The following is a 144,179-nucleotide window of genomic DNA, read 5'->3' as shown; positions in this document are numbered from 1 at the left end:
GGTTGCAGCCCCTCTCATCAGTTGTACTCGGACATATGAGTGTACAAAAAAAAGCTTTTATTATGTTAAACAAATGTCTTTAGAAAATTAGAAGTTCTTAGACATTGTTTAAACATTTTAAACTCTTTAGGGTCATTTGGGTACTTGAAAATACATTCCATATATGTTTTCAAGTGGAGATGACACATTTTTGGTATTTGGATTGAATTTTTGGGAGTGAAAAATATTTCTACTAGTAATTGTATTCCTTATTTCAAGCCAAACATAATGAAATCTGAATCATTATTTTTACCCTTCGAAATTGATTTCCAGCTAGATTTTCTCGTTACGGAGACATCTACTTTAAGAAATACGATTACTTCCACACAAAAAACCCCCGAATTAGAGAGAAAAACTATACCAAATTTTAAATTTGAGAGAGATAATATCTTTAAATTTTAGAAAATGAAACTACTTCTAATTTTAGATAGGCAAACTATCAAAAAAATTTAGAGAGAGAAATAATCTCAAAATTTTTATAAAAAATTATTTCCATTCTAAGTTTTAGAGAGAGAAAATATCTCAAAATTTTAAAGAGAGAAGCCATATCAAATTTTAGAAAGCGATGTCAGAGATGTTCAATTTGTTGAAACAGAATCCTATTTCCATTACACATTAGAGAGTGGTTTGGAAAATAGGATTCAGGAGGAGAGTACAAGAGGTCATTTGCCCTTGCCTGGTATTAGCATCAGTGATATGTCGAACACACTCGGAACAAGTCATGATGATCAAATTGAAGCTGAAGATACTTTTAAAGCTCACCAAACTGGTTTAGAAGAAGAATACTCCTATGAAAATATCTCTCCTGGCTATTTTACTTTTTTTTTTAGTTTTATTTCTAGTCATTCTGAGCCAACCAATTTTCAAATGTTATTTCTCAACTTGTATGGAGGACGGCCATGAAAGAAGAACTTTAAACACTTAACAAGAACCATACTTGGGATATTGCCAAACTACATAAAGGGAAGGAAAGCAGTTGGATAATAAAATTATCTGAAAAATAATTAATCTAATGATAATAAAATTATCTAAAACATTTGGAAAGAAGAAAAGTCATTCTAAGGTCTAGATCTAAGCATTTTACCAAAATGGATGATGGCCTATAATAATTAAGGAAAAAATACTTTCTAGGTTACGTCTTCACTTTTTTTTTTTTTTTTGTAAAACTTCATTCGAATGAACATAATCTATATTTTAAAATTTAGATCAAATAAATGACCCTAGCATGGGTTTTAAAGGTTATTGTATTATAGTACTATACAACTATAGTAAAAATTTCAACTAAACCGTTTATGTAGAAGACAAAAACATCCCTTGTCTTGTAGTAATATTTACAAAATTTCCGTTACAAAATAACGTTTTTTTAGAAAGTAGACTATAAAATTAATAAATCCACCCCTCACAACTCTCAATATATTTAACTTTTGTAATTTCAAAGATTGTGAAGTTTAGATTATCCTCTCTCTCTCTCTCTCTCTCTATATATATATATATATATATATATATATATATATATCCCAGGGCTTGATGATGAACTATGGAGGCCGATAAGTTTGGGAACGATCGCGAACCTCCTTGCAAAGCCTCTTTTCTGGGACATGATTAGTTCGAGCCGGGCGCGAAGGGGATATGTGTGAAATGGAAAGTATGGAGGATGTTATAAAGTTCTATTCCTTGTTATTTATTTTAATGACATTTGAAGATGGATGCTGCTAGCATGCAGCCATGCCCGCACATGTATTAATGCGGGCCCTTTAATAAATGTATTTTTGAAATAGAATTTGGTCCTAATTTTTAGAGAATATATAATCTTTAACATGGAGATCAGGAATATGAAAATTAAATAAATTTTTTAAATTTAGAAATAACAATTACCGTAAGAAACATTTGCACAGTGGGTTTCAATTGTTTTAGATGAACAACCTATATACCTTTGCACCACATATTATACAAATGTGGTCCAGCCCGCGTGAAACAATTCTTCTTTGAAGTTCTAACCATTGTTATATGTTTTGACCATAAAAAATTCATGACATCTTCCTTTATGTCGGATAAAACATTAAGGGGATTTTCTACATCTTTGTACAATGTACATCATACATCGAGGTCACAATCATCTCCACTCAATAGATGTCAAATCAAATGGTTTGGAGTGAGTCACAAAGTTCAAGAAAATTTTTTTTTTCTTTGAAACTTTGTATCTATTAAAAACAGGGGATGTAAAGGACTGGGACCCACCGTCCGAACCCTACCATGGTTTGGGTATGGGTCCAAATTTTGGACGCGACGGGTAGGGTACAGGTCCATTTGGTCCCGACCTAGATCCGACCCTAAAAGTGTTATTATTTAAGAAATATGAAATATACAATATTTTAATAATAATAATAATTTAATAAAATTTAGGTAATATTTATATAAATATAACCATATATATATTTAATTATAATCTTTAGGCTCGGATTAAAAATTTGTATAAAATACAAATTTTTTTATTTTATTTTTTTCTTATTTGGGAATTAGCAGCAAAGTTAAAGATGACATCACAAAATTTTTAATATTACAAATGAGTAATGATCCTATGAGACCCTCCCATACCCATGTGTGTAGGACACCAAAAGATGACCATTAAATTTAGCACAGATCTCTAAAAAAGTTATCACATGGGTGTAGGACTTAACTTTTCTAGAGATTTGTTCCAAATTTAAATATACCTTCCCATTTTTAAACATATCTTCATTTTTGTAAATAATTTTAGAAATAGGTAAAAACAAACATTTTACTAGACTCGTACATCTTTCCAATGGGGGTAGTTTGAGGTCAATCGGACCCCATTTGACTGTTCTAGAGCCTCTTATAAGAACATGTAATGGCATACAACATACAATGGCATACAACATGTCTCAAGCATACGTTCCATGATCTTTATTTCATGGTGACACACATGATAACAACCATTTATCTCACAATGTGAAAACACACATAATCATACATAACAGGCATTTCTTACGTAATCTAATAATCATGCATTCATTCTTGACATTCACCATTATCATAGGACAATAACCCCAATTTCTAAATAATTGGGGTCCTACACACATGGGTGTGGGAGGGTCTCACAAGGTCATTTTCCATTACAAATTAATTGATTAATTTTATTTATCAAAAAACAAGGTTAATTAATTGGCTCAACGGGCACCAATTGAAAGTTAGAACCACTTGATGGGACATTTATGTTCTTTTCCGTCAATTTATTAGCTTTATTTTTCCTAGATAGCCGTGTCACATTCCATTGGAGCAACCGATTTTTAATGATTATTAAAATTGAAAATCCTTATTTTTAAGGTTTCTTGAAAAGTTTTGGGTGAATATTTGTTGTAGAAATACTAAGGGCCAATTTGTACGTACCCAACGAAATAGATTATGACGCTAAGCCAAATTTTTCGAAAAAAAGTGAGCGAATAAATTTTGAGTTAGGGCTCAAATTTTTTTTGCTTCCTCTTGGCGTCTTTCCACCAAACCTCCCCAAACCTTCCCATTCGTACTTACAAAAGCCTCTCTCATCAAACCTCCCCAAACTTTCCCAATCCCACTTACACAAGGCCTCTCTCCCACTCTCATCTCTATCCTTCTCTCATCATTCCAAAAAACCTCTCTCCCACTCTCCGCTCTTCCCTTCTCTCATCTTTACGAAAACCCTGTCTGCCACTCAAGCAGGTCTTAAAGCTCTTTTCTTCTCTCATCTTCAACCATATGGATTTTCCTTTTTTCTAACCTTTCTGCTTTTTGTCACAATTAAAAATGCCTCTCTCCCACTCTCAAGCAGGTCTCACAACTCTTTCTACAACAATACAGTACTAGTTCAACTTTTTCTCTCTCTAGAAAGCATTGCCCTAATTTCACAGAGCTCTCTCTAGTATTTCCACGGGGCTGCTAGAGAGGGGTTGTACTACTGATTCCCTTCATCGAAATTTAATGGAGTGGTTTTCTAAGTGTGCAGAGGGAGATGTTTTACGACCTCAAAACATTTGCAGTGTAAAGTACGTTTTACCTGTTTGCTCATCCATCAAGTTTCTCTCTCTCATAATAATATTGAATTTCTTTCTAATAATAATATTAAACTTCTCCCTACTCATACTTTTGGGTTCTTCTCTTTCTTTCTGTTTCAAACATTTATAGGAATAAAATACATGGAGAGAGGGAGGAATTGGGTTTGGGATTTCTTATAGATTTCTTGCAAGGCATCCAAACAGACATATGTGGCAAATAAAATTTTTTTCCTATATTTTAACACATCCAAACAATCTACCCACATAATAACATAAAACAATAATATTTCTCAATTGAGGAGGAAAAAAAATGCAATTTTTTCAATATGAATATTTTTTTCTTTGACATCCGAATTGGGCCTAAATGATAATGTTAGCATCATCCGAAACAGCCTATTCTTAGGTTTATTGAAATTGAAAATTCGTTTTTTAAGGTTCCTTGATATGCTTTTTAGGTGAATATTTCTTGAAAAAATATTAAATGCTAATATTCACGTGATTTAAATCTTTGATGAGATTTACTACTAGAATAACTCAGTTCCAAGTATTGCGTCATTATATAAATCCTCTTATGAGAAAAGGGAGTCATTCGAAGTCCTTGTTAGAGAAACAAACCTGTAAGGTTTCTCATCTTTCTATCTAACAATGTTTTTTCTTTTTTATTCAATGATTTTACAGGTTTGGGAATTCCAAAGCCAATGAGATGAACAAGAAACAGAGACTGCAACCCCTAAACTGCAAGAGAGAGAAGAAATGAAGGAGGAAGCAGAGGGAGAAAAGCCCATAAATTTAGATGAGAGAGAGTGGGTGAAAGAGGAATCACAGGGAAGAAGTTTTTCAGTAGACATGGAAGAGAGAGAAAGGGTGAAACAAGAGTTTCAAGGAAAAAAAGAGGAACGATGAGAGAGAAACTAAGGGAGGAAGAGGAGGGACTTCTGCGTTTCAGCTGTGCGATAAGCAGCCATGCGATAAGGACTTCTGCGCTTCAGCCGTGCGATAAGGACTTCTGCACTTCAATCCGAAGAAATACGATCGTTCAATGGATGCTGCCTTCAGAGCTTGATACTGTTGTGCTTTACAAGCTCTTTTATTTTTATTTGATAGATTTGGAATTTGAATTTATTTGTAAGAATGAGAGAGATAGACTTTTTTGGGACCATGTGGAGTTAAGAGCATTTTATTCTTTCCAACAAATGTTTTATAAGGTTGATTTTAGGGACTAATCTGCAGTGCTAGTGGACATTATCGTTATTTTGTTTGCTGAAACTCATTTTGAATTCATATTTAGAAGAAGAATAAGTTTACATTGAAAAAGGGCGCACATTATGTACTAAGGTAATATTGTGGTGTTTAGCACCATCGGTATATATTTACACCAACTATAGTATAGATGGTATAAACTTCTACTATTGAAGAGAAACGCACGTTGTATGCATTTTATACATCTACAAGATTTCTCTTATAGTTATGGATTTGCTTGATCCGTACCCGCTCTGAAGATTTAAATTTGATAGCTATTGTAAGCATTTTCATTGTCCGACACAGGATTTACAGGGGCCTTTAATTATCCAGCCAGCAACTACTACAAGTGCTTGATCTAAACGAGCACAAAAAATGAACAAGACGATCAAAACTTGAGGCATAAAATGAATGGAAAATATTTTTATAGTCCCTACGTTTAAGTTTCATTTTACAATAGACCCAAAGTTTTAAAAGATATCTTGAAACATAAAAATTGTAGATTTTATATCTTCTAATCCTGAGCTAATTTATACTTTTTCTTTAGGCCAAACAAATCTAAAACGACTATGCTCTTCCTAAAGGGTGCAGTTTGCATACAGACGCCTCCATTGGTGTAGAGGTAAGGTTCCCTCCAAATTTTATCATCGTATATATTTTTGATGTAACATGTTCTTAGGATTATCTCAAAATCTATTTATATATCTAATTATAAAATTTTATATTTAAAAAAAGGTTAAAATCAAGTAGATCTATAAACCAATGAAAATCTTGAAAAAGGACGGTATAGATAATATGTTGTAAAATGCACTATTTTTTAGACTTAAAATCATATATCTCGATGTCGAGATGATCAATTAAAGTGTTTTTCAACATTAAAACTACCTTTTACAATGGATAAAACCCAATTTAGATGCAATTTTAATATCCCAAATTTTGTTGTGGGAAACTTTTTACAAATTGACTAAAATTAATTAGAAAATTAACCAACTTACACTTTCTTTGCACTTCAAAAAAAATAATGTCTCCGAAGATTAAACAAAGATTTCCAAATTTTTGTATGGGGAGATCAAAGTATAAAACAAACCAAACTATATTTTTTTCCAAAAACAGTCATCCCATCCCAAATTTTGGGATATAATCTCTAGAACCCAAGAACCAACCTCAAGGGAAAATAAATTGACTCGCACTATGTAGGAATCTAAAATGAATAACATCTCAAGTCTGCTTACGAACCATCATAATTTCCAAGGGAAAGATCTCGATGCGCTTTTTTTTATCAGACAATAATCATCTACTAACACTTTGATAGATCACGAAATTTCAAATATAAAAAATAAGTGATAAAAAACTCCCAAATAGCTACTTTTCTCCTAGAGGAATTGTAGTACTTAATGCTCCCGCATGGGGGATAATTGGAGCTCAAGGTGAAAGAGGATAGGATGAATAAAAATATGGGGGAGAAACTATATCAAAATTTAATTTTTAGAGAGAGAAATGATGGAATATTCTTTGGGAGATAAACTATATCAAAATTTTTAGAGAGATAAACTATCTCAAATTTTATGTTTTCCAAGGAAAGCTATCTCAAATTTAAATTTTAGAAAAATAAAGTATCGGAAAATATGTAGAGACGGAAACGATCAAATTTTAAGTAAGAGAGAGAGAAACTACCTCAATTTTTTTTACAAAAAAACTTTCTCAAAATGTTTAGAGAGAGAAGTTATCTCAAATTTTAAGTTTTAGAGAGCTTTTAGAGAGAGAAACCTAGTAGTTTTAACATAGGAGAACCCGTAAATCATGTATATATACGTTTATTTAACAATAATTTTCCAATTGTTACATCTTTACCCATTTTCTTACACATTATTACAATGATACCTAGTAGTTTTTTAAACGATCAAATTGCCATTTTTTGGATTCTCAAGGTCCAAAATTTTTCCTTTCATCAAGTGACACAAATTACTGTTTTCATATCCTCAAGAAAGTTTAAATAATTTCATATTTTCAGAATTTGTTTTAGTACTTTCGAATGTTCAACATCTAAAATACTTTATTTTAGAGTCCCCAACGTTTTTGCAATTTCAAAATCCGAAATTTATTTGAAATTTAATTTTAGTATTTTGAAAATCTAAAAATTATAATTTTCAAATTTTAGAAATCTAAAAATTGCAATTTATTTATTTTCAAAATCAGGAAATTAAAAAAATTAAATTTTCAATTCCCGAACTCCCAAAATTTGAGGTATTTACTGTCGCAATATTTTTGGATTTTGAAAATCCAATATTTGTTTATAATAAATATTTATATATTTTCATAATCCAAAATTTAAAATTGCCACCTGAGGCTCCCATATTTGTTAAAGTCGGATATTCAAAGTCAATACACTTTTGTGTGGAAAATAAAAATAAAAAACAATCCTAAACTAGCCTTCAAGATCCAAAAATCCACAATTAAACAAATCAAATAGTTACTTTAAAATATGAAAGTACTAAAAAAAATCATGGATTAAAACTCAAATCAAGCTATGCCAGTTAGAAAATGTAAAAAGTTCAAGACTTTTGGCTGGGATATACATATAAAGCAAAAATATTTCTTGCTTTTGTGAGAGCATATTGTCTATTTACTCATTCGAGTAAAATCTAATACAGGATTAATTTTAGGATCCAAAATTTGTACATGTGAGCTCTTCAATCCATAGCTTAAACTTAAAATAATAATAATAATAATAATGATAAAATCAGAGTACACTTTATGTACTTTAAAAAAAAAAGGAGAAAATTGTAAATATCCCCCAAAATAGACTTTTTAGACAACCTACCCCCAACATAATATTTTTTTCACAATTTTTACCACAAAAATGCATTTCTAGCAAATATATCCCCCAAGACATGAAATCATATTTTTTGACAAAAATGCCCTTAAGTTAGAACTCACATTTCTAAATGTGATTTGTTTCTAGATAAACATGCAGTCGGACACATGTACATGGCAGTCCAACACTTTTTCTTTTGAATAAATATACAGCCAGCACATGTACATGGCGGTCCAGTATGTTTGCTTCTTAATAATCATGTGGTTGGCACATTTACACGGCGGTCCCGCACTTTTTCTTGTTGATAAACATTCAATCAGGCATACATACATAGTGGTCCTAAACTTTTTCTTTTTGACAAACATTCGGTCCAACACATGTACAGGATAGTTCTAAACTTTTGTTTCTCGATAAACATGCGGTCTGGGACATGTACATGGTGGTCCAGCGCTTTTTGTTAGTTTAAATGGCTCTGGCAAATTATACATAGTGGTCTGGCAGTTGATGTAATGAGGGTCAGCCCACGTCAATGCCTTTTTTTACTTGGGGGTATTGGCTTGGAACTAAAAAGTTCTTCAAAAGGTGGGGTAACCCTTGCTTAAAATAAAAAAAAAAATTTTGTAATTTTTTCAAAAAAAAAAAAAAAAATTTTCTAGAGATACCGCCGATTTTATGAGGTGACATGTTTTTCTCTTTTGAAAATAAAAGTTTTTGACTTTGGTGCTTCCTAAAATTTCGGATTTCAAAGAAAAACCCTCAAAATTGGATCTTCTGCCTGGAGTAAGCGTACAGTAATGCACTTGGGAGTTTAAGAAGAAAATACCAAGCGACCGTTAAGTTGGTTATAGAGGCGACCATCTCGCAATCAAGACTCTCTCCCTATTCATTTTAAATGTATTAAAATTAATTATGTAATATTTTCTTGAAGGGATTACTTACCTCAACACAATCATTTTTATCTCTAAATCGTTTTCAATTATTTCTCTATCTTGATCTTACAATCAATCAAAAAATTAGTTAGGGGATTTTTATTATACAAGAGTTTAGAGGGAAAAACCTCTTTTACTCTTGCAATCAACAGATAGAGAGACCGAGGACTTCCTTTTCTAATTCTCATACGAGAGTTTACTGAGAGAGAGAGAGAAAGCTATTTTGATCTTGCAATCAAGAAAATAAAAAAACTTATCTTTATCTCAAGCCAAAGATAACTTATCTCGATCTTACCCTAGGGAGATTGTGTATTGGGTGATGCGTAGGAACTAACCAGTTCTTCTGCTAACTCCACAGTGGCATCACGGTAAATACTGCTTCAACGTGGTCCAATGCAGGCCCATGCCGTTTGAAATTTAGGCAACGTTATTGCCTAGTTCGCTTTTTTGGCTTTTTGTATTATCCAGATGGCTCTCTATCCATATCATACACGGTCCCTATTTCTAAGGCTTCTTGAAATGTTAAATGAAAATATTACAAACTCTAAAAATTCATGATAACGTCTTCCCTATTAGAGCTCAGTTTAAATTTTAATACTAAAATTAATGCCCATTTTGCATATCAATATTTTTAAAGGAAAATGAACGATTAATGCCCATGTAGGCAGGGCATAAGTACAAATTGTAAAAAACTAGAAATTATATTTCAGTTCTCGTATTTTCTTATTATTGAAAATTAATTTTCCTTTTGAATTGGCATATAATATCTTTCTTTAAATTACATTTAGTGGCACTTAAATATATCCAAGACCACTTGCAATAGATAATTTCCACGATGGAAATCCACAAAATCAGGTAGTTTACATAATAATCCTTTGTTTCTAAACTCCACGTCCAACTTTACAGGGACTATTATTGGATAGAGGATAGATATCCCTTCGTTCGAATAATGGCATAGATCTTATCTCGTATTAAAACAAAATCATCATATAAATTATTGATAAGAGTTACCACATGAATAATTCATTCCAAATATTGTCATAATATAAATCTTCTTGTACGAGGAGGGAGATACCTGAAACCTTTGTAGAGAGAGAGCAGACGTTTCAGATTCTGTAGAGGAAAGTAAGCAGCAAGGTATCTCATCTTATTGCTTGTTTTCTTTTAATTTTCTTTCCTTGATTTTTTTACTGTATTTTTTACTTGTTTCGTGTTAAAGATGTGATGAATTTGTGGCCCTATCTCTCAAATTTATGTGAGTAGTCTCTGAAATGATTTTATATGAGTAGTCTCTCAAATTTAGTGTTGAAAAATCCTCTAATAGATCATCTCAACATTGAGATGTATGAATATGAAAAAAAAAAAAGATTTTGAGTAACAAAAATAGTACATCTTCCTACACATTATCTAGATTGTCCATTTTCAAGATTTACATATGTTTATAGATCTACTTGATTTTAATATTTTTGAAGTTTTAAAATTTATAATTAAATATGAAAATAGATTTTCGTACAATCCTAAGATTTTTTTACACCAAAATTACAGGTTTCAATAAAATTTGGAGGTGCACCTTAATTGGATTGTTCACATTTACAATGTTATAAAAACCGGGCCCTTATATTTATGGAATTAAATTTTGTATTCCATAGTAGAAAATTTTACAATTTCCATTTTTTCCTTGAAGAAATTGACTATATACTAATACGGTAAATAAGTAACAAAATCGATCGGTTTATAAGGAATAAAATTCGTCCCTCATTCTCAAAAGAGAACAAAATAGATCTTATTCAGTTGGCTTTCTACTATGAGACCCCAAAAGTTTTGTGCCTTATTTTTTTATTATATTTTTTTGTGCAAGCTGAAATTGGTTAGAATTGCAAAATCATTAATAAAAATGATACCATTCTGTAAACGTGGGAGATTTTGCTTTTCCATTTTTTTTCTTCAAAGTCTCTTAGAGTTAAATTTGGACACAGATGGATGTATAGCTTAGCAATAATTTGTTAAGTAGAAAGATTGTAAGTTGTAGATTATGGGAAGTCATACGAAGGACACCAATATTTAAGGACAACCACGATAATATGAATCATACTGTTACTATTGAAATCCTAACATATATTATTTTTTTCTTTTGCTGCAGCAAGCTCTCTTCCTCTAAAAAAACCTATCTCCTTTTGAGAATTCTCCCTGTAAATTTTAAAAATGGTGGATTGTGGAAAGTATTGCCCTCCTTGTAAGAACCTCCCTCCTGCTTGCTACCCTCCATCACAACCACATTTCGGTGGAAATCGAAGACGTGGTGCTTGGGGATTTAACTAAAACAATGGGAATCTCCCTCCTGCTTCCTACCCTCCATCACAACCACTTTTCGGTGGAAATCGAACAAGACGTGGCGCCTGGGGGTTTAACCAAAACAATGGACGAGCGAACGCAAGTACTTGGAGAAGTCCTACCACTAACTACCCCTCTAGCACTGTCAAGCCTAGAGTCATGTTTATAGTAGTCGTAATGTAGAAGAGGTTAGCTTTTTGAATTTCATTGTGCAAGTTTTCGTCGCTTATGAAGTGGTAGAAAGAGTGTTTTCAAAGGAGGATCCAGAGCCTACTAGTGTTGAGAGGTATGCTGGACCTAGGTGTTGGCGATCTCCTCCTCCAAGTGATCTATCAATGCCAGGCCCTAGACTTTTGCGGTCTCCACCTCTTCAGTATTGACCTTTGAGTAACTGCATAACAGGATGAATTTCCACACACTTCCATGTAAATTTTCCTTTTTGCTTCATGGTCTTTTGTATGTCTATTAGAAAGGCTCCTTTTCTTGTGCCCATAGACATGGAGTCAGAGCTGGAGTCTTAGAAGCCATCGGTGACTCCTGCTATTACATTTTGGCTGTGATTACATATAAAAGTTTTATTTGCTATTTCTCTGTTCATGTTTTTATTTAAAAGTAGGCACTCTAGGAATTTATTTTACACAATCCTCTTTAGATCGATATAATTTACAATTTCTACAACAATTTCATTTCAACTACTCGTTAATAATTTATCCATGCAATTTCCAAAAATTACAGCAATAGGCAATCATTTCCAAGAGAGAAAAATGGTGAGAGATAGTGAGCAGTTTAATTATAGGATTGTCCATAAAGATACTATTTATCTTTTGTACAAGAGGTCACAATCATTCATGTTTCTTTAATTTCAATATGGGTAATTGTAAGAGTATCATTAAATTAGAGATGGCGAACAGGTCATGTCGGGTCTAGGTCCCAATTGAAAAACATTTATGGGACTCAGATCCAGACTAGACCCATACCTGGACCCGATTAGACCTGACCCCAATAAAAATAAATAAAACTAAAATCAAATATTGTGTTAAATATATGCATGTATTATTTATGGGATCGTATACATTGAGACCATTTACATTTGATACAAGGAGGTTACAATTACTTACGGGCATCCGATGTGAGTTTAGGTCTGTTACAAATTTCGAGAAAAATTTCTAAGCTTGGTCAATGGAAAAAATACAACCATCTAATTTCATATCTAATGGTCAAATTAATTGTGACCACCTTGTAATAAAAATAAATGGTTTCATTGTGTACTTTTTCATTATTGTACTAAAGATAAATGATCTCATTGTATATATTTTTATTATTTAAATATGATAATTAAATACATATGTAGTTATATTTATGTAAATATTACATAATTTTTGTTAAATAATAAATATTATTAAAAATTTTCTATTAAAATATTATATAAATAATAACACTTTTCGGGTTGGGTCTTGGTCGGAACCATATAGACATGGACCCTACCTGTTGGGTCCAATATTTGGTCCCATACCCGGACTTGAGTTGGGTTGGGTCTGAACGGTGGGTCTCGGTTCTTTACCACCCTTATTTTTAATAGGAAAAGTTTAAACATAAAAATTTCTTGGACTTCGTGACTCACTCAAAACTATCCAATTTGACATATAACGAGTGGAGATGATTGTGACTTCCATGTACATTGTACAAAGATGTGGAAAATTTCCTTAATTATTTATTCTTCATAAAGGAAGTTGTGATGAATTTTTGGTGGTCAAAACATATAACAATGGTTAGATCTTCAAAGAAGAATTGTTTTATGCGGGCTTGGCTGCATTTGTATAAGGGAAAAGTTCATATAAGATTGCAACATTAAAATGTAGAATCACATATGTACCTCAAAATTATGTCAGAAAGGCTGATGTAATGTTGAAAAACCCTCTGATTGATCATCTTGACATCGAGATATATGAATGTTTAAAAAAATATTTTTGAGTCCCAAAAAATAGTTCATCTTGCAACACATTATTTAGAAACCGTACCCTTTATATAATATGCGGTCCAAAGGTATATAGGTGGTTCATTTAAAAACAATAGACACCAACGGTCCAAATGTTTCATACTGTAATTGTCATTTTTAAGTATTAAAATTAATTTATTTTTTAATATTCATGTTCTCCTTGTTAAAGATTATATATTCTCTAAGAATTAGGATCGAAGTCTATTTCAAAATAAATTTATTAAAACGCCCACGTCTGCATGCTAACCGACGTCCATCTTCAAATGACGTTAAAACAACTCTCGTTTTTGTCATCGTTAAATATCAAGGAAAAGAACTTTATAACATCCTTCTTTTCACATATTGGTTGCTCCTCCATACCTTTCTTTTCATATATTGGTTCTCACCAATAGACGCATGCATAAATACATTTACAAAGAATCGGTGGATGTCACTGAATTCTTCAAGCAAGCAAATTTACAAGTACAAGCTGATACTTGGACTATAACATTTTGTCTAAAACATGACCTAAATTTCATGCACTATTATTATACTGAAAAAATAAATGGGATATTCTCATCTCTAGAATTCAAAAAATTAACCAGCTTAACAAACTTCTAATGTTCCAGAACTCAACATAGTGAACCAAGAAAACACATATTGGAGGAATCATAAAATCGATCTAAAAATCCATAAAATCAAAACTTACATATTCAAAGTACTTACCTAGATTGAAAAGCAAACACAGGAGAGGACTATAAACCTATAGACCTCATCATTCCTGCAACAAAAATTACCTATGGAGGTCTCCTTGCCTTATAACAAATTAGTGTTTTGAGATAAAATTCAAGGCTCACTGAAAGATTTGGGGTCTTCTATATCTTTCTAGGTAAAGGTTGTATAGTGCCGAGGTTCTAATTAATCAAAGTAAAACACACCTTTAAATAGTGTTGAGAAATGTGGTTTTTAATAATGGAGAAACACGGGAGGAGAGAAAGAGGTGTTTGGATAAACATGGGAGGAGAGAAAGAGGTGTTTGGAGAAATACGGGAGGAGAGAGAGAGAGAGTGAGAGGCACATGAAGAAAGAGAAAGAGAGAAGTTTGGGGTATATGAGTGAAGAGAGATAAAGGATTAGTTTTAAAAAGAGCATGTATTTATCACATTTGTTTAGATTACAAAATAGGTTTAAAATTGCCTGGGGTTAGATGATATTTTTTGAAACTTTGAGTTTATCAAGAAATGAAATCTAAAAATAACGGCTATGGAGATATTTTTCTTAAAATGAATAATAATATCAAAGGGCGAAAGATTTCATACGCCCATGGGAGCATATTATTCTTTTACTCACTTGGATAAAACCCAATCTAGAAGCAATTTTAATATTTACTGATGGAAAATTTTTACACATTGACTAAAATCAGCTAGAAAATTAACCAAGTTACACTTTCTTTGTACTTAAAAAAAAGAAAAGAAGTCTTCGAAGAATGAACAGAGATTGTCAAATTTTTTGACAGAGAGATCAAAGTATAAGAAGAAAACAATCTCAATTCTTTCTCAAAAAAAGTCATCCCATCCTAAAGTTTGGGATATAATCCTTAGAACCCAAGAACCAACCTCAAGGGAAAAATAAATTGACTCGCACTATGTTGGAATCTGAAATGAGTAACATCTAATTTGACTCGCACTAAGTTGGAATCTGAAATGAATAACATCTCAAGTTTGCATTGGAACTATCATATTTTCCAAAGGAAAAGATCTGGATGCACATTTTTTTATCTGACAATAATCATCTAATAATACTTTGATATATCATAAAATTTCAAATATAAAAATAAGAGATAAAAAACTCCCAAATAGCTACTTTCTCCCAAAGGAATTGTGGTACTTAATGCTCCCGCATGGGGATAATTGGAGCTCAAGGTGAAAGAGGATAGGATGAATAAAAATGTGGCTGATGGGATTCGAGCCTAGGTCTCTACGGCCGCAACGTAGAAGTTTTTTATTTTACTTTATTTATGGGTAATTTAGTGGGAATGACGAGCCCATACTCTTGTTTTTCTTTTTTTGGGTAATTCAATGGGGATGCCGAGCCTATACCCATTTTTTGAAATTGTTAATGGGTTGTTAGGTGAGAATGAAAGCCTAAACCTTAGTTGGGGCACAAGTGGTGCTACCACCATGACCCCAACCCCATTCTTAAAAAATTGATAAGTCAATGGGATATTTGGGCCGCTACCTTTTAGTGAGCATGAAATCGGATACCTCGTCATGGGGCTCCACAATACTACCTCCAAGACCTTAGGCCATTCTCCACAACAACATAGAATTCTTACCAATAACTACAGCCACATGGCATTGGTGGCTGGAAAACTTACATATACTAGATCTACCAATTAAAATCATGTGACCTTTTGCAATATTTTTGAAATTAAACTAGAAGAAGAGGGTAAGTGTTAAACTTCTCATCTCTTATGAGTATTTTTATAAATTTCTCATTAAACAGTATTATATCTTGGTGTACAAAAACACGCCTCGCCTAGATAACTCACCCTTTGCTGAGCTGCGTTACACGATCAATTCCTGTGTCCTGGTTGAAAAGTCCTAAAAAATATAGAATATTAAAAACTTGAAAAAATTTATTAAAAGTAAATTCAAACCTAAAACATTTTAAAAATTTAAAAATATTAAAAAAAAGATGTGGATTTAAAAGAAAATTACAAATAACCCCTAAGATGAGACTTTCTATGCAAGTTGCCCCAACCAAACTTTTTGTTACACATTTTCCCCAAAATGCAATTTTCTAGCAAATACATATCCAAGTCAAAATGTTGATTTCTTTAAACAAAAATTTTGTTTCCGTACATAAGAAATCCTTTAATAAGATAATTGTATTGTACACCAAAATGCCGTTAAATAACTCGTTTAATAACAATGAACCTTTAGAAAATAATTGCATTTTAATTATAATTATATGTCTTTTTAAAATATTGTTTAATGATGTAATGAAATATAAACTGAAGGGTGCGGTTTGTACAAAGTCGAGGACCTAAACAATCAAATTAGGGTCCCGCCTTCAAATAGTGTCAAGAAATGTGGTTTTTCAATACTTTAAATAGTTGATTCGCCTTAAAATATATGTTATCTTTAATTAAAAAATTTTAAGCTTAAAAAATAGTGTAGATCAAGTAGATCAAACAGATTTAATTATATTTTATGGGTTATTGGTTTGAAAACCCTGTGATGGGTTTGCATATCACGCATTTCACTACTATGATGGGTTTGTTCTAATACTGTATTTCTGTGTTTTTTGCTTTGAAAAATACGAGATCGGTTTGTATTAATAATGCATTTTAAAAATATCGAGCCAGATTTCACTAAAATCCAAAAAATTGAACTAAAAATATAATTCTTTATTAAATAATGAATCAAATGAACCAAAGTTCACTAAAATCAAAGACTATTTGAAATGGCTAGATCTACACAAAACTAGGCTTTAATCGAAAAAATGGAACCAAAAATATAATTCATTGAAGAATAATGAATCAAATGAACCATATTTCACTAAAATCGAAGATTTTATCTTCAATTGGCAACCTGTGACCAAATGCCCAAAATAAAATTAAAATATATATATATATTTTAGATTCAATTGGCGGGCTATTTCCTTTTCAATGGTATTTCTATGTTTTTAATACATTAGCTGTCCCATTATCGTTGTTATTTCAATGGAAAAGGTTACTGATGATGTTCCCATTATTGATGATATTTCAATGGAAAAGTCTACTGATGGGCTTGAATTTGATTCATATATGCTCATTCTATTTTATTTTCATCACCATTTGTTAGGGCTATTTCTTTTTCTAGGGAAATTTTTTTTTTAATACATTCGTTGTCCCAGTATCAGTGTTATTTCCATGGAAAATATTACTGATGATGTTCCCATTATCCTTGATATTTCAATCGAAAAGTTTACTGATGGACTTGAATTTGATTCATTTGCACTCATCCTATTGTACTTTCATCACCATTTTTTAGGGCTATTTCTTTTTCAATGGAATTTTCTTTTTAATACATTAGCTGTTCCATTATCAATGTTATTGCAATGGAAAAGGTTACTGATGATGTTTCCGTTGACTTTGATATTTCAATGGAAAAGTCTATTGATGGGCTTGAATTTGATTCATATGTGCTTATCCTATTTTTTTTCCTCACCGTTTTCTAGGGCTACTTCTTTTTTAATGGAATTTTTTTTTAAATAATCATTGTTATTTTTAATGAAATAGGTTACTGATGAAATTATCATTATCCTTGATATTTCAATGGAAAAGTATACTGATGGGCCTGAATTTGATTCATATGTGGGCTTGAATTTGATTCATATGTGAAGAATTTTGAGTATGTTGTGTTATGCACAATGTGTGATGTGATGGGCTGATTATTTATAGGATATTCGTAAGTTATATAACTACTGAAGAACATGTGAATTTTGGGCATCTTAAAGCCTAGTTTGGGGACTTTGGGTTATGCTTCCGAAAAATGATTCTTGTGGTAAGGAGACACAATAGCATGCACTGAAATTTGCCGACCAGAAAGATTTGCTAATGAACATGTCCACAACAGTCTCGCTAGTGAAACTCCTAAATCTGTTAGGCATGATCAACTTGTTGAGACATTTTTTCTTATATATACATTAGTTATGTGTCTTGCACTATATGTCATATGTGAACTACAAAAGCACAAGGCCCATGGTATCTAATAGTGGTTTCAAAAACGGATCAGTGGCCCGGATCGAGCACTCAAAAACCCATCCGGATCGGTGAATCGGTGATCTGGATCGGGAATCGGCCGAATAGATAGGATGAAGCCTTAAAAAATCCAAAAAAATATTAAAATTTATTATAAATATTATTTTTTAAGAATCTAATAAGAAATGAGGGTCTACATTATTGACTTTCATTTTTTTCATCAATATGTGAATATTGAAATGTTCTTTCCATGTATGAACTTATGTTAACCATTAAATTTACATCACACAAAAGAAAAATTATAGAACTATAGAATTATCACGGATGAAGTATATAATCATACATGGACTACAATTAGAATAGATTAAAACAATGAAAAAATGGCCACCAAAATCTTGAATCAATTGGATTTAGCCTTAAATTTTTTTAAAAAGTTTATTAAAAATCATTATAAATATTGTTTTTTAGGAATCCAATAAGAAATGAAGGTACTACATTAATAACTTTTTATTTTTTTGCATCAATATGCGAATATTGAGATGTTCTTTTCCTGTATGAAGATTCTTATCAAACATTTATTAAAACCTAACTAAATACAATATTATACATTGAAATTAGAATTATTGGTTTGTATTTTATTATTTTATCATCATTTTACTCTACAAATAATAATTAATTTGAAATTCATCGTATAATATCATCTAATTTAAAAATCTAATTTACAACTACAACAAAAAATAATATATTGCATAATTTCTAATGTAAATAAATGAATATATAAAATACAAGATTTGATTACTGTTGTAATTATTATAATTATTAGTTACAATATTATAACAAATGTGATTAAAAAACAAGGGTATGACCCTCACAAATAAATAAATATAATGTATAATAATTAGTGTTGATATAAATATAGAATTTATTAATACAAATTTGCAATCATATTTTAATAAAATTAGAAAAATAAATAAAGAAATTTATATTTGCAATGTGAGATAATTGATAAAGCAACCTGAAATAAATTCTAAAGCAATATGAGCTAGTGTTATTTTTTGCTCTTAAAATATCTCATAAACTAGTATTTTTTTTATTGATCTATAAACCGGTATTAATATTATTTTTGTTTCTTTTAATATCCTATGAGCTAGTAAAATAATTTTATATAATTATGTTAATTTTTGTAAATTATTTTATGAACTTTTGTTTTTGTAATTATATACAATTAAAGATTAATTATATGTCCTTTATTTTTGTATATTATAAAAATAAAAATAATTAATCTTATAAAGATTAATTATTAAAAATAAATAAATATAATTAATCTTAAAAATAACTATAGACCATTTCATTTGTCCTTATATGAGAGAGATTTATTTATGAAACCCAAGTATCCCTACCTAAGACAAACACTATATATAATTTGGAACGATGTGTAACTATTGTTTAAAATAAAGTGCACGGTTTTGCAGCAATGTTGGGGTTTATAAATAGTCCCACATCGAAATGATGTGGGACAAAGTAAATGTATATAAGCAATTGCAAAGCACCGTCAACAGCAAGCAGGTTGATGCTAGGGTCACGTGCATGGACGTGTGTGGCGGACGTTAACAGTTACGGTTCCTACAACCAGTATGGGAATGGCAGTGTTTTTATAGTATTAAAATGGTAATGATGGGTAGGACCATTTTTTTCGTTTGAACCGGAACGGCATAGCCTATATCCGATCCGGATCGCCCAATTCCGGATCGAATCGGTGACTTTTAAATCACTTGTATCTAATCTAGCGTTTCGTGCTCATTGCAATCTCATTGAAGCTGTCGTTTCATTCAATAAGTGCTAGCTTGGACATGCATGAAGGTAGATGCTATACTCCTAGGTAATTCCAAACCGATTCTACAACATTCATTATCAGTCTCAGCTACTTGTTTGGAATCAGGCATCTGTTATGGATTTCTCATATTGTCTTTTTGGTTCTAGTGAATTGTCTTGACTATGTTCTGGATCTGTTATTTGTTTCGAATATTGTTTGTTTATCGTGGATGCAATTTGATGTGTGTCTTCTTTCTGGTTGTCAATGAAGGCTATGTATTAAAGAGGAAACTATGTTAGCAACTGGATATCATGTTGTTCCATGTAACTTCTGTTTCACCATGTGTTGATGTCTTCACCAATTCCCTCCATGGGATCGTTCATTGCTATTGTCTTTGCTCTAGTTGCTCGTCAGCTTGAATGTATCTGTTAGGGATTGAAATCTCTTTATTCTATTGGTTATCTTATGTATGTTATATACAAAGAGAGTATACCTTATTTCAAATGGAGTTTCCCTTTTGCAGCGAGAATTTCCCTTTTTGAATGGTGACCATTCATTTTAAACCCTTTAATCCGGGCCGTTGGCATACCAACACCAAATACGCGAATGGGCGTATGTCATCTTTTCCCATATATATATATATAGACACACACACACAAGAAGAGGTTGTTTCGATGCTCAAAAACCTTCAATTTGATCATCTCAACCTCAAGGTTTATGGACATGAGAAAAAATAGATTTCAAGTCTTAAAAATAGTGCATCTTGTAATGTATTATCTAGACCGTCAATTTTCAAGAGTTCATAGATATGCTAGATCTACATTAAATTTGCATATTTAAATTTTTTAATTAAAGGTGAAAATTAATTTTCAGGTCATATTAAAGATTTCTAATACTAAAATTAAATATTTCAGGATTATATGATATTGAGCCTTACTTTGATCTACATTAGTTTTGCATATTCTAACATGGTATCAGAGCCATAGGCTCCTCCTTCCACATATATCTCTTTCTCTCTCTAAAAAAATTCTCTCTTTTAGAATGACATCCACAAGCCCCGCACCCATGTTTCCAACCATACATTTCATCCCTTATTAGTCTCACCAAAGTATACATGCATCAACAGCTGCCGCATACATCTATCTTTGGGTGCGTCATGACCATACAATTCAAATTTGCTTATTGCACTTTGATGGATCTAGCATAAAAGAGAATTTGACCTCTGATATCGGCATTACCATAAAAAAGGCTACTTCTTTTGCACAAAAATTTCAGCTCTCCTTTTCATTCATGGTTCAATTTAATCAACACTCTCAATTTAGTGAGACAAACTCATAGACCAAGGAAGCATTTCCAAAGGTCTCAGATTTGCTTTTGACTCATCTATTCTCTGTCAAGTCATGTTTTGACTCTCTGTCGAGTCGTGTTATGACTATCTGTCGAGTCGTGTTTTGACTCTCTTCAAAAACAACTTTTGTCTCTATTCTGGTTTGTGTTATGGACTGTGAGTTGTTGAATTTGTCTCGGATCCACACCGAGTTCTATTGGCTATTCCAAGTGTTATTTTGTGCTTCTTGTTCAAGCAATCTGAGCATGGAGACTTAAATATCTGACTAATTCGTTTATGCAACTTATTATTCACTCTAGCTACCTTTTTTGTCAAAGCATCTTGAGTTTGAGGGGAATGTTAGCATATGTATATCTCTTGATATATGATAAGATTAGTTAGTAGTTATCTACAATTGTTACTGGCCGTATATTTATACGGTTCTTGTATATTCTTTATTAATCATTCAATAATGAGAGAGTTGGTTAAAAAATAAAAAAGAGTAGTGCCTGTCTCTTTCTCTTAGTGTAAGATATTGTAATGTTTCAATCAAATCCCACTATTTAAATTCGGGAAAAAAATACTTTGCCAAGAAAAACCCTTTTATGCAAGAGATATTCTTGAAAAAAATGAGGCGCTCCCTAAATCTATCTGCCTTAAAAACTCTTATCTCTCAACCAGGTGTTGCGAAAATCTCTCTTTCAGTCTCTCTACCTCTCTCTCGTGGTTCAAAAATATTGCCCCTCTCTCTCTGAACTTGTTCTCTCACTCTCTCTATATGACAACATCTCTCTCTATGCTTCTCTCTGACTATCTCTCTCCCCCTCTTTGATAGCACCCAAATGGACTAATTTCTCCCTCTCTCTCTCCTGATAAAATAAATTTATAAATGAGAATCAACCTTCACTCTTTAATATTTTCTCTCATTCTTACTCTCTCTCGTTAATATTTCTTTCAAATATTTTATTTTGAACCCCATGACCATATTCAGTCTCTCTTCAATATTTCTCTCTCTACTGCTCTATAACATTCACAAATCTAAACCTACCTCAACTTTCTCTTCTCTCTTCTTACGATCAACCCAAATCTCTCTTTCTCTGAATCACATCAACAAATTAAAACTCACTGTCTCTCTAACAATCTTACTATTAGATGGAAGGGTAATACTGGATCAAATACACAGTCAGTCATTACTATCTAAGATCCATCTCAAGAAAGGAATCAAAACCTACTTCTTAGATCACCACGCATGAAATATCCCTCAAACTTATCACAAAAAGAAATTGAACTTACTACAAGAAGAGTCACTTTCACCCATTAACAAACAAAAGTTAACGAAAGAATCAGAATGTCTAGTCGATATAGAAAAAAAAAAGAAAAAAAGGAAAAAAAATAAAATGATACAAGAAAATCAATATAAGTGAACGTACCTTCAAATAATGGATAGCTAGAGAGAAAGGCTCTTTGCTAATACAATTAAGAAAGTTGGAAATTCAAATCTTGGTTTTAGAGGGAGAGAGAGGAATAATCAAATTAATTGAGTAAGGTTTGATGCCCATGTCTTGATATATAAAGTTCGGTAGTTCTATGAGGACCAGGAATCATTGATGAGAGATAAAATCCGGATAGGTCGTTGGAAGATAATCACTTTCTTGAAGTACTAATTAGTTGCATGGTACGGTTTGCAAGGGAAAATCCATTTTTCTTTAGGAATGGAAATCAATACTCTCATACTCCTGCTGGACTATATTGTATATTTACTACCTCAGGCAAAGGAGTTACTTGGGATGCTATATTGGAACTGAAATTTTGGGATCCATCTAATAATTACCAAAAAATCACTAAAAAAAAACGGATGTTGAGTACTTCAAAATTAAATGTGGCCTTTTAAAAAATCGGAGACATCAACTTTAAGAAATACGATTACTTCCACATAAAAAACCCTCGAATTTGAGAGAAAAACTATATCAATTTTATATTTGAGAGAGTGATAATATCTTTAAATTTTAGAGAATGAAACTATTTCTAATTTTAGATATGCAAACTGTCAAAAATTTTTAGAAAGTGAAATAATCTCAAATTTTTATAAAAAATTATTTCAATTCTAAGTTTTAAAGAGAGAAAATATCTCAAAATTTTAGAGAGAAAAGCCATATCAAATTTTTGAGAGCGATGTCAGAGATGTTCAATTTGTTGAAACAGAATCCTATTTCCATTATACATTGGAGAGTGGTTTGGAAAATAGGACTCAGGAGGAGAGTACAAGAGGTCATTTTCCCTTGCCAGGTATTAACATTAGTGATATGCCGAACACACTTGGAACAAGTCATGATGATCAAACTGAAGCTGAAGATACTTTTGAAACTCAATAAACTGGTTTAAAAGAAGAATACTCCTATGAAAATATCTCTCCTTGCTATTTTCTTTTTTTTTTAGTTTTATTTCTAGTCATTTTGAGCAACCAATTTTCAAATGTTATTTCCCAACTTGTGTGGAGGACGGCCATGAAAGAAGAACTTTAAACACTTAACAAGAATCATACTTGGGATATTATCAAACTACATAAAGGGAAGAAAGTAGTTGGATGTAGATGTATTTATAAAATAAAATTAAATAATATTGGGTTTGTTAAGAGACATAAGGCCAGGTTGGTGGCCAAAGGATTTACCAAAACTTATGGAGTGGACTATAAAGAGATTTTTGCACTAGTTGCTAAGATGAGTATTGTTCATCTTTTTTTGTCAATTGCAGTTAATTATGAGTGGTTTCTGCATCAGATGGATGTTAAAAATGCTTTCTTATATGGTGACCTTGAAGAATAAGTCTATATGAGTCTTCCTTTAGACCTTCTAAAGAAAATGAGAAATGTCATGTATACAAATTAAATAAAGCCTTATGAGGACTTAAACAATCACCTTGCGCATGGTATGCCAAACTCAGCTCAGCTTTGATGAGTGTCTATTTTTTTAAAAGTTCTGCTGATTCTTCAATATTTATAAAAAAAAAAAAGCCTTTAGGTATAACAGTAGTACTCATTTATATGCTTTTGAAAGCACAAGGCATATAGTGAAAATTTTGGAAAACAAGGTTGATTAGCAGTTTAAACTCCTACAACCATAGAGCCATTTAAGCAGTTTAGCATCATGCAGCGATGGACCATACGCCTGACCTTTTTACGTCATATGGGGATAGACGGAATACACCCGACCCTTTTACGTCGTACGGGGATGGACATAATCACCCAATCTTTACGTCATACGAGGACAGACGTTACCTGCTTCAGTTCTTTTACGTCGTATGAGTTTGATGTTGAACTGGATACATCGGACCTTCTATGTCATACGGGGTTAAATGTTTTTCCATTGAACATGGTGGTTGTGCCTTGGATACACCCGACCTTTAATGTAATATGGGGCTAGGCATTACCTATCTCGGCTCTTTTACGTCGCTTGAGCTTGATGTTTGAACATTGAACAGGGTGGTTGTCCCCTGGATACACCCGACCTTTTACGTCATACGGGGCTACACGCTACCTATCTCGGCTCTTTTATGTCGCACTGAATTGGACCTTAGTTGGTAGTTGAGGCTCATGCCATCGAGGAGCAAATTATTCTTTCTTGAAATTGTTTTTTTAGAAAATATTTGTTTTTTGGAAAATTGTTGGCAGTTTAGGCTCATGCCACCGAGGAGCACATTATTCTTTCTTTTGAATTTTTTGAATTTTTTTTTTTGAAAAATTGTTTGGCAGTTTAGGCTTGTGCCACCAATGAGCAATTGAAAATATTGAAAATTAATTAAAATCTTTAAAGAGTCATAAAATACATGATAATACCAAGATTGGTCCTCGGAAGACCCCAAAATTGAGCGGGGGTTTTTTGGATAAAAACGCTTTGGGCAACACTAGGCGTGTCGTCCAGGTTTGGGTGACACACTTGCTGTCGCCCACTTAAAACAAAAATTTATGTATTTATTTATTTTATGTGTTAAATGCTGAAAATTAAGAAAAAAAACGTTTGGACAAAAATATTTGGCTGACACCAGTGGTGTCGCACAGGTGACACGAGACGTGTCGCTCTCATAGAATGGGCGAGACGGCTAGTGTCGCCCATATAATTTTTTTTTTTTCATTTTTTTTTTCTTTTATTTCGAAAATGGGATGAGAAGGGAACTCTTTTGTTTCAAAATTTTGTGGGCGACACTGGTAGTGTCGCTCGGGCGACACAGGTGGTGTCGCTCATGTCTGAGTACGGAACTGGGTGACTCTAGACTTGTTGCCCAGACCTACGACCCCCAAAAGTGATATTTATCAGTTTTTTTGGTCTTAGAGTTATCTAAACCCTTTGCTGGCTGAAGTGGATAACTATAGGATGTGTTTTGGGTCGGGTTTCCCTTTTTCTCTATAAAAATCATCCCCCTTCCCATTCTTCTCTCATCCTTCAACCTCTTCTTTCTTCTTCCCATCTTCATCAACCTTCCTCTGTTTTTATTGGTTTGTCTTGCTCTCATCCTCAGGCTTTCATGGCTCCTAGGAAGAACAACGAAATCTCAAAGGGAGAGGGGAAGGTTTTCGAATGGGTTGACAATGAAAAAGAGGAGGAGGCTTTCCCACTTTTCCCTAGAGTTTGGCACTTTCCTGAAGGGCTGCCCTCCCATATCTCGTAGAGCCTTCGATGGGGTGAAACTCCTCACCATGTCAATGGCTTCCCTGTTATCGGGCCCTGGTTCAGGGATTGGTTTGTTTCTGCTCGGTTGTGGCCTGAGCTCATGGCCCTTGTGGCTTCAAGCTCGATGATAGGCATCTTGAACATGGCCTCTTTCCATGTGAATTTTCCGCTCCTCAAAGCTCTTGCTGAAAGGTTCAATTATCAGACAAACACCTTCTTTCTTCCTACAGGTGAGACAACGCCAACTTTGGAGGAAGTTACCAGGATTTCTAGCCTGAACCTAGCCGGGATTGCGTATCAACTTTCTACTGCCACTGATGACCATTCTATCATAAGTGTGCGATTGTTGGGAGCTGCTTATTCCTCACATAGTCAGTGGGTTGATATGGAGTTGCTGGTCAGGAATCGAGAACAATCCCGAGCCACCAAACAGATCCGTATTTTTTTTTTGTGCTATTGGGCTTCGTTCTTTTTCCGAGTGGTCGTAACATAATTCGTAGTTCTCTGATTCCTTTAGTCCATGCCTTCTGACCGTGTTGGCGGGTATTTATCGGGGTCTTCACGACCACGTCGCATGAGCTGACCGATTTATTGAGGGCAGTGTCCTGATTTTGCAGGTATATTTTTTTAACATAATTTTATTTTATTTTTCTCCTTGAACTAAGTTTTTTGTTCGGTTTTGGCCCCTGAATCTTATATTTTTACCATAGGAATTTATTGGGAAAATCTCGGACTGACCTGGGATAGTATAAGTTGGGTAACACTAGGCGTGTCGCCCATATCAAACTGTCCCGGATGGCTCTGAGGTTCTAGGGTGTTGTTTTGTGACCTTTTGGACTCATTTTGTGCTATGTTTTCTGCAGATTTGGGCCTATGAACATATTTCCATTGTCCGTCCTCCTCGGACAACGACAGTTGTATCTGCTGCTCTGGGTTTGGCATATGTCAATGATATCACCTAGCCTTGTGACGTCAACCATTATCGCAAGATTCTTGACGAGTTGTCATCATTCGATTGGGTGATTAGGGATCTTGAAAATGTGTCGCTATTGCTGCCTGCTATGGGGCATTCATGTCTTATTCTTGCGGGGCAGCACTTCATAGAGGGGTATTTCCCTTAGAGGGTGCTTCGCCAGTTTCTCCATACTCAGAATTATAGTTCTCCAGGAGAGGCGATTGATCGTTGTCCTATCTTTCCGCTTCGACGACACTCTTCCACTCTTTTGATCAAAGCTGGTTTTTCATGGAAGGGAAAGAAGTCCTCTTCCAGTGAGAGGTTTGCTAAGAAAGACAAGCCCACCCACAACCACTTCAAACTGTGATTCTTGGTGGGAACGTGCCTGCCCTCTTTCACTATGCCCCAGATCTTCGAGACTTCATGGCGAGTCTTCTGCTCCTGCTCAGGATCTTGTCCTCCATCGAGAAGATGACGCCTCTTGTTCAAATAAACAAAATGAATTAAATCCAATGAAAACGCATATGACATCAGCTTGGAAGAAGCTAAAGTAGAATTGGCTCGATGGGTGGCCTTCGTGGCAGAACGCAAGGAAAAGGAATTTGATTCGAAGCCCAAGACTGAATAGACAAAATACGTTTTTTTCTTTATTTTTTTCTTGGCATGAATAAGTTGATCTCATGAGCAACATTGTTTTTCAGTCGTTTTATTTTTGTTAAAGTATGTTAGGACAGTAGAAATTTCAGTAGTTTGATGGCATGAACGCATGTAATAAGCCCATTTTAGTGAATGAATAAAGTCAGATTTTTATTTCCCATTTTGATTGGTCTTCTGGGGTTGTGGAATCCTTTATACTTTTTTATTTTCTCCTTGTTGCTGCCCCTATTAGGGGATTCTTGTACATTTCTATGTGTGTATTTGATTCATCGAAGCATAATAGAATACTTTCTTCGCACACACTTTTCAAATTGAATTTTTACAAACTCATCCCCCTAGTTGTAGTTTTTTTATCCCGAATTGCCAGCTATTGGGTAATCATACGCACACATAGGGATGAGCTTGTCTCATTTTACCTTAGGAGATCCGGTCGAGAGAAAGATATTCTTAGACTAGCCAATATCATCATTGGTGAGGTTCACCCATCTCCTATATGTGGTAGTTGGTAGTTATACTCATACAACCATGGAATGCCTGACTAGTTTCAAGCCTTCATAACAAGCATAGGAAATCGGCTTCGAGAATGAGGCCAGATGGAGTAGCAGTTTAACCGCTTGTAGTGATAGAGGAAGTCTTTTCTAAAAGGATTTGCTTTTTAGAATGGATGATTTAAAAGCCAATTTGAAAAGTATTTTCAAAAGGGAAGGGCCTTACAGTTTTGCCACCTGTGGCCCCTTTGCTGGTCATTTTCTTCATTATGTTTTACCTAAAGATGATGAAAGTATTTCCTTGTGGGATCGTGAGAACTGAAAGTTGTTTCCGAAGTCGTCTTTTTACCTTTGGAGCTCTCATCCTGTACTTTGCGGGTCCATGAAGAGTTATTTGGATTCTTATCGGGCTTCCATCTTGGAGAAGTTTCGACGTTCTTCCAAGGTTCATCGAAATCACTTCGATTTTCCATTTATGTCACCCTCCCACATCTTTCTGAGTGGGCTATATTGGGAACGTGTAGGGTTTAGGAGGAGTCTTCGTCCTCAGGGTCTGCTTGTGCAGTGTTGTTGGAACTTGCAAGTACTTGTTTGTACTTGAGTGTTTTGCATCGAAAGCTCCTTCTTGGAGATTTGTTTTTACCCGTGATGCTTCTTCAGGTTTTCACGATGACCATTTTTTTTATTCTTTTTTTTGTTTCTTCTTTGTGATGCCTTTTCAGGTTTTCACCATGCTTTTGAGCCCGTTACGGGTAGTATTTTCTAATATACATCGCATTAATCGGGTCGTTGAGTTCGTAACCCTCCTGATTTTTGATCTTATAAGAATTGCTTGTGTGCACTCGGGTAACCACGAATGGCCCATCCCAATTAGGTTTGAACTTTCCTAAAGTGCATGGATTTACAAGAGTTTGGAGGATTTTCTTAAGTACCATGTCCATTTCGCTGAATTGTCGAGGAACAACTTTTCTTTGGTATGCCCTCTCGATCCTACGCTGGTAAGCAACAATATTTTGTATTGCTAGTAGTTGTCTTTCATCCAAAGCAACGAGGGCAGCGTTTAATGCTTCGATCTTTTGTTCCTCATCAGAATTTTTGTGAATAAGCACTCGGAGAGACGGTATCTCAACTTCAACAGGTAGCACTGCTTCCATACCATACACCAATGCGTATGGGGTCATGTCAGCATGAGTCTTCTTAGTTGTCCGGTACGCCCAGAGAGTGTCATTTAGCTTTTCATGCTAATCTTTGCCACCTTCTATTATTCTATCTATAATTATGAGAAGTCCTTTGTTTGTAGCCTTTGCTTGCCCATTTCCTTGAGGGTAGTAAGGTGTGGATAATTTTTGCATTATCCCAAACTTTTTGCACACCTTAGTGACCTTTCATTTTGAAATTGGATCCATTGTCAGTAATGATTGACTTAGGAACACCAAACCTGAAAACTATGTTGGTTTCTATGAAACGGGCAACATGTTGTCCCTCAATCTTGATGAATGACGCGGCCTCTACCATTTGGTGAAGTATTTTGTAGCCGTTAGTATATAATGGTAGCTGTTTGAGGCTTTTGGTGAGATCATTTTGATGATATCAAGAGCCCACATGGAACAGGGCCATACGGGCGGTGTTGAGTTGAGTGGTACAGTCGTCGGTGCATGGACGAGATCTCCATAAAGTTGACATTTGGGACACCTCTAAACAAACTTCCAACAATCTTCGGCCATGGTGGTCTAGTAATAGCCTTGGCGCCTAATTTTTTGGGCTAAGGCGGTTGCGCCAGAGTGACCTCCTTCATTGTGTAACTATGTCAGAACTTGGTCGATTTATGGTTGATCGAGACACTGTAGAATGATGTCATCGAAGGATTTCTTGAACAAGAGATCACCTCTTACTAAGAATCCCTTAGAAAACCTTCAAAGGGCTTATTTATCTTTTTTGGTGGCTCATTCGGGGTATAAGCCATCTTTTAGCAGGGACAGAACGTCATGGAACCATGGTTTTGCCTTAACTAGCGCATTGGAAGGCACAGGAGACACTTCCTCATCATCCTCTTTTTCTTGTTCTATTTCTTCTTTGATCCTAGGGAGCATTTCAATGATGGCTCGTATTTTGGAAGGGTCCACCTCAATGCCCCTTTAGCTCACTATAAAGCCTAGTAATTTGCCGGGTTCTACTCCAAAGGCACATTTCTGTGGATTGAGTTTGAGTTGATGTTTCCGAAGTCATTCAAAAATGATTCTTAGGTTGGTGAGATGATCAGACCTGACCTTCGACTTGACCAGAATGTCGTCGACATAGTCTTCCATGATGGGGTGCATCAAGTCATGGAAGGTACTGGTCATTGCCGGTTGATAAGTTTCCCTTGCATATTTTAGGGCATAGGGCATGACACGATAGCAATAGGTTTCCCATTGTGTTACGAAAATTGGTCTTTTTTACCATGAGGATTTGGTTATAACCTGAGAAGCTGTCCATGAATGCCAACATCTCATGTCCTCTAGTGTTGTCAACCAAGGCATTTATGTTTGGTAATGGAAAATTATCCTTAGGACATGCTTTGTTAAGGTTTTGGTAATCGACACATACCCGGATCCTTCCGTCTTTCTTGGGTACGACCACTATGTTGGCCACCATTCTATATAATCGATGGGAGTTATAAACTTTGCCTTGAGAAGTTTATCGATTTCTTTGTTAATTTTGAGCTCAAAGTGAGTCTTTTGATGTCGAAGTTTCCGCCTTACGGGCTTTGCCCCTTCGTTGAATACTAGGTGATGTTGCACCAATGTGGGATCTAACCCTGACATATCATCGTATGACCAGGTGAAGATATCGAAATATTCCTTGAGAAAGGAAGTCATATTTTCTCGCTCCTCAGGAGATAGGGAGGTTCCAATCTTGATTAACCTCTGGTCCTTCTCTGTTCCTAGGTTTATGTCGATCATATCTTCGATGATAGCCATTGGGTGACCATCGAACCTCTTCTTGAATTGCTCAACATGGGAAGTAAGTTCCTCAAGTTGAAAGATTTCTTCAGATTCTTAGCTCTCTTGATCTTCGTCTTGATCGTCCCATTCATCGTCTTAGGTATTATGCACCGTTATCGGGCTATCTTGAGTGTTCGCCATTTTTGAAAATTCATTTTCATTATTATCAATTTTATCATGTTTTGAATTTTCAGTGGATTTTGAAGTAACAGAAGAAGTGTCCCCTAGGGGACTCGCGAGAGAAATGTTGGGGAACGGACGTGCAGGGTGGTCCGATGGCCACCCTATGCCTATCCATTTTTTGGCACCGGGACTTGAAGGTGTCGCTGGTATGTTTCCAGCAATTCCCGAGATAAAGGAGTGATCGACCAATTCCGTTCTTGGGTTTGAATAAGCGGATGAGCATGCTTAGCAGGGTTAGAGCCGATTGTGCAAACCTTCAAATCCAAGTCAGCAAAAAGGTACTCAATTCCTAGTTCCTGTGTGTGTTGAGGTGTCGAAGTGGAATTCCCGACCATTAGGGATTCAAAGATCACCTTTAGCCGTTTTGAAGGGCAGGCATCAAGAGGGTCGAGGCTTTGAATGCCTCCAGATACAAAGCCCAGATAGCTTGAAGGCTTCATCTGGCTTTGAAAGAAGGTGAGAGTACACCCGAGTCCTCTTCGATCACCGCTTTCAGTTTTGGCTTGAAGTGATTCAAAAATTGCCTCTGTTGCGCCTTGCCCTTGACTCCCCAAGCCTTGGCCAGGTTGGAAGCCTTGGGAGAGGAACATGTGCCAAGCCTTGAGAGACCCTAAGCCATATCAATGTTGACATTGGATAATCTCTTCCATCGATGTGGAAGTTCATAATATTTGAGGAACAGGGTGGGGTCGCCGGCCTCTAAGCGTAAGGTGGCACAATCGGTTTGCTCGAAGGAAGCAAGTAGGATTTCTCCAAGCTTGACCCCTACGACTAGCTTCCCGTCATGTATACTAGGATTGAGAACAGAGGGGGGTTCAGGACATACCTTCGCGATGCCATTTTTGGTTCGAAATTTGAGGCATTGATGCAATGTAGAGGCGACCATGAGGTTTTCATGCAGCCATGGTCTTCCTAGCAGCATGTTGAATGAAGGTTTTATGTCCAAGACCTAAAACTTTATCACTTTAACGATCGGGCCAATCTTAAGTGTAAGAGGCAATATACCTTCAGCTTGCCTCTTAGTCCCATCATATGCGGCGATAGTTAGTTGACACGGTTTGAAATCATCTGGACTTTTACCTATCTGCTTCACTGTTTTCACAGGGCATATGTTTAAGGATGCCCCATTATCAATAAACACTCTCCGTATTTCACATCCTTGCATGAAAACGGTGATGTGCAAAGGTTGGACATGAAAACAGTCGAAAATGGCTGGAATGTCATCGTCCGTGGACACGATTGGCGTTGGTGCCATCAATTGGTTGATCATTCCACACAACTCATCCGGTTGTGTGTCGCTTGGGATGTGTGTCTTGGCGAGGGCCTTTTCTATCTGGGTCCTATGTGTTGGTGAATTTGTGAGTAGCTCTAAGATAGAGATATGAGCTTGGATCTTCTCGAGATGTGCCGGTAGATCGTAGGTGGTTGCAGATCCTTGAATCTCTTTCTTCGGTTCATGATCTGCGACCCCTACTGGTTGTCTGGCTTTCGAGGTGTTTCCCATTGTTTCATCCAGAGTGTCGGTCATTAATTGGAGGGGTTTGAGCACTCGGCCTCGTCGGGTTAGGGAATCAACCTCGCCAACATGAAGCTCAATAGGGTCAGCCCTAGCAAGGGTAATGGGAGACCTTGGGGTGTTGGCCACTTGTTTGGAATATGATCCCTTTTTGTTAACCCTGACCATATCGATCTCTAGTGTGTCATTTTCATCGTATCGGTCCCATTTAGGTGGATCATTGAAAGTTTGAGATGGAGGGCTTCCTCTTAGAAGATCTAATAGATATTCTTCGAGTTCTTTGAGGTGATGATCACAAGCAAATTTGAACTGACTTGGATCATCTTCTTCCTCTCCACTCTCAATCAAGTGAATGACAATGTTATCTTTCGATTCATCTTGAGCTCTCGGCTTTTCGATCATTGTGACCATATTAGGGAGAGGGTTTGTGAAAATACCCATCTTTTGATTATGCTCTTCAACGGGTTGATTTCTAGGTGCGACAGTGATGTCACCCCTATTGATTAACCCTTGAATCACCCATTTCAAATATGCAGTTTTGTGCATCATGAGCATGGTTTTGATGTCATTTGCACCACTTGCTCTTATCTGTGACTTGAAATGGTGGTTCAGATGGTGGCAGAAGATAAACCATATTTCTAGCCAGGAGTAATTCCAGTACGTTTCTAATGGGTCTTTGAGAGGGCTGAAATTATCCGTTCGCCTTTGGTTATTACTTCGAGCGTTGGCTTTAGGCTGACCCCCTTCGGTTTTGGTTCTGATGTTGTGCTGAGTGGCTGAACCTTGGGTCGATCTGTTAATGACATTCTCATTAACCTGACCGGAAGTCTTCCCTTCGTTATTGTTTTTACTCCTATTTTGGGGAGTCGTTATCAGTTTATTGTTGGGCTTAGTTTTTGGCTAGGTCTGTGAGTGGGCATTCTGTGACCCACATCGCCGCCTCTCAGAATCGACGAATGAAAGCCTCAAAGGATTATCCTGGGTTTTGTTTCGTTGCACTGAGCTCGCCCAGGGAGAGAGATCTTAGTGTCGACCCATGGTAGTGAGAGACAAATAGGATGAGAATTTTGTTTGGAGTGATGTGTGGTTGAGCGGACATCATTCTTTGATGAGAGTCCAAGGCCGCGATGGTTAATGTTTGTGAAAATATAGCCTTCAGTTGGTTTGGCCTGTCTTGCAAAGCTCTCATGGAGATGAGGTATGTGTTGATCTGAGCATCTGGATCGCTCTTCCCATTGAACTAATTTCTAAATTATGGGAAGAAAAATCCTAGGGGAAGATCCTCCATGCCTCCAAGGGTCTCTTGAACATAGGCCTTTGGGGGTAGAATCTCATGCATGCCCGTTCTTACGAGCATATCTTGCATAGCTTTTAAGGTGCCTTCTTGTTGAGTATTCTGCATAACAATAGGCCCATCGGTCGATGGCTTCTCAAGCGTAGATTGATAAGTTGAGACTTGGGGTACCTGTTGGCTTGCATGAGCCTGAGGTTGATCGGTTGTGTTCACTAGGGCGGTTTCATACTGACCCATATGTGTTGCCACCGGTTGCGAAAATTGTGACCAGATGAACTAAGGGGACTGATTGAAGAATCGGCTGACTCGGTTGTGCTAGGGGTTGACCTATACCACTAAGTTGGTTTGGTATTGATCCTTGAGCTGAGGCATGAACGGTGTAACCTAGGTCAACTTGACTTTTAAGGGCAGCTTGGACGTCCAACTCCCCTAAGGGTGGTTGGTCTAGATTGACACCTATGCTTCGTACAGTGTTCAAGACATCATGAGCTATACTATGGTGGCTCAAGGTCGGGTTAGATGCCCTAGACCTAGGTGGGTCTTAGTTCGGAGATCGCTGCACCCCTAAGTTATCTCGGTTTGAGTTGTGGGAATTGACATTAGATGCTACATGAATTTCTTTCCTCACTCAACTTCTACTTTGGTTGCCTAAAAGCCCATGTAGGATGACACCAGGTCGGACCCCTTGACAGGTCAATTTTTTTTGGGCTGAACTAGCCTTTTGGGTCACACCGATCTCAAGATTAGGAGTGAACCTATGGGATCCTGCCTCTAATTGAAGACCTCAGCATTAGATAATGGACTGGCCTGAGTTCTGTCGATAATCCCAAGGGATCGCAGCATACTGGCCCCTAGGTTTGGGCAGGTTAAGCTTAGAGTCGACTGTGGAGTGATCATCATGGTCTCCTTCAGTGGCTGACATGGTGTTTGCTCTTTGGCTGGGTTCTAGAATCTAGACTTAGGTAAGAGCTAGACTCGACGATCTAGGGTAGACATAGCCTGACTCTAGGGGTAAAGCCTTGACTGAGACCTAAGCTAAGACTAGACAGGAACCTAGACTTGCTAGACTCAATGTTAGCTCAGACCCTTAACTAGGGTAAGCCTAGTCTAACTCTAGAGGCAACTCTAAGTTTAGACCTATGCTAGAACCTAGACTAAGATCTAGACTAGATGGGCACGAGTCTCGCCTCGGACCAAGAGTGTGTCTAGGTTCGGACCTGGATGTGAACCTGGTTTGGGCCTGGACTGAACTGGGTGCAAGCCTGAGCTTGGACCAAGAGGATTGGTGAAGATCAAACCGGGTGTGAACCCGGACAAGATCAAGCTTGGATTATGCACGAGCCCTTGGCTAGGACTAAAAGGGGGCCAAGGTTCAGACATGGATGTAAACCTGGTTCGGACTTGGGCTAGGCTGGATATAAGCCTAAACTTGGACCCAGAGAGTTTTAATGATCAGATCAGGTGTGGATCTGGACTGGATCAAAGATGAGCTACGAACGAGCCTTCGGCTCAGACCAAAATGGAACCTAGGTTCGGACCAAGGTATGAACCTTGTTCGGATCTGGGCTAGGCTGGGTCCAAGCTTGGACTTGGACCCAGAGGTTTAGCTCGGATCAAAAGCGGGTCAGGACTGAGATCTAAGATTAACCAACAGAAATAAGCAACCAAGCACACGAAAATGTTTGACCTAGTATAGTATTATAGGTAGGCTTGGCTTGAGGGTGGGTTCTTAACTACCAAAATGCGGCAAGACTAATAAAGGTCCCCGCATAGGTCCTGGCCTCCTGTTATAGGATATTTGTTGGCTATGTGGCCTTTCAAAGCCTTAAAGCCATTAGTCTTACGCTCAGTGGAAGTTAGTGAGAGATTGAATCTGGGTGCTTGAGGTACTGGGGCCCAGATTCATATACACCGAGTATTTGAGGCATTGAGAGTATACATTTTGAGAGTGTGAACTCTCAGGGAGATGTGATGGTCACCTCCTAGTCAATACTATATTGATTATAATGCCTCATAGTTGATGTGATAAGCCAGGGCTTGGAGAATCCAATCAAGAATAATAGAACCCGAGTATTTAAAAGAGTATTCGCCTTGTATGGAACGGTCGACTCATGAGACATGAGCCCGTATCTTAACATGAGACCATTCCATGGTATGTGCACCCACAATTGTATGGGAAAACCACTCTTCTATAGTATTATTCGACTTAGAAGAGTTCGTGCACATGTGCTTTGAGAGGACCCCTGTATTTGAGTAGGAACATGTCCCACATGGGTGCACCAGTAATCTATTGAACCCCCGGTGACGGGAAGCTCTGGCTCAGCGAATTTGATGTGATTAATTATGTGTCCTTACTATAGACTGTGGAGCATAAGTTCATTGGGTTGGCTTGATACACCGGTGGAACATCATTCGGGTAAGCCCAATGGAAGACTCTGACTGGTGTTATAAGTCTAGATATCTCATTTACCTTGGGCCCAAATTAATCTAAAATTGACGCGAAAATATTTTATATTGATGAGAAATTCTGTAATAATGTTGAGAAATTATTTAGATAATTTTTAATATTTTTTTAGAATTTTTCAGATTTTTTAAACAATAAAAAATTTTATTTTCAAATTTTTTTGATGTAAATACCAAACAAGGACATCCTATTGGGATGCCACATAGATCCCAAGTGGCCATAAGGAAGCCATGTGGAACCCCCACCTCCCCACTAGTTGCTGACATTATGCTGATGTCATATCCATGTGGGGACCTATTTTTTATTAATTCTTTTGGTTGTATTATGTTATAACATATTATCTTATTATTTAAAGGGTTATATATTGTTATGACTTAAGTTTGGTTTAATTCACATTTTGTTTTAGCTCATATGTGTCATTTTTGGCATGTGTGAAGCCATGGAATTTTGAGAATAAATTTAACTCATATTGTTATTCACATATAATTTTGTAGCATGTAAGTATATCTTATATGACACCACCTTATAGGCTCGACCCATGTGAAACATTGGTGTTGTTAAAATCCTATTGGTGGTGTCATAAGATATTTTATTCACATGTGTAGATGTCCCATATTACATTTATATCCATGTCCTTGTATTTTATTGACTATCACAAATTATTCAAAAACCATTGGCATAAATGCAAACATGAATTTGCATTTAATGGGAAATAAAATATGGAGCTAAGGGCTTCAAGGTAAACTGACTATAAACCTAGGTTTTGAGGAGTGAAGGGTTTCAAACTCTTATCCATTGATCTTGGTGATAAAATATAGATGAGTGGCTTGGATAAAAGCCTCTCATGTGTTATTGATCTAAAGCATCAAGGATCAAGATCAAATCCATTTTTATGATCTAAGTATGAAAGTAAATTATGGGATCAATTATTATCGTAACTTGAGTATTCAAATCAAAGATAGTGCGAGAGAGAGCCCTTGACAAAATTGTGGTCACCCATTAGACTATTATCAACGCTCTGTAATTCGTAATTTACAGTAGCTTTTTTCATTTTTGGTTATGAAAACTTGATATTGAATTCCAAAGCAATAGTGTAGTCTATACACATAGTATGTGTAGACTAACGTACTTACTCCATGATCTAGAGTAGGTTCAACTTGATTTCTTGATCTTATTTTTCTGGAATTTTTACTGAGAATATATGACTGATGAGCGGTTTATTTCATCATATTCTAGCATAAGAAATAATCCATTGAGTTCCCTTTTTAATGTTGAAAAGTTCATGTGGTCCCTCATGGACCACATGGTGTAGTTTCACCATAACTTCCTTATTTTGTGTAGTATCTCTCTTAAATTTTGAAGGGTTATTTTGATACATGTCACTCCCATTATTTGATCCCCATTAACTGAAATAAATGTAATCATTTGTCTCCCATTTGATTGATCACCTTAAGTTATTATTATTACCCTTGCCTTAGACAATGAGACAAAATTAAGTCCTCAAAAGGTCCTTTCGTGGCCCGGGTACAAGGGGTTCGAACCATGGTTACCCCATATATATTTGCATATTAATTTGACGTATTTACAGTTATTAAATGGATTCATGATTGCTTAAATTGAGTATTTTGTGTGAATATAGAGATTGTTTTTTAATCTTGCGGTATGAGCTTTAATGATATGCATTATTGTTTATGCAAATTGAAATCTTATTGAATTATTATGATCAAGTGTATGCTGTATATGAGATATTATAATATATGATGAGGATAAAGAATGTAGATGAAATTATCATATTATTTTGATATAATGAGGAATTGCGAGTGCAAGTCATGCAATATGTTGTAGAGATGTACAATGTGAATATTTGAACATTGTATTCAGTTTAATTGAAATTTTTAGTAAGGGATTTGTAAGGGACCTATTAGGGTTGAATTTTATTATTCAAATGTGTATAAACCATGTTTTTAGGCTGGAACATATGTATTATGGTTTTGTATTGAGACATTCATGCATTTAAAAGTTTGCATTTCTAGACCATTGGTCTTATACCACCAATAAATGGTATCAGAGCAAGGCTCTAATATTGTCCCTTAGTCCTCCTATATTGTGTATAATTTAATTTTTAAATTGCATAAACATATGATCATGATTGTCATGATATATATGCTTTGAATTTGAGAATTGATAGTGTCATTGGCATGAGAACTGTGAATGAATACTTTTTAGAACTATTTTATATTTGTGAGAGAATGGTAGGGCATCCAATACTTTATATAAGACAATAATATTTGGTAATATTTTGTGTTATTGAGTGTATTTTCATATGAAAAAAGTCTCATGATCATATTGTGTATATTTTGGAAGTTATTGACCGCTTATTAAAGTGTGTAAGATCTAAAAAGACATTTTCAGAAACTTTATACCTTTTCCAATAGGGGTTTGATCAATCAAAACTTATGGGAACGAGTTAGGATTGTACTTTTGGAGAATCGAGTCTAGTTTAAATGTACATTTGGGCTCATAGGAAAATTCCCCATATTTGCAAAATTATGGTCGTTTTACTTAAGGGATATCATACTGTAATTTCTGCTACATAAAGTAGAAATTGACCCTATGAGAATCATGTTATTTGATCCACTTTGGACCATTATTCAATGGTACTTTCTTAATAAAAGTTGTCTAATTTTGAGTTTATTTTATCTGAGAGTAAGTCTCATGAATAAATGAAGTGTAAATTTAAAGTTGCGTTCATTGAATTGGACCGTGCTCATCTTGAAAGACAAGAAAAGCATTATTTTTTATATCCAATGTATGAAAAGGACATTGATACTTTATATTTTTGTAATCCCACTATGAAGTATAAGTTGTTGAAAGTCCTTATGAGTTCTTAGGGTGTTTTAGATCAGTGGGAACCGAATCGTGAGCGTTAAGTTTTAATACCCTATACCCGAGTCTTGGTCTAGATCTGGGCTAGTCCCGGATAGTGTGTGATGAAGTTGACACCAAGACTAAAGACACGTGGATGGATGAAACAATGATCATAGTTACAAAAGAGAGAAATAAAGGGTGAAACCAAATCACAGATTGACGACAAAGGTATTGGCACATTATGACTTGGTCACTTTAAAACCATCAGGTACGACTACTTTCTACTTACGAGCATGATTTTAATATATTGAGAATTCATTTCTTAGAGAATAACCATTTTAGTTTTATGATATCATGTGAGCAATTATTGGTAGAATATCTTGGTGTATTATATGAGTTTAATAATTGGAAGGCTTGGACTCGTCACATAAGTTATAAACTTGAATTAGGCGGATACTTACATATTGAGATTTTGAATGCTTGTATCCACTCTTTATGTAAGCTTAAGACATATGGAATATGCTTAAGTAATTTGTTTCCAGATATATGATCTATGATTCAAATTACCGATCCTATGGATATGGCTAGTTCACGATATATAGAATGTGTAAGGATTGCACTTGTGATTGCTTGAGAATTATGAGATATAAGAAATGTTTATTATGTGTGAGTTTCTTCATAATTTGAGAAATCATGAGATATATAATGAATATGACATTGACTAATCCTTATGGTGCTTCAAGCTACATGCTTCATTATTTTGAGCTTTCCTAAATGATGAGATAATGTGATGTATTATATTATCATATTGTGAGTACTTAGTGATGCATGATCACGCCATAATTCTTATGTGAATAAGTGAATGTGGTATTATGTTATGAATGTCATATGAGGATTATTACATGACACGTTAGGCTCAATGGTCATGAAAAAGGATTTTCATGTATGAGATAACATTTTACGTTATAATAGCATGTCTTTCACTATTTTGAAAATTGAGATCAATCGAATCAAAATGTATCTTAAGTATGGTTTGTAATAATTAAGAAAACGTGATGAAAGATATTTTATCTTAAAAACTTATTCTTTTGGATGGGGATTTCTATATTTAAAGTTTTTAGCACAAGAGGATGTTAGAAACCATAAAGGGGATTCCACCTCATTTTGTGTATTGCTACTTTGTATTGTCTTTCTAAGAGTTATGATTATACTAAACTCCATGCTTCTTCTATTTTGGAAGATCACCCTTAATGAAGTTCTTTTAACATTATGGTAAGCCCACATAACCGTTTGTCATAATATTTTGGAGTATCTCATAGTCATCAATCTTTGAATAAAGTCCTTTTTGAAACCTTTGAATTTTTACTTAAAATTAAACTGCTTTCTAAGACATAAATTCAAGTGATTTTGAAATGCAACTTTGTTGGTTTCAGTGGGAGCATCTTTAGTAAGTCTAAATAGTAAACCATATCATCCTCAAAGAGAGAACCTTGGTATTGATTTCTGAAACACTTATATCTTAAATTAATTTCACTTATGAGAAAATTGGAAGAGGCATTGAGTTAGAATGATTTGTAAATAAAAGCCGAAAGGAGTGTTTGACCTTTTATTTGAAAATTGATCATTTTATGATCCAATGGGCCGTTTTCTTTGTTTTCATTTAGTGCCACAGTGAGAAGTTTTAAGTCACTTAGAGATATGTTACTTGTTAGAGTAGTGAGACATCTCTTTGATAGACTTTTGAAATTTTCAATGACTAATTGTGTGACATTATGATAATAGATCCTCACTTTTCTATACATGCATTTCATGCCATGGTGATCATATGCATTCACTTTCACATAGATGATCCACTAGATGGCTTCTATCGGTCTCTAAAGGGTTAGTAGGCCTTTTAGTGGAGTACGTATAAGCCACTTGAAAATATTTTTAGCAGTATGTGAGACCTTATGTAGAGATGCATATTTATATGTGGATTATGATATGATCATATGATGATTAGGACACCTCATTTTATGAGCTAGTCACACTGATAGTGACTATCTATGCATGGACTATATGCATATGACTTAATGCAATTGGTTGTTTATCATGAGATAATTTGTGAGATTAAAGATGTGAAAAATCCAATAAACTTTGATAAGTCCCATTTTACATTAGATATTGTCCTAATTAATTCGAACTTATAATGTGTTTGGTCACTCGGACATGTATAATTGAACCTCTCTTGATCTTGGGATTAGATCTAATTAATAGATTCACGATGACACCTGCTAGCCATTTAATCCGAGTGTAATATCAATAAGAGATTGATTGTATTGAATGGTGAAATGCTTGAAAGTCCAAGCACTACTCCCACACCATTGTTTTGAATGGATAAAGTACCAGTTCGTGACTAAGAAAACTTTGAGAACAATGCATGAGATTAAAGCATGATTTTAATGAACTTTTGTTCACGTAAAAATCTGTGTTACATGAGAATTGATATGTCCATAGAGTTGTGAACTTTTGAGCACATGAATAAATGTTGGGAGAGCAAGTAAGAAGATAGTTGCGAACATATATGTCAATCTTTATGAGCATAAATTGTCATGAACATGCACATAAAAGTACTGTACTCTTTGTCATACCATATGTTCCCATATTTCTTTTCCTTTAGGGATACCCATTGCATTCCTAGTAGATTAGTATGTCAAGCATTGGCGTGAGTATGATGTGATATGTTAACATAAACTATATGATATTTGATTAAATATGTGGATGAAGGAGATCGAACATGACATTAAAATTGTGATTTGTGGTTCATGTGACATACACCAGATATAAAAAGAATTCTTGACTATTTGCTCTTGCGATTATATATGTTTGTCCACACTTGCTTTTATTAGTTCATAACAATTGATTATGTTAATGGACCATGTTGATTGACTATGCTTATGGAGCATACAATGGTTTATGCTAATGCATGATATGAGATTGAGAAAGTTAACTTGGTTGTAGATAGTTGCCCCCTTGCTTGATATGAGTATTGCTTTTATGGTAGTGAATGGTTGTTTTAAATTATATCATTGGGTATATGAATGAGAGAGAGAATCGTTTATAAGGCCTCAAAAGGTCAAGTGGGACAATGTTGGCTATGTGGTCTTTCAAGGCCTTAAAGCCAATAGGCTTACGCTCAGTGGGAGTTAGAGAGAGACTGAATCTGGGTGTTTGGCACACTGGGGCCTAGATTCATATACCCTGAGTATTTGAGGCATCAAGAGTATACGTTTTAAGAGTGTGAGCTCTCAAGGAGGTGTGACGGTCATGTCCCAGTCAAGAATATATTGATTAGAATGTCTCATAATTGATGTGATAAACCAAGGCTTGGAGAATCCAATCGAGAATAATAGAACCTGAGTATTTCAAACAGTATTCGCCCTGTATGGAATGGTCGACTCATGTGACATGAGCCCGTATCCTGACACGAGACAGTTCAATGGCATGTGCACCGACAGTCGTATGGGCAAGCCACTCTTCTATAGTATTATCCGACATAGAAGAGTTAGTGCACATGTGCTTTGAGAGGACCCCTGTATTTCAGTAGGAACATGTCCCACAAGGGTGCATCTGTAATCTATTAAACCCCCGGTGACGAGAAGTTCTAGCTCAGCGACTTTGATGTGACCAATTATGTGTCCTTGTCAAAGACTGTGGAGCATAGGTCCATTGGGTTGGCTTGAGATACCGGTAAAACGTCATTCGGGTTAGCCCAATGGAAGACTTCGACTAGTGTTATAAGCCTAGAGATCACATATACCTTTACCCCAAATTAATCTAAAATTGAAAAGAAAATATTTTATATTGATGAGAAATTGTGTAATAATGTTGATAAATTATTTAGAGAATTTTTGAGAATTTTGGAGAATTTTTTAGATTTTTTAAACAATAAAAAATTTTATTTTCAAATTTGTTTGATGTAAATACCAAACAAGGACATCCTATGGGGATGCCACATGGATCCCAAGTGGCCATGGGGATGCCATGTGGCACCCCCACCTCCCCACTAATGGATGATGTCATGATGATGTCATATCCATATGGGAACCTATTTGTTATTAATTCTTTGGTTGGCATTATATTGTAATGTGTTATCTTGTTATTTAAATGGTTATATATTGTTATGCCTTAAATTTGATTTAAGTCACTTGTTTTTTTGTAGCTCATATCTGTCATTTTTTGCATGTGTGAAGTCATATGATTTTGATAATTAATTTAATTCATATTATTATCCACATATGATTTTGTAGCATGTGAGTATATCTTATGTGGCACCACCTTATGGGCTTGACCTATGTGAAGCTTTAATGTTGTTAAAATCCTATTGGTGGTGTCATAAGATATTTTATTCACATATATGGATGTTATATATTATATTTATATCCATGTCCTTGTATTTTATTGTCTCTCACAAATTATTCAAAAACCATGGGCGTAAGTGTAAACATAAATTTGGACTTAATGAGAAATAAAACATAGAGCTAAGGAGTTCAAGGTAAAATGACTATAAACTTAGGTTTTGAGGAGTGAAGGGTGTCAAATGCTTATCCATTGATCATGGTGATAAGATATGGATGAGTGACTTTGATAAAAGCCTCTCATGTGCCATTGATCTAACGCATCAAGAATCAAGATCAAATCCATCTTTATGATCGAAGTATAAAGTAACTTATGGGATCAATTATTACCCTTACTTGAGTATTCACTTCAAATAGAGAGAGAGAGAGAGAGAGAGAGAGAGAGAGAGAGAGAGAGAGAGAGAGAGAGCCCTTGACAAAAATGTGGTCACCCATGAGACTATCTTCTTTCATGAGCTTTCATTTGAAACCCTTCCATGGAGTAGTCCATCATTTATGTGATCAAGCCCATACCATTGCTTCACTAAGGTATTGATTTTTCTTCTCATATTTTTAATTCCTACCTCATTTATATTATCAAAGCTTGTTGTAATTCTTAATTTACAGTAGCTTTCTTCATTTTTGAACATGAAAACTTTATATTTGAAGAGTCCTAAAGCAATAGTGTAGTCCATTCACATAGTATGTGTATATTAGCTTGCTTACTCCATGATCTTGAGTAGTTTCAACTTGATTTCTTGATCTTCATTTTCAGGAATTTTTATTGAGACTATGCAACTGATGAGAGGTTTATTTCATCATATTTGAGCGTAAGAAATAGTCCATTGAGTTCCCTTTTTAATGTTGAAAAGTTCATGTGGTCCCTTATGGACCACATGGTGTAGTTTCACCATAACTTCCTTATTTTGTGTAGTATCTCTCTCAAAATTTGAAGGACTATTTTGATACATGTCTCTCTCATGATTTGATCCCTATTAAGTAAAATAAATGTAATCATTTGTTTCCCATTGGATTGACCTCCTTGAGTTATTATTATCACCCGTGCCTTAGACAATGGGACAAAATTAAGTCCTCAAAAGGCCCTTTCGTGGCCGGGGCATAAGGGGTTCGAACCATGGTTTCCCCATGTATGTTTGCATGTTAATTTGATGTTTTTATAGTTATTAAATGGATTCATGATTGGTGAAATTGAGTATGTTGTGTAAATATTGAAATTGTTTTTTTCATCTTTAATCCTATGCATTATCTTTTATGCAAATTGAAATCTTATTGAATATTTATGATCAGGTGTATGATGTGTATGAGATATTATGCTATATGATGAGGATAACGAATGCATATGAAATTATCATATAATTTTGATATAATGAGGAATTGCTAGTGCAAGTCATCCAATATATAGTAGAGATGTACATTGTAAATATTTGAATATTGTATTCAGTTTAATTTAATTTTTTACTAAGAGATTTGTAAGGGATCTATTAGGGTTGAATTTTATTATTCAAATGTGTATAAACCATGTTTGTAGGCTGGAATATATGTATGATGGTTTTGTATTAAGATATTCATGCATTTAAACCCTTGAGTTTTTATACACTAGAAATTTTTTAAGAGATTGCATTTCTAGCCCATTGGTCTTATACCACCAAAAATATTCACCAGGTCCTACTACACTCGGAGTTGCTTTGAGGCAAAGGATTACGATGGGGCCCTCACAGTTAATGTTATGTGAATCCCAACCTCCTTGACTCTCAAAGCTAGGTTCCCCTCACGCCGTTAATACAGATTTTGGGGGTTTTCAAAATATTTATTTGTTGGTCTCCCCGGCATTCCCGGTCTGCTGTGTGTTGGAGTGTGTAAAGAAGCATGCAATTAAAAATAAAGTCAAGCACACAATGCACATAAAACAAAAAAAGAAATAAGTGAGTGCTCGGCACTGATCGTGTCTAGCAATGCGCGCTTCGAGGTGAAACTTGCTGGAAGCACAGTTTAGGTGGAAGGGTAAGCAACCCCTACGAAGTTAATGTCAGAATAATGAGACCAGGCACAATCCGAGCTAAGTCAAGCGCGGCCTGAGTCGAGGGTGACTCGCACGGGACACGGTTCAGGGAGGGTGCAAGCAGCCCTCATTGTGTGTGTGTGTGTGTGTGTGTGTGTGTGTGTGTGTGTGTGTGTGTGTGTGTGTGTCTATATATATATATATATATATATATATATATATATATATATATATATATATATATATATATATATCTTTTATCTTTTTTAACTTTGATGAAACATAGTTAAACTAAGCATGGTGAAAGCAGGGAAAGCATGGTTTCAGTCAAAATTAACAATCTAAAATAAAATAAAGAGTCAGAAACTGCACAGACCTATATGAAGCAATACATTTTTTTTTATATTTTAAAAAAAATTATTTTAAGTAAAACATTTTTCAACAGGGAGCCTAAAGTCCTTGGAATATGCCTGTGGGTCCCAGAAATTTTCTGGAGCACTTGCAGTTGGGCTACACGTCCTTGGAATATGCCTGTGGGGTCCCAAAAATTTTCTGAGACACTTACAGTTGGGCTACACGGGTGGTGTTGCCCCGGTGGCACTACTAGTGTCGCCCTTGCAGGATGGACGACACTGCTAGTGTCGCCCAAAATATTTATTTTTATTTATTAATTATTTCTTGTGCCTTTTGATGAAATAAGGCTAGAATAAACTTGGAAGAACCAGTAAAAAATAATATTTATGATGCAATAAATTAAAACAGAGTAAAGCAGGAAGTGTAGATGGAATAAATATGCATCAAATAAAATATTGTTTTGGTATTTTTAAAAATTTTATTTGGATTTAAAATTTTTTGAATAGTCATAAAAGAGACCCTAGAACAGATCTAAAAAGTTTAAGAAGATTATGAAACTTTTGAATTTGGGCGACACGGGGAGTGTCGCCTGGATCTGGGCAGCACTGGTGGTGTCGCCCTGACGACACTGCTAGTGTCGCCTAGAACAGACAAGGTTTTGGAGAACCAGAACCATGGATCCTGATCACAATAGATTCTTGAGACTTTTTGTGACTGAAAACAGTGAAAACAGTTAATTCAAATCGTAGTTTGGCTCTTGAATCAAGCTCGAAATGGCCCCACGGTGGGCGCCAAACTGTTTATGATGCAAAATCTGACAGATCTTATGATTAAAATATCTCGGATCTGACACATTAAAATGATGAAAATGAAGGAAATAAATTGGTAAAGAAAGTGGGACGATTCGAATTCAGATCTGCTAGGAAACGAGAAGATCTACTCTCAGCGACAATTTGCTTGCCTTTTGCAGCAAGGGATTGGGCAGCCTTCCGGAGTATCTCAGCTATACGATCGACAAGAGACTTGCCGGTGAAAGAGTGCATGTTGTGAGTTGTGGTGTGTGCACCACCAATGCAGGGTGCCTTGGTGGAGGTTCTATCAGAGCCAAAAGATGGGGACTGAGGGACCTTTAAGTCTCTCCTCACTCCAATCTAGGTTAAGACCTGGGAGCTAGACACGGGATCATGGATTAAAGGAAGGTTGGGAAAAAAGTTGGAGAAACTTGTTCCCTGGGGACAGTGGTGAATGCGGGGATAAGGAAGTCCCCGATCTAAAGAAGCGAGTTACAGAACCAAGAAACCATAAGTGTGGAATAAAAAAAATAAAAGGAAAAACTAACCAAACAAGTACGATCCGACTATGGGGTAGTAAGTCCCTAGTGGAGTTTCTAAGCTAGTTAGGTGCCTCGATCTCGCTCTCTGGATCTAGGTGATCTGGCAGCGCGTAACTCTGGTTTCAAGCGAACCTGGGGCTTGAGATCGCTCTCTCGAGAACCTTGCTAAAAAACAAGGGCAGGTAGACCAACCGATGAGAGAGGAATTTAAGGTGGGTTCGGAACTTACTCGGACTGGCTTGCGTGGGCACCCTCTTAGATCATGAAGAAAGCCCCCCAGTCGTAGAACTGGTTAAAAATCGCCTCCCTTAGCTTGTATTCTCCTTTTTCTGCAATAACACACATATGGCAAAAGTTACAAGATAAGTGGGTCAAGAGACCCAACCTTGCCTTTGGGCAAACGTACATAGGCGTTCACATTCAAAACAAAGAGACAAGAATTTGATCAAGTTGTGAGACCGACACGGTGACTAGACTAGTAGGTAATTGACCTATCGTGGCAGGAATACTGGCTCAGTAACTCAGACCGGCTCAACAAAGTTACTCCTAGACGATCATACCAATACTGACCAGCTTGACACAATGGCTAGTCTGTCGTGGCAATAAAGCGGGCACAGTAACTATGACCAGCACAACAACATTACGGCTAAACAACAGGACTACCATGGAAAGCTAGTCTCAACCCCTCTTGACCAAACAAAAGAGAAAAGAAAGAAAAGAGAACATACTGGGTGAGAGGAGAGAAGATATATAAGAGAAGAAATAAGGGGTGAATAAGAGAGAAAGCAAGGTGAGGGAGAAGATAGTGAGAGGGAAGATAGAGAGAGAAGAAGGCGATAAGAATAGAAGCAAAGAGGGAAAGAAGAAGAGCATGAGAGAGGGTGGAGGGAAAAGAAAGAGGAAGGGAAGAAGGGAGAGAAAAGCAAGGAGAAGGAGTAAAAGGGAGAAGGAAGAAGAAGGAAGACCTACAGCGATGAGCTGAGGGGAGAGAGAAACTTAGACGACAATGATATGGGAGAGAGAGAGACTTGGACGGTAATGAGATGGGAGAGAGAGACTCAAACGACAATGAGATGGGAGAGAGAGACACTTAGACAACAATGAGATGCGACAGAGCGAGACTCAGACGGTAATGAGATGGGAGAGAGAGAGACTCAGACGACGATGAGATGGGAGACAGAAAGACTCAAATGGCGATGGGCTTTCGACTGCTGTGACAAATGGGGAGAGGAAAGAAAAGACACAAGCGACGATGCACTTCTGCTAAATGTGACAAAAAGAAGAGAAGAGAAGACACAGGCGATACTGAGCCTGCGCCTGCTGTGCTAGAAGAAGACGTAAAGAACACAAAGGCAGCGCTGAGTCTTCACTGGCTATGTTAGAAGAAGAAGGGAGAGAAGACACAGGCGGCGCTGAGCCTTCGCCGGATGCATTGGAAAAAAAAGGGAGAGATAGAGCACAAATGACGATGGGCTTCCGTCGTCTGAGACAGAAGATAGAGAAGAGTGAGATCACAGACTGTAATGGACTTCCACCATCTGAGACAGAAAAGAGAGGATAATATTTTGACAGAGGCCCGGCCCGCCATTCAGGATGAGACCCGACTCACTGTTTGTGTTTTCAGAAACAGGAAGACATCACACCAGACAAACAATATGTTATGGGTGAATGGAGAAAAGAAAGAAGTATAAGGGAAAGAGAGACGTGATAAAACAGGGGAGGAAGAGAGAGAAAGAGATGAAGACAAGAGAAAGAGAGAAGAGAGAAAAATAAGAGACATATTGACAGAGAGGAAGAGAGAGAGAACGAGATAAAGATGAGAGAAAATAGGAGGTGAGAGAAAAGAGATAAAGATGATAGAAAAGAGGAGGAGAGATATAGAGGAGGAAAGAGAAAATAAGAGAGAAAGAGAGAGATAGAGATGAGAGAGAAAAGGGGAGGAGAGAGAAAATTATCTTATCGAGGAGTATCGACCCTTTTCTTCTCTCTCCTATCTCTCTCTAAGACTTACCCACGAACTTAAACAAGGAACAAAAGTTTTATTGAATCAACGAAGGTTGAACTGAAGGTCTTTTCACAATTAGGTTAGCATGCTTATATAGAATTGGGCCCAAACATGGGTGGCTACTCAAAAACTACCTAAATTGATGATAATTACAATTATCTTGATATAAAGAAAATTAAGAAAATAGGGTGAAAATTTATTGTTTTTCCCCTACCTAACAATTCATGAAATTTCAAAACAGTTTCTGCTGTCTGTTTAATCAAAATATGATCTATTTCTTTTAGAACTCGACATGGCGATCGATTTGGTGTCAATTTCGAGCCATGGATTGTGTTTTTAAGCCACGCTGATGAGACTTGAAATTTGAAAGAACTTTGAAAACTTCAGATTGATAGTGCACTTGTTCCTTGACATGTTTTCGTGATTTCTTCATCCTAATGCACTAAGCATACCATCACGATCGCGTGGCAACAAACGGGATGTGATTTGGAGCACGAACGAAGATTTCGCAACTTTTGGGTTTTGCCTGGAATTTAGAAATCCGACGGCCGAAAATATAGTCATTTCGTCACCTTCGTGTGAAAAGTCCAACCACTCATCAGGTACGAGGTTCTGACTGATGGTAGCCCTGGACCTTTCACACACGATGGAATTGGTTTCACATTGATTTGATCCGCGAGCATCGTGAATTGTCCTCTTGAGCGAGGCATATCCCTGCTAATTTTTGACAACTTTTTCACAAATTGACATTTTATCTCTAGCTCTTCTCCCTGCTCAAGTGTCGTCACAGGGTGTACCACATATCGAAACGCTCGTCTTGATGAGACAAACAAGCTCACAAAATTTGAGCATGATCCGACTCGGATCAAGTAAGATATGGGCCCCAAAATTTACTGCCCGTGACTGTGAAAATAACCATGATGCAGAGTGGCCACACGAGAATAGTGTGTGGCTCCTCCTGTTTCAATATTTTTCTCATAACTTTGTCCTGGAGTGTCTGATTAAGTTGAAACTTGACCAATAGGGGTTTTTGACTATGTCGGATCCAATGGCGATGGTCTCACAATAGTTTGACGCACCGAAAGTATAGTTCTAGTTACAGGGTCCGTTTCAGGGTGCAAGAGTTTTTTGAAATTGTTTCTTTGTGTTCACTGCCTTAAACATGTCAGAATTGACAGGTAGCATTTTGGAGTACTTACGAAGATCTTAACCAGTTATGGGGCCCTTTTGAGACCGTCAAAATTTCCACAGTTTTGTCAGGCTTTATTGACCTGCTTCCTCTTTATTCCGCATTAGGGACCAAGGTGCTGAAAACTGTGTTCAAATAATGACGTCTTGGAAGTGGTAAAATGACGAACAATTCCTTCGCTCCTGTAAACATTCACAAACTCCGCTAAAATGTACTCTCTACCATTATCAGTCCTTAAGCACTTGGCCTTCATTTCAATCGGTCTTTCGACGATTGCTTTCCACTGCTTGAATGTGTTCAATACATCTTCCTTTTTCTTCAATGTGTAAATATATACCTTCTTAGAGAAATCATCTATGAAGGAAACAAAGTATGGAGATCATCCTTTTGAGACAACCGATACAGGGCCCCAAACATTTGAAGGAATATAGTCAAGAATACCTTTTGTGGTATGTTTTGACATTCGAAGCTACACCCTGCACTGCTTACCATAAACATAATGCTCACAAAAGTCCAACTTGCACTTCTTTATGTCATTGATCATTTTATGTTTGCTAAGTTCTGTTAAACCTCTCTCACCCATGTGGCCCAATCTCATATGCCACAACTGAGTCAAATAAATCACCATCATCAGATATAGAAATTGTTGCTCTATCTGTGATAATATTCCCAAGCAGCACATATAAATTTGGTATGATATTATTACCTTTCATCACAAGTAGAGCACCCCTAAGAATCTTTAGAACTCCAACTTCTCTAACAAATTTGCAGTCATTGGAGTCTAAGGTACCCATAGAAATAAGATTTTTCTTTAAATCTGGAGGGTCTCACATTAGTCAAGCATCTAACAACTCCATCATACATCTTGATAGTAATTGTCCCAACACTAATGGTCTTACAAGCTCCATCATTCCCTATCAAAAGTGATCCACCATCAATGCTCTTATATGTGGTAAACTAATCCCAATGATGGCACATATAATAGGAACATCCAGAATCAAGAATCCATGAGTCTTTAGAGTTGTCATAATTTGTCGAGACCGATAATACATTATTTGGTCCACTTACCGAGCTTCCATCAACTATATTGACTACTTCAGAAGCTTGTCTTTCTTTCTCTTTAAGTTTTCAACAATCATTCTTAATATGCCATTTTTTCTTACAGTAATGGCAATAAATATTACTTTTTATTGATCTGGATTTGGATCTAGACCAGCCCTGCTTTTTATGTCTCTTTCCACTTCTCTCAATTGATCTCCCTCTAGCAATGTGGCTGAGCATTATCCAGTCTCTTCCTCAAATCATTAGAGACAAGAGTTGAAGTCAAATCATCCATCTCAATAGTATCTTTTCTATAAAGAAATTTTGTGACAAGATGCTCATACGAATGAGGGACTATGGATAACAAAATTATAGACTTATCCTCATCATCCATTTTAACACCAACATTCAATAATTCTCAATGATTTTATTAAAATAATTCAAGTATTCATGGATATTTGTACCTTCATTAATTTGCAAGGTGTATATTTTTTGCTTAAAAACAATCGATTTATAAGGGACTTCGACCTCAAGTACTTAAGCCCTCTCCTCTCACTCTCACGCCACTTCATATTTCTTCCTCATCTCTCTCTCTCTCTCTGAGACAAACTTGGGAGAAGCTCCCTTTTACTCATTGCTAAAACAGCCGTTGTAGGAGTTGAAGAAGGCTATGGAAGAAGGATTAGGTACAATATACATAGGTAAGTGGATTACTACCTTGTAGGTCCTTAAGTGTGAGTTGGCCATGAATTAAGCATGTTAATAGTAGTATAAGTGATGTTATGCCCACTGTTATGCTGTAAATTTTCGATCCATGAGACTAGTATTTGCAAGACCACAATGAGCATCAAATCATCTTTTTCTTGTTAAAAGTCTGTAATTTTGTGTTCTTGTATATCTATTGGAAGGTGGAAGGTTTATGTTAAGAATTAGCACAATTAGAGACTCATTGAGAGTCATATTGTGTAAGGATGTAACTATGCTACAATTTTCAAGAAGGGTTCATGTTCTTGCAATCCATATTTGCCCTATCAAACGAGGTCCAATGGGCCTTAAACCATCTTCATTGGAAAGATATCTGAGTCTATTATCTTTCTCTAATTCTTTGTACATGTAAAGTTATGCTTCAAAATATGCCAGTAGGTCACTGTGGATAGTGGTCGGATGCCTTGATCTGACACCGATCTAGGTGATCTAGTGGCACGTGCCTCGAGTTTGGGAAACCCATGACCAAGAGTGCTCTCTCAGGAACCTTGTTCACAGAACAAGGGCAGGTACCCCGTCTGGTGAGAGAGGAATTTTAAGTGAGAGGTGAGGACCAACCTCACCTGGGTCCGTGATTTTCTCGGGCTGACTCTCGCGGGCGTCCTATTAGATCACGTCGGAAAGTCCCCCAGTCCTCTTGATTGGTTTGATTAGACCAATGCGACAACAGTACTGCTCGACAGTAAGACCGCTATGACAGTGTTAGACTAAGTCTATCCTTTAATCAAGGGAGAGAGGAAAAAGAAAAGGGAAACAAATAGAGTGAAGAGAAGACGCAAGACGAAAGAGAGAGAAAGCAATCTAGATGGCATTCGCAGCATCGTTCACAGCCATAGAGGAACAGTGTCATGCTCCATGGACAGCGCTGGAAGCTGCTGCTCACGGCTGGAAAGTGAGAAGAGTGCAAACGGTGATGACCATCGCCATCGGCGTTATAAGAGAGAGGGGACAAACATGTTCGCAGATGACAGTGAACGCTGCCGTCTATGACAGACGAAAGCCATAGCAACTGTTCATGGGCGGCGATGAGCATCGACGTCTACGACAAGTGCATGATGCAAGAGATACATCTGTGGACAGTAGTAGACATCACCGTCTACGATCAGTGAATGAAGAAAGATGCGTTCGCAGGCGGCAATGAGCATCGCCATCTACGACCAGTGTGGAGAAAGCATGCAGGGTTCATCAACGGCGATGAGTGTCACCGTCTGTGACATTGACTCTATAACTGAAACATGAGCTCGATACTCTCCTCTTGAGTCAGAACTCACAATTCGGTTCTCAAGTTATTTCTTGGATAGGTGCAAGAAGGGGCTTGAAAGTCTCTAACTCCCCAGTTCCTAACCTCAGTGGACCTCCCACCAAGGCCCTTTGCATCGGTAGCACGTCTGCTACCGCACATAGCATACACCCTGCTACTGGCAAGTCCCTTGTCAGCCGTATTAGTGATGTATGCCAAAAAGCTGCCCTATCCCTTACTGCGAAAGGCAAACAGGTTGTCGTCGCTGCTGAGGGCTGCCTCAAGGCCACTCCCCATATTCTTACTCCATGTCAAGTCTCTATCCCTAGAGGCCCGACACACAGAGAGAGAGACCCTAGGGCCTCCACCTCTCACACACACCCAAAGGCTCACTGGTCACCCACTCGAGCCACACCTCGAGGCAACTCTTATGCTACCCTGAGCTCATGTCAAGAACTAGGCCTCCTTGAGCCAAATCCTATGCACGCCATGCATTTGCATCTCATTGCTCGGGGCAGCACCATGCCTGCGCTAGCTCAAGAACATGAGAGGCGACCACCTTGTCCTCCCTCTCAGCATACATGGGCTCATCTTGTGAGAGGTAGGCTTTTATCTAGTCCCTCATAGACACAAGCTCTTAGATCTCGGCCTCCTAAGGCCAGACCAGCTGATGGAGCTCGGGCTGACCCCCACGTCTCCCGGAACGTTGCCTCTAAAGGTGCACAGTCTCCTACATCCCAGGTTCCATCCCGATCCCGACTCAGACGCACTAGTGAGCCGGTTCCTTCTTCTGTCGCCCCTTCTTTGCCAAGCAAGCATCTCGAGACTTGGTACTCAAAGGTTTTTCCTAAGAGTACCATCTTGAGTCCGCCTCCACGGGTTGGCCATGCCTCTGGATCTCACAATGGTACTCGGGGCAAGGGCCACATGGCGGACAAGGTCCTACAGCCCCCTAGGCAGTAGCTCAGGTTGGCCTCCATCTCAGGATCACACTCTCTACTCCAGCTAATGGACACAACCCTCTTATGCTCAAGAAAGACGGGGCAGTACAAATCGCAAACCTAGTTTTGGAAAGAAGTCTATTGCAGCCTCAAGATCAAGCAAAGAAGAGGCTTACAGATCTTAACCAGATAAGTCTCTAAAGCTATTGAGGTTGCCAACCCTGGCGATCTCCTACCTCGAAATCCCTTCTATCCTCTTCAGATGCCAGGACCTGAGGAGGAAGTTCAAGAATATTGCACGGTGGTTACCGTCACAGGGAAAGACCAAGCCACCTAGAAGCCACGGTTCTAAGACCGTCAAGAACCGTCCTCACATGGTCGACGTACAAGACTCGAGTTCAGATGGAGCATGTCGAGCCCTTGCTAACCGACTTACCGCCCACAACCCGTCAACCTCAAAAGATCGCTACCCCACCTGGCTCTGACCCTCTAGAAGAAACGGTCAGGATCATGGTGATCAATGAGCTTAATGACTCTCAAGAAGAGCGGATGAAAGGGTTTGAAGCAATGATGTAGTCCATTATGGAGTAGATGGATTGCATGGAAATCATCAGGCCCTCTGCCACTTCTTCCCACCATGAGGCCAATTCTCCTCTTGTTGAGAACACGGCCCCTAGCCAAGCACCCCCACTGGTCTCGCAAGATACCTCTATTCCCCACATGGTCTCCCAGGTAGACATTGATGCCATGGCCACACACAACCTCAAAAGCAAACAAATCCCGGGAATGCAGGGGAATGCACTTTACCAAAAGCCCTACCCCTCGTACATTGACCAGGTGTCGTTTCCCGTAGATTACCAGAAAGGGAAGCTACCCCTGTTCAATGGCACAACATCCCCATACATGCATATCGCCCACTTCCAAGCAGCGTGTTGAGAGACGGCGGCTGATGGGAGACTCCTCCTTCGTCAATTTGTCGAAACTCTTGATGGGCCGACCTTTCAATGGTATGCTGGGTTACCCCCAAGCTCGGTACACACTTGGGAGGAAATGATGCAGTTATTCTACCAACACTTCTATGAAGTCCAGAGGAACATTGAGACCATTGAGCTCCTTACCCTGACTCAAGACCCGGATGAGCCCATGGACAAATTCATCGCCCAATGGAGGGAGTTGGCCACTTATCGTACCACTCCTATGATGGAAAGGGAAGTAGTCGAGACCTGCATATGAAACATGCTACCTAAGATAACTTTAACATGTTGAGGCCTCCAATCCAGCCTCCATGTCGAGGCTAATCTCTAAGGAAGTTCGTATAGAGGGCATGTCCCAACACCATGGTGGATCACGTTAGCAGTCTTCCAGCTCAAGAAACAACCGAGGCAATGGTAACTCTTGCTCCAACACCTGGGGCAATCAGCAGCAAAAAGGGGTGATCAGTGAGGCTGTCACTGTGACCGAAATAAAGAAAGCTGCCCCTCAGACCTTAAAACATTCCAAAGGGGTAGTCGCAACCAAGGCACAAAGAGTGCCTCAGGATGGAGGTAAGCAGCAACAGTCCTTTAACAAGGTCTCGCCTCTCAAGAACCTGAATCAAAGTGATTACTGAATCCAACACCAGGATAAGGTATGCTCATTTGAAAAGAGTGAATTCTCTAGCTTTCACAAGATATTAGTAAAGAAAATGCAGGAATGTCAAGAAGTGAATGGCACCTCAGAGCGAGATCCCCAAGTCATTACCCCACCAGTGCAAGAGAGTCTCCCAGCACAAGACCCAGATAAGGACAACTTAAACTCTCAACAAGCCCTATTCGAGGCAATGCTCCAGCAAGGGCTCATCACTCCCAAGCCTGCGAGGCAACCCAGGCATCTTGCTCAAGAAACGGAGAACCTCTGGTGCTTGTATCATCAAATATGGGGCCATAGACTAATCTATGAATCATCTCACATAAAGAAAGGCAGTGTGACAAAGCATCAATACCGATTGGTCGATAAAAATATTAAAAATTTAAATAAAATAATTAGATTAATTTGGTTCATAGGAGAAATAATAAAGAGCATTAAGTTGATACAGACTGAGAAGATTGACTCGAGAACAAATTGAAAGCTCCATTGCAAAGGCAAGGCCTAGACATTAATGGAGAAGCTATGGGAACGACGGAACCAGTGACTGCATAAGATTCTATTGAAAACGAATCCTAATGATTCATTGGATGGGATGGCGGAAAAAACCAAGAACCCTTTTCTTTTTTCTGAGAGGTCATAGGTTGACCTGAACCTATGAATGAAGCAGATATTGAAAGAGTAAATATTCGCCCGCGAAATCCTTGTTGGATTGGAAAATGTTGGACAATTCGGATTGCCGCCTTTGAAGCTATAATCACGAATGAGGTAAGGAAGGGCTGCATTGCTTGCGTTCTACCGGAACGCTCCCAAGCTACCACCTCGGTTCGGTGGAACATCTCAGCACAGGTTCCTATGAGGATATAGCAGACCCCTCAGATCCTTCGACTTCGCAGCCATGAGAAGTCTACCATGGACGGAGCAGACACAGTACCTTGAAGCGTGAGGCCGTTCGTTAAGCTAGGGATACCCATGAGCCCGACATGACCAACCAAACACCTCCAAAGGTGACCTGAAAGAGACAAGCACCAAGTCCCACTCGCTTAAGGAATAGGATTGCCCAGCCACCAGTCAAAGGGGAATTTCTCAAGCGTCTTCCGCCAAGGACGACCCTACAAGATTTTATCCCAGGCGCAACCCGCCTTACTCCTTCGTCCAAGAAAGAGGATGTCCCTAAGTCATCGGCTATTCGGGGCAAGACCTAAAATATTCCCTGCACACGTCTAACTTGGGTGAAGACGTAAAAATCTACCTGTAACACTTTAATCCTTCTTCTCTTTCTTCTCTTTCTTCTCTTCTTTCCACATCCTCCTCTCCTCTCTCCTCTTCTATCTCTCTCATAGGTACAACTCGGTAGTGCCCAGACTTCGAAGCTCTAAACAAGGAGCTCGAAGGCACCAACATCAGCGAGTCACATCGAAAGCTCTTAAGAAAGATGCTGACCTAGGCGGCCGGATTCTTAACAGTCGGTGAAGCCCTAGCAGCCCAAGCCAAGTAAGCCATCTTTGAACTCCCATTCCAAGGAGGCCTCCCATATGGTGCAAATCTCCGAAGCATCACCCAGTACAGGGAAGATGTGACTGATATTAGGAAAGAAGCTACAACCTACACCTCAGAAGCCCAAAGTCTTGAAATTTCCTGATCCTTAGCTTCTCCCTAAACCTCAACCCCAAACTTTCACTTCGGTAATACAGATTCCTATCACCACCTTATCTACCCAGACCGCGTCGACTGAACCACGAAGTCAGCCAGTGACACAAACCAAAGCTCCACTAAAACCTGCTCCTTCGCCTACCTTGCTACCTAAACTAGCGACAGGATCATGAACAAAGAAGGATGACAAAGATGAGGTGAAATATGATGTAATTGGACATCTGAGAAAGATTCCAGCTCTTTTGATCATCTATGATGCCCTTATGCTGTCAAGAGACTAGCGTATGGCTCTGGTTCAGGCTCTTTTTAACCCAGAGGTGTATGAGACTGAAGTGGAGAACCAAGCAATCCTAAGTGGGTGCTTGGCGATCACCTTTTCAGAAGATGACCTTCATTTGGGAGGCAAATTTCATAACCTCCCCCTCTTCGTGACTGCTGAATTACATGCCTGCCCTATCAATTGGATCATGCCCGATGGAGGGCCAACAGTTAACCTGATCCCAAGAAGGATTCTCGCCCGATTGGGATTAGGGTCTGATGATCTCTCTCCTACGCACATCACAGTGCAGGGATTTAACCAATCAGGAGATAAACTAGCTGACACGATGCGTCGTTACCTTAAGATCAGTGACCTAAACGATTACGCTCAAATCCATGTAATTGACACCAATACCTCCTACAACGTTCTGCTTGGCCACCATGGGCTCCATTACCTGGGAGTCATTCCGTCCACACTCCACCAGTGCTTCAAGTATAGTCAAGATGGGAAATAGCATATGGTCTATGCTGATAAAAGACCATTTCCTGTAGTCGAAACTCACTATGCTGATGCCAAATATTATTTCACGGATCTTCCACCACCCCAGAGGCTAAAAGAAGTTGATTGGAAGCCCGTAAGGGAGACAGAGCATTCATCCCGTGACGACTTTGAAGACCTCGAGCGGATGATCATGGACATGTTCAAAGAGGAGGAAAGACAAGCATACCTTGTCACATCTTTGAGGCCATGGTGTCATCCCTTGAAGGAGAAGCTTCCCCCTTTACCCCCAGTTTTGATCCACCAGGACCGGATGATGAGCCAAAAGCAACCTCCAAGACCGAGGAACCCCTAGAGCTGGATCTTCCAACATGGAGGGTCACCTACACATCGGACCAACAAAAGGTCCTACATGTCCCCATTGCTCTCCTAGAGGCAAAATTAGCGCATCAACAACCATAGAAGGTACTCCAAATCCCACCTTTCCTGAGCATAGAAAGCACCACCAGCCAAAAGAAAGTCGTACGCTTCCCAGATGCTCTGGGAGTAGGATGGACAGAGAAAAGTCAACCTTCTAGCCCTCAGAAATAGGACCCCATAGTGGAGCTAAGAAGTGAGGTTGGCAGCCTCCAGAACCAATTGGAAGTTATGTGCTTCGCTTTGAAGCACATAAAGGAGTTAGTCCCTGAGACCAAGACCTATGATGAGCTTAAGAGAAATGTACCCCGGATAGAAGCCAGTGCTCCCCTAGATTGGAGTATTTACAGTGAACAGGCTCGTCAAATCATGAGAACCATGAAATATGAGCACCTGTCCAATCAAATATTAAGGGGTGAGGAAGCAACCACTCCTCCATTTGAAGTCATTGAAGCTACAACAAGCTGAGATAAAACCAAGAAAGGTGTAGACTACTCTTTCTCTCCCACTCTATGAAAGGGTAGACAAAATAAAAGAAAAATAAAAGGAGAAAGTAAAGGCACTCATCGCACAGGAGAAAAAAGAAGCATTTCATTCATGAAGCAAGGAAATTACAAATACAATGAAGAAAAGAAAAAGAAAAAGAAGACACTGTCAAAAGTGGTCAATGATCTCATTGACTTTACTCATGCATGCCTCGACTAAGGCCTTCACTCACTAGATGTCTCCCCTCCCCTCAGCTCTACCACAATTCCGACCTCATGCTCTACCAAGGTAGACTTTTCTTCCAATGAGTACTCAAGGGTTAGAATCTTCTAGCCCAGTTCCCTATCCTCTGCTTCCCAGGTGGTAGTCTCCTTCTCCAGCCCGTCAAGTTCTCATGCTAATTTCACTATCTTCACCTTCAGGGCATTCGTCCTATGGTGGCAGGAAATGGCATCCTCAGTAAGGCTAGACTTTCGAGAAATTACAGCATCCCTCTCTCGAAACTGGGCTTCTACCAACTCACAGTGTTATGCGAGTGAGGCCTCCAAAGAATCTAACTAAGAGCCCCTTAGCCACTGTGTAGCCTTCTCCTCCTCCATAGCCCTTACTCACCACCCCTCTAGCTTGTTCACAATGCTGTCGAAGTAGGGGATAACTGCCGGTGCGCCACCTAGAGAGAGCTGCCTCAACTGTGAGCATGGGTAGCTACTTCAGCTTCTGAACGCCTACACGAAGCATCTCCACGATAATTTTGGGCATCCCACTGAGGCTATGCCTGGGTGGTGCCATCGGAGCCACCGCGACAAAAGAATCAGCTTTAAAGACGGGGCCCATGTGGATAGTAGCCATTCGAGTTACTGGCTCCTCTGGGGCAAGCAAGAAACCCAAGGCCCCAGGTTCCTTAGATTCGGGGGCAGCCTCAGTCTCAGGCTGCTCGGGTATCTCGGCAATAACCTCCTCTCTTGGACCCTGTGTTGTGGCCCTAGCCTCCTCGGGCTTGACCCTCTCAAGAGTGGGTTCTGTCGTCAGATCTTCAGGTATGGTTTCACTCTCAGCCGACTTGCCCTCTGCATGGCCAACCTCTTCCCTCCGCTCCTCAGCAATCACTTCTTCGACCGCTTGAACTGTCGCCTTAGCCTCAGCCTCAGCCTCAGCAGGTCCAGGGCCTTCCTTTCCCTTCAAGCCTTCACTTTTTGAGATTACTACTGTCGTCTCTACCACGGCCTCTTCCCTTTGCTTTCCTTATGCTTGAACCACCACCTCTGCCTCGACAGGTTCAAAGTCTTCCCTCTCTTCTTAGCCCTTTCCCTCTAGGGCCACCAATTCAGTTATAGGCTCTTCCATGGGGCTTGCCTCATGTACAACCCAGGGTACCACCTCTGATCCTTAGACGTCAGCCCTTGAAGATATCCCAGCTCTTCGACCTCCGTAACTGCTTCGCCCGAGGCAGCGACTTCCCGCTACTCGAGTATCCCCTCTTCAGCATCTGGGGCATTAGCTTCCTCTATCACCACCAGCTCTCTCCCCTATACAGAGCCTGGGGCTTCCCCTTTTATGACTACATCCTCAGTCTCGGTGGGGGCAACAATTTCCTGAGGCTCAGAAGCCTTATCCACACCAACCGCCACATCGTGGGCAAATGCTCCAGCATCGTCAGCCCTGTTAAGCTCCATAGGGACTGGGCCTAATGTAGCTAAACCTTTCGCCTCAACCTCGGACATCAATTCATGGTCAAAAGCAATGGCAATTGGAACAGTGGGGTCTGAGGCACCAGCCTGAGTCTCTAAAGAGCTAGAGGATGGCTTAGGCGAGGGTGAATATGATTCTTCTAGAGCAGAAGGCGACTCAGACCTGACAGGAGAGCCATATGATTCTGAAGAGGTAGAGGGAAAAGCATTGTCCACAGGCTCCCGCACTGTAGGAAGTTTGGGCCCCCTGCGCTTTGGAGCCCATGCTGTAGTTTGTACCAGCACATGAGGAGCAGGTGGGGCAACCCATTTCTGCTTCTTCCCCTTCACAACCGAAGGTGTACCAGCAGCAGAAGCATTCACTATAGGAGAGCTAGCGGCAAGTCTGCTATGAGGGCCGCTCTCTATCAGCTCGTTCAAGTCCTGGACTGGGTGCGCCTTGTAGTCAAGGCATTGTGGCCTTCCTTCCATTGGAAGATATCTGAGAGGTTGTCGAAAATGCTCTCTGTCGTCCTCTTCATAGCAAGGAACTGTGGCAGGGACTTATCCACACCAATTTATCGAGGCCTCCCAAGAGTCTCCCAGTTCCAAGGATAGTCCAGGGTGAAAAATTCACTCAAAGGAGGGGTCATGGCAATCTTCTTCTAGCACATGTCCTGGCACTAGTGGTAGTTTTTCCCTTTCCAAGGGTGGTCAACCTCCTAGTATCCATGATTGGTGATCCTCCACCAGCGTACATGAGCTTCAGTCGCCCGTACCCTTCTACCAAAGTATAGCATCACGTACTTGTTGATTTCCGTAAACTCCAAGTATGTCGCCCAAACTGTACGGACATGCCTCGCAAGCCAGGTCTCACGATAAGTCCTCAGCTTGCCCTTCTTTCTACGATTGATCTTGCTAAAGCGCTTCTCAAAGAACACGGAGAATGGGCATCCCTGGTCTATCCCATGCTATCGAGCAAATCGATGAGGGAAGCACCCCTCTAGCCTGGCACTGTGAGGAGTGTGGTACGGTAGAACTCCACTCCTGATGCTGAACATGAACATGAGCTCCTTATCGGTAGTGGGGGAACCGTTGAAGTTCTTGACTAATTCTTCGGCAAAGGCACGATCTGTAAGGCCTCCAATCGGGAAGGCGACTCAACTCATATAGATGTGGTCATTGTTAAACAAGCTACATGCATGTTTAGGAGTATGGAAGACCGCCTTCTGCCCAGCGATCTTCAAGAGAAACGGACACATGGCTTCCTCCAAAAACTTGTTCTTGGTATAAGTCTTGGGGAAACAAGCCCCGAGTCACCCATATACGTAATGGATGGGAAAGGGCTTCTTGAAGTCTCCTAGGAAGGCTTCGCCACCTACTATGCCATTCCCCCCTTCTCCGTCGTTGTAAATCTTTTCCCAGGAAATGGCCCCTAAGCCGTAGTAGATGCTGCACAAGACTGGCTGTGCAAGAGCATAGTCTAGCCCCCTTTCCATATCACATGTCTGCTCCTCCAAGGAGAGCAAACTTACAAAGGAAAAGCACCATGTAGGCCACAAGGAAGACGCGATCGTTCCCGCTTGGCAACTCAAATACTGGAGGGGTTCCCTTCATGGGTGCTTTCCCCTTTCTCCTTAGGCTCGAGCCATCTTCATTAGTACAGTCTTCGCAGAAGAATGTCACCCACTGGGTGAAAGAGACGAGTCTATTCCCGAACTGGGAGGAAAGCAGTTGATAGATTCCAAACATCTCCTAAAGTCCAACAGGGGGTTCTTCTTTCCTGACCCGTTCACCCCCAAAAATGACCGAGTTCGGGGGCACGAACTCTTCGTACATAGCATCGATGAGTGGGAGCCCACCGATAAATGCAGATCTAGTAGAAACATCCCTACTTCTCCTTGACCAAGCAATGGCTCCAGGTTTCCAATAGTACCTCGACCGTGTTTAAAGATCAGTCATATGATCCTACCAAGCACTGATTGGCGGCTGCAGGGAGGCCCGACCCAGTACCTTTACAGTCCAAGAAGAAAACCTCATCAGGTACTGGTGCTCTCCTTGCACCCGAAGGCCTGCAGTGGACCATTTAAGCCCCTTGGTCTAGACCATCCTCTTCCCCAGCATCTGAAGGTTCTCTCCTAAGGCCACATTCCTATGTAAACAGTGGATGAGGCCTACCCCTTCTTCCATCCTCACATTTCCATCACTATCCTCCCTGATTTCAAAGCGAACGAGGTCACTAATAAAGGTGACGCTCAAAGGCCATCTTTGTTCACACAATGCGTCGGTGAGCCAGATGGGCTCATTTCCCTGTGGAAGGTTCTTCACATTGGGAATATTGCCCTAAGATTGGGCCATGAAGCTAAATCCTAAAAGGGTCACTCGCACAAGTCACTGAGGGGGGAGTGTTACCGCCGTGCACAAAAGGCAAGGCCATTGCCGGCTGTGTAAGTAAAGGATGGCGCCAGCTATCCTGTCTACAAATGTTAAGTCACGAAGCCACCACCGTTTGAGTTCCCAAGGAGTAACGCCGGCTGTGTTCGTAAGGGTGTATCACCGGCTGCATTTGCAAGGGCGTATCACCGACTGGTTGCTTAAAGCTTAATGTCAGCCTCGTTTGTGGAGGGTATCATCGTCTTGCCACTGAAGTAGTAGCGCCGTGGTTCAACCAATGCGTAATGTGGTCTCCTGACCAAGGGGCTGATGTCGTTCGAAGACTAAGATGTAATGCCGACTGCTCACTCAAGGCACAATGCCATAAGGGCTAACGTCGCCTGCATTCACAACTTAGCACCGGTTGCAAACGTTCGATACGCTACACTTGCAACCCCACATTCCTTAAAATTTGGGCACGCCGTCTACCACTAGCGACGTGGCCTGATGCGATGCTTGCGGACAATGATCGTTGGCTGTCCCATGACTCTCCACCTCCTCGACCATTACCGGTCCGCAACCCTTTGGGTTCTACCGACATTAGCTCTCCCCACCGGCGACCAGATGCTACCGAGAAACTACTAAGAATCCCTCGAGAGCCCTCTGTGACCTCTCAGTCTCCCTTCTTCTCGCCTTTCCAACCCCTTTAAACTCACCAGAATGTCACTATGTTTCCGACAAGCCCCTTGTGACCTCTTAGTCTCCCTTCTTCTCGCCTTTCCAACCCCTTTAAACTCACCAGAATGTCACTATCTTTCCGGCGAGCCCACTGTTGTCCCTTCTTCTTCCCATCCAGTGACTAAAAGTCCTCAGAAAAGAACCAAAAACTCCTGGTCTGTATCCACAGAGCCGCTGCGCTCTCTCTTTCTTGTCGGAGTCTCTTGAACCTCGCTGAAGCACTACTGCAGCCTCTGCAATTGGCCAGCACCACTGTTTCCCTCACTGTGACTCTTCGTTTGCAACGACCCTACACTAGAAAACCCCCCGGTGAATCCTTGTGTTTCCCTACTACCCATTGTTTCTCGCTTGGAAGATCTTGGCACTCTTTGCCAACCCTCGCGGGCACCCCGTGAGTGTTCACAACTTGCTGGAAGTTCACCGGAGAGTTCCTGAATGAATGGTGCACTGTGATCTCACCAGAAGCCACATGCCGGAAGTGCCCTATTTTTGCTCTAAAGTTTTTTTTTACCGACGGTGAAGTAGTGAAGTACCGCAAAGAGACCCTCACATGCTCAGAATGATCCTCAAGTCCCTGTCGCCACATGACGATAGGACTAGGCCGGGGCTGGCCAACCCGATGCTCGAACGCAATTCATTGCCGCTTGGGCCTCATTGACCTGTTGCCGTCTGCGTCATCATAAATCAACACCTGCTGCGCTCCTCGTGGGTCACTGCCGTCTGCAGCTCTCAAGGGCAGCGCCGAGCGTCACTCTTTCCTTGCTAGCACCGTGCGCCTCACCAAACTTGTTGCCGTGCGTCTCTCTGCTTCGGCCAATGTTGCGCGCTTCTCTAAAGGCCTAACGCCATGCGTGTCACCCAAGCCTAAAGTCGCACGCCTTACATAGGCCTTACCGCGTGCGCATCACCTATGTTAAGCGCCATGCGCCTTACTTAGGCCTAACGCCATGAGCGTCACATAAGCCTAGCGCCACGCGCCTTACTCCTGTTAACACCACGTGTGTCACTTACGCTCAATGCCGCGCGCTTCTCTCAGCTCAGCACCATGTGCCGTGTACAAGCCGGGCCATAATACCGTCGTCAGTACTATCCCCAACGGAGCTACACCCTGGATCGTGACCTGTCATCCCCAATAAGCAGACAACTATTATATATCCTCAGGGAATCCACTTTTCCCCAACTCCACGCTACAACCATTACATCCCCAGAGAGTGAATCCCCTAGTTGAGGTTCTATTCCCCATGGAGTCGCATTCCCTCATCACACCATGGTCTAGGTGCATGACCTTAAACTACATGGTCCAAACTATATGACCTTAAACTGTAGAGAAGGTCTAGTTGCATGACCTTAAACTGTATGGTCCAAACTATATGACCTTAAACTATAGCGAAGGTCTAGTTGCACGACCTTAATTTGCATGGTCTTAGCTACATAACTTTAAAACACACAGCCATTGTCTGAGCTATAAGACCTTAAACTGTAGTGTACGTTCCTGTAGCAAGATGTTAAACATTGCGACATATGGTCCATTTGTACGATCATAAACTGCTCAGCCTACTACAAGCTTCAGTAAGAGGACACACCCTTTTGTGAGCGTGTTCTATCACCATCCTCAGGGGAGTCACACATGTGCCTTAGCCTGTCATCCCCAGTGAAGCTACATGCATGCCATTGCCCTTCATCCCTGTGGAGTCACAGTTGCCCCAATAACCCTCAGTGGGACCGATTCTCACCCAAACCACCATCTCTATTCCCCATAAAGCTTTACCTGCATGGTAACCCACCCCATGGTCTAGGTGCATGACTCTAAACTGCATGGTCTAACTATATTACCCCATACTATAGTCACGTTCTAGAGGCATGACGTTAAAAGGCTTGGGATAAGGTCCCGGAGGTAGGACTTTAAACATACCTCCACATATACGCCATGCAATCCCTTCGTTTGTGCATCCCATCTTCATCAATTCCCCAGTGGATCCATTTCCCTCTCCAACATTCTCCATTCCCCAGTGAGTTTCACGCATGCTCATGAAACGAAAAACCATTCCACTACCCACACTCGACGTTAGCTAGTGGGTCACCACTATCAACATTCCACGCTAACACCATCCATCACCACCATGGTCCAACTGTATGATTCTAAACTATAGTACACATCCAAGCCACATGACGCTAAACTGTTTCGCAAAAGTCCCTTAGGAATGACCTTAAACACGTCCTCTCAAAAAAAAGAGATCGGACATGACGAAAACCTGCAAGGGCGTCATGAGCAAGAATGTTAAAAAAAAAGAAGAAAAAAAAGAAAACGAATAAAAATATACAGGCACGGTTATGAAACCATGAGTAAAAATGTCTCAAAAATAAGACCCAAGCACGGTGAAAACCCGAAAAGGGCGTTGAGAGCAAAAGTGGATGAAAAGGGTGGACATGGTCGCAAGGTCATGGGTAAAAGAGCCCCAAAATAAAGGAAGTTGGTGAAACTTGTCTCTGCAGCCCCACTTTCCCAGTCCAAGTGAAAACCCACATAGGGTACTCAGACCAATAAAGTAGGTTGATGCAGTACCCACCATCATAGCTTCATGCCGCACTTCAAGAAGGAAAACTCTTGGCGGCAAAATGCCATGATACCAAGACCCAAAAAGATGAGCATCAAGAAAGTGTTATGACAGTTTGAGCCCACTTACAAAAGGCCTTGAAGGAAGGAAGACCAACCAAGAAGGTGAGACAAGTTTCATGAAGAAAAACACCATTCTTAGAAGGTCGTTACTGCACTCCAAGATGTTGAAGATGCCCCAAGAAGGTTAAGTCAGCCAGACTTTGGACCTGTTAGGCAGTGACCAGAATTGAGCCCTCAGGGTTGCCTCGAACAAAGAAGAGATATATCCTGACAGTCGAAACTACTAGCAGTAAGCAGGGTTGAGCCTACGGCCACCTTGAAATATGATGTACCCTGCTTGCCAAGGACGATCTGGTGCAACAAGCAGACGATCGCCGACCAAAGGCCCTTCAACTGATCATCTTGAACAAGCAACAAAACAAACAAAAACACAGACCGAATGGGAAGAATGCTCTCAGGCATGATACTCAATTGCCAAACAGGCTCAATTAATCCGCACAAAATTCTCAACTATCAGAATCACAAAACAGCTCACGTGGGGGTGAGGGCCTGATAAGATCCTCCAACCAAACAAACAAAAATGACTCACTCGGGGGTGAGAGCCTTGATAAGATCCTCCAACCAAAAAAAAATGGCTCACTCAGGGGTGAGAACCTTGATAAGATCTCCCAAACATCAAAAATCTCTCAATTATGGACCTATTGTTTGCATGCACGGCATAGGTTGTACTATGCATGTTTCTCCCCCTTTCATCGGATGCACGACATCAATAGTATTGTGTGTATTTCCTCCCCCTTCACTTTTTCATTTTTTTTTTCTTCGTCTCTTCCCTTTTCTCTTTTCATCACATGCACGACATCAGTAGTATTGTGCATGTTCTTCTCCGCCATTCATCATTTGGCCCTCGGGGGTACCATCCGACAAAGTGAGGACTGTAAATACCAATCCCTCCACATCGTAAAAGCCATTTGGTAGGGTGAAGACATTAAAAACTAATCCCTATGATCCCGTGATGGTGAGGACCGTGAGAAGATCCCTTAAAGTCTTTTCTCCCCTAAAGTCTCCATGAATGGATCGGTGACAAATGCGTCCAAACGTTTGAGCATCCTAGAAACAGCATTACGTGGATCTCTCCTCGGCGTTCACATGATCGCTGCGAAAAAAAGAAATAAAGCCAGAGGAAATTTTCTGAATGTTGCCTTTCTTTCTTCTCTTGAAGCACAACATTTGGCGGGGCATATTGTTTGAAGACATTTTTCACATGGATCCCCGATGCGGAATAAAAGCGAAGCCAGTCAATAAAGCCTTAACAAATAGTAGAAATTTCTATTATCTTAAAATGGACATAGAATAGGTCAATATCTTCCTAAGAACATCCAAAATAAACTTGCCAAGTTTCATCACATTCCGACATGTCTAAGGTAGTGCAGACGAAGAAACAGTTTCGGCAGAATCAGCATCTAGCACCCTGAAACGAGCCCCTATAACTAGAACCCTACTTTCAGAGCATCAAATTACCGTGGAACCACTTCCATTGGATCTAGCACGGTTGAAAACCCTCGAGGGTCAAATTTTACTTAAACAGACACTCCAAGAAGAAGTTATGGGCAAAGGACCGAAACAGGAGGAGCCACACACTATTCTAGTGAGGCCACTGTGCAACTAAACTCCATTAAAAAGAAATCATGAACAGTGAACTTGTGATGCCCATATCTCCCTCGTCCAAGATTGGATCACGCTCAAACTTGTTGGAGCGTGTTCCCCTTGTCAAAACGAGCGTTTGATATGTGGTATGTCGCGTGATGACGACCGAGCAGGGAGAAAAGTAAGAGAGAAGTTAGCGATTCGAAGCTGCATGTTGTAAAAAATCAGCAGAACATGCACTCACTCCAATGACCACATCATAGCACCTGCGAGTCCGATCGACAAGAGAACAATTGCATTGTATGCGTAAGGTCCGTGGATAGTACTGGTCCGAACCCCACACATGATGAATGGTCGGATTTCATACAAGATCAAGTCGAAGTCACTACAGATTCTGGCAGCTAGAACTCTGAATTCCGGCCAAAGTCCAAGATTTTCAAAACTTCGTTCGGGCACCAAATCATGTCTCGTTTGTTGCAACACGATTGTGGTGATATGCTCAATGCAATTCAGTGAAGAAATCAAAGTAATAGAAGCTCGCTATCGATTGAAAGTTTTCAAGATCTATGCATGTTTTAACTTATGTGATCGTGCCTTTAAAGTGTGATTCATTGCTTAAATTAATACAAACGATTGTCGCATTGAGCCCTATGCGATGGTGATCATCGTTTGTTCATTTGGATGTCAGATCGTCAATAGATCGTCTAAGAAGAATCAAGAACATCCCATCGTCTCAACATGGATTGTTTTGGAATATTTTCAATTGTTAGGTAGGGGTAAATCAGTCATTTTACACCCTATTTTCTTAATTTTTTTGAAATTCAGATAAATTATAATTATCATCAATTATGTTTAGTTTTGAGTAATCCACCCATGTTTTAGCCCTAGTCTATAAATACATCCTATCTTTCAATGTACAAGGACCTTTTACTGGACCTTTGAAACTTCGATCAATCAAAAAAATTTAAGGTTTTTTTTCCTGGGTTCTCTTGAGCATATCTTGTGTAGAGAGATGAGCGAGAAAGTTTAGAGCAGTACCCCTCCTATATTCAAGGTATTTCTCTCTCTTCTTTTCTTTCTCCTCATTTTTCTTTCTCTCTCTCTTCTTCTCTTTCTTTTTCTTCGTTTCTATCCTTCTTCTTTGCTGGTCTTTCCTCCGAGGCCATGCATGGCAGTGGCAATGTCATGCATGCCTCACTTTTTCTTTCTCCTTTCTTTTTCTTTTTCTTTTCTCTCTTCATCTCCTCCTCGCATTCTCTCTCTGCTTTCTCTTTCTCTATTTCTGAGTCTTCTCAGGTCGTGCATGGCGATGGCACCGCCATGAGCGAGCTTCTCTCTCTTTTTACTCTCTTCTTTCTTTAACCCGCACAGCAGTGGCAGCGTCGTGAGCTCTCCTTCTTTTGCCTTCTTTTTCTATATGCTTTATTTTCTCCCTTCGCTAATTCACGCATGGAGTTTGTTGCCGCTGCGTGTAACACAAGCTGGAAATGAACACAGCGAACTGGGCCATAACCTAATTGATGGAATGAAGCTTGAGAAGCTCGCTTCCCTAAGACCATCACAAGTGCTGGGATGAGGAAATCCCCAACTCAGATAAACGGGTTCAGAAACCCAGATGCCATGGTATGTAGTGCAGAAAATAAAAAGAGATGCCTGATCAAGCAAGAGCGATTCGACAAAGGGGTAGTAAGTCCCCAGTGGAGTCACCAAACTGGTCAGATGCCTCGATCTCGTACTCTTGGATCTAGGAGATCTAATGGCACGTACCTCAGGTTAGGAAAACCCAGGACTGAGATCGCTCACTCCGAAACCTTGTTTGCAGAACAAGGGCAGGTATCCCGACTAGTGATAGAGGAATATTAAGTGTGAGGTGGGGTCAACCTCACCTGGGTCCGTAACTTACTCAAGCTGACTCGTACGGGCACCCTCTTAGATCACGACAGAAAGCCCCCCAATTCTCCTGACTAGTTTGAGATAGCCTCCCTTGACGTGTAATCTGCTGTTTTCTACGGAACACTATCATGGTTAATTTACAAGACTTTGTTCTAAAATACATTTTAGAGTTTGGGATATTGAAATGTACTATCTCTAATCTTAAAATATATTAGTTTAATAAAGTTTTGAATTAAAACTTTTAATAAATTTTTTAATAAATTGGTTTTAATTAAAATTTATTTTAGTTTAAAATTTTTAATAAAGTGTTTTTAATAAATTTTTTAATAAAGTGCAATTAAAATTTTAATAAAGTTTATTAAAATATATGAAAAAATGTATATATATTATAAAATTTATTATAAATTTTATTATAATAAAATTTTATCAAAAATTAATAAAGTTTTATTAAAAATTAATAAAGTTTTAATAAATTTATTAAAATTTAATATAATATAAATTTTACTAAAAATATAATAAATTTTTAATAATATTATAATAAATTCTAATAAAATTTAATAATATTATATATGTTAATTAAAAAATTTTATTAATAATATTATTAATATTTATACAATATATAACTGTAGAAACATTTTTATATTCAACTGGGCCACCCAGGTTCTGGACACTCGCCTAGGCACTAGGTAGCCTGGACCCCCCCTGGCCGCCTAGGACCCATCTAGCACTTTTTGAAACACCTGGAGTAGAAGAAATTAGAGCAAACTATATCAAACCTATTTACAATTTTTTTGTGTAGTCCTAAATAAGAATTTGTTATATAGTCATCGATGACATTTGTGTGTGTATGTGTTTTTATATTTGGCATAATCTACAATTTGCAACATTTTAAATTATAGAAGTTGAAGTTAGACTAAGGTGTAAATGATTACTGTGTACTTTTTTTTATTTAAAGAAAGGAACTTTTTTGTGACATTTTGCTTATCAATGAAGGGTATTTATGTAAGTATCACTAAAATGCAAGGAGTACTTTGTTACATTTCTAAATGATAAAGTTGAAATTTTTACTAAACGACAAGAGTACTCTATAAATAAAGTTTCATGACACCAACAATTCAAATAATACTATATGTTTGTAAAAATATCAATTTTGGCCTTACTTAATGATTAAGTTGCCTATTGACATAATTTATTAAATAAAAATTAACGATCTATAGTTAAATACCCCTATCATAACTCATTCTCATCTTAACCTTTGTGTTTTGAGGGGTTGTTAGCTTTAGACAAACCCTGTGGTCATATAGGATATATATGTTAACCAATTTTACCTAATCAATGAAAGGCTTGTTGATTATCATAAAAGAAGAAAAACACTGCAAACTTTGCTGCATAATAATATGCTAATCAAGAAAACAACACAAAAGTATAGAATAGGCTGCAATTGACCTTAATCATTCTTGGAAAAAACACTGCAAACTTATGTAAATAGTGAATGCCCAAAACAAAGAGATGACTAGATCCAAGATGACTCATGCTAATCTACCCAAGTCTTTTTGGGGAGAAGCATTAAGCACAATCATATATATATACTTAATAGGGTTCCAACTAAGGCAATCAATACTACCCCTTATGAATTATTGACAAATAGAAGATCTAACCTACGCAACTTAAAGGACTAAAGATCAATATCACATGTTCTAATTTAACATTAAAAGATAAATTAGAAAATAAAACTCTAGTTTTTAATTTTATAGGACACCTTGAATGATAAAAATGCTTTAGATTTTGTCATAAGGATAAGGGACTCATTGAAAGCAAAGATGTTGAATTTTTAGAAGATTTCAATGAAGAAATAATGATGATCCACTTAAGACCATGCACTGGATATAGATAACCCTGATCGACATGATGATGTTAAAGCACCCATGCACCCTATGTTAAGTGATCCAAAGAGGTCTAGAGCTTTTCTATCATACCTTAATGATCTTTATGTCTGTACGAGTGGAGAGATAGATAATTGTATTGACCTAGACGACATTGACGTTCCCTTTTACTTAAGTCACAAGAATCTCAAGAATGACTTAATATCATTAAAGGAGAAATCGATTCTATTGAAAAACTAAAATTTGGGATATATGCAATAAACCCTCATATAGGATAGTAAAATGTTACAAATGGCTACTTAAAAAGAGGTTAAAATCTGATGGATTTATTGATAAATTTAAAGCTGAGTTATGAGCAAAGGGTTTTATCCAAAGAAATGGAGTTGATTACATTGACACTTATTTCCCAGTCACAACATTTATATCCATTATAATAGTTTTAAAAACCGTTTCTCACTATGACCTAAAACTTTGTCAAATGGATGTAAATACTCTATATTTTACTTGTGCACTAAAGGAAACCATTTACATGAATCAACTTGATAGTTTCATAATTAAGGGCTAAGAAAATAAAGTAGATAAATTAAATAAGTCCTTACATGGTTTAAAGAAAATCTTTAAGAAAGTAGTGCTTAACATTTCTTGATGTCATGCTTCAAATGTGATATGAAGTAAATAGACTAGATAATTGTGTGTGTATCTTGAAGAGTAAGAGTAAATTCATTATACTTATATGTGGATGATATTTTATTAGTTGGAAATGACGTGGATATGATTGATAAGACCAAGTCATGGCTTTCTTCCCGGTTTGAGATGAAAGGTATGAGAGAAACAACTTATATCTTAAGCATAAAAATAATTAGAGATGGAAAATCTAGATTATTATGCTTGAGCCAATAAAGATACCTTGACTCCATTTTTAAGAGATTTAAAATGAAAAATTGTAAACCATTGTCTATGCATGTTAAAAACTGAGTAAAGTTATCTAAGAAGCATTATCTAATAGAAGGTCAAGAAAACCCTAGTATTCCCTATGCACACGCTACCATATATATATAGGAAGATACTACGCAATGCCTATAGGCGAAAATGAAAAGTGATTTCACCAACCCTCATCACCGTTCAAAGTTCATCACGCGGTCATGATTGTCCATTAGTGTTTCATTATTTAGAAATCGAAATGATCAGAAATTTGGAAATTTTGTTCATCAAAACTAGAGGAATCTATGAAAAATATCAAAAAATATTTTACATGAACTTGACCAAAATACGCTCTAAATTTCAAATCATTCTGATTTGTAGAAAAAAAATGAAAATTGAAATAATGTTGAACAATCATGACCACGTGATGAAATTTGCACGGTGTTGACGGTAGACGAAATCACTGTTCATTTTCGCCTATATGCATTGGGAAGACTTTTCCATATATATATATATATATATATATATATATATATATATATATATATATATATATATATATATATAGTATGATGAACAAAACAATATTTGAGTTATGTTATAGGTCTTGTAAGTAGATATCAAAGTAATCAGAGTATAGCCTATTGAAAAGCAATTAAAAGAATTCTAAGGTATATTAAGGGAATAAAGCATCTTAAATTATATTTTCAAGTAGATAAGCTTGAAGTTCTAGGATATTCAGATACAGATTTTGCGATAACGACTATAGTAAGTCTACCTCATAGCATATTTTCATATTTAGAGGTACAACTATTTATTAGTCTAGCAATAAACAAGGATGTGTTACTAAATACACACAAGAAGTTGAGTACATTGCTTGAAGCATTGTTTGCACTTACAAAGTCCGAAAAAAGTGATTCATAGATGACTTGAAGCCACACATAATCGACAAGCCAATTAAAACATTTTGTGAGAATCAAGCTACAATAAAATTAATACAAAGTGGAGCAAATAGCTCAAAAATAAGATACATAGAGGTACAATTGCACTAGATTCAAGATGTAGTTGAAAAGAATGAGGTAATTGTTAGTTACTTATCATCATCTAATATGATTGTTGACCACTTTGACAAAGGGTCAAAGTGTACAACTATTTTCTAAGCACACTAGCTTAATAGGACTTAACAATATTTAATTTAGTTTAATTTCATATGTTTGCATTAGTGTGAAAATCCTTATGATGAAAATTATGAACATTTTTTATGAAAGACAAATGTGCGAAATCTTGAGTAAAAACCTCATGATAAAATATTGTCATAAAAGTAATACTCAAAAGTGGAGTATAGCTATAATAAACTATGGCACTAAGCCTTCATGGCCAAGTGGGAGATGTTGATGTATATGGCCATGGGCCTCATGTGGTCAAGCCACTTACCTATTTTCATAGGAGGAATCCCACGACAATATTATCTTTTTGTGCTTATCTTTTTGTTGAATTATTTTATTAAATATAATACATATATAACTTTTTATTTTCTAAATGCTTTTTTTTTTTAAACGATTGCATGTAATGAAGATAAGCATCCTTAAGATCTGGGATATTGTTTCTCAGTGACCCGTGGAGAAATAAAACATTGAACATCATCATTTTTCCTATAAATAAAGGAGTTTAGGCAGCAGGACATACATGGTGAGAATTAAAGAGCTCCTGTGATCTCAAACGCTTCTTCTTTCTCTCTCTGAAAAAGGGTTTTTTGAAATAAATCCCAATCTATACGATCACCATCATAACGATACATCACCTCTTAAATCTCGGGTTTGATGATATCCTTGTGTCACACCCCAAGAATTTACAATACTGATATTCCTGAGATGTGACAGTCAAAACATATGTACATCTCTTGATAGGACAAATTTACACTGACGAATTCTTACAAAGTAACAAAAAAAAAAGCTTAGACACAACTACAATATCTTCCAAAGTTGCCCTTGACGAGTACTCAAAATGAATCCGTAGTTATCCTGAAAAAATGTTTACCATAGTTTGATGAGTTTGGCTACTCAGTAAGTGATTATCATAATTCTAAAAATAATCATGATTGAAAGATATCAATATTTTTCAAAATGAGATCTATTAATATAAATGCATCAACAATTTCACTTTCAATAATTGCATAATTAAGTATAATCCGAGTAATTGAAATGCTTATAACACTTTTAACGGCAGTACATAATTCAAAGGATTTCACAAAATACCCTACTGGCGTCCCAAGTAGGTCACCTATATACCCCATCAGCGTCCTGATGGGTCCACTTAATCCCTATCGCCGTCCCAGATAGGTCCACTTAATCCCTGCAGGTCCACTTATACCTCACCGGCGTACCGGATGAGTCCACTTAAACCCTACCGGCGTCCCAGATAGGTCCACTTATACCTCACCGGCGAACCGGATGAGTCCACTTGCATACTTAAATTATTTCTAAATCTCTTTAAACATTCGAAAGCAGCAATATCATGTACTCAACATATCACTGAAACCATTAATATGAATTTCACTTAAACCATTAATAATAATCACTCTCTATAACATTTCAAAAATAACCAATCAAATATTTTGGGCTCAAATTTAGAAAGGTAGCAGTTTGTAAAGGCATTCTAGCATAATTGCCAATTTAATATGTATAGAAAAACTCTTATAAAAATTCAAGAATACGGAATTATCACAATTTATGGAATATCAATTCACAAATAAACATTTTACAACAATACTATAATCAATTGCAAAAATGTCAATTTTTAAATAATACGGCAGTCATTTGCACACGAATTTTACAATGTCTAAATATTCAAAACAGTAGAAAGAAATATCACAATTTTACTAAAAGCAGAAATATCACATTTATTTCTAACAATAAACAAGAAAAATAAATAAATTTATTTTTCTAATTTACAGCATTCAAAATTTCTAACATAGATAAAATATCACATTTTTTATTAAAAAGATTATTTTTCAAGATAATGAGGTCATGTGAGCATAAAATTTATCGCGCCTAAAATTCATGATAATAAGCAGAGATAATTATTTCATTTTATTTTTAAAAAGAATGGATTATTTTTCGAGACAATGAGGTCACTTACACACAAAACTGATAAAATAAAGATCCTAGACGGAAATATCACTATTTATTAAAAATAGACTATTTTTCAGAAAGACAATGTCACTTACACACAAAACTTATAAAATAAAGATCCTGGACGGAAATATCACTATTTATTGAAAACAGACTATTTTTCAAGAAGACGATGTCACTTACCCACAATTATTTGAGAGGGAGCTTCCGATAAAAAATTCAGTTCGAGAGAGAAGTTCACTGTGTTTTGACCAGAGAGAGAGATCTCAAAATTTTGTTTTAGGGTGGGAGTGCTCACATCCCCTATTTAAATTCTTCTAACGTATTATTATATTATTTTCTTACGCTCTACCTCATACCTGAGGTGTCGCGTTAAAAGCAGACTTTTATTGTACGAAAACCACGTCCGCTGAAGGACGTTGCCAGCTGCAAGCAGCAGGAGGCAAAAGCGGGCAAAGGAAAAAAAGTAAAGGGAAAGCAAAAGTTAATCCAAAGCAAAAGTTTTTTAAAACAGTGATGGTCCTCAAGGACCATCATATTCAAACAAAACATCACCTATTTAAAAGCATATTTTCTCCTCCTTTTTTTTTTTTTTTTTTTTTTTTTTGAAATTTTAGGATTGTTACACCTTGCTTCTAAAAGTTTTCTTTTAGTAGTATTCCAATAGATGATATTTTCTCAAAAAATAGGAAGTATTTCCCAAACGTCAAAGCATAGCCATGGTAATAAATATGTTTATTACCATCAAGGATTTCTGACTATTGCATGAGAAAAAATTGATCTTTGAAGCAGTCATTTGATCGTCCAGATGCACATGCACCCTCATAAACTTGTGCTTTTGAACAAATTGATCTTCAAAGCATTTCAGTGTCGTCTCTACATGCATATGCACCCTCATAAACTTGTGCATTCGCCTCTCTAAAATTACTATCATTCAAGATATTGATCTACAGATTTCTGCAGGTTGAAATTTTCAAAGACGAAACCTCAAAACAAAGAATAGAAATTACTATAGCTATATTGTATTTATTACGCTACCCCACCCCTATAAAGACCTGCCCTATCCATCCCCATATATTTATAAGCAATTGTCTATAAAGAAATTGTTTATGTTTTGTACAAGGAGGTCACAATTAATTTTTTGCCTTCAATTTCAAAATGGATAGTTATAAGAGTGTCATTTATTAAACACAAAGTTCCAAAAAAAAATTCTTGGACTTCGTGACTCACCCCAAGCCATCCAATTTGACATCTAATGAGTAGGAATGATTATGGCATCCATGTACAAAAGATAAATGATCTCTTTCTAGACAATCCCAATTTATAACACGAAAAATATTTTGTATTTTCTCCACCTCCAATATTGGTCAAATCATCCACATTGAACCATCCATAGCAGTTAGGTTCATCAGGATCGAGGTACAACAATAATGCATCAGGGAAGGGGAAGCGAAATCAACAACAAAGATCAAGGGACTCAGCAAATCATAGACTTTGATTGACAATTATGGGGGGAATGGCTAATCCAAAAATTGATAGTAAAGTATGATGGAAATAAATCTCTGATTTCAAATTTCAAACAAACTACCTCAAAAATTGTGCCTACAACCTACCATAATGACTATAAGCCTCTTGGGAAGGTTCCAACACGCGTTTGGTTGGCACGTGTAATGATGGTTTTCTTAAAAGCTTGTCCATTCAGAATAAATCGGCACATTTTCAACATCCTAAAGTACCTGATCATATCCAGGTGTCTAATTGGGAAGAGATTCTCTATCTTCCTAAAAATAACTCTTTACTCCAATCTTCAAGTAAAATAGGCCATATCTACTCTTCATCAAAAAAATATAAAATGAGTACACATTCGGTCTTGGTCTATGATATGGATGTGGATGTGGAAGATGGCATGGAACATTCAGCTCTTACTACCTCGAATGCAAAGTTCTGGAAGCATAACGATCAAGCAATGTCGGATGAGGAGGTTTCTGAGGTAGGCAAGCTTCTCGCTACAACACCAGTGGCTATGAGATTGCCAGATAATAACAGAGGGATGTTCAGTGACAATCCTACTAATGATGATGTAGTGGATAAGGTGACTTCAGATTAAAAAAGATGAGCATTCTTTGATTCTTCACCTTATGGAAATCGGAAAGGCTTTAGAAGCAATGAATATGCATTACGGTGATTCTCTGGACTCCATCATTGAGGTGCGGAAGAAGGAGCATGAACAAGAGGCGGCTGAGAGAAGAAGAGGTAACAAAACAAAAAAGGTCGCGTTTAGAGGGAATTGGATAATATAGTTTGCCACATCAATTATGATAAGGAAGAGATAAGGGGTCGAACTCATACTCAGTTCGAGCTTGTTTGTCTACTGATCCTTTGGGTATCACCAAACACAAAAATGGTTGTGTCTAAATGAAGATGCTGTGTTGGAATATTCAGAGCGCCTCAATGGTTGCTCATGTAAGAGAGATGTGCTTTCCTTTTGCCAAACGAGAAGACTTGAACTCTGTACTTCTTCAGGAAACTAAAATGGAGGCCCCAAATCTCTATAGGGGTAGAGAAGTTTATGGGAGAAGATCTTTAGAATTTATGGGTTCTGATGTTGCTGGTGCTTCAGAGGGTATCTAGGTTCTTTGGGATCCCACCATTTTGCATACTTCTCAATATATCTTAGTCCCTAGACATATTTAGGTTTTATCCAAAGGTCCTATGGATGATTTTGTGTGGCGCCTTATTGTGGTTTATAGACCTAATCGGTTGATAAAAGGGCCTCATTTCTGGATAAACTAAGAGTTGTTTCTATTAATTTTAATGCACCATTGTGCGTTTCTGGAGAGTTTAATATTATTCATTGGCTTAGTGAATCATTTCCTTCTCCTTATATGTCTTCTTGTATGCGGTTATTTGATGGTTTTATCCAACAACATGAATTGGTAGATTTGCCTTCTATTGGAGCTAAGTTTACTTGGTCCAATAATAATGTATTAGAACCAGTTTTAACAAGATTGGATGGATTCTTGGTGATCACCAAATTTTTAATCGATTTCCAAAAATCAGTGTTAAAGCTCTTCCCAAAATTGCCTCTTACCATGTTCCTCTTTTACTTAACATGGATGTGTTCTCTTTTGGCTTTTTAGATTTCAATAATTCAGTTACTTGAAGAGTTTTGAAAAAAATACATAGATAGAAGGGTGGAAAAGCTATTAGCTATTTTAAAAACTCCAATTGCTTAAAAGAAAAATTATTAATTAGAAATGAAATGATTGATGTAATTTGCAGACAAAGATTGTTGAAGCCAGGGGACATGTTGAGGAGTTGGACAATATTCAGTTTATGGGAGGATATTTGTCTCAAGACAAATGTCTCAAGGCATGTTGAAATAAGTAATTGGGTAGTGTCCTATAAAAATTTGTTGAGGCTGGAAGAAATTCATCGGAGACAAAGATCAAAGATTAAATGGCTGAAGGAAGATAATGGAAATACAAATCATGCCATAGCAGATGCTAGAAAGAGAGGCAATTCGATACAAAATTTAAGAATTCAAGCAATGGACTATGATAATATGTTGAAGTTAGAATGTTCTTTAATTGATCATTTTAAGGGTACGTTTACTATTGAAAATCTTGAGGATATATCTTTGGAACATATTTCTTTCTCAAAATGACCAATAAATTAAGTTAGATAGTTGGAAAGAAAGTTTGAAATGCGGGAAACTAAGGATGCAATCTTTGGGCTTGATAGAGATAGGCTCTTGAGCCAGATGAGTTTCTTTTAGATTTTTCCAATCTTTTTGGGATTTGTTGAAGGAGGACCTTACTTAGCTATTGGAGAAATTTTATTGGAGAAACAAGATTAACATGGCTATGAATTCTACTTTCATTGCCGTAAACCCCAAGAAAAGTGTTATTGATAAGGTAAAGTATATATGTATCATTAGTTTGTTGGGAAGTCTCTACAAAATTATTGGCAAAGTTCTTACTAACAAGGTTACGTCAGGTTATACATTTATTTATCTAATGTGCAAAATCAACATTCTTAAAAGATAGGTAGATCATGGATAGTAGTTTGGTAGCCCAAGAATGCATCCATTCTAAAATTAAGGAGAATGAACTTGGGTTAATTTGCAAATTGAATTAACCCTAAGTACTCATTGGAAAAATCAAATGGAAATTTGCAGATAAATCATTTTCTGAAATTTAAAAATGGTTTTAAATATTTCATATTTCACAATCATCCTTTTATCCAAGAAAAGGTGTATTTTAATTTTATACTTTTTATATTGGATTGATCTAAAATTTAGTATTTTCATAATTCACTCTATCATACACCTATAAAAGTATTTCAAAAATAATTTAAGATAAATAAAATAAAAAAATTACCCATATATTATTCATCGACAGTTTTGATCATTTGATTTATTTTAAATTATTTTTTAACTATTTTTAGAGGTGTAGTGAGAAATACGAATATTATCAAATTTGAGCTTATTCCAATTATTACAAAGGGTGCAATTGGCATACGGATGCATCTGTAGCTGTAGAGGTAAGGTGAACCTTCAAATTTTATCGTGGTATATAATTTTGATGTAAAATGTTCTTAGAATTGTCTCAAAATCTATTTTTTTATATCTAATTATAAAATTTTAAATTTCAAAAATGGTTAAAATCAAGTATATCTATAAATATATGAAAATCTTGAAAATGGACGGTGTGCCATGATCAACGCTATGTAACCATGTGATAAGTTATAATTGGTAAAATGTTATTGCCATGCGATAGTTCCCACGTGATAAGAATTGTATGTTAGGTGCCATAGTGATGGTGGGATAATGTGCTACAAGTGACAATTGATAAATGTAAGTGCCATGTGATAGTTCTCATGTGATGAATGTTATATGCTAAAGTGTCATAATGTGTGAACAATGCTATGTGTCCATGCTATATGTGATAAGTGATTAGTACAAATGCCATGTGATGGTTCTATGATAAAGGTTACTTGATGTGTACCGTAGTGCTAATGTAATAAAGTGTTATAGATACTCATTGATAAGTGTAAGTGCTAGGTGATAGCTCTCTTATGATGATTGTTATATGCTAAGTGTCATGGTGTCATGTGACCAATGCTGTGTGATTATATGACAAGTGATAAGCGCAAAGGCCATGTGAGAGAATCCATGTGATGAATGCTACATGCTAAAGGCCAGAGTGTTATGTGACAAATTCTATGCGACCATGTGTTAAGTGCTAAATGATTCCTAGGCATGCTTTGCTTAGCTATGATATGAATATATGATGTCGAGGCCTGCTCTGTTATGACATGGTAAGCATAATGTGGTATTGATGGGTTAGCAAGGACTTGCCGTCTGATGTGATATCATGAAACCCATGCATTCGTCCCGATGATAAGTACCATGGTGATACGAAGCACTACGCAATGGGACACCCATTGGTAGTGTGGCTGTAATGATGAGATATCTCTTGCATGCTTTGTACATATTGCATGGCCATGACTGGTAGTAGTGGGGGTGCCTGCTTTGAGAGTATTGCAGGGCCCGATGATCTGATCGACACCAATAAGGTGCATTCTTTGGGAGGATTACATGGCCTGCCTAGTGATTGCTATGAAATGAGAATGTGCTCTATTATGAAGCGAAAATATGCTTCGTTGTGATGAGGATGTGTGTTGTAAGAAATGCTCCATTATAAATGAATAAGTGATACTGTGAAATACGTTGCTATGATGATTTATTATTGTGCTCAAAATGGAAGGACTTGCTAACTATTTATTCACGTGATATCTAATATCTGAGTGTTGATTATTTCACCATGAAAAGGATTAATTATGATACTTTGTCAATAGAATGTTATGCATGGTTTCAAATCAATTAGACTTGTGTAAATTTGGAAGGTGAACATAAATTATTGTCTGTAGGCAGGGATACATGGTTTCTTGACTTACTTACTGTGTTGTATAGCTCATTCCATTATTTTATCTTTGTAGATTGATAGTTCACAGGCAGGAGGCAAGCGGTCGTGTGAGAATAGTCGGTGGTTGGAGCCCAGACCTTGAAGATGAAGCCTTTTTTTATTGTACGTTTTGTTGGGCAGCTTGGCCTTATTTTTTGTTATTTTGGGAAATATGTAATGTTGGGCCCTGTCGCCCCAAACTCAAGTGTAACTTTTGAGAAGAAATTTTACATAGGGCTTGTTCATTAGAGTATGAGTTATCCAAGATATGGTATCCGAGCAGCCAGGATAGGTTCCTCGGCTTAGTGAATTTTCAAAGTGTCCTTAGGATGGTTTTAGGATAAAATAGTTACTGGGTATTGCTATGCTAGGTTAAAAATGTCGAGAGCTCGTGCCAACCATGCAAGTTCTAGCAACGAGAATATTGAGGCTCTTAGTGAATTTTATAGAACTCTGGGGGCCATGACCCAATTGATGAAGGAGTCAATGCCGGCACCATTTACCCATCTTCAGAGTAAACTGATAGTAGCTTGGTAGAAAGATTTAAGAGGCTAACACCTCCAAATTTCTTGGGACAGGGAGGGGTAGAGAAAGCAAAGAGGTGGCTAATGTAAGTTGAAAATTTCTTTGGGATCCTACAGTGCTCGTATGAGTAGAAGTTGAGATTAGGTACCTTCATGTTGGAAGGGGGCTCCGAACATTGGTGGCGTTCGGTCCGATAGGCCTGGGAAGAGGAAGAGACAATACCTACTTAAGAAAGGTTCTTAGGGGCTTTTAACAAAAATTATTTCCCTGAGTCAGCAAAAGAGAGGAAGGAAGTTGAATTCATAGAATTGCAGCAAGGGAAGCGGACTATTGATCAATATGCGGCCAAGTTCTCAGAGTTATCCCGATACGTGCCACGTATTATCAATACGGAGGTTAGGAAGGCAAGCAAGTTTGTGAGGGGCTTGCGGCCAGATATCAGAGGAAGAGTTTTGTCAGCCAATCTGAAGGCGATCTCTTAATTGGTGGATTTGGCCAGGAAGGTAAAAAAGGATTGCGATGATTACCATCTGCAGAAGGAGAAGCGAAGGACAGGGCCTCCACCCTGTAGAGGTTTGCAAGAAAAAGGAAATCAAAGGAATGATAAGACCCAAAAGACCTCAAAGAGCGACGTCAAGCAAAGCCAGCTTGTGCATTGTACCTCTTGTGGGAAGCAAGGCCACGTGGCTTCTGACTGCTGGTTAAAGATGAAAGCATACTACAAGTGTGGCAAGACAGGCCACCTGATTAGGGATTGCATGACATTGAGGAACAAATCCAAACCAAAGACGCAGGGTCAAGTCTTTGCGCTTGATGGGGAAGGAGCGAAGGCGTCAACATCGAAAACCAGAGGTATGTTGTGATTGTGGTGTAGAAACTAGAACTCTGTATGACCTTGTTTCCTCTCACTACTGTTGTAGCACCATGTTTTGGCATGATAGATAGAATTTGAACCTTCATTGCTTGACTGCACTTAGGATGTGTGCAAACTTATGCGGATTCTATGGAGACTATTTTAGTGTGTAAAATGTGTGAGGCTTTGCATGAGGGGTATGTCCTGCCCCATTTGTTGAGAACTAATAAGTGCCATGTGATTAAAGTGATAAGTGATATGGCCTATGTGGCCAATTTTGTGATGACTGATTGTGATGTGTGAAAAGTGATATGAGTGTAGCAAGTGTTATGCGATCTTTTGGCATGCTTTGGAGGTATTGCATGGCCATGATTGATACTAATGAGGTGCTTGCTTTGAGTGTATTGCAGGGCCTAACTTTGTCAGTGTTACTAGTGAGGTGCCTGATTTCAGCGTATTGCAGGACCTGACTTTGATTCTAGAGTGTCTTCTTTGAGCGTATTGCAGGACCTAACTCTGTAATTCTGGGGTGCCTGCTTTGAGCGTATTGCAGGACCTGACCTTGTGATATTAGTAGGTGCCTGCTTTGAGCGTATTGTAGGACCTAACGTTCTGATATTAACAGGTGCATGTTTGAGCATATTATATGACCTAACCTTGTGATATTAGTGGGTGCCTACTTTGAGCGTATTGTAGAACCTGACATTGTTATGATGCTAAGGTGCATGCTTTGAGCGTATTGCAAGGCCTGACCTTGTGACAGCAAGGTGCCTGCTTTGAGCATATTGCAGTGCCTGGCTATGTGATTAATATCAATGAGGTTCCTACTTTAAGCATATTATAGGGCCTGACTATGTGGTTGATAACAGTGGGGTGCCTGCCTTGAGCGTATTGCAGGACCTGACTTTGTGATTTTGTGGTGCATGCCTTGAGCGTATTGTATGACCATATTGAGGTATGTTATATTATGATATGTGATATTGTTATGCATTATTGAATTGCATGCTTTGAGCATATTGGATGATCATGATTGATATTAGTGAGGTGCCGGCTTTGAGCGTATTGCAGGACCTGATTAAATGAGTAATAATAGTGAGGTACTTGTTTCAAGCGTATTGCAGGACCTGACCTTGTGATTATGTTGGTTAGGTGCCTCGATCTCGCCCTCAGGATCTGGATAATTGGGTGGCACGCGGGTCTCAGGTTTCAAGGGAAGACTCGGGTCGTTTCTAAGATCCCTCTCTCGAGAACCTTGTTCGAGAACGGGGGCAGGTGTTATCAACCGGTGAGAGAGGAATTTAAGGTGGGTTCGGGACTTACTAGGGCTGGCTCGTGTGGGCGCCCTCTTAGATTAAGAAGAAAGCCCCCCAGTACTAAAACTGGTTCGGAATCGCCTCTCTTAGCTTGTATTATTCTGTTTTCTGTAATCACATATATATATATATGGCAAAGGTTATAAGACAAGTGGGTCAAACCTCACCCTTTTCCTCTTTGATGAACGTACACAAGCATGCGCATTCAAAAAGAAGAATAGAAGAAAGACTGGGGAGAGAAGAGTTCAACTGAGAGAGAAGATCAGAGTGGTGACTAAGCTGGCGAATAATTGGCCTGACATGGTAGTAAAACGGGCTCGATAACAAAGATCGGCTTAGAGGATCATTACTAGACGTCATTAACAATACTGACAGCTAGGTACGATGGTTAGTCTGTCATGGTAATAAACGGGCTAAGTAATCCTGGCACAACAACATTACGGCTAGACGATAAGACTATCATGAGAGGCTAATCTCAATTCCTCTTAGTTGAACAAAAGAGTAGCAGAGTGATGGTTATGGGGAAAGAATGAAGTAAGAGAAGAAGGGAACAGACAGAAGGAGGAAGAAGAAAAGAAGAGAAGAGATGAAAGAGGATAAAGAGAAGGAGGGAAGGGAGAAGAAAAGAAGGGACGTGATAAGAGGATAAAAGAGCGAAAGGGAAGGGAGATGCAATCAGCGCTAGGCGCTGCCGACTGTGTTAGAAGAAGAGGGAGAAAATGCAGTCAACGCTAGGATTCGTCGACTATGTCTGAAGAAGAGAGAGAGAATGCAGTCGACATTAGGCTTCACCTACTATGTCAGAAGAGAACAAAGAAAAAAGAACCAACTGGCACTAGGCTTACGCCAGTTGTGATGAGAGAGAAGCAAGGGAGAGAGATCGAGCTGGCACTAAGCTTTGCAAACTACAATAAAGGAAAGAGAGAGCAATCCAACTGATCCTAAGCTTCGTCGACTGTGACAGAAGAGAAGAGAGAGAAATCCAGTCGGTGCTAGGCTTCGTTGATTGCATTAGAAGAGAGAAGAGATAAGCCCACTTGGGGTTGGGAATGAATGAAGAGGAGAACGAAAACTCCAGCTGACGCTAAGAATAAAAGGAGAAGAGAGAGAAAACCCCACTCAATGTAGGGAATTAACGGAGAAGAGAGAGAAAATCCCACCCGACCCTAGGATTTAAAGGAGAAGACAGAGAAAATCCCACCCGACATTGAGAATTAAAGGAGAAGAGAGAAAACCCCACCCGACATTGGGAATTGAAGGAGAAGAGAGAGAAAACCCCACCCGATGCTGGGAATGAAAGAAGAGGAGAGAGAAAAGAGGGATAGAGGTGAGAAGAAGAAAAATAGAGATAGAGATGAGAAAGAAGGGAAAGAAAGAGATAGAGATTAGAAAGAGGGGAAGAGAGAGAAAGAGATAAGAAGAGAGGAGAGAGTGATGAGAAGAAGAGAGAAAAAGAGACAAAGATGAGAAGAAGAGAGAGAAAGAGAGAGATGAGAAGAGGGGAGGAGGGAGGAGAGACAAAGAGATTGAGATGACAAGAGGCGAGGAGAGAGAAAGAGATAGAGATGAAAAGATGGGAGGAGAGAGAACGAGATAGAGACCAAAAGATGGGTGGAGAGATAAAGAGGGGAGGAGAGAGAAAGAGAGGAGGAGAGAGAAAGTTACCTGCTCGAAGGGTACCAGCCCTTTTCTTCTCTCTCCTCTCTATCTCTCTAAGAGGTACTCATAGGCTTAAGCAAAAAATCAGAATTTAATTGATTGATCCAAGAAGAATGAATCCATCTTTTATACAATGAGGCATTGCCTGTTTATATAGAATTGGGCTAAAACATGGGTGTACACCCAAAAAATGCCTAAAATTGTAGATAATTACAATTTAATTGAATTTAAAAAAATTCTATAAATGGGTATAAAAGGACTGTTTTGCCCCTACCTAACAATGTGTGAAATTTCAGAATAGTGCCTGCTGCTGCTCGAGAACTTGCATGATTTTCTGTGGCTAACCCGAGGTCATTCTGATGCCAATTTAATTGAAATATTATTGTTTTCTTGTAGAGCTCTACATGACGATCATTTTGATACCAACTTCGAGCCATGAATCATGTTTTTGAGCCATAATCATGAGACTTGAATCTTGGTTGAATCTTGAAAACTTTTGATCAATTGTGTGCTCATTCCTTGATGTTTCTTGATGATTTCTTGGCTGAATCACACTGAGCTTGCTGTCACGATCAAGCTGTAAAAAACACAGCTTTATTTCATGTCCAGGTGAATATTTTGTTGTCTTGAGTTTTTTACTAGAATCTTGAAATCCGGTGGTCGGAATTTACAGCAACTTTGATGCCTTCATGTGTGAAATCCAACCATTCATCGTATGTGAGTTTCGGACCAGAGATATACCTTATGCACATAATGCAATTAGTTTCGTGTCGATCAGGTATGCAAGCGATGTGATCTGGCTGTTCAAATGAGGCATGCTATTTCTGAATTTTCTGCAACTTCCTTCACAGATCAACGACTTTCATTTAATTTGTCTCTCTTCTTGGGTGTCGTCATGGGCCATGCCACATATCGAATTCCTCATCTTGATGAGATAAATACGCTCACCAAATTTGAGAGTGATCCAACTTGGAAGGAGTAAGTTATAGGCCTCGAAAGTGACTATCCATGATTGTAAAAGCAACCAATTTTTATGGTGTTTTGATTTAGTGAGGCCATACAGGAATAACGTGCAGCCTACTCCTTTTCGGTATTTTACTCATAACTTTATCTTGGAGTGCTCGATTAAGCCGAAGTTTGACTCATACGGTTTTCAACAGTGTCAGATCTAATGAAAGTGGTCCCACAGCTGTTTGATGCACCAAAAGTATGGCTCTAGTCACAAACTCCATTTTAGGGTGCTAGAGACCGATTTTGTTGAAATTGTTTCTTTGTGTTAACTGACTTAGACATGTCTGTTCATGATGAAACTTGGCAAGTGGTCTTTTGAAGTGCTGGTGAAGATTTTGACCAATTCTGAGGAGATTATGAGCGTGTCGAGAATTTCCACTGTTTTGTAAGCTTTATTGACTTGCCTCCTACTTATTCCTAATCAGGGCTCAAGGTGCTGAAAAATACGTTCAAACAGCTTGCCCCGTTGAATGTTGTTCTTCAAGAGAAGCGAGAAGGACAATCATTTAGAAAATTTCCTTCGAATTTTGTTTTTTTCTTCCTAGCCACAAGACCACGTGAATGCCGAGGAGATTCTCGTAATGGTGTAACTAAGCCGCCTAGACACATGGATGCATTATTCGTGGGTCCGTTCGTGGAGACTTTAGGGGGAAAAGAGACTTTTTTTAAGGATCTTGTCGAAGTCCTCACCCTCGTGCGGAATGTTTGTGATTCTAAAGCTGAGGAATTTATACGGACCTCGTCGCTCGGAATCAGGTCCGTTTGGCAATTGAGTGCTATGTTGAAGGGAATTGTTCCCATTTGGTTTGGGTTCATTTGTTTGCTTTTGGTCGGCGCAGTTTTCTACTACACCAAGTTTGCTTTTGAATATCAGAGTACCACTGTAGGTCTCATCTGCCAAGTCTAGTCGGGGCCAGGTTCTATTAGCTGATCCGAAGGTCTGATCGTGCCAGCTAGACGAGCTGATGTTTCTGGCAAGTTCTGCCTTGGCTTTGTTAGTTTCTTGCCTTTGTAATGTTTGTTTTTAGAGTGTAATTGTGACCGCATTAGAATAATGTTCTTCCTCATGAGACTTGTCTTGCGCTCTTGGCGAGTCTTCTGTCTTTCAAGTCCTTTTGTAACTGTACTGGATGTCGAAATATTTTCCTTGAGGCTCATATTTTTGGATTCCTGGCATTGTGCCACTAGGGATTTTCTTCTTTTAAGTGAGGGCTGGAGCTGCCTATTTTGGCGAACGCTGCATCAACCTATTTATTGGTCCAAGCGTCCTTCGCGGATTTTCACTTGAATTTGAAAAGCGACGTCGTAGAGACGGTTTTCACCAAATTCTTTTTATTTTGGGTCTTATACCCATGACCTTTCGACTATGTCCACCCTTTTTTCTATTTTTACTCACGGTGCCCTTTCGAGTTTTAATTGTGCCCATTTTTTTATTCACGAAACTCTTTTACTCATGGTTTCGAGACCATGCTTGTCCGTCACTTTAACTCATAGTGTTCCCTTGTTAAGGTGTACTCCATGCCCGTTATTTCATCTTTTTTTTTTTTTTTTTTGTGAAGGCATTGTTTAATGTCATGGCTATGGGACCTATGCGAAGCCTTTTAACGTCATATGGCTAGGACGTGTACTATAGTTTTAAGGTCATACAATTGGACCATAATGGTGATGAATGGCAGTCTGTGGAGGTCATGGAGTGAGTATGGTGGTGGTTTGACTCACGTTGAGGAAATGGCATTAGGTTACCTATGAGAGATGGATGATGTATGAAATGTGAGTGGACGATTGTGACCCACTAACTTACAATGAATATAGATGGTGTGATGGTTCGCCATTTTTTTAGCACGGGTGTGACTCACTGGGAAATGAGGAATGGTGATGAAGTGAATGAACTCATTGTGGAGGTAATGAAGGTGGTGCGCGCACACTAATAGGTAGGTTAGGGAACGCCTGCATGAAAGTACACGTAAAGGTGTGTGCATGTCTGTGGGGGCAAGTTTTAAAGGTCATACCTCCAAAACCTGCGCGAAGCAGTTTATCATCATATAGGCAGGACGTATATCATGGTTTAAGGTCTACAGCTGAACCGTGGTTATGCAGTTTAAAGTCCTACAACTAGGACCGTGCAGTTTAAGGTCATGCAACTAGACCTCCGCTAAAATTTAAGGTCATACAGTTTGGACAATGGTGCTGAGCCTTTTATCGTCATGCGACTAGGACATGCACTATGCTTTAAGGTCATATAGCTGGACCGTGGTTATGCTATTTAAAGTTGTGCAGAATGGACCGAGACTGAGCAGTTTAGGGTCATACAGCACGGACTGTGGTTATGCTGTTTATAGTCATACAACTAGAACCGTGCAGTTTAAGGTCATGCAACTAGACCTCCGCTACAGTTTAAGTTCATATAGTTTGGACCATGGTTATGCAGGTTAGGGCCATACAACTAGGACCGTGCAATCTAAAGTCATGCAACTAGACCTCCACTACAATTTAAGGTCATATAGTTTCAACCATGCAGTTTAGGGTCGTGCATCTAGACCATTGTGTGGGTTGCCATGTAGGTGAAGCGGCATGAGAAAAGGACTTATAGATGGTAATCTGATTCCCTAGGGATAAAATGGTTAAGACCATTCAAAAACTGAGGGCTCAAATGGAAATGGTGACCTGATGAAGGATGGCCAACAGAGGCGGACTTCATTGGGGATTAAGGGGTGAGTGTTACTCCCAGGGGGTGAAAAATGAGACTCCATGGAGAATAACTAACCCGACTCTCAAGGGATAAGATAGCAAAGGAACAATGACTTGATCAGACCCATTGGGGATTGAAGAGGTAAGAATGACCCTAACTCTACTGGGATAATGGGTCATAGTACGGGTGTGACTCCTACTAGGGGATAAGGGACAACTTCTGACTCCATTGGGGAGGTCACGGTTTGAGTGCAACGGCCTGGGTGCAAGTCCACTGGGGATGGCACATTACAACTTCAACCTGGAGTAGGTGGCAATAGGTTGCTTGTGATATAGTCGCCGCTAGGTGTAGCGATCATGGTTTCTTACGTGTGTTCAACCGACTCTGAGTTCTCAAAACGCAACGGCGTTGGGTTGTTTAAAAACTCAGCTGGCGCTATGAACAACCCATGGTATCATTCGAACACAACCGGCGCTAAGTCAGCCAGCGCCAAGGTTGTTCCAAACTCATCTGGCACTGGTCAACTAGTGCTAGGATTGTTTGAAACTCACCATGCGCTGGACAAACGGCGTTAAGGTTGTTTGAAATTCACCCGACGCTAGGCAACCAGCGTTAGGGCTATTTGGAATTCACCCGGTGCTGAGCATGGATCGATGAGAGTTACCTCGGCCCTCGAGTCAAAGCCCAACCCGATTCATTGTCGCTTGGCTTCCCTTGGACGTGACTGAAATTCCTAGTTTGTGAGGGGCATTTGAGGGCAGCGTAGTCTATATAAGGGGGTAAAATCCCATTTTCCATCATTTTTCACCAAGGGTAAAAAACCCTTAAGCAAAAGTTTTCTTTAACAGTGAAGAGAGGATGCCCGACTGAAGTTCCAACGAGCAGTGAGAGTTCAGCAAAAGCTTTGCAGGGGAGATTTTCGACAAATAGTGGGATTCCGAAGGTTTTGCAGGGAAGACCTTCAGCGAGCAGACTTTGCCTAGAATTTGGTGAAGTTGCAGAGAAAGTAGTGGGGAAAGGAGAGTTCTCGGGGAAGTTTTCCGTGAAACAGAAGAGGTTTCGACTGTAGTTTTGTTTTTTGTAGAAGAGACGGGCAGTGGAACAGAGAGCATTTCCGCACGTCTTGGGAGTTTTTCGGGGATTTTTAAGGGGTTTTCTAGGAGACGAACGGTCACAGGAGGTGGGTCGTATGGTTGCAGAAGGTGAACCTTCGTGGGGAAGACGTACGGTCATGGGAGGTGAACTGTCGCAGGAAAAGTGGATAGTTACGGGAGGTAAACCGTCACAGGGAGGGTGTACGGTTACCTTTGGAAATCGTGCAACCATTAAAGAGGTGTTAAAACTTAAGCTTTGGAAAATGAGTTCCGAGAAGTGAAGAGTCACGACAGGGCCGGCACTAACAGAAGTGCAGCCGGTGCTGAGACAACCGGTGCTGATGATTTGAATTGCTGACACAACCGGCACTGAGCATCAATAAAAGCAGCTGGCGTTAGGAGTTAGGAGCACAAACGGTGCTGGCCTTTGGAGGACACAGCCAGTCTGGCTTCGGTCGGCACTCATCTGCATGTGTGTCTTAGCATCATGCGGAGAGTGATGGTCGCATGTGGCAGTAAGTCATGTGCGGGACTTGCGGCTCTCGGCGATGAGCTACGTATGACGTTGTTCATGGGCCAAAAAAAAGTGGTGAATGATGATAAGGCGTGGTTTGTGGTACCTATTGGAAGCCAAATCCTCCAGCACAACAGTGAGGTCCATGTTGTTTTGTGGAAGGGCATCCACTGTGAATAGGATATGCTTTCCTTCATAGGCTAGTTCCTTACCAGAACAGCCCACCTTGTATGTTTAATATACACGTCGAATGAATCCTATGTTGTATGTTTGATATACACATCAGATGAGGTATATGGCTAGTATGTTTGACACACACGTCGGATGGACCGAGGCTAACTTCTTGGAGTGGCTCTACTTTGTCTTATGGCCTGTAATCATCTTCTTAATCATCAGATGAATTAAAGCTAACTCTCCAAGTGGTTTTGCTTCTTCTTCATGAGGAGGGCCTTTCTTACGTGGGTTTGCTTCTTCCTCATGGGGAAGGCATTTGTTTTGGCCTATAACCATCATCTTATCCTCAAATGCAAGAGCGAAAGTACAAGTTTTAGTTTGTAATTGTCCTCTTATCCCTAGATGCAAGAGATTGGTAACCTCCCTAGTAATGGGCTTCTTGTAACTTGTAAGTCGTTTTTACTGCGATAAAAAGAATTATGATTTTTTTTGGACTATCTTGCTTATTTTCGAGTTGAATTCCTTTCTTTTGAATACACATCATAGATAATACTTCTTTAGGTATTGTCCATTGATAGGGGGCATCACCTCCTCTCCATTAGGATGTGCCAATATGTAGGCTCCATTTGGTGAGACCTTTGTTACTATAAAGGGACCTTCCCACTTAGGCTCAAACTTCCCTTTACGCAGCCATGCATAACAATAGGCCTCTTAACAGCTAGGACTAGATCGCCACGAGTGAATGAACGGATTTTGACAGACTTATCAAAAGCCCTCTTCATTCTCCCTTGGTTAAGTTCAAGGTTCTGCTGAGCCTCTAACCTCTTTCCATCGAGTGCATCCAATTCTTAATACCGGAGCTTGACTCTCTCATCTTGATTTATTCCTTGGTGAATAGTGACTCGCAGTGAAGGGATTTGTATTTCGAGAGGTAAAATTGCTTCAACCGCATAGACCAGAGAATAAGGAGTGGAATCAGTAGCATTTCGCATAATAGTATGATATGCCCATATTTCTTCGGCAAGCTTGTTATGTCAGTTCTTCCTTGTTTTTGATACTGACTTTCTTAAGACGTTGCACATAGTCTTATTGAAAGCCTCAGCTAATCCATTCGCTCGACGGTGGTACCTCCATTTGAAACCAAACTGGTTAACTAGGAGATCAATGTGATGACTCCTAAATTTAGGGCCATTGTCAGATATAATTTGGCCGTGCACTTCGAAGCAATATATGATTTGATGTCAAACGAAGTAGGCCACCGCTGTCCTTGGAACCTGCTTATGGGGGACCGCTTCAGCCTATTTAGATAAATAATCTGTTGCAACTAGAATAAAAACATGGCCCATTACGGAAGGAGGGTCAATGGCCCCTACGATGTCCATACCCCATTGTGAGAAGGGCCATGATGCAACCGTAGGGTGGAAAGGCTCTAGAGGCTGGTGAACCAGGCGGGAGTGTATTTGGCACACTTGGCACTTTTTAACGTAGCTTAAGGAATCAAAGATCATTGAAGGCTAATAGTATGCCAACCCGCGTATTCATTCATAGTGCTTAAGATAGGACTGGTGTAGTCCACAGATACCTGAGTGGACTTCTTCTAACACCTCATTTGCTTCTTGGATATCGACGCATCTAAAAAGGATGTCATCAAACGACCATCTAAAGAGAGCGTCTCCTTGAAGGAGGGTATACTTGGTAGACATTCGACATCTACTGTTGCGTTCAGCACAATCTTCTCGGAACCTACCATGTTTAGCCTGCGAATTTATCCTCCTGGGGATGTGACTGAGGGATACGTCCTTGAACTGAGCCATATACGATTTTGCCGTATTGTAATAAGACTTGAGAGTGTCTTTTCTCACATCATAGATCCATTTGAGTCATCGGATAACCAACCCAGAGTCGTCATAGATCTTAAGCTGCTCCAAGTCGAGATCGAAGGCTATCTCCAGTCCGATTATGAGGGCCTGATATTCTGCCTCATTATGAGAACCATCTTGAGCAAGAGAGAAAGAAAGCGGCAATACTCCTCCTCTCGGAGTCAGGAATACTACTCTGGCGCCTCCTCGTTCTAATTGGAAAGCTCCGTCAAGGTATAATTCCCACACATGAACAAGGTCAGCACATAATACTTCTTCATCATGGAGGTCGCTTGATAGAGGAGACTCTGCTTGTATGGGGTGTGCTGCGAGAAAGGTAGCCAAGGCCTAGCCCTTAATGGCTTTCAGTGGGACATACGTGATATCAAACTCCATCAGCAATAATGCCCACTTAGCAAGGCATCCCGACAGGCATGGGCGTGTCATGAGAAACTTTATAGGATCAGCTTTTGATATAAGTTTAACTTCATAACCAAGTACGTAATGGCAGAGTTTTTGTATTGCAAATATCAAGGCCAAACACATCTTTTCTATCGGTATATAATTCTTCTCGGCCCCTTGCATCCTGTGACTGAGGTAATATCACGTAGTCTCTTTTCCCTCTTCATTGTTTTGTGCCAACAAGGCTCCAAGTGACTCGTCTAAAGCAGTCACACATAGAATGAGGGGTTTTCCCAATACTGGTGTAGAGAGTACTTGAGGGTTGAGTAAATAATGCTTGATGTCGTCAAGGGCTGCCTGACTTGCTTCATCCAAGATGAATGGTGTATCTTTCTTTAGCAGGTATATAAAGGGTTTACAACGACCTGAGAGGTTCGAGATGAACCTGCGAATGTATGCCAGTTTCCCTTAGAGGGATCGCAGTTCTCAAAGTTTAGTCGGCGACGGAATTTCTTGGATTTCCTTTATCTTAACTGGCTCAACTTCAAGCCTTCGATGTCTGACGATGAACCCCAAGAATTTCTTAGAGCGCATGTCGAGAGCGCAGTTCAGCAGGTTCATTTTTAGCTGATGGAGACACAAATGCTTGAACACCTTTTCAAGATCTCTCATGTGAGCATCCTTCTCTTTGGATTTTACCACCAGGTCATCCACATAACACTCCACCTCTTTGTGCATCATGTCTTTGAAAATGGTTGTCATTGCTCTCTGGTATGTGGCGTCAGCATTCTTTAATCCAAAACGCATCATTGTGTAACAGAAGACCCCTTTTGGAGTTAAGAATGCAGTGGCTTCTTCATCTTTGGGCGCCATCCTTATCTGATTATACCCGGAATACCCGTCCATGAAGGAAACGATTTGACAATGAATTGTAGAGTCGATGAGCATCTCGATGAATGGCAACAGGAAGTCATCCTTGGGACAGGCAGTATTCAAATCGTGAAAGTCAATACACACCCTGATTTGACCATTCTTCTTCTTGACCGGAACAACATTTGCTAGACATTTCGGGTATTTGACTTCACAGATGAAACATGCTTGTCTGAGTTTAGTTATCTCAGTGTTTATCTGCATCTCAAGATCAGGCCTAAACCTTCTTTATTTATGTTTAACAGGTTTGACAGTCAGATCAATGCCATTCGGTGAACAGCGACTTGAGGGTCTCAACCAGACATCTCATGGTAATGCCAAGCAAAGACATCCCTGTTTGCTCTCAAGAAGACAGTGAACTCCTCTTTTTCTTCTGGAGACATGCTCACTGAAATGAACGTAGGTCTGGGGTCTAATTCGTCACCAAGATTTATTTCTTTGAGTTCATCAGCTGTGGCCTGACCACCTTCTTCCCATTGTTCCGGGGCTTCTTGCATCTCTTCCTTTTTTTTCTCAGAGGCCTTTTCATCAACTTCATGGGTGGAGACCCATGACCCTGACATTTCTACCTCCAATAGGGATCCAGGGGAGGTCATGATTCCTGCACTTTTCTCAAACCGAGTGATGGAAAGGTCCACCTCAAATATGGAAAACACGTCAGGTTGGAGAAACTTGTCTTGAAAGTTAGAGGGAAATTGAGGTTTAGTGATTGTAGCGCAAGAAGTGTGCCAATGTGAATCACACAGTCGTTGAGCAGCTATCTGCAGTATTTGGCCCGCACTAGTTGGTACTTCAGAGACTTGTATCATGTCGCAAGCTTCCTGAGAGAAGAAACTTTGCTCCCTTGACTCTCTCAGTCTCTGCTCATCGTCACGCTCAGTGGGCCATTGGGGTTTCTTTGGCTTCGACTTCTTATGCTTCTTTGAATAAGGTGGCTCTGCCTTGGCTTTAGCTTCCAGGCCATCAACAACTGTTAGGAATCATGTTGCTTGTGTCAGGGTCTTTCTCAATTGCTTCCGTTGCGTCTTAGTTATGTTCGATCCCTCAAGTTCTCCATCAAGAGCCTCGAAGTCTGGACATATCAAGGTTGTACCTGCAAGTTCCATAGACGAGGAAGAATGAGAAGCAGGAGAAGAAGGAGGAGTAGGGTTAGAAAATGGGGGACTTTTAAGGTCGTTCCCCTCATCAGACCAATTTGGGCGGCTTTTTACGTCATCACCAGGGTTGGACGGGTGCAAGGGGTCTTTTAGGTCTTTCCATTGCTTAGGCCGTTAGGGAGTGATTTTAACTTCGTCACACTCATTGAAAATTTGCTGAGTGTGAGATGGCACGGGAACATCATTTTTGTGGTGAAGAAGGAAGAAGGACCGTGCCGGGGATGAAGTCTAGTAAAGTTGGCAGTGGAGGGAGGGGCCTGAGAAATTCCTGCTCGACAATGGGTTGAGCGGTCTTGTTTCTTCGACGAGTGGCCCTTGATGCTCGTCTCTTTCTGGTTTTCTGGAGTGATGTTTGGTTCATCTCATTGAGCTGGCAAATAGCTCTAGCTTGGTAAACTGCTTCTCGCCTTAAGAACTTGAGTCTGCTTCGGCCATGGTAGACGATCCATGGCTGGGAAGTCGAGGGTTCCATAGACTCTGAGTCGTTGCTAGTAAAGTCCTGCTTTGTGAGATCTTCTTGCCCCAATGGAGAAGTGATTTGGGGTTCACTTACTGGGAGGTGGTAAAATTCTTGACACTCCCGCATCTTCTTTGTGAATATATCAACGAAAGTTGTGCATTCGGACAAGTAATGACCTCTTATCTGATGGTACGGGCACCAATGATCTTCAGTCCCCTTATCAAGGCGGCGAGGTTGCCTTGCCGATTATGCCTTCCTGAAGAATTATAGAGAAGAAGGCGTAGAGGACACTAGGCATTTCATCTTCCTCTTGGGTGGTTGCAGTATGGGAGGCCTCGACTACCCCAAAGGCCTTCTTTAAGTCTTCAAGCTTTATCTGCCCCTTCTAAATTAGGGCCTCGATAATATCCTTCAGCGTGTAGCAGTCATCTGTGGGATGATTGATCCTCCGATGGTAAACACAATAATTCACTTGAGTGTCAAGGCCAGGTTGCTCGGGGAACTTGGCTTCTGTAAGAGGGATCATATTTTGTTCCAATAATAACTGGAACAGTGCAAGGACCCATTCCTTCTCGAAGGGGTAGACCATGTTCCTATGCCTAGTGAAATAATCACCCCTATCAAAGTTGGCCTGTGGGAAACCCGATTGTACGACTTTTGTTGCTTGCCAGCCTGAGGTGTTACCTTTGTCGTGCTTACCCCTTTAGAGAGGTCCAGAGTTTGGGAGGGAGCCTTCTTTGAATCAGTGACCATGACGGGTGCACTAATTACCCCTTTTTGTTAGCTGCCCTGTGTGTTATTCCGAGAGCTATCATTACCCCGGTTGCTTGCTGAACTTGTAGATGGTTGTCGTGTCCCATCATGGTGGCATGATAAACTTTCTATGGGAACTGATTTAGAGATCAACTCTGAGATGGAGGTCGAATTAGAGGCCTCAACATGTAGAGCGATTTCGGGTCGCATGTTCTGCACGTAAGTTTGGACTGCTTCCTTCTCAGGCATAGGATTAGAATGACGTGAAGCCAAGTTTCTCCATCTTGATATGAACTAATGCACGAGCTCATCAGGGTCTTGAGTCAGGGTGAGAAGTTCGATGGTTTGAACCTCTCTCTCGACTTCATAGAAGCGTTGATAGAGCAGTTTCTCCATCTCCTCCCATGTATGCACCTAGTTTGGAGGAAGTCGAGCATACGATTGGAATGTTGGGCCATCGAGGGTCTCAACGAACTGTCGAAGAAGAAGTCTCTCGTTAGCCGCTGTTTCCAGACATGCTGCCTAAAAATGGGCAATATGCTTGTTTGGGGAGGTGGTTCCGTTGAATAAAGGAAACTTCCCTTTCTTATAATCTGAAGGAAACGGGACTTGGTCAATATACAAGGGGTATGGCTTTTGATAAGGGGTTACACTCCTGTATCCTGGGGATTTGTCTGTTCCTTAGGCTATGGGTGACCATAGCATCAATATCTGTCTGAGAGACTGGATGAGGGACAGAATTGTCCTGTGAGGTAGAAGGACGAGGCTGTTGTGGAGGTGCATCATCAGAGTGATGGGAATTGACCTCATGGTTAGCCTACTGGCATGTGGCATCGAAACGATCGATCTTTTCCATCATCGCGTGTACCATATCCTCAAACTTGTTCATGCACTCTTCCTGTGCATCACCAGGCTCGCTTACGATCATTATGCTGAACGTTTCTCTAGGGAAGTCAACGTTAGTGGCAACTTAAGGATTGCGAGCTTGACGGGTCATACGTGGTAGGTCAGTCAGCAGGGGGCTAGCATGCCCTGACAGAACTCGACTCTTGTATGTTGATCGCGTTTGGACAGGTTCTAGACGGTCTTGGGACTGTGGCTGTTGACTGGCTGGGTCTTCTTCTGCGACAGTCACCACAGCATAGGGCTCATGGAGCTCTTCTTCGGACTTCATCGTCTAAAGTGGGTAGAAAGGATTCACGTGAAGAGGGTCCTCAGAATTGGTTGTTTTGACTGCCTTGGTCACCTCCCTAGTCAAAATTTGCAGACCTCTATCACATTTAGCCTTGAGGTTTTGATGGACCTCATTCCAAAACTGCGATTTAGGTTGAGGCTGGTAAGCTCTTCTTGCACAGGAGAGAGTTGTCTCTATCAAGTACGACAATGGATGAGGGTCAGGACCTAAAGTCATCTTGGGCCGGGGAGGATAAAGGACTCGATCTTCCATCAGGTCCATGCCCTGAGCGCTCTTGTGGGCTCCAAAGACATGACCAAAGTGACAGGGGTGGTTCAGGATGGTACTCTTGGGGAAAACATTCGAGTGCCAAGGCTAAAGGTGCTTGCTCGATAAAGGAGGAGCAGGCTTGACTCATAAGGAGGCCTACGTTGAGGGCGATGGGACATCTGAGATGGCGACGCGTGTGCACCCCTTGAAGAAAGATTACGGGGGACCTAGGGATCTGCTCGAGCTCGTGCAAGTGATCTGGCCTTAGGTGGCCAAGAACTACGAGCAAGTGTTTGTAAGAGAACAGGTATAGGCCTGCCCCTTATAGGGTGCATTTTTGTGTGCAGAGTAGGAAGACGAGGAGGTTGCCTCCAATGTACTCTGGTTGGCATAACAATGGTGTTTCCCCTAACAGTGAGATGCATATGAGTAGCGAACGCAGGACCTGGCCTTGGAAGGTTTGATTTTGGGCATGGTCTTGAGGTAACTGAAGGGTTGCCCTGAGGTGTGGCTCGAGTGGGTGACCCATGAGCTTTGTGGCATGTGTGACGGGTGGAAACTGTGAGGTTTCCCCCTCGATTTGTTGAGCCTCTATGAATAGAGACCAATGGTACAGAAATGCGGGGGGTAGCCTTATGGCGACCCATAGAAGCAATGGCAAATTGCTTGCCTTTTACAGAAAGGAACTGGGCAGCCTTCCGGCGTACCTCAGGACTATGACCGGCAAGTGACTTGCCGGTGGCTAGGTGCATGCTCTGTGGTGCAACAGAAGTGCTTCCAATGTAGGGCATCTTGGTGGAGTTTCCACCAGAGCGAGGAGATGGGGAGTGAGGGACCTTTAAGTTCCACCTCACACCGGTCCAGATTAAGATCTAGGAGCTAGACAATGGGTCTTTGCTTCAGAGGATGGTCGGGACCGAAGTTGAAAGAACTTATTCCCTAGGGACACTCTCGAATATGGGGATAAGAAAATCCCGATAAGGATAAATGGATTACAAAACCACAAGCCATAAATAAATCTAAAAAGATAATGAAAGCAGATAAAGAAGAAACCAGCCAAACAAGAACGATTTGACTAAGGGGTAGTAAGTCTCAGTGGAGTCCCCAAGCTGGTTAGGGGTCGTATTCTCACCCTCCGGATCTGGATGATCGGGCAGCACACATCTCGCGTTTCAAGGGAAGACCCCGGACGTTTTTGAGATTTCTCTCTTGAAAACCTCGTTCGAGAACAGGGCAAGTGTTACCAACCGGTGAGAAAGGAATTTAAGGTGGGTTCAGGACTTACTCGGGCTAGCTCTCGTGGGCACCCTCTTAAATCACGAAGAAAGGCCCCCAGTAATAAAATTGGTTCGAAATTGCCTCCCTTGCCTTGTACTCTTCTATTTTTTGCAATCACAAACATATATGGCAAAGGTTATAACAGGTGGGTCGGACCTCACCCTTTTCCTCTTCGATGAACGTACACAAGCATGGGCATTCAAAAAGAAGAAGAGAAGAAAGACAGGGGAGAGAAGAGTTCAACTGAGCGAGAGGATCAGAGCGATGACTAAGCTGGTGAATAATTGGCCTGACGTGGTACAAAAACGGGCTCGGTAACTAAGACCGGCTCACAGGATCACTATTAGACATCATTACCAATACCGACTAGCTAAGCACGATGGTCGGTCTGTCGTGGCAATAGAGCGAGCCAAGTAATCCTGGCATAACAACATTATGGTTAGACGACAGAACTACCATGAGATGCTAACTTCAATCCCTCTTAGTCGAACGAAAGAGTAGTAGAGTGATGGTTATGGGGAAGGAATGAAGTAAGAGAAGAAGGGAACAGACAGAAGGAGCGAGAAGAAAAGAAGAAAAGAGACGAGAGGATAAAAGAGAAGGAGGGAAGGGAGAAGAAAAGAAGAGAACAGACGAGAGGATAAAAGAGAGAGAGAGAGAGAGAAGGGAGATGTATTCAGTACTAGGCGTTGCCGACTATGTTAGAAGAAGAGGGAGAAAATGCAGTCAGCGTTAGGCTTCACTAACTATATCAAAATAAGAGAGAGAAAACTCTTCATCGACTGTGTCAGAAGAGAAGAGAGAGAAAAGAACCAACCGGCATTAGGCTTGCACCGATTGTGATGAGAGAGAAGCAAGGGAAAGAGATCGAGCCGACGCTAGGCTTTGTCGACTGCAACAGAGGAGAGAGAGAAATCCAACCGGTGCTAGGCTTCACCAACTGTGACAGAAGAAAAGAGAGAGAAATCTAGTCGGCATTAGGCTTCGCCAACTGCATTAGAAGAGAGAAGAGAGAAGCCCACCTAGTGTTGGGAAAGAAAGAAGAGGAGAGAGAAAACCCCACCCAGTGCTAAGAATGAAAGGGAAAGAGAGAGAAAACCCCACCTGGTGCTTGGAATAAAAGGAGAAGAGAGAGAAAACCCCATCCAGCACTAGAAATTAAAGGAGAAGAGAGAGAAAAGCCCACACAGCACTGAGAATTAAAAGAAAAGAGAGAAAACCCCACTCGACACTGGGATTAAAGGAGAAGAGAGAGAAAATCCCACCCAATGCTGGGAATGAAAGAAGAGAAGAGAGAAAAAAGGGATAGAGATGAGAAGAAGAAAGATAGAGATAGAGATAATAATGAAGTGAAAGAAAGATATAGAGACTAAAAAGAGGGGATGAGAGAGAAAGAGATGAGAAAAAGAGAGAGAAAGAGATAGACATGAGAAGAAGAGAGAGAAAAAGATAGAGATGAGAAGAAGGGAGAGAAAAAGATAGATATGAGAAGAGAAGAGGAGGGAGAAAGAGGGGAGGAGAGAGAAAGAGATAGAGATGATAAGAGGGAGGAGAGAGAAAGCGATAGAGATGAGAAGAGGGAAAGAGAGAGAAAGTTACTTGTTCGAAGGGTATTGGCCATTTTCTGCTCTCTCCTTTCTCTCTCTCCAAGACCTACTCATAAGCTCAAGCAAGAATCAGAATTTTATTGATTGTTCCAAGAAGAATGAATATGCCCTTTGTAAAATGAGGCATTGCCTGTTTAGATAAAATTGGGCTAAAACATGGGTGTACACCTAAAAACTACCTAAAATTGAAGATAATTACAACTTAATTGAATTTAAAGAAATTCTAAAAATGGCTGCAAAAGATCTGTTTTTTCCCTGCCTATCAATATGTGGAATTTCAGAACAGTCCCTACTGCTGCCCGAGAACTTGCGTGATCTTCCGTGGCTGACGCGAGGTTGTTTTGAAGCCCGTTTGATCAAACGATTATTTTTTTCGTGTAGGTCTCGGTATGGCGATCATTTGGTACCAATTTCGAGCCATGAATCATGTTTTTGAGCCATGATCATGAGACTTAAATCTTAGATGAATCTTGAAAACTTCGGATCGATTGTGTGATCATTCCTTGATGTTTCTTTGTGATTTCTTTGCTAAATCACACTGAGCATGCTATCACGATCACATTGCAACAAATGCAGCTTGATTTCGTGTCTGGATGAAGATTTTGTTGTCTTGAGTTTGTTACCAGAATCTTGAAATCTAGTGGCCAGAATTTATAGCAGCTTTGACATCTTCGTGTATGAAATCCAACCGTTCAACATACGCGAGGCTCGGACCATAGATAGCCTCAGACCTTACGCACATAATGCAATTAGTTTCGTGCTGATCGGGTATGCGAGCGTCATGATCTGGCTGCGCGAACGAGACATGCTACTGCTGAATTTTCCGCAACTTCCTTCATGGATTAGCGATTTTCATTTAGTTTTTCTCTCTACTCGGGTGTCGTCACAGGGCATACCACATATTGAATTGCTCGTCTTGATGAGACGAACACGACCACCAAATTTGAGAACGATCCAACTTGGAACAAGTGAGTTATAGGTCCCAAAAGTGACTACCTGTGACTGTAAAATCAGCCACCTTTAATGGTGTTTTGATGGAGTGAGGCCACATGGGAATAGTGTGCGGCCTACCCCTTTTCGGTATTTTACCCATAACTTTGTCTTGGAATGCCTGATTAAGCCGAAACTTGACCCATTGGGGTTTTTGATTATGTCGAATCTAATGACAGTGGTCCCACAGCTGTTTAACGCACCAAAATTATGGCTCTAGTTACAGGGTCCATTTTAGGGTCCTAAAGACTGATTTCGCTAAAATTGTTTCTTTGTGTTAACTGCCTTAGTCATGTCTGATCACTATGAAACTTGGCAGGTGGTTTTTTGAAGTACTAATGAAGATCTTGATCAATTCTGGGGTCGTCCTGAGACTGTCAAGAATTTCCACTATTTTGTAGGCTTTATTGACCTGCTTCCTACTTATTCCTAATTAAGGCTCAAGGTATTGAAAAATACGTTCAAACATATGTGGTGCATGCTTTGAGTGTATTGCATGACCATGATTGATGTCAGTGTGGTGCCTGCTTTGAGAGTATTAAAGGACCTGATTTTATGATGTCAATAAGGTGTCTGCTTTGGACGTATTGCAGGACCTAACTTTGTGTGTGATATTAGTAAAGCGCCTGCTTTGAGCATATTGCAAGACCTGACCTTGTGATATTAGTGAGGTGCCTACTTTGGCCTGACCTTGTGATATTAGTAGGTGCCTCCTTAGGGCGTATTGCAGGACCTGACATTGTGATTTTGTAATGCATGCTTTAAGCATAATTGCATGATCATGATTTACAGTAGTGGTGCCTGCTTTGAGTACATTACAAGATCTGACTTGATAATTGATACTTGTAAGGGGCCTGCTTCGTCAGTATGACTGGACCTGACTTGGAGATTAATACCAGTGAGCCAACTAGTAATAGCTGATCGGTTGAGATTGCTTATAGTTGGATGACCTAATCTACAGGTGTTAACATGTTCATGTTTGCATACTGGAATGATATGGTACCTGATTTGTTAGTGCATGACACACTAAGCATTGCTATGAGATAACAAGTATAGGCTATGAGGTATTATGTATAAGTTTTAAATAGTTGAATTAGGCAGTAGTAGGTGTATGGATACCCTCCCCTGATTTTTTGAGTCCACATGTGTGATTTTTTGGATAAAATACTTTTTAAGGGGGGGAATGATGTAAAGACCACAGATTTTCCCAGGCGTGAGACGTGCAAGGCAATAGAGTTAGAAGAAGGAACAGTAACGTCGTATGTGAACTGACCCAGCGCCACACATGAATAAGAGGCAGTGTCGTGAGTGTCACTGCCATGAGCGTCACTGCCAAGAGCATCACTGCCTTGAGTGTCACGACCGTGAGTGTCACTACTGTGTGTGTCACTACCGTGAGCGTCACTACCGTGAGCGTCACTATCGTGAGTGCCACTGCCATGAGTGTCACTGTTGTGAGTGTCACTGCCGTGAGTGTTACTGCCATGAGTGTCACTGCCGTGAGTGTCACTGCCGCGAGTGAAAAGACGAGATGTGACGACTGTCATACGTGCCACAGTAAAAACCACCTACCATGGGTACTTAAACCCCTCTCCCCTTCCTTTATCACTGTCATTTCCCTTTCATTCTCTCTCTCTCTCTCTCTTTCTCTCTCTCTCTCTCTCTAGAACCAAGGTGAGTGCTAATTGCTTCCCCCTTAGGGAAGCCATTATTGAAGCTTGAGGTGGCCTACGAGTGGGAGTTTTGAAGGCATCACTTGGGCACAGGTAAGTGGATTTAGCACCTATGCATCATATTTTGTAGAAATCAATTGTAAGTGATAAACGTGGGTAAAATGATAGGATAAAAGACATGGTTGCGAATGGGTTAAAATGAGCTTGAAATCCTAGATTCATGCCTCTAATGCCATGATTGTTTGAGCAATGTAAATGATCTTATTAACTGTAGAAATTTGTGAAATAGTTCACTTGTAAGGCTATTTTGATATGAACAAGGCTTTCCATCAAGGTTTGCATTGGTTTGCGAAAACATTGAGTGTCCTTTAAAGTATGCCAAACTTGAAAATGGAATTTCCAGGAACAGTTAGGGTTCTTGTGTCAAACATTACAGAGGTAAAACGGGGTCCAAATGGTCTCAAATCGGTTTTGAATGAAATATATATGTGTCTACTATAACCTTTCTTTTTAAAACATTTTATAATTTTGCATGGGTTATGAGTTATACCCCAAATTATGGGGGCGTGTCAATGTTGACAGTTGCAGAAGATTCCAGCAACTGTCACCCATTTTGTGTCAAGCTTTTGTCCAATCAAATGACTTCCAAATGCCCTCAAATTAATGTCGTTTAAAATATCTATGAGTAACTTAAAGTTTCATGTTTAAACCATTTCAAAAGTTCTTATAGATTAAAAGTCATGCCCTAAAATGTGGGGGGGCATGTCACTGTTATTAGTTACAGGAAATTCTAACAACTGTCATTTATTTTTTGTCGAGCTTTTGACTTATCAAATGATGTCCAAATATCTTTAAACCACCGTAATTTTAAAGATTTATGTGTAAGATTAAAGTTTCATGTTCAAATCATTTCGAAAATCTTTATAGATCGAGAGATATGCCCCCGAGAAGAGGGATATGTCACTGTTACCCACTAGAAAAATACCCAGAACTATGCATGTTTTAGTAATAAATTGTTTTGAGGTCATACATCACCCAAATGTGTTCAAATCACTTTTATATGATTAATGAAATATTTTGAAATTGCTTTTGAAACCATGCAAAAATTCTTCTCGGCATAAGAACAGTGCCCCTTTTTCCTACAAGGATGCCATGGTTATGAATATAGTGAAATAGTGCATTCTTTTAATGAACTATTTACTTACCAACTTAAATAACATGCCATAAGTGTCAATTGATAAGAGTGGTGCTAGGTGATAGTTTTCATGCGATGAATGTTGCATGTTAAGTGCCATAGTGTACCATGATCAATGTAATGTAACCATGTGATAAGTTATAATTGGTAAAATGTTATTGCCATGCGATAGTTCCCACGTGATAAGAATTGTATGTTAAGTTCCATAGTGATGGTGCGATAAAGTGATACAAGTGACAATTGATAAATGTAGGTTCCATGTGATAGTTCCCATGTGATGAATGTTATATGCTAAAGTGTCATAGTGTTATGTGAACAATGCCATGTGCCCATGCGATAGGTGATAAGATATAAGTACAAATGCCATGTGATACTTCTATGATAAATGTTACATGATGTGTTCCATAGTGCTAATGTAATAAAGTGTTATAGATGCTCATTGACAAGTGTGAATACCAGGTGATAGCTTTCTTACGATGATTGTTATATGCTAAATGTCCTGGTGTCATATGACCAATGTTGTGTGATTATATGATAAGTGATAAGCGTAAAGGCCATGTAATAGAATCCATGTGATGAATGCTACATGCTAAAGGCCAGAGTGTTATGTGACAAATGCTATGCGCTCATGTGTTAAGTGCTAAATGATTGTTGGGCATGCTTTGCTCAGCTATGATATGAATGTACGATGATGAGGCCTGTTCTCTTATGACATGGTAAGCATAGTGGTATTGATGGGTGAGCAAGGACTTGTCGCCTGATCTGATATGTGATAAAACCCGTGTGTTCATTCGGGTGATATGTACCGTGGTGGTACGAAGTACTATGCAATGGAACACCTATTAGTAGTGTGACTGTAATGATGAGTGTCATGAGATTGCTTTGGCATGCTTTGTGCGTATTGTATGACCATGATTGGCAGTAGTGGGGGTGCCTGCTTTGAGAGTATTGCAGGGCCCGATGATCTGATCGACACCAGTAAGGTGCATGCTTTGGGAGTATTTCATGACCTACCCTAGTGATTGCTATGAAATGAGAATGTGCTTTATTATGGAGTGAATATATGCTTCGTTGTCATAAGGATATGTGTTGTAAGACAAGCTTCGTCATATGTGAAATGGGTTGCTATGATGATTTATAATTGTGCTCAGAATAGAAGGACTTAATAACTGTTTATTCACGTGATATCTAATATCTGAGTGTTGATTATTTCACCATAAAAAGGATTATTTATGATACATTGTCAATAGAATGTTATGCATGGTTTCAGGTTAATTAGACTTGTGCAAATCTGGAAGGTGAACATGAATTATTGTCTGTAGGTAGGGATGCATGGTTTCTTGACTTACTTATTAGGCTGTATAGCTCATTCCATTATTTTATCTTTGTAGATATATAGTTTATAGGCAAGAAGCGAGCGGCCTTGTGAGAATAGTGGGTGGTTGGAGCCCGGAGCTTGAAGAGGAAGCCTTTTTCTATTGTATGTTTTGTTGGGCAGCTTGGCCCTGAATTTTGTTATTTTGGGAAATATGTAATGTTGGGCCCTATCGCCTCAAACTCAAGTGTAACTTTTGAGAATAAATTTTACATAGTGCTTGTTCATTGGTGTATGAGTTATCGAATGATTTATGTCCTCATGTACTTTAGAATTATTGAGTTAGTTATTTATCAGATTACTGCTTTTAAGGCGTTGAGTCCACTCCGACCAGGATGACGTACGCTATCTCGAGATCACGAACTCGTGCTCCACCACCCTCCGGCGCCACCAGGAAGGGGCGGTCGGGGACAAGGTCATGACACGTTATTTATAATGTTGGGTCTAGGGCTCCCATTGCTTGCATCATAAGATTGAATTTGAATTGTCGATCAAGGGTGACTTGTGGGGTGACAGATCTTTATTCTATAGATGAACTATCAACATTATGGAATGTGCTGAACCATTATCCCCCTTTCCTTTTACCATTATCCCCTCAGATAAAAATTAATCAAAAAATATTATGCTCCATCCAAAATATATATTCATAAGCTTTATAGGCCTTCTAAGATATTTTATTCAAATTACTTAAAGATAATACAATTTATCAACTCAAACCAATTTGAGATAAAACATTAACAAATCCCATAAAAGGGTTGTCTTGCCATCCAAGATAGGGACATATGGGCCCCACCTTCTAGAATATTGTGGGCCCACCTGCACAATGGGCCTCCATAAAATTTCATATATCAAAAAATTATAAAATAAATTTTAGAATATTATCTAAATATTTAAATTATTAAAAATTGATATCTTTAATTTTATAAACTCAAATTTTATAAATAAAATATCCAGAAATTTATAAAAGTTCAAATAACAATCCTAAAATAATATCTACCGTAAAAGAAACATAATTAAATTAATTTGATAGGAAAATGATCATATTGATCAAGGAATTAAATCAATAATAGGGCACTCCACCTTCAACTGTAGACTACAGACCACGCTTGCTTTATCATGCCGACCCAACGTTGCCCATGACCCACAGTCCAAGCAGTGGCTCATTAGTGGTTCATCAAATTCTGGCCGATGAGCCAAGTGATCGCTATCCCAGTCTGTGGATTTCAGGTTCTCTCCTATAAACGAGTCAATGTTATCTAGACCTGATGCGACCATAGCTCTATGGTGCATAAGGGTATCTCTCACACATGCATATGCATCACTCTAAAAAGTAGTTTAGTTGCTTTCCCGAATGGTCTATCAATATGTATGTTGTGTGATGGTACATGGATGAAGGTTTGGCCCCCGTCTCTTTCGGCCACCATCATACACAAGGGTGACACAGTCCCTCAACTCATTTATCCGGGTATACTCTGACATCATCAAGGGATGATCCATTAGAACCCTTATCAGTTTATTCTCTATGCCCAGACAACATGGGTTTTTTCCAACCTACTGGCCTAGAAAGTCAAGCACAATCCGGCATCTGCAAATCTCGTTTGCATGATATGGTCCACGACGGACCACACTCCTACTGAGTCCATGATCCACTATGTCAAATGTCTCATTACAATCACTCATAAGGCCTTTAAAGGCCAAATAGACCCAATACTTTCTCAATTGATTCTCCAATATCTAATTACTGAATGAATAAGTATTTCATATTGAAACTTCATATGATTGGAAGATGCACTTTGATGGGGCCTTTCAGTCTGAAAGAGGTGATACTAGAGAAGTGTTCTCCACCACTCATAATGGCCTTGTCCCACTGTCATTCCCTCTCCTAGAGATAGAGTCGCATAATAAAGCATAATATCCAACACTCATCATAGGTTTGGAGGTTGCGTTCCATATGAACTTTAAATACTCAAGCATTTATGGAGATTCAGAGTTGGTTATCAAACAACTCAAAGGGGTATATGATGTGAGGAAAGATAACCTCAAACATTATTTTAATACTGCCACAGAATTTGAAGAAGTTGCTCTTCAACTATAATTTTTTCTAGTACCAAAAAAAAATTCCGATATCGAATTTCCTTTTCCAAAACATTATTCAAAGGTGAGTTTAACTTTGATTGTTTGGAGCCCCAGCCCTATACAAACCACAACTTTAATTTTAGGGTTTATTTTAAGGGTTATATATTTTTAGAAATTCTAGGTTTTTTATATTTTTTATTTACTGCATGAGTACTATTCACAAGTATTATTCATAGGGGTAAAGCTATCATTACAAATTTAAGTTAACTTAGAATATGTGGGTCAATATATTATTTGTTTGAACATTATTTGTCCTTGGAACATTAAATTATAATATAAAAGAAGTGTGTGGGGATTTGAAGAGGTCAATTCCACATAATTTTTACAAATTGAAAGAGAGAAAAGCTTGGGCTTTTAAACCTTTAGCTTGGATATGGAGAAAAGCCTTAGGTTTCTTAGAACTATGCTTGTGTTTGACTTTGATTTTTATCAATTTTACTATATCCATCTATTCTCTAACATCAAGGAGTAAAATAAAAATTAGCAAATAGACCCTCCCATGTTAATTGTGATTTTTTAACTCCCTATAATGATTTAATGATTTGTAAGGGGCTTGGACCCTTTAAATGCCATTTTACCTAACCAAAACGATATTAAAACATCAATAAGGCAGTTAAATCAACTAATATAATAACAAAATGTATATTTCTGAAGTGGTGCCTCCTCAATATTATTTTACAATAAAATATCCTAACCTTAATAAGGGATGGTATTTCAATAGTTTACCCACTTATGCTACATGAACTAAATGACTTAAATACCGTTGCATGTCCTAAGTTCCAATATCATTTTTATTACAAAACTTGTTTTGAGGTTGGAACTTAAAACAAGCAAAGTAGTTACTATGGTTGGCAATATGCCACGCGCCCGACCCTGGCAACACTTGGCTGGGCTAGGCCCAATGCTACCCAGTCCACTTTTGTTTTTTTTTTTTCTCTCTCTCTCTTTCTTTGGTATTTTCTTTGTTTGTTTTTGGATCAGCCCAGCCCTAAATAGGTTAGGCCCAGACCACCCTTACTATTTACATCTCTTGGCTCTAGTGAGTTAAGTGGGGTCGATTTATCAAAACCCCCCTTCTTGTATTGGGTTCCAAATCCAAAACAAGCTCTCGTAATAAAAAATATGTTTTGGATTTTGTGCTCAACACAATATAGCCATTAGCATAAGTAAATGCATTCAAGTTATTTGGCTCAAGTGATAAAGTGGATCAAATTGCCAGAATATCCTCAGGTTAAAAACCCAAACTAAAGGCAATGGGTCGACAATCGGTTGAGTTCAAATTAGTCCGAATCAATGATCCAATTTTTTTAAAATAAATAAAATAAAATAATAACTAAAATAGGGATTTATTAGATGAGGAGAAAGAAGGCACATAAAAATATATATTAATTAAGCTTAAAAAGGGAAAAACCCTCATATCCATGTGGTAGCAAGTGAATAATCGTGTTTCTTTGTTGTTTTTGTTTATTCGTTTATTTATTTATAATTGGACATTGGGAGTAATCTTGCTAGTGTTAGAATAAGAAATGTAGACGATGGCACTCTTTGTTAGATACTAGGCGGAACATACACAAACAAGTCAGTTTTAATTTTTCAATAAGTTACAAGAAATTAATCATGATTTTCAATTTTCCAAACACCATCCTTCAACCATACTATTTGCTGACCTGTAGACGATGGCACTCTTTGTTAGATACTAGGCGGAGCATACACAAACAAGTAATTTTTAATTTTTCAATAAGTTATTGTAAATTAATGATGATTTTCAATTTTTCAAACACCAAAAATTCAATTTCAATTTTCAGTAAGTTACTAGAAATTAACCATGATTTTCGGTTTTTCAAAAACCTAAGATATCAATTTTTTTATTTTACAAAAACTGAAAAATCTCTAGCTTTCGGTTTTCATAAACCAAAAAGTCAATTTCAACTGCCGCTAGAACATTAATCATTATTAGTCCCCCTATCGCTAGAACATTAAACATTCTTAGCTATAGGAATTGGTCACTCCATATCGATTCTAGCTCGATTTTAGCTCAAAACAGGAAACCGCCCGTGCTCAAAAAGGAACCAGGCGCCACTAGAACATTAAACATTATTAGCCCCCCTACCGCTAGAACATTAAACATTATTAGCTATGGGAATTGGTCACCCCGTGTCGATTCTAGCTCAAAAAAGAAAACCGTCAGTATTGATTCTATCTCGATTCTAGCTCAAAACAAAAAACAACCTGTGTCGATCTTAGCTTAAAACAGGAAACCGCCCGTGTTTAGAAAGGAACCGGGCGAGTCAAAATTCTAGCTCAAAACAGGGAACTGCCCGTAATTATAGGAAACCGCCCATTTTTAGAAAGGAACCAGGCGGATTATGATGTCACTGAATGTTCCGCCCGTGTTTAGAAAGGAACTAGGCGGATTATGATGTCACATAATGATCCGCCTGTGTTTAGAAAGGAACCATGAGGATTATAATATCACAGAATGATCTGCTCGTGTTTAGAAAAGAACCAGGTGGATTATGATGTCACATAATGATCCGCCCATGTTTAGAAAGGAACCAGGCAGATTATAATGTCATAGAATGATCCGCTCGTGTTTAGAAAGGTCAGAGAATGATCTGCTCATGTTTAGAAAGGAACTAGAATCGATTATGACGTGGTAATGTTAGAGGGCATTTTTGTGCCTCTGTCAGTCGCATGCTTAATCATGCTTTTCAAGTATGCAACGAAATATGGTACTGAGGAGGGTTTTATTGATGTAAAGCTTCTCTTATTTTTTCTATGTGGGATTTGAGCATAGTAAAAGGTAAAACAATAGAGCCTTTTATTATAAAACATAAAACAACAATTGGTGTTGTGATGTAGTTGGTTATCACGTCTGTCTTGTAACCAAAAGGTTCCAAGTTCGAACATGAAAAAGATAATATAATAAGTATTTATTGTCAAAAAATAAAAAATATAAACTAAAAGGTAATACAACAAGTATTTAATGTCATAAAATAAATAAAATAATAAAAGTTATCTTATTGTCAAAAAAAATGGTAATACAACAAATATTTATTGTCAAAAAATAAAAAATAAAATAAAAGGTAATACAACAAGTATTTAATGTCAATAAATAAATATAAGATAATACAACAAGTACAAAAAAAATTAAAAGTTGCCTTATTGTCACAAAAAAAAAAGGTATACAATCCGTATTTAATTTTAAAAAAGAACTAAAAAGTAATAGAACAAGTATCATGCTTTTCAAGCACGCATTTGAGCTATGATATCATAAGCCTTAATTAGATAAGTAAAGGTAATACAATATAGGCTTGAAGTATGTTAGCTCTTTTTCTCTCTCTCATATTTGAATGCCTATTAGTAATTTTTTTTTTACCTAGGAATAAATGGTCTACTTATATTTTTTATTTTTAAAACATGATGGTCTTTAACATAAATTTAGGATTATTAATTTAAAGATAGGGTGCGTACTATGAGATCATTTGAAATCTCTCTCTATTAACAATCTCTTCCACTAAATTTATTCTAGAAACTTAAAAAATTAGATTTTTGAAAAAAAAAAAAGTGCAATTTGGAAAATTGGTACACATTCTAATAAATTCTACATTGAAAACCAAATCTTGTATTTTATTCAATAATTTATTTTCATTATAAATTATGTAATATACTATTTTTTCTTACAGTTGTCAATAATATATTTTAAATTAGATGATATTATAAGATATTTTAGATTTGTTATTATGTGCATAGTAAAATAATTATAAATTGTAAACCAATAATTTCAATTTCAGTATATAATATTATAGTTAGTTAGGTTGTAATTATTTTGTATTATAGTTAGTTATGTTGTAATAATTTGGACTTTTTTAGTGGGCTAGGATTTTCTGTCAATTCGATATTTTGGTGGCTATTTTTTCATCGATTTATTCCAATCTTTATTGTAGTCCATATATAATTATATAATTTATGTATGCTAATTCTATGATTTTTCTTTTATGTGATGTAAATTTAATGGTTAATATAAATTCATACAGGAAAAGTACATCTCAATATTCGCATATTGGTGAAAAACATGAAAGTTAATAATGTAGTACTCTATTTCTTATTAGATTCTTTAAAAACAATATTTGTAATAATGTTTAATAATTTTTTTGGATTTTTTTATTGCCGAATCCAACCGATTCGGCTGATTCCCGATCCGAACCTCCAATTCACCAATCCAGATGGGGCTTTAGGGTGAACGATCCGAGGCACTTATCCAATTTTTAAACCGCTGGTTTAGGTCACTCTTGAACAAAGTTTCACGCTCTTTAGTCTTATGCACTTGTATTTGCTTCTATGTCTAGACTACTCCTTGAACACAGTTTTCTTATGATAATACAAGTCTTATTAGATCATTAAACCATACATAATACCTTGGAATATCACAAGCTTGACCAAATACTCAAGCACCTTCCAATAACTAGCCAATAACCTTGGAAGTGTGAGCGAAACCATTATTTCATAGGCAACGACAAATACTCGAAAGTATCATGTATTTCTTCAAAAATTGAACTATATAAAACACTCAAAAAGTATAAAGTACTATAGAGAGAGATTTCCATAGCGATGCTCATCTCAACATTATTTTCATACCTTATTACGAGAGAGGGAGAGAGAGAGAGATTGTTTCCATATCTTATTTTGAGAGACATATATTATGTTGACAAATCGAGATAACCCAAATCCATACTTGATGTAGTGAGCGCCCCACAACAATAATTTCAACACCCAAACAAACTAACGGAGTAATGATTTCATACAACGGTTTTATAGTAATATGATGCAACAACCTTAAAAATCTATCTTACAACCATTTGTTTGATCCAAAATTTAATATATACACTCTTTTTATTTTAATGAGCAATCACAAAAAATAAAAGTTTCAATACACAACTTAGAAAATATTTTTTTAGCTCAATTAACATAGGCCACTTATTTTGGTGAAATGCTTAGATCTAGGCCTTAGAAGGATTCTTTCGTTTCCAATTTTTTTGAATGGCTTTATTATCATTAAATAAACAATGTTAAAAAAGAAAAAAAAAGATTTTGAGTATATAAAGGCTAAGATCTTGAAATTCACAAAATGAATGGTCTATACTAGTTTTTGGAGGGAACTCATTTTGACCATATCTAGGGTTCAAAATGAACTTTTCTTTTTAGGGGGATTGATTATTGAAATGAAGAGAGAGTGTGTGAAAAATTTGAAGTCATACAAATACCACAAACATGTTGGGTTTATGTGGCCTTTAAAGGCCTTATTAGTGTGTATTGAAATACTTTCATTATAGTGAAACATAAACTTAATCTGGTATGTTTGCATATACCAGACTGTACTTATCGATCTAGGCTAGACAGTTGAAACACCCAAAGTACTTGGGCATAAAGAATTAACCGAGGAGGGTTTTAGGTTAGCCCTTGATGACGTCGGAGCTTAGGCCTAGATGAGAGAGCCGAGGGACTGTGTGACCTTTGTGTGTGATGGTACGCCTATTGAGATAGGGGCCAAAACCTCATCCATGTTCCATCACACGTCATGCATATTGATAGATCGTTCGGGAAAGCCAGATATCCACCTTTGGGTGAAACGTATACATGTGCAAGAGATACCCCTATACGCTAAAAAGCACTGGTCGCATCAGGTCGTGGTGACCTTGACTCGTCTCTAGGGGAGGACCTGTAATCCAAAGACTGGGATTGCGACCCTTTGGTTCATCGACCTGACTTTGGTGACCCTCTAATGAGCCCCTGCTTAGACTGTGGGTCATGGGAAACACTGGGTCGGTTCGATAAAGCTAGTGTGGTCTATAGTCCACAGTTGAAGGTGGAGTACCCCATTATTACAGATTGAATTCCTAAAACCATATGGATCTTTTTCCCATTATATTAATTTAATTGTATTCATTTTATTATTGAAATGATTTTAGTTTTATTATGTGAATTTTATTGAATCTCTCAATATTTTATTTGTGATTTTTGGACTTATAAAAATACAGTTATTGATCTTACAAAGTTTTAAAAAATCGAATATATATTTTAAATTATTTTATTCAATTTTAAAATAATATATATTTTTATAAAAAATCCACAGGGGCCCATGGTGTACATGTGTATGTGGCATGTGGGTAGGGGCCCACACGTACGACATAGGGGTGGCACGCCCCACCCTCTCGGATACTCTTTGTTGATTTTGGTTGTAAGTTGTTTAAATTTGGAAATCGCATCTTATATCATATCTTGGAAAGGAAATAATGACTATGACTTATTTTGTATTTTGGCAAGTTTGTTTTAAAAGGATATGGTCAATTTGAATAGATAGTAAATATTGACCTTATCTTGTTCATGTTTGGTAGTATTTATTTACTTGATTTTTGTTGATATATTGTTATAGAGTATGTGAGATGGATCATGCAATTTCATAGAATACATGATATTTATTTTATTTAAATATATTGATGGGAAAATAGTTTAAAGAAAGGGGGATAATAGTTCATGCACCTTCCATAATGTTGATGGCCCATTTATGAAATGGATGGCTCAGATCTCTCACCCCACAAGTCACCTTGATCAATGGTCTACATTCAATCTCAAGAAAGAGGCAAACTATAGGAAACCCTAAAGGAACCTTAGACCTAAATTTCACTATAAATAGGGGTGCTATCCCCTATCTCTATACACCTCTCTCTCTCCCATAAACTCTCTCTCTCTCTTCCCTAAGAGCCACGCCCCTCTCTCTCGACTCTCTGATTTTCTCTCTATTCTCTCTCTCCTAAAAAGACCCTAGGGGGCATGCCCCGACATAGAGACTATCTCTCTCAATAATCTAATCTAAGGGTTAGAAAAATTAGCGTTTGAGCCTAATTATTTTGGAGTTAGGGTTTTGTCAAGATTTAAGGGTGGTTATCTAGTTTGGCTGAAATTAGCTTTTCCAGTTCGAGATTGAAGCTAGACTGCTGATCCCGCACCATTGGATGTGGTGACTCGGTGTGGGGTGTAAAAAGCCCGGTTGAGGCAATCTCCGGCTTCTTTTCTTTTATTTGTTAGTTCTTTTATTTTATATTCTCAAGCACAGTATTACGTTGTATGAATGGCTTCAAGTAGTTGAGATTTATTTTATTGATGTGTTATTTATTTTTGGAATTTCTATTGTTTGTAATAAGGCTATCTATGAGTGATCTCGTTGCCAAAATTATAAGAGGTGATTATTATAAAAAAAAAAAAAAATTTATATTTCGCCAGCAAAAAATCATACAGGTCTTTCTTTCAAAACAAGGTTTTCTTGAAGTGTACAACCGTTGCATTAGATCCTTGCTCTAACCAAGAAGTAGTACGATGACGGTTTTCATATATATAAAGAGGCTCGTGAATTGGCACATGGAGTAGCTTGAGCGATTTTGAAAGACCTAGTGAGTGAAAGCTTGTTATTAAGGTTGCCTCATAACTATCTTTTATAAATAATATTATAAAAAATTAAAATACCTATGAAAAAGCACGATAGCTGAATTGGAATAATGCCAGAATGGTAACTTTTTGAAAAGTTTTCTCCCAAGGATAATTTAGTAACATTTCCTTTTTTATAACTCAATATTAGGCCTGAGGTGGTTTAATTTGACCACCCAAGACCAATCTCCTAATAACTTCACCAATATTGACAGAAAGGGGAAAGAAAGAAAAAGAAAAACGTTTTGACGTTATGCTTTTGATGTTAGACCGAAATTTTCTCTCTTGGAAAATTAATTAAATCATTTCTCTATTACATAGGGGCCACCATTAATTACATGGAAAATTGGCAACAAAGTGTATTTTTTTGCTTTTCCATCATAATGTTCCCCCAACTGCTAACAAATTAAAAAGAAAAAAAGAAAAAAAAAAAAAGAAAGAAAAAGAGTGTATTTTTTGTTAAAGAAAAACAAAGTTTTTTCTTTTAAAGAAATGTTTTATTGCAAAAACAACAGTACAAAAACATAGATGGGTTTACTACAAACATAGATGGGTTTACAATCATGACACTGCGAATAGAAGCACCTCTTATAAGGTTGAAAATCACCTTATTTCGAACTAGGGAATGCTTTTTTTACAAACACACAAACACAACTACATGCAAACAATGGCATTCATACCATCCAACATGAATCTGGATCAGTATCACATGGCCGCCTCAAGAGAATTCAGAATATTCTTTGGAGTAAAATGGCAGACAGGTTCAGTGCCTGGCGTGATGCCGAGCACCTTGAAAGAAACATGGTTGGTGTCCCAATCAGAGGGGTCCAAGTGACAAGCTGCTGCAAAATCAATCTTGCTTTCATCCTCATCTTCCAGCTTCACCATCAAAGCTGTGGTTTTAGTCACAGCATGGCAAAAAAACAAAGCATACGGGTAAGTCATTGGATGACAAACCGGCACAGATGGTGGTGTTACTCGAACCGGAATTTCTTTCACAACATAAGATTGCAAAAGGGGAGGACGATTGTCTCCATTGTACGCGGTAGTTGCCAACACTTGGGGTTTAGCCTTAGGCCCTAAGATTGATGCGGTCAAGTCATACATGGACTCAGGCTCGTGGCACAAAACTTGTGTTCGTTTCCAACTTGGGGAGCCTCACATATGTGAAAGTTCCTCGCTACCTTCTTAGCTTCAGGTGAGTCTGGAGGGATTGAGCAGTGATGCAAGATATCAGTGAGTGAAGCAAATGCAAAGGGAAGGGAGTCGGTTTCATGGCGTGGTAGAGGGGAAGTGGGTTCCCGGACTGTATCACCCATATCGTAGAGGTCAAGTTTGTTTCCAACCTTGAGATCCTTCATGTGGAAGAAACCATTGCCCGGTCCTGGACTATGGTCATGCCTGGTTTTATGAAAATGTGAGTCCATTTCTTTGACACTGCTTTCAGGTTCAAACTCCGTTGTGGATGCTATTTGAGATGAACTTAGGGGATGGTGAGAATCGGTTTTTCCATCTTCGTCTTTTTTAAAAATAAGTATAGTACTGTAAGAGATTCTCAAATTCAAAGTCTTGGGTTTTTTGGGGATGTTGAGATATGGTTTTTCCATCTTCATCTTTTTCAAAATATGTATAGTACTGTAAGAGATTCTCAAATTCGAAGTGCTTTGTAGATTGGAATTTTTGTTTGCCATTATTATTAAGGTAAAGGGGGATGTTCTGAAAATCAAACCCCTCTGCATATGTAGATGGGGTTTCTAGCTTTTGCTCTTCCAAAACCCTTGCATCAATACGAGTAAGCTGCACCAGTATGAACGCAAAAGTAAGTGCGTCAGCAAAAGTAGAACGGATTTTAACATTCTTGATAAAATTACCAAATTTACTATTTGGTCATTAAGTTATGTAATATTTTCGTGAAGTCCTACTTCCTCCATTCCTTTTTTTATTTCAATAACCCCCAATCAATATTTTAAATATTGAATTGATCATATTTTGTTTTGACATTAATGGGTCGGTCCAATGTTGAATATACCGAACTGCCATTTGAATGGCATTCCGATAAGTGCAATATCGGACCATCCTATGTTTTTGACCGAACGTTGTCTATGGGGCAATATGATGTTTCAAATATAGGACTTACCTTTTTCATGTCTTTGCATTGTTTAGTGATCCAAGGTTTTGAACATCGGACAGTTTTTTAACGACATTTTTTTCCAAAATATTTATGGTATGATGTTGGTAAGTTCAGACTACTAGAATATAACAAACTATGAAAAATGGCAATCCGATGTTTGTGATATCTTATTGTCTTATAAAAAAGGATGGGCCAAAAATATAGGGTAGTCCCATGTCGTAGCTATTGAATTGCATTATAAATGGAGCGGTTCGATATATATATACATAATACCCCTTACAAATGTCAAAACAATTATAATAAATAAATAAAAATAAGAGGTTTGATGTTTGGAAGATCGAACCACAATAAAATTTAAAAAATACAATAACAATGGGGAAGTAAGACCTCGATGATAGAATTACCGTATTTATAAGCTAAACGACAAAATTTGGTAATTTAACCCAGTCCGTACATAAAAATCTCAAAATAAATAAAAACTAAGAAAAAAAATAGAAAAAAAATAGGTCAAGAAAAGAGAGAAGCATCAAGGCTTATATTAGTTATCAAGATACATAAAAGATAATCCACAAGTTAACTAAGGATTCAAAAATTTGGCCTATAACTGGGGGCTTAATCTCCGGGAGTGCCCAACTACGGACAGCTGAAAAAATTAGTAGCAGCATAGAAAAAAAGTGATGGAAAAGCTAAAGATTACACCTCGCTAAAAAGTTAAAAAAGAAGCAAGCTAGAGAGAGAGAGAGAGAGGCGAACCAGCATTACAAAGAAGAAGAGGGTAGTGAGAGTAGGAACTTCCATTGCGAATCCAGATGTGGTAGTCGTGGAATCATGGTGCCCGTATTTATAGGCTGGAGGCCATTGAACTACTTCAATTATTGTTATTGATGATTGGGCCTTTTTATTTTTTTTATTTAAGTTGAATTATTGTTATTGGTGATGGCCCTTCTATGTTTTTTTCTATGAATTTGTACAGTCATGAAGGATGGGCTGACCGGCGTATTCATCTCAAATATGGATTTCGTATCCGAGTTTTTTGGAATCGATGTTATTGATTATGTGAAAAATTAAATAAACTTTAAAAACTAAAAATTGATTTTTTTTTTCACAAACTTTTAACATCATTAATTTTTAATCATTAATTTTTAATTGAGATTATATACAAGTGACCATTTATTTTTAGAATAAAGAGATCACAACATTTAAAAAATTTTATCTTGAACTTTATGCTCAAACAATAATATATCTTCAACCACTCGATTTCAAATCTAATAGTTCTTCTTGTATCTTAAAGTAAATAGTATCATAGTATACATTTCCTTTTTAGTTCTTGCGTTGGATCTTCTTTTTCGTACTCTTTTATCTTGAAGTTCCTTGGCTCACGAGAAACTTTCCCAATAGCTAAAAAGAATGCAACATGGTTTTATACGGAGGGTTAGCCTTCATACACCGGACAGATAATGTGCCCAGCTTGGGTAGCAATCATATACCGGACAGATAATGTGCCCACCTTGGGTAGCAGGCTGACAGACTTGTTTTTGGCCATTGAAGTAGGATGGTGGGCCCGGCCCAGCCTGGGACCGCCTAAAATTCTTTTTGGACGTGGCCAATGCCAACCCTTATTATATAGAACATAAAAAGACTACAAGATATATATTTTTTTAATATATATATATATATAATGTATTTTCATCACTTTTAGACGAAAATAAATAGTGATTTCGTCTACCCTCATACATTTTAAAGTTTATCGTACAGTCTCTATTGTCTGATAGCAGCGTTTTAAAAAACGCCGAGCCGAACCGGACTCGCCCGGTTCGACTCGGAAATAATGAAAAGGGACCGGATCGCCCAAAAAATCGGAAATCGTCCGGTTCTAGAGAGAACCGGACGATTCTGTACAGTGAATCGGCGATTCCGTACGGAATTTTTTTTTTTTTTTTTTTTTTTTTTTTTTTTTTTTTTTTTTTTTTTTTTTTGTAATCCATGATAGATTTTTTTGTAATACTTGATCGATTTTTTTGTAATCCATGATCGAATTGTTTTTGTTTTTTTGTAATCCATGATCGAAATGTTTGTTTTCTTTTCTTGTAATCCATGATCGATTTTTTTGTTTTTTTTTTTTTTTTTTTAACTCATGATAGAATTTTTTGTAATCCATGATCGAATGTTTTGTAATACATGATCGAAATGTTTGTTTTTTTTTTGTAATCCATGATCGAAATGTTTGTTTTTTTTTTTGTAATCCATGATTGAATTTTTTGTTTTTTGCTTTTTTTGTAACCCATGATAGAGTTTTTTGTAATTCATGATTGAATTTTTTGTAATCCATGATCGAACTATTTTTTTCCTTTTTTGTAATCCACGATTAATTTTTTATTTTTTTTTGTTTGTTTTTTTTGTTTGTTTTTTTTTGTAATCTATGATCGAATTTTATGTAATCCATGATCGAATTTTATGTAATCCATGATCGAATTTTATGTAATCCATGATTAAATTTTTTGAAAATTTGTGATTTTTTTTGTTTAATCCATGATCGAATTTTTTTTTGTAATCCATGATAGAATTTTTTGAAAATTTGTGATTTTTTTTTTAATCCATGATCGAATTTTTTGAAAATTTGTTTTTTTTGTTTTTTTAATCCATATTATTCAAAGAGAAAACGAGAGAGATGATGATTCTGAGGCCACCCTATCCCAGCCATATTATTCACATATCGAGTCCCAACAGCAACAGTGTAAGGATGAGCACGAAATACTGTAAATTAAATGCTGAATGGCGGTTCATGCAGGGAAAGAACATATCAATATTCGCATATTCATTCAAAAACATGAAAATTCTTAATGGAGTACCCTCATTTTTTATTGAATTCCTAAAAAACAATATTTATAATGAATTTTAATAATTTTTTCGAATTTTTTTTAAGCTTTATTCTGACCGATTCACCCGATTCTCGATCCGGATAGCCGATTCGCCGATCCGGATCCGTTTTTTGGAAGCCCGATCCGGGTCACTGATCCGTTTTTTAAACCATTGTCTGATAGTATTTCATTTTTCAATTTTTTTCTAAAAATAAGAATGGTCAAAAATTTAGAGCGTTTGTACATCTTAATGAGGAGCACCTAATAAAAATATAAAAAAATAATTCACAAAAAAATGACCAAAGTACCCTCAAAACGTTTCGGGGGTATTTTAATCAATTTTTTCATGTAAAATGTTTTTTTGATATTTTTCATAGATTCTCCTATTTTTTATGAACACACACTCCAAATTCAGATCAATCCAATCTGTTAAAAAAAAAATATATATATATTATTGGACAATCATGACCTTGCAATGAACTTTAGACGGTGATGAGAGTAGGCGAAATCTCTATTCACTCTTTCCTATAAGCGTTTTATAGTATCTTCCCTATATATATATATATATATATATATATATATATATATATATATATATATATATATATATATATATATAATCAGGATTGGCCCACCATTGAAGAAGGATGGTGGGCCCGACCCAGCCTAGGACCAACTAAAATTCTTTTTGGACGAGGCCAATGCCAACCCTGATTATATAGTACCCAAAAATACTACAAGATATATATTTTTTAAATATATATATATATAATGTCTCCCCAACACCCTTAGGCGAAAATAAATAGTGATTTCGTCTACCCTCATACATTCCAAAGTTCATCGCACGGTCCCTATTGTTTGATAGTATTTCATTTTTCAATTTTTTTCTAGAAATCAGAATGGTCTAAAATTTAGAGCGTTTGTACATCTTAATGAGGCGCACCTAATAAAAATATAAAAAAAATAATTCACAAAAAATGACCAAAGTACCCTCAAAAGGTTTCGGGGGTATTTTAATCAATTTTTTCACGTAAAATATTTTTTTGATATTTTTCATAGATTCTCCTATTTTTTATGAACACACACTCCAAATTTCAGATCAATCCAATTTGTTAAAAAAAAATGAAAAATAAAACATTACTGAACAATCATGACCTTGTGATAAACTTTGAACGGTGATGAGAGTAGACGAAATCTCTGTTCACTTTTTCCTATAAGTGTTTTATAGTATCTTCCCCAGATATATATATATATATATATATATATATATATATATATATATATATATAAGGTTTGTCTAGAGTTTTAGAGTTAACAACCCCTCAAAATACAAAGGTTCAAATTATAAGAGGTTATGATGAGTGTATCTATGAAAAAGAACATTACTTTTTGTTTAAAAAATTATTTTAATAGGTAACTTCACCATTAAACAATGACATATTTGAAATTTTTATAAAAATACAATGGCATTTTTAAAGTTAATGTTCTAGAATTTTATTTGTAGAGTGTCATTGTCTTTAAGTAAAAATTACAACTTTACCTTGCATGGAGAGGACAAAAGCACCCCTTGTCTTGTAGTAATATGTAACAATCCTAAACTTTCAAAAAAATAAATAACTATATATATATATATATATATATATATATATATATATATATATATATATATATATATATATATATATATATATATATATATATATTAGGGGTGTTAATAGAAATAAATAAAATAAAAGAAATAAATAAAATACTTACAGAAAAAAAATAATTTTGAAGTGATAGTTCATTATGTCGAAAATAATTGGTCTTCTCTCATAATGATTAGTATTATGCCCAATATTCATTGGCCGATAACTTCACATTTTTTTTCTTGAGGATGCCAAATAATAGGAGCATTAGCTTTTTATAAAAATGTTTCAATAATAACAAAAGTTTTGGATGGTGCAATTGTATTTGGGTGGACCTTAGGTCCACCATAAATTGTTTTAGGGTTTTAGAAGGAAAGTTGGTTTTGGCCACTTAGGGAAACTCAACAACCATGGGGCGTGACACTTCACGAATGCCATTTTCTTCTCTCTCTCCTTCATACACCGCCTCTCCCTTCATCTCCCTCTATATCTCCTCATATCTGCGCATTCAGTTAACCCACAAGTTGAGCATAGAGGAGAGTCTAAATAAGAATAAGAGAGAGAGAGAATGGGAGGAACGGCCCTATAATGAGCTTAGTAGGATTACCCTGTGGTGTCCCACACTAGCTTCGAAGATCCATAGTCATCGAAAATAAGCGATCTCATTGTCTCGAAGAATAATCTTTTTAGTAAAAATTGTGATATTTTTTCTATTGTAAAATATTCTAAATGATGTAAATTATTAGGAATAAATGTGATATTTCCGCTTTAGTAAAATTATGAGATTTCCTTCTATTGTTTTGGAATACTTAGACATTGTAAATTTTATATGCAAATGACTGCCTTATTGTTTGAAAACTGATATTTTTGCAATTGATTATAGCATCGTCTGTGAAATGTTTATTTGTGAATTGACATCCCATAAATTGTGATAATTCTGTATTCTTGAATTTCTATAAGAGTTTTTCTATACATATTAGATTGACAATTATGCTAAAATGTCTTTACGAACTGCTACCTTTCTAAATTTGAGCCCAAAATATTTGATTGGTTATTTTGAAATGTTATTGAAAGTGACTGTTATTAATGGTTTCAGTGAAATTCATATTAATAATTTCAGTGATATGTTGAGTACATGGTATTGCTGCTTTCGAATGTTTAAAGAGATTTAGAAATACTTTAAGTATGCAAGTCGACTCATCCGGTTCGCCGGTGAGGTATAAGTGGACCTATCCGGTACGCCGGTAGGGATTAAGCGGACTCATCTGGTACGCCGGTGAGGTATAAGTAGACCTGTAGGGATTAAGTGGATCTATCTGGAACGCCACTAGGGATTAAGTGGACCCATCAGGACGCTGATGGGATATATAGGTGACCTACTTGGGACGCCAGTAGAGTATTTTGTGAAATCTTTTGAATTATGCACTGCCGTTAAAATGATATACGCATTTCAATTATTCGAATTGTACTTAATTATGCATTTTTTAAACTGAAACTGCTGATGCATTTCTGATAATAAATCTCCTTTTTGAAAATATTGATATCTTTCATTCATGATTATTTTTAGGATTATGATGATCACTTACTGAGTAGTCAAACTCATCAAATTATGGTAAACATTTTTTCAGGACAACTGCGGTTTTATTTTGCGTGCTCATCGGGATCAACTATGGAAGATATTGTAGTTGTGCTTAAACTTTCTTTTATTACTTTGTAAGAATTCGCCACTGTAAATTTGTCCTATTAAGAGATGTATATATGTTTTGACTGTCACATTTCAGGAATATCAGTATTGTAAATTCTTGGGGCATGACAAATATGGTATCAGAGCAATAGGTTTAATATTCTTAGGAAATTTAAAAATAATATACTTAAAATCACATTTATTGCGTGTACAGACTGGGACGAAGTCAAGATCCCGAATAGCTGAAGCTAATATGGAAGGAATTCACAAAGCCTTGGAAAATATGGTTGCTCTAATGCAACATCAGATGGAAAACAACAATCCACCCAGGCAATCAGCTACAAGAAATGGTGGGAGTAATATCGAACAATTTAAGATATTGAACCCACATTCTAAGGGTACTGTAAACCCATTGGAAGCTGAGGGATGGATTATGCAATTGGAGAAAATATTCGAGGTAATGGAATGTCCTGATGATAGGAAGGTGGCCTTGGCAGTTTTTATGTTAGAAAGAAAAGCCCAACATTGGTGGTGAATGGCAAAAGGAGTATTGCTCAAAGAAAATAAACCCTTGACTTGGGAGATATTTTTAGAGGCATTTAATGAAAAGTATTTCCCATATTTTATTTGAGACCAAAACGAAATGGAATTTCTGAAATTAATCCAAGGAAACCGGACAGTAACACAGTATGAGGCCAAGTTTACTGAATTGTCCAGGTTTGCACCACATATGATTAATAATGAGGCAAGAAAGGTGAAAAAATTTGAAAGGGGTCTCAGACCAGCTATTAGAAGCAGAATATCAGTCTTAAAATTGAGAACTTATGCTAAAATAGTAGATCGAGCGCAAATTGTCAAAAAAGATTTCGAAGATTACCAAAAGATGAAAAATCAAAAAAGTCAGGTTAGACCCACACCATCTAAGCATCAACAGTTTGAAAGGGCAAACAAGAAGCCAATGCCCTTACCACTTCAAAGCCGAATAGAACCATATAAAAAATGTGGAAAAAACCATGGATCGAGCCCTTGTTATTGGAATACTGGAGCTTGCTTTAAATGTGGAAAATTGGGGCACCAGATTAGAGAATGTCCTAGCTTATAGATGCAACAGCTTCCAAAACAGGGAGAGATAGCTCAAAAGCCTCAAATGAAAGGAAGAGTACTTGCGATCACCCAGCAAGTCGCTCAGGCCTCAAAATCAGTGATCCAAGGTCCTCTTATTATCTTCCAAAAAATAGCTCATGTTTTGATTGATCTTGGATCTACTCATTCATTTGTGTCACCACACTTTGCATGCCACTTAAAGGTAGAACCAGAACAATTAGAATACATTCTAGAGGTAGCCACACCGATGGGAAATTCAAATGACACCAATATAGTGTACAAATCATGTGTAATAAAGATAAAAGAAAATGAACTATTGGTTGATTTAATACTCTTAGAAATTCAAAATTTTGATGTAATCTTAGGAATGGATTGGCTTTCTGCATCCCATGCAAGTATTGATTGTTACAAGAAAATGGTTACCTTTAGTATTCCGAATCAACCAGTATTTTACATCAAAGGTATCAAAGAAGACTCCCCATCATATTTAATCTCATGTATTCAAGCAAATCGCCTCCTTCGAAAAGGGTGTCAAGGCTTTCTTGTCTATATCAAAGAATATAGGAATGATGAGATAAATTCGGATACCACTCCGTTTATCCGAGAATTTCCCGACGTTTTTCCTGAAAAATTGTCAAGATTATCGCCTGACAAGGAAATTGAATTCTCTATTGAATTATTGTCAGGGGTAGCCCCAATTTCTAAGGCACCTTACAGAATGGCACCTGCAGAACGTAAGGAACTTAAATAACAATTGGAAGAATTATTAAATAATATCAGGCCCAGTGTGTCACATTGGGGTGCTCCGGTACTGTTTGTTAAAAAGAAAGATAGGACCATGAGATTGTGTATCAATTATAGACAGTTGAACCAAGTGACAGTGAAAAATAAGTATCCATTGCCTAGAATCGATGATTTATTTGATCAATTACAAGGACCACAAGTGTTTTAAAAAATTGATCTTAGATCTGGATACCATCAGCTTAAGATCAAAAGTGAAGATGTTCCCAAGACAGCATTCAGAACAAGGTATGGCCATTATGAATTTTTAGTCATGCCTTTTGGATTAACCAATGCATCGACTGCATTTATGGATTTGATGAATGGGTCTTCAAGCCCTTTTTAGATAAATTTATTGTGGTATTCATTGATGATATTTTAATTTATTCCAAGAATCAGAAAGAACATGAGCAACATGTAAGAATGGTATTGCAAATATTAACAGAAAATAAATTGTATGCCAAACTTAGTAAATGTGAATTTTGGCTTAAACAAGTGACATTCTTAGGACATGTCATATCCAAGGAATGTCTGTCAATTGATCCTTCAAAGGCTGAAGCAGTTGTTAATTGGAAACAACCAAGTAATGTGACTGAAGTTCGAAGCTTTTTGGGATTGACAAGATATTACAGAAAATTTGTAGAAGGATTTTCTCGAATCGCAACCCCATTGACTCGATTGACACAGAAAAATGTCAATTTTGAGTGGACAAGTGAATGTGATGAGAGTTTTCAAGAACTAAAAGTTTGATTAACTTCAGCACCTTTTTTAACAATTCCTGAGTGGAGTAGGGGATTTGTGATTTATAGTGATGCTTCACATAAAGGCTTAGGCTGTGTATTAATGCAATATGGGAAAGTAGTGGCATATGCATCCAGACAGTTGAAAGAATATGAGAAAAAATATCCAATTCATGACTTGGAGCTGGCTGCAATAGTATTCGCTTTGAAAATGTGGAGGCAATATCTATATGGTGAGCAATTCGAAATATACACAGATCATAAGAGCTTGAAATACATCTTCTCTCAGAAGGATTTAAATATGCGGCAGATAAGATGGATGGATTTCTTCAAAGATTATGACTGTACAATCCATTATCATTCAGGAAAAGCTAATGTTGTGGCCGACGCTCAAAGTAGAAAATCTACGAGAGTCTTAGCTCACCTAATTATCCAAGAAATGAGATTGTTAGAGAAAATAGTAAATTGCCATCCGACTCCGTCCATTAATGGTGCGGTAAGTATAATTGTCAACATTAAGGTAGAACCCTAATTAATCCAACAAATTCGATCGGCACAAAAGAAAGACCCTCAGCTTATAACAATTGTAGAATAGGTGAAGCTGGGAAAGAGAGAAGAATTCTTTATATGTAATGAGGATTTGCTATGATTCAAAGGTCGAGTTTGTGTCCCGAATGATGAGAGTATGAAGAAAGCTATCTTGGAAGAAGCACATCACTCTCGTCATACGATACATCCTGAAAGTATTAAAATGTATCAGGACCCGAAGAAAACCTTTTGGTGGAATAATATAAAAAAAGAGGTGGCACTATTTGTGTCAAGTGCCTAATATGCCAGCAAGTAAAAGCTGAGCATCAAAGGCCCGCTGGGTTGTTGCAGCCTTTACCCATGCCAAAGTGGAAGTGGGAGCACATCTCTATGGATTTTGTCTCTGGCTTGCCTAAAACAAATTCAAGACATGATAGCATTTGGATCATTGTGGACCGGCTGACCAAAGCTGCCCACTTTCTGCCGATTCGCACGACGCACACTTTGGATCGATTGGCCCAATTGTACATTAAGGAAATAGTGCGATTGCATGGAGTTCCAGTCAGTATTGTATCGGACAGAGATATTCGGTTTACTTCTAAATTTTGGACTAGGCTACAGTCAGCCATGGGGACGAGACTCACCTTTAGCACTGCCTTTCACCCACAAACTGATGGACAATTGAAGAGGGCCATCCAAACCTTGGAAGATATGCTGAGGGCCTGTGTCATTGACTTTACAGGAAGCTGGGATGACCATTTACCCCTGATTGAGTTTGCTTATAATAATAGCTTCCAAGCCAGTATTCAGATGGCACCATATGAAGCCCTATATGAAAGGAAATGCAGGTCCCCTATCAGTTGGGACAAGGTTGGTGAAAAAAAGCTTTTGGGGCCAGAAATTGTCCAGATAACCACAGATAAGATATTATTAATTCGAGAAAGGCTCAGGACAGTTCAGAGTCGGCAAAAGAGTTATGCCGATAATCGACGGAGAGATCTTGAATTTGAGGAAAGTGATCGAGTTTTCCTAAATATCTCACCAATAAAAGACATTATGAGATTCGGCAAGAAACGAAAGCTGAGCCCATATACATCGGACCATTTGAAATCCTGGAAAGAATCGGAGGTGTCGCTTATAGACTGGCCTTACCACCCGAATTGGCAAACGTCCATAATGTCTTCCATATATCATCACTACGAAAATATCAACCCGACCCATCCCATAGCTTGAAATATGAACCATTACCAATCAGGAAGGACTTATCCTTCATTGAGCAGCCAATTTTGATACTGGATAGAAGAGGACAAGTGTTGCGCAACAAGGAGATTCTTTTGGTCCGTATATTATGGCAATATCATTCAAGAGAGGAATCGACTTGGGAACGAGAAGACGATATCAGAGAAAAATATCCCTATCTTTTTCAGTAATCAGGTACACAAATTTAAAGGACTAAATTTCTTTAAGGGGGGAAGAATGTAACAATCCTAAACTTTCAAAAAATAAATGAATAAATAAATAAATAAATATATATATATATATATATATATATATATATATATATATATATATATATATATATATATATTAGTGGTGTTAATAGAAATAAATAAAATAAAATAAATAAAAAAATTACTTACAGGAAATAAATAATTTTGAAGTGATAATTCATTATGTCGAAAATAATTAGTATTCTCTCATAATGATTAGTATTATGCCCAATATTCATTGGCCGGTAACTTCACATTATTTTTCTTGAGGATGCCAAATTATAGGAGCATTAACTTTTTATAAAAATGTTTCAATAATAACAAAAGATTTGGATGGTGTAATTGTATTTGGGTGGACCTTAGGTCCACCATCAATTGTTTTAAGGTTTTAGAAGGAAAGTTGGTTTTGGCCACTTAGGTGGCAACTCAACAACCATGGGGCGTGACACTTCACGAATGCCTTTTTCTTCTCTCTCTCCTTTCATACACCGCCTCTCCCTTTATCTCTCTCTATATCTCCTCCTATCTACGCATTAAGTTAACCCACAAGTTCAGCATAGAGGAGAGTCTAAATAAGAATAAGAGAGAGAGAGAGAATGGGAGGAATGGCCCCATAATGAGCTTAGTAGGATTACCCGGTGGTGTCTCATAGAGCACACTACCTTTGAAGATCCATAGTCATCAAAAGTAAGCGATCTCATTGTCTTGAAGAATAATCTTTTTAGTAAAAATTGTGATATTTTTTTTATTGTAAAATATTCTAAATGCTGTAAATTATTAGGAATAAATGTGATATTTCCGCTTTTAGTAAAATTGTGAGATTTCTTTCTACTGTTTTTGAATATTTAGACATTGTAAATTTTATATGCAAATGACTGCCTTATTGTTTGAAAACTGATATTTTTGCAATTGATTATAGCATCGGCTGTGAAATGTTTATTTGCAAATTGACATCCCATAAATTGTGCATGTTCTTGAACTTCTATGAGAGTTTTTCTACACATATTAGATTGACAATTATGCTAAAATGTCTTTACGAACTGCTACCTTTCTAAATTTGAACCCAAAATATTTGATTGGTTATTTTGAAATGTTATTGAAAGTGACTGTTATTAATGGTTTCAGTGAAATTCATATTAATAATTTCAGTGATATGTTGAGTACATGATATTGCTGCTTTCGAATGTTTAAAGAGATTTAGAAATACTTTAAGTATGCAAGTGGACTCATCCGATTCGCCGGTGAGGTATAAGTGGACCTATCCGGTACGCCGATAGGGATTAAGCAGACTCATCCGGTACGTCGGTGAGGTATAAGTGGACCTGTAGGGATTAAGTGGATCTATCTAGAACGCCACTAGGGATTAAGTGGACCCATCAGGACACTGATGAGATATATAGGTGACCTACTTGGGACGCCAGTAGAGTATTTTGTGAAATCTTTTGAATTATGCACTGCCGTTAAAATGTTATACGCATTTTAATTATTCGAATTGTACTTAACTATGCATTTTTTAAACTGAAACTGTTGATGCATTTCTGTTAATAGATCTCCTTTTTTAAAATATTGATATCTTTCATCCATGATTATTTTTAGGATTATGATGATCACTTACTGAGTAGTCAAACTCATCAAATTATGGTAAACATTCTTTCAGGATAACTGCAGTTTTATTTTGCGTGCTCGTCAGGATCAACTCTGGAAGATATTGTAGTGGTGCTTAAACTTTCTTTTGTTACTTTATAAGAATTCGCCACTGTAAATTTGTTCTATTAAGAGATGTATATATGTTTTGACTGTCACATCTCAGGGATATCAGTATTGTAAATTCTTGGGGTGTGACATAATATTTACAAAATTGCCCCCATAAAGTAACGTTTTTTTTACAAAATTGACTGTAAAATTTGTAAATCCACCCTTCTCAACCCTTTCTATCTTTTGCTTTTGTAATTTGAAGGGTTGTGAAGTTTAGATTATCTTATATATATATATATATATATATATATATATATATATATATATATATATATATATATATATATATATATATATATATATATATATATATATATATATATATATATATATATATATATATATATGACATATACTACAAAATTCTTATAGGCGATGAATAGTGAGTTTGCCTACCCTCAACACTGTCCAAAGTTCATTAGATGGTCACAATTGTCTGGCAATATTTTATGTTTCAGTTTTTTTCTATAAGTCGGAATGATCCAAAACTTGGTGCGTCTATTCATAAAAATAGAAAAATCTAATAAAAAATAAAAATAGTAATTTGTAAAGCATAAATTGATTAAAATACCCCTGAAATTTTATGGGGGTATTTTGGCTAATTTATATTTTCAAAGTAATTTTTTCATAGTTTTATTAGGTGCGGCTCACTATGATATACAAGCACTCTATGTTTTCGATCATTCTGATTTGTATTAAAAAAAATGAATATTGAAACACTACCAGATAACCATGACCGTGTAATAAAGTTTGGATGGTGATGAGGGTAGGCGAAATACCTATTCATTTTCACTTATAGGCATTGGGAAGACTTTTCCTCTCTCTCTCTTTCTCTCTCTCTTTATATATATATATATATATATATATATATATATATATATATATATATATATATATATATATATATATATATATATATATATATATATATATGGGATAATCTAAACTTCCCAACCCTCAAGATCAACCCCAATGGTTATCTATATATATATATATAACTCAAGAGCAAATTTGAAATTTTTCTAAAAATACAATGACATTTTGGAAATTAGTGTATTTGGAATTTTATTTGTAGAGTGTCCTTGTCTATTAGTAAAAATTTCATGTTTACCCTTTATAGAGATGAAAAAAGTACCTCTCGTCTTTGGAGTGTTCATTCTTCTCATCGGGGCGCACTTAATGAAAATAAAACAAATAATTCGTAAATATAAATATACCAAAGTATCTCCGAAACGTTTCGAGGGTGTGGTTTCTAATAAGGTTGCAACCTTAAACAATCCAATTAAGGTGCACCACTAAATTTTATCATAACATATAAATTTGGTATAAAAAATTCTTAGGATTATCTCAAAATATATTTTCATATTTAATTATAAAATTTTAAACTCCAAAAATGGTTAAAATCAAGTAGATCTGAAAATCTTGAAAATGGACGGTCTAAAAAATGTGTTGCTATATGCACTAATTTTGGGACTCAAAATCCTTTTTTTTTTTTCCTATATGTATATATCAATGTCAGACGATAAATTAGAGGGTTTTTCAACATTAAAACAATATTTTCAATGAATTTTTGAGGTGCATCTTTAATTCTACATTTTAAGGTTGCAACCTTATATAAACGTTTTCCATATATATATATATATATATATATATATATATATATATATATATATATATATATATAAATATTTCATGCAACTGTTGTATAGTAATATGATGCAACAACTTTAAAAAACCATCTTATAGGGATTTGTTTGATCCAAATTTTGAAATATACACTCTTTTCAATCTAATGAACAATCACAAAAAAAAGAAAAAATTGAAAACACATCCTAGAAAGTATTTTTTAGCCCAATTAACATAGGCCATTCATTTTGGTGAGATGCTTAGATCTAGGCCTTAGAATGATCTTTTTATTTCCAATTTCTTTAGATGATTTTATTATCATTAGATGAACAATGTTAAAAAAGAACAAATGATTTTGAGTTTATAAAGGCTAAGATCTTGAAATTCACAAATTGAATGGTCTAGATTCATTTTTGGAAGGGACTCATTTTGACTATATCTAGGGTTCAAATTGAACTTCTGTTTTTGGGTGATTGATTATTGAGATGAAGAGAGAGTGTGTGCAAAATTTGGAGTCATATAAATACCACAAACATGTTTTTCTAAAAGTGTCGTTGCATTATACTATGATACAACCGTTGTACTGTATCATTGTTTATATATATATATATATATATATAGAGAGAGAGAGAGAGAGAGATTCATGCAAAACCATCGTATGGTCTTTTGTTTGTTCAAATTTTGAAATATACACTCTTTTTATTCTAAAGAACCATTACGAAAGATAAAAATTTGAAGAAAGTATTTTTTTAGCTCAATTAACATAGACCGTTCATTTTGATGAGATGTTTATATCTAGGCCTTAAAATAATTTTTTCATTTCCAATTTTTTTGGATGGTTTTATTATCATTAGATTAACAATGTTAAAAAAGAAAAAATTGATTTTGAGTTTATAAAGGCAAAGGTCTTGAAATTCACAAAATGAATGATCTAGATTTGTTTTTGGAGGGGACTCATTTTGACCATATCTAGGGGTTCAAATTGAACTTCTTTTGGGGGGAATTGATTATTGAGATGAAGAGAGTATTTGCAATTTAGGGTTATACAAATACCACAATCATGGTTTTCTATAAGTGTCTTTGCATTATACTATGATAAAACCATTGCATTAAATCATTACTCATATATATATATATATATATAGAGAAAGAGAGAGAGAGAGAGAGAGAGAGAGAGAGAGAGAGCAATGATTTCATGCAAACCGTTATATAGTAATATGATGCAACAACTTTACAAAAACATCTTATAGTCATTTGTTTGATCCAAATTTTGAAATATACACTCTTTTCATTCTAATGAACAATCACAAAAAAAAAAAAAAAAATTGAAAACACAATTTAGAAAGTATGTTTTTTAATAGGCCGTTCATTTTGGTCAGATGCTTCGATCTAGGCCTTAGAAGGATTGTTTCATTTCCAATTTTTTGAATGCCTTTTATTATCATTAGATGAACAATGTTAAAAAAGAAAAAAATGATTTTCAGTTAATAAAGGCTAAGATCTTAAAATTCACAAAATGAATGGTCTAGATTCACAAAATGAATGGTCTAGGGTTCAAATTGAACTTTTTTTTTGGGGGGGATTGATTATTGAGATGAATAGAGTGTGTGTACAAAATTTGGGGTCCTACAAATACCACAAACATGGTTTTCTAGAAGTATCGTTGTATTATACCATGATACAACCGTTGTATTGGATCATTGCTCATATATATATATATATATGGAAAACACTACGCAATGCCTATAGTAAAAAATGAACAGTGATTTCGTCTACCCCCATCACTGTCTTAAGTTCATCGCGTGGTCACGATTGTCCGGTAGTATTTAATTTTTTATTTTATTTTTACAAATCTAAATTACATAAAATTTAGAGCATCTATTCATCAAAAATAGGGGAATCTTTGAAAATTATAAAAAAAATAGTTTACATGAAAAACATTGATAAAAATACCCCCAAAATATTTCGGGGTATTTTGGTGTATTTATTTTTTACGGATAATTGTTTTTATATTTTTATTAGAGGCACCTCAGTAAGATGTACATGCCCTCCAACTTTTAGGTCATTCTAAGATTTTAAAAAAAATAAAAATAAAACACTACCAGACAATCGTGACCAGGCGATGAAATTTGGACGGTAATGACGGTAGGCGAAATCACTATTTATTTTCGCCTATAGGCATTGGAAATACTTTATATATATATATATATATATATATATATATATATATATATATATATATATATATATATATATATATATATATATATATATATATATAGGGAGAGGATTCAGTACGCCCACTAGCTGACCGCTATAGTAAACGCCAATGACCTAGATTGAATCTGGGCAGATCTGACGGTCACGACCTGTTTTCGTGTTTAAATTTTAAATTTTTTCTATAAATTCAAATCACTTGAAATTTTATATGTATATTCTTCTCATCAAGTCGCACCTAATAAATATAAAAGCAATAATCTGCAGAAACAAATTAATGAAAATACCCTTGAAACATTATAGGGGTATTTTGGTCAATTGTTTTCATGTAAAATATTTTTTATATATTTTTAGAATATTCACCTATTTTTTATGTGCGCACACTCCAAATTTCAGATAATTTCCTTTTTTTAAAAAATAAAAATAAAAATTCAAACACTAGCAGACGTCCATGATCATCAGATTGGCTTAGATTCAATCTGGGTCGTTGGCGTTTACTGTAGCAGTACACATTCGCCTTTGGGCTGATATATATATATATATATGGGAGTGGATTCTGTCGGCCCACGGGTTGACTACTACAATGTCAGCCAATGGCCTAGATTCAATCTGGGCTAATATAACAGTTACAATCTCATTATGTATTTTAATTTTTATTTTTTTCTACAAATCCCAAATCATTTGAAATTTTAGGCGTTCTTTCTTCTCATCAAGGCATATCTAATAAAAATAGAAAAAATAATTTGTAAAATATAAATTAATCAAAATACCCTCAAAATATTTCAAGGGTATTTTGTTTTAATTTATATTATGTGAATTATTTTTTATATATTTTTATTAGATTATTCTATTTTTAAATAATAGACGCTCCAAATTTCAAATGATTTGGATTTGTAAAAAAAAAAGGAATATTTAAACATGAAATGAGATCATGACCGTTTGATCGGCCCATATTCAATTTGGGCCATTGGCTAACACTGTAGCTATCAGTTCATGAGTTGACAGGATCTTTTATATATATAATGCTACGGTATGCCGATTCGCGTACCACTACAGTAAACGTCAAATGGCCCATATTGAATCTGGGTCGATCTGACGATCACGGATGTCCGATAGTGTTTGAATTTGAACGTTTTTTCTACAAATCCAAATTCCTTTAAATTTTGGCATGTGTTTTTCAAAAATAGGTGAATCAATGAAAAATATCAAAAAATTATTTTACATGAAATAAATTATCCAAAATACCACCGAAAAGTTTTAAGGGTATTTTGTTCAATTTATTTTTTGTAAATTATTTTTTTATATTTTTTTAGGTGCGCCTTGATAAGAAGAACGCACATTTAAAATTTCTAGTGATTTGAATTTGTATAAAAAAATTAAAATTCAAACCCTATCAGACAACTGTGACCGTTAGATCGGCCCAGATTCAATTTGAGCCGTTGGGCCTTTACTGCAGCGGTACAAACATAGGCGTAAAGGAATTTATATATATATATATATATATATATATATATATATATATATATATATATATATATATATATATATATATATATAATCCAGTACTATGTATAGCGTTTATCGGCGCTAACCCAAATTTTTTTGGGTCTGGCCTAGCTCAGGATCCATCCTTCGGTTTCAAACTTGGCCTAGACTTGCCCAAAACCAAATTTCCAACCCGGAACGTGCTTCGGTCCAGACTTGAATGTGCCCGTGGCCCTCATCGCCTAAACCACAAAGCAAGTGTCCAAAAGCCTTCAATTAACATAGTTCTAAGAGAATTTTTGTTGCTTAGAGTATATGCTTCCTCGTATAAAAATCTTATCTTGAATTTTTTGGGATTTAAATTTTATGTTTTTTGGGTGACTTAATGGGGAGAGAGCTCCTACCCTTGGTAGGAATTGAGCTTCGGACATAACGTTGCAAATTATCAAGCGCTAATCAATTAAGTCCAAGCTCTTTTTTAAAAAAATTTAGTTATATGACTTTCTTTCGTGAGCAACTACATTTTAACACCCGGAGGTTAAAATGTAGTTGTCTCTTCCAAACTTTAGATCCAGAAAATACTCCTAAATATATCTTTTGGCGGATGGAGTTAGCCCATCCTACTTTCATCCATTCGTACTTGCGGTCCCACAAACCACCTCCCAACTTCCAAATTTGACGTTGAATTTTATGAAAAATGATTTAAAAAAATAGATCAGTGACCTAGCTCAATCACCCCAAAAATCAGTCTGAATCAATGAATCAACGGTTTGTATCGTGTAAAAATAGTGAACCAGCAAACAAACATGTGAAAAAACAGTGAACCGACTAAAAACTAGTCCGGATTGATGAATCGGCAATCCAAATCGCCGTATTACTGTAGAGAAACGTTGTTTTACTCTGCAGATTGTAAGGATATGTGTACGTTGAGATAAGGATAATTATATAAATCAAGAGAAATTCATTTCTAAAGTTTTAAATAAACTAAGAGATTTGAAAAATCTAAATATCAATTTTTATTTTTTTCTAAAATATATAGGACCCTTCATAATTATTGGAGGCCCATTTCATTTGAGACAATTGGGTGGGGCTCATGAGTGGCCACCAAAGGGTGGCACGCCCCACCCATAGAGAATTGCATTTTCTTGCTAAATATGGTAAGAGACATCCCATACTAGTTGGTTTTTTATTTTGGAGAGAAGCCTACCTGCATTAAGGATTGATAATATCGAGTTTTAGAATATCTTATTAATCAATAAGATTTGATTTGAAAAATAACGAATGAATCTTTACTAATAGAGAAAGTAAAGAGATAATTTTTTTATTTAACTTATTTCATGGGAATAGGTTTAAGAAAGGGATGATAAAGTTGTAGCACCTATCTTGATAATGGAATGGACGACTCACTTCTTGCACTTTACAAGTCTCCTTAAATCAACGGTCAATATTTATTCCTACAATTTTATGGGAAACCTTAATGCATAAAAAATTTGTAAAATTAATTTTTGGTCCGAATCAGTAATCTAAAAAATTGTTAAAGACAAATAAAATAAAATAAATTAAAAATTAAATAGGGTTTTATAGGGTGAAGATATGGAGCGGACATAAGCAAATATTAATTAAGCTTAAAAAAGAAAAAAAATGTATATTAGGGGTTTTCACCATGACCCATACATCCATTACCCGTTCAGTCTTGACCAAGTCTCTTCCATATAACGATCCCGATCGAAAACCATGGGATGTAAAACAATGATTTTAACCTTTATGCATATATGCAGGGCCAATGATTTTTCCTTTCGAACCATATTATTTTTCTAGTAATAATATAGCATAATTTGTGCTTTTATTTTTTATTTCCACTTGTTGATGGTTACTTTCAACCGATGGTTTAAAATACAGATTGGTAACTCAGATCAGGCACCTCAAAAACCCATCTAGATAGGTGAATCGACGATCTGGATTGAAAATCGACCTAATCAATTGGATTAAATATTAAAATTAATTATAAATGTTCTTTTTTAGGAATCCAATAAGAAATGATGATACTACATTATTAACTTTCATTTTTTTCATCAATATGCGAATATTGAGATATTATTTCCCTGTATGAACTTATGTTGACTATTAAATTTACATCACAGAAAAGAAAAAGCATAGAATTATCATAGTTGAAGTATATAATCATACATGGACTACAATAAAGATTGTATTAAATCGATCAAAAAAGGCCACCAAAATCTTGAATTGGCGGAAAACTCTAATTTAAAATATATTATTGACAACTATAAGAAAATATACCATCTAATTTAAAATATATTATTAACTATAAGAAAAATAGTAAGTTGCATAATTTATAATGAAAATAAATTAATAAATAAAATATAAGATTTTGTTATCAATATAGAAATTATTAGAATGCATACCAATTTTCAAAATTCTAATTTTTTGAGATTCAAAAATCAAATATTTTAAGGCTTCTAGAATAAATGCAACTCAAATGCGTGCTTGAAAAGCATGACACTTGTTGTATTATTTTTTATTTATTATTTGACAATAAATACTTGTTATATTACCTTCTTTTTTATTGATAAGAAAAATAAGAAGCTGGCGCTGTCGAGGTAACTTTTATTTTTTCGTCAAAGTAACTTTTTTTTTTTGTCATAACTATTATTTTTTTGTCAAGGTAATTTTTAGTTTTTGACAACAATTTATTTTTTTGTCAAGGTAATTTTTATGTTTTTTTGTTATAACTTTTATTTTTTTATCAAGATAACTTTTAGTTTTTTTGTCATAACTTTTATTTTTTGTCAAAATAACTTTTATATTATTTTTTGTCAAGGCCACTTTTATTTTTTTTGACAAAAAGTTTATTTTTTTGTTAAAGTAATTTTTATTCTTTTTGTCAAGAGAACTTTTGTTTTTTTCATAATTTTTATTTTTTTTGTAGAGATAATTTTTTTCTTTTATTATCAATGTAGAAATTATTAGAATGAGCACCAATTTTTAAAATTCTAATTTTTCAGTTTTCAAAAATCAAATTTTTTAAGGTTTCTATAATAAATGCAGCTCAAATGTATGATTGAGAAGCATGATACTTGTTGTATTAATTTTTATTTAGTTTTTACCAATAAATACTTGTGGTATTTTCTTCTTTTTTTAATAGAAAAATAAAAAGATGGTGCTGCCCAGGTAAGTTTTATATTTTTGTCAATGTAACTTTTATTTTTTATCATAACTATTATTTTTTTGTCATAACTATTAATTTTTTGTCAAGGTAATTTCTTTTTTTTTTTATCTAGGTAACTTTTATGTTTCTGACAAAAATTATTTTTTGTCAAGGTTTTTTATTTTTTGTTATAACTTTTATTTTTTTTGTCAAGAAAACTTTTATTTTTTTTGTAATGTAACTTTGTTTTAGTCAATATAACTTTTATTTTATTTTTTGTCAATGTAACTTTTATGTTTTTTGAAAAAACAAATTATTTTTTTAAAGTAATTTTTATTTTTTTGTCGTAATTTTAAGTTTTTTGTCAAAATAACTTTCAATTTTTTGTCATATTTTATTTTTTGTCAATATAACTTTAGTATATATATGTTATTAACTTCTTTTTTTTTGAGAAAAAATCAAATGTTGTCCCGAGGGTTTGAACTAAGACCCCTTAACAAGAAAAGGAAGGTGCTACCGACCATACCACTCAACATGAATTGTAGTATTGTTTAATATAAATATATGTATATTATATTATATTTTCAAAATTACCAAGATTAAAATCTCACATCGAAGCTTTTGAAGAAGATTGACAAGTATAAATTACTCATAGATACAACAAACCATTGTGATGTCATAAACCGGTTTGTTATGTCATAATCACCCCACTCACTCGATTTCTTTCTAAACACAGGTGGCTTGCTGTTTTAGGCCATACACACGGGCGGCTTGTTATTTTAGGCCATACACACACTATTTTTCTAGTAATAATATTAAATTGTGGAGGCATATGACAAAGACCAAATAGCAAACTTAAGTTACAAAACTGTGAAAATAAAACACAGGCGACTAACTGTTGTGATGTCATAAACCGATTTGTTATGTCGTAATCGCCCCACTCACCTGATTTCTTTCTAAACACGGGCGGCTTGCTATTTTAGGCCATACACACACTATTTTTCTAGTAACAATATTAAATTACGGTGGCATACAATAAGGCCCAAATACCAAACTTAAATTACGAAAGTATGAAAATAAAACACGAGGGGCTTGCTGTTTTAGGCATAATCGGAGTTTCGACCAGTGTTCGCAAAACTGACCGGTCCGAACCGGAATCGGCCAGTTAGATCGGTACCGGTAAGGTACCAACTCCGGTTAAGGCCATTTTTGTGGTACTAATAGATATCTCGGTCTCTCCAAAAAATTTCGATACCAAAACCGGTCCAGTTTAATGATATAACACCCGAAATAACGTAAAAAACGGTATAATCTGAAATAGTGGGCGTTATTTGTAACAGAAACCGTGAATCAAGTTTTGCAGCCTTTTTTTATTCCAATTTTTGACTTTTCTTGTTTTTGTCGATTAATTATTGCACTTATACACCTAAAATTTTCTACAAATAAATTTTTATTGAATCAAAATCTAAGAAGAACGATTTTTTGTGGGTTGAAAATGGCGGATTTATGAAACTGTGACATTTTCGCCATTTTATCAATATGAGCTTCAATACCCTATGAATATGCATGAAAATGGAGGGCTTTGATGCATTAAGCCTTAAGCTTTTGCCTATTTCGATTTGTCAAAAAATATGAATATTTGAGGTTGATTTTGGCTGAAAATAAGCAGCAGCGAAGATCTATATTCGATGAAAAAAAATTGATTTTTGATCCATGTATTGATCGTTTGTTTTCGAATTTATCGGTGAATTTTGATCATAGGCTTCATCAACCGAATAAATTAGGTATATTGATTTATCATTGAGTAAATTTATTTATATGAATTTTTTTAGCTATGTTTTTGTTTTGAAAATTTCGTGAAGTGAAATATCCACCATTTTTTGAAGAACAATCTCAATAGTGAATGGATTTTGATGAAATATGGGGCATTTGAATCTTAATTGAAGTATCTATCATATCCCCATGTAAATTTATTCAAAAAATGAAAGATTTGGGGTTGATTTTGACTCGAAAGTTTATGTATTCTTTGGCTCGATTTTAGGGTTCTTAAAAAAATTTGTTTGTTTTAATAAAATTACGTTTTGTTTTTATAAAAATATGTTATTTGTGATGAATATGAGAAAAAAAACATGTTCTTTCTTTTTAATTTTATATAATTTTGGTGAGCTTGTTGGATTGTTTTTAATATTGTATTTTTTGTTTTTTACAAAAAATATGTTTTTTTGTGATGAAGATGAGAAAAAAACATTTCTTTATTTTTACTGTTATATATTTTTTATGTGATTCTTGGATTTTTTTTAATGTTATATATTTTTTTATAAACTATGCTTTTTGTGATGAATATGAGAAAAAATATATATATATTTTTTTTTTAACTTTATATATTCTTGGTGAGCTTGTTGGATTGTTTTTAATATTATATTTTTTTTTTAACAAAATAATGTTTTTTTGTGATGAATGTGAGAAAAAAAAACATTTCTTTCTTTTTTAATGTTATATATTTTGGGTGTAAAAATATGTTTTTCATGTTAAAATTGCAATCTTATATAATTTTTTTCATCTTAATTCTACATTTTTAAGTTGTATGTCTACGAAAGGCACAAATTATGTGGAAAAAGGTTAATATCTTATCTTTGTTGTCGAGGTGATTATTTTCTAGTTATGAAGGCTATTTATTGATTCATGGTCATGATAATTTAGGGGAATAATCTATCAATGACCAACTTTGCTTTTATTTTTCATGGATGATCAATAGTGCTTCATTATTTTTCTCTAACTACTTATTTATTTTTATTTTTTATTTGTGTAATGATTTTGTTTTGCTCCTTAATTCCCATCGATTCAAGTCTCATTGCTCCTCATTCCTATAACTGTGCAACATTTTTTTTGCTCCTCAATCCTATTTTTTGTTCATGTATTGCTGGTTTATGGGATTAGTGTGGATTTTTTTCATTTTGATGAAAAATTTGATAAATGACTGTTGGTGTACCTGTTGTCTGTGTTCTCAACTTCTTGTTTGGTTGTGAAATTTTATTCTAATTTATTTTTTTATTTGTTACAAGTTATCTATCATTTGTTGCAACTTCGTACTCCTGAAATATATTTATTAGCCTCTATGAAGAAAAGAGGTAGAAACTAAAAAGTGTTTTACTCATCTCTCATGTTTCCACATGCTGAAATGGATAAAATGTTAACTTATTTTTTAAAAAAATATGCATCTTAATTCTACATTTTAAAGATGCCATCTTATATATATATATTTTTTTTCATGTTAAAACCCAACTCAAAAGGTTATTGAGTAAATGAGGTTTGAACATTTGATTTGGCCATTTGAAAATCGATTTGGCCATATTGTTTTAAAAGATGCGATTTAGCCATTTGAAGCAGCACTTAACACCTTGACCCACACCTTGCATTTGATAACCAAGTTACTGAGTAAATGAGGTGCTCTCTTTTACTACCTCGACTCATAACCCTTCGAAAAACTGGGAAGATCATGCTATAAGAAAATATGCTCTCAAACCCAATTCTAAACCGTAATAAAGGGTTTTTCAACATTAAAACAACTTCTTTCAACATCAACATTAAAATAACATTAAAACAGTATAGAAGCATATATTATTACATCATTCATAATTTACTTTTTCTTTTATTAGCATCTTCTATGGCCCATAAAGAAGTAGATATAAGTCCTTGTTGCAAATATTTTAATTTTAAAAACAAAATTTTGTTTGCACTTCATTTATTTGTTTATTTCTTGTGTGGATACTTGTATGCTTAATTACCTTGAGTTGCATTATGCAAAAAGGGATGGATCAATTTGTAACGCTTTATTAAAGAGCACTTGCTGAGGTAAAATATTGAGGCAAAAATGTCTCAAATAAATTTTTTTAATGAAATTTTATGTTCAGGAAAATTTACAAGAAAATAATAAGATGAGGAGGGGAGATGTGACATGGCAGTATGGCAAAAAAGTAAATAATAAGGGAAGAGTTCGATGCAATTTTTGTAGCAAGGAAATAGGTACTATGATCTCCCTCGCTA

At 37.2% G+C, this 144,179-nt stretch overlaps 1 pseudogene across 1 annotated transcript; it reads right to left on the bottom strand.

The window, feature by feature from the left end:
- Positions 1 to 117,418: 117,418 nt before the first annotated feature.
- On the bottom strand, positions 117,419 to 119,881 carry LOC110006952 (BURP domain-containing protein 6-like; annotated as a pseudogene). Its single transcript, XR_016056997.1, has 2 exons — positions 119,828 to 119,881; positions 117,419 to 118,740 (listed from the first exon to the last, which is right to left on the bottom strand). The product of XR_016056997.1 is annotated as a BURP domain-containing protein 6-like (transcript).
- Between the last annotated feature and the right edge of the window lie 24,298 nt (positions 119,882 to 144,179).

The sequence above is a fragment of the Amborella trichopoda genome, chromosome 6 (assembly GCF_054954075.1).
Source record: "Amborella trichopoda isolate Santa Cruz 75 chromosome 6, AtrichopodaSantaCruz75HAP2 v2.0, whole genome shotgun sequence".
NCBI lineage: Eukaryota > Viridiplantae > Streptophyta > Magnoliopsida > Amborellales > Amborellaceae > Amborella > Amborella trichopoda.
This window is presented reverse-complemented; position numbering and strand designations above follow the sequence as displayed.